General features: G+C 34.7%; 3 protein-coding genes across 4 annotated transcripts; 2 read left to right on the top strand and 1 right to left on the bottom strand.

Moving 5' to 3' along the window:
* Positions 1 to 64,725: 64,725 nt before the first annotated feature.
* On the bottom strand, positions 64,726 to 99,384 carry Mmut (methylmalonyl-CoA mutase). The gene is made up of 13 exons (XM_005318592.5): positions 99,225 to 99,384; positions 95,183 to 95,606; positions 93,598 to 93,965; positions 90,732 to 90,889; positions 88,613 to 88,784; positions 84,940 to 85,188; positions 83,430 to 83,541; positions 82,060 to 82,175; positions 78,654 to 78,769; positions 77,011 to 77,142; positions 74,954 to 75,101; positions 69,885 to 70,052; positions 64,726 to 66,038 (listed from the first exon to the last, which is right to left on the bottom strand). Exons 2-13 carry the CDS (start codon positions 95,565 to 95,567, stop codon positions 65,910 to 65,912), a joined length of 2,253 nt encoding a protein of 750 aa, XP_005318649.1. The 5' UTR covers positions 95,568 to 95,606; positions 99,225 to 99,384; the 3' UTR covers positions 64,726 to 65,909.
* A 39-nt stretch (positions 99,385 to 99,423) lies between these two features.
* Positions 99,424 to 118,271, top strand: Cenpq (centromere protein Q). 2 transcript variants are annotated; one of them, XM_005318591.5, is made up of 9 exons: positions 99,424 to 99,582; positions 106,588 to 106,695; positions 107,397 to 107,451; positions 108,753 to 108,873; positions 109,460 to 109,528; positions 111,711 to 111,840; positions 115,419 to 115,538; positions 116,062 to 116,139; positions 116,930 to 118,271. In XM_005318591.5, exons 2-9 carry the CDS (start codon positions 106,594 to 106,596, stop codon positions 117,059 to 117,061), a joined length of 807 nt encoding a protein of 268 aa, XP_005318648.2. In that variant the 5' UTR covers positions 99,424 to 99,582; positions 106,588 to 106,593; the 3' UTR covers positions 117,062 to 118,271. The 2 variants fall into 2 exon arrangements, with proteins under 2 accessions (XP_005318648.2, XP_040138700.2); XM_040282766.2 differs by lacking the exon at positions 99,424 to 99,582 and adding an exon at positions 99,593 to 99,731.
* Positions 118,272 to 124,491: 6,220 nt separating this feature from the next.
* Positions 124,492 to 135,860, top strand: Glyatl3 (glycine-N-acyltransferase like 3). The gene is made up of 5 exons (XM_013355731.3): positions 124,492 to 124,569; positions 128,524 to 128,631; positions 130,442 to 130,568; positions 131,871 to 131,997; positions 135,140 to 135,860. The coding sequence occupies exons 1-5, from the start codon at positions 124,492 to 124,494 to the stop codon at positions 135,564 to 135,566; spliced, it is 867 nt and encodes a 288-aa protein (XP_013211185.1). The 3' UTR covers positions 135,567 to 135,860.
* The last annotated feature ends 8,319 nt before the right edge of the window (positions 135,861 to 144,179 follow it).

Genomic DNA, 144,179 nt, shown 5'->3' with positions numbered 1-144,179 from the left:
CCCTTTCTTAGTCTTTCTACAACCATTTATATGTCATTTTGTAAAGTGTGTGTGACTTGATTGTTTAGATGTTAAAAATGAATATTGAAAAAAACAATCAGGTGACCCACAGATATTCGGTGAACTGCTTCTGATGAAAGTGGTATACCCTGTTAAATTATTATTAGTATTATTCAATAAATTCAGATATGGTAGAAAGGCACAAACATGTTTCATCTATATTAATGACATAGAATGCTTACAATAGCCATATTGCCATTCATGAATGAATCAAATAATTAGCAGTCTTTATTTTACTGGTATTAAGTCTACATTCCCATGGTATGAAGAGGACTATATGTTCTATATATATATCATATATCATCAGTGTTGAACCTTAAATTCATAGGTCATATAGTCTACCAAAAGAAAGAAAAGAATTAATTATGGTAAAATTAGAGAACAATACAGCAGATTGGTACTGTGCAAAGTATAATAGTGAGTCATAGAAAGGATCAATTAATGTGAATAGAGTTGTCAGATTATTTCACAGGAATATCATGAATGATGATAACCCTAGAAAGATAGGTAATATTTAGGTGAAGGAAAAACATTCAAAACATGAGAAATCTCAAGAGCAAAGGCATACAAGGTTAAAATCATGCCAAAACAATTATAGAATAGTAATCCACTCATTATGAAGCCTTGCTAATAGCATAAAAAATGGAGGACTTTAAGGATAAAATCTGAGTTTTGCCATAGATATAACAATAGGAAGGTTAAAAACCTGCAACTGTATGCATTACATCTTCAAATGAGGTAAAAATGATTCCCATGAAGTGTTAAGAACTTCTGTTTCTAGGTGCAAGAGAGTAGCTAGGTCTATGTCATGAGCTTGCAGTGCTACTATAAAGAAATATATAACATGATATTAATATATGACACAATGTCTTGCAGGCATTGGAGAGTGGCCTATGCTGAACTACAATCTTAGATAGAATGGAGGCATGTAAGATAAACTCTACCATCACCTTGGATTTCTCCAGGAAACTATAATTTAAGCCAAAAGTAGAATTCTTATTTGGAAGAGAAAATGAAGATCAAGGTCAGAACAGTTAAAACAGCTTGGATTTTGGAGACAGGTATCAAAGCAGTAAAAGTCACAGAAGGGGGAAATAAAACACACCAATATTCTGTGTAGAAATTTCTTTCACGTCCTTGAAAACCTTTTGTGCTATGCACGCAAAGGGAAAACTATGAAATTTTAGGGCTCCTGAGAAATGACGGGTAAACAGAGATTTCCACAGAGAATTCAGAGACAGGGGCAGAGATTGAGAAATGGGGGTATTCTTGCCCAACTAGCAAGGAGAGCCCTCTGTGAACATCAAGATCTACCAGGCGAAATCTCAGAACTGCCATACTTTAAGAGTAAGCTGACACTTCAGGATCAAAGACTATACCAACAGACTAAAAGCACCATTGACTCGAACTCATCCCACCAAATCCATCCTAAAATTAAGCCTTTTGAAGAGTCATCTGCCAGTAATTTGACTATGTACTATAACATAGGTACATATTTTTTTTGAAAAGACAGTAAAAATAAAATAATTTAGATCCTCAGCACCTTTTGCCTGCAATGTCTATGGAAATTTCAAGGACAATTGGGCATGGTTGCAAATCTGTAATCCAACAATCTGGGAGGCCGAGGCAATAGAATGGCAACTCTTGACATCCCTGGGCAACTTAGCAAGACTCTGAATCAAAATAAAAAAATTTAAAAGGGGCCTGGCGATGTAGCTCAGTGGTAAAGCACTTCTGAATTTCAACCATAGTACCAAGAAAAAATTTTTTTTCAAGGACTAGAACAAGTTGAGCAATAATTAGTGAATACATTTCAAAAAACACATAAATGATACAGATTCCAGATATTGGAGTTAGCAGAAAAAAAGTATTAAGAAGAAAACAGTGAAAAATATGACTAAGACAAAGAGAACATAGTATTGTAATGCCAGATTCGTGGGACCCCAATACACCTCCAGGAGCCGAATCCGATGCAATCACACAAGAGTCTTCATTGCAAGCTGGAGCCTGGACTCACAACTGTTTCTGATGCAGCGGTCCCCGAGGAGTAAGCCCAGACTCTTAGTTCAGTGAGGATTTATAGGTTTTTTGAGGATACTCTATGTGTCACAACATCACAGCAAATCATTTCATACTGTGTGAAAATCAAACAACAACTCTTAACATTGATTAGCACATTCACTGTCGGGAACAAGTTGGGTAAGGGTGATTGGTTAGTTCAAGTGGTGGATACATTTGAACTGATTGGTTTAAGCCGTGAGAGGTTGCAAGAGTGTATATGCTAAACTGCAAGGGTAGCCTAATCATGTTATCAATCACCGAAACTACTGGGATGGTTACCTAGCATTTCAGATATTTTTCCTGTCTCACGCTGATTGGTGGTTGCTAGGCGGTTGCTATGGGTCCTCACCTAGGGTAACTGAGTCAGGGACACCTGATGCCGCAGATCTCTCCTGTTAAACAATTTAGCAGGGTGGGTATGTGCTTAGGAAGGTTCTGTGGGTTTTTTCAAGGACAAGGGTCACGCCCCCTCCCTCTGGACAGGCCTTGAGGTAGAAGCTGGTTTCTCAAAAATGGAGTCACATCAGTTTCTCAGTATTAGCAGAAAATTTTATTTCCTTATAAACAAACAACCAACATTTTAACAAGTGAAAAATATCAACTAATTACAGAGGTTTAAAAATAGAATTAGGCACAACAGAAATCAGTATAAGTGAATTTGTAATCAGAGATGAAGAAAACAGTTTAATTATTCAGGGTAGAAAATATTGATACTCGAGTTTATTTAGTTAAATTTCAAAATATCTTACTTACTTGTAATTGAAGACTTTTAAAGAAAGGAGGAGGAAAAAGAAAGATGGAGAGAAACAACGGAAGATAAGTACTATATGAAGTAATAATAAATAAGCATTTTTCAAATGGAATGAAATAACAATCCATAGACACAAACCCTTCACACCATGTTCATACTTCTAAAACCCAAAATAAAGAAAATATCTTAAATAAAAATTACACTTATGAGGTTTATAATGAAATTAATAGCTGATTTCCGAAAAGAAAAATATGAAGTCAAAAGACAATGACTTTAAACAAGTTCAGATTTAATAATTTAATCAAAACAATATAAAATTTAGCATCCAGTGTATTTGAAGTCTGTACTATCTTACAGCCCATAAAGCCATACCAAGTGAGTGGCTCTGGAAGAATCATGCTTGCAATGAAGCCAGATTTAAAGTTAGGTAGTCAGTGTAGTTAGGTAAATCGGGTCTAATACCGAATGAAATCTAAAATGGAGGCCATACTGAGAATGACTCAGGGAAAACAGAACAACTCATGGAATGTTTATGATGTCCTAAAAAGGCCCTAGGCCAAAGTCCACCTCAAAGAAGTGTTAACCAACAGCCCCAACAGATTTGGAAATAGCCCATCCCAGAGAAGTGATAATCCCATCCCAAAGGTGATAATTAGGCCCACCTGTGTCCCACCCCTCGGGCCTTCCAACCTACATTCCATCACCAAAACCATAAAAAGGGGAAACAACCGCACTTCCACGGATTCCACCTTTTGGGTCCCCTTCTTCCTCCGGAGAAGTCTTTTCTGCTGTCCTTTAATAAACTTCTAATTTCTACTCTGACCTTGCCTCAGCGTGCTTCTTTGAAGGTGTTATTCTTCAACATCGGGGAAGCAAGAATTCGTCACCAGTCAACAGCAGTATCAGCAACATGATGCTTATATGGAATGCCCACCAGTCTCAACCTGTGAATGAGAGTCAGCACATCTATAAATATTTCTATAACAGGTAATATTCTGGATTAAGAAAGGCTTATATAGCCTTAGGAGAAATGATTTCTCATATCCAGCCAGAAAGCATTTGAGTCAGGGTTGATCTTATTTATCATGATTCTTATGTTTATGTATACATCTGAGCATAAAACCATTAATTTGGCTAGATATCCTAAAGAATGCTTTGTTTTGTCTTTAGATAAGTAGTCTTAGAAAAATATTTTTTTTTTAGCCAAATTTTCCTTTGGATCCTTTTCTTCCTCAATCAAAATAAGCTGGAAGAAATGACAAACTGTTTTGTAAAGCCAACATGTTTGGGAAAATACAGAAATCAGGAGACAGGCATTTAACCTTTATTCTTTTGTTTTGAATTTGCATAACTATGAATAAAACATTCATTTACCCACTACTTATCTTTCTTACCTATGTAATGACAGGATAATAGTGTCTTTCTAAACCACACTTTAAAAAAAAAAAGTATTTTTTAGTTGTAGTTGACACAATACCTTTATTCATTTATTTATTTATTTATTTATTTATTTACTTATTTATTTATTAATGTGGTGCTGAGGATCTAATCCAGGGCCTCATACATGCTAGGTGAGTACTCTACCGCTGAGCCACAACCCCAGCCCCAAACTCCAAACACTTTAAAAATGTGTGCTTTTATTTTTAGTAGCTCAATGACTCAAATGTTTTAAGTTAAATGTAGAAAGAAAATTGGCAGATTCTACTTGGAGATGTAAAATAAACCTTAAATTTGAAGCCAGATATTAAATGAGAGTAAATATAATGTATTTTTAAATTAATATTATTTCAAATTGGCATAGAATTTTGCCATTATTGTAACTTAAAAACATATACTTTTGAGAGGATCCCCAAGTTTTTATTTATACCATAAAGAGTGTAAAATATATGCACTTTGAATAAAAACAGATGATATCTCAAACGTTTTTCATTTGGAATAATATAATTATATAATATATATAATATATATGATATAATGTAATATTATATTATGTATAATTAATAATATAATTATAATAATATATTAATTATGGTAAATGTTACATAGAACAAAATTGATGTAAAAAGACAAAAAAATGTGTGGCAGTGTTTTTCAAATATGCGGGTATATTGAATTAATAAATTAACCACTTAATTACTAATTATTTTATGTTCCCTAGTATGTAAATAATAATAACTTGATGTTTCAAATAACTAAGCCATGAAAGATCTTTTAAGTAGGTTTTTACATAAAAATTACCAAGATTGATACGGGCAAGAGGGGAAAAAATAATGACTAAAAGTGACACAAAGCATAACATAAAACATAATTATTATTCTAAAATTGCACAATGTTATGCCAGGATATGAAAAAGGCCATTACCAGCTGGTTGCTAATACCCTAGAAGAGCTTTTGTGCAATAATTGAAATGCAAAAGCCAGTCATTCCCATTTTATTGAGTAGAGGAAACTGTAATGTAGATTTTTACAAGGATATTCAGAGTTACTGTTGCTATCATAATTCTTTTGTCTTTTTCAAATGTAACCAACCAATGCAAATTGGTTTTTGTCATACTGATTTATGTCACAATCACAGCAAATTATAACTGGGCAAGTCCTGTTTGACAAGTCAGTTGAACACTTATCCTGCCACTGTTGAATTACAGAGTTCACAATGCACCCCTGGGGCTCGGAAATGTCTGTTACCAGGCCTTGAATAAGAACAATTTTATAAACAGCAGAAATTATAGGATTATGGGTGCTATCACACTTTAAAGTTGTCACTTTAGGAGGTTTGGCATTAATTCTAACATATCTATCATTGTCCAAAATGATTTGTGATGTTTCTTTAAAAATTATTGCTTCTGATTATTAGAGAGAGAAATGTATGTTTAATATTCCCAGTGGTGTAAAACCTATTCTTTGTGGATAATCACAATGCTTAAAAATAGTTATAACTGTATTAGAACCAAAATGGTAAAATGAATATATGACTGTATATTCATTGATGAAAATACAATGTTTGTGTGTGTGTGTGGGTGTATTTAACTCTCTATAAATCAATCAATCTGCCCATCTACCTACATATTGACTTATATAGTCTATCTGGATAATTAATTTAAAAAATCACTGATTTTTTAAATTTGTTTTTAAGTTTTAAAAAAATTCATCCTAAAACCACCTTCTTGCTGTTAGTTTTCTATTTCACTTATATGTTGTGTTTCTTCTTTCCTACCTTTAAAATTATAATTATTTGCGTTACTTTTTATTTCCTCTATTGACTGCTAACTATAGCTTTTTTTTAGGATTTAACCTATAAATTATGTGTATTACTCTCAGGCTGACTATTACTAATATATTACTTGGTGAACAAGGTAAGAGTCCTAAAAGTATATTTGTTGCTTAAAATGGGTTTTATTCTGTTATAACTTTAAGTGTATGAAATCACAAATATAGGTAATTATGCATACATACATAATATATGTGGAATAATATATATATATATAATTCATATATGCAATTTTATCCTGAAGATTTTCCTTTACTATTTCTTATAGTCTAAACCTGCTGCTCAAATATTCTGTTATAGTTTGTTTGAAGCATAGCTGCATTTGACATAGAATTATAGTTTTTCCCACTTTTTTGAAACACCAAAGTATCATCACATTACTTCAATTATTTCCATTGAGAAATAGTTATCTTTTAAATGTCCCCCATGTGTATAATATCCCTTGTTTAGTGATTACCTTTAAAGATGTCTAATTTTCTTTGATTTTCAGCAGTTTTGCTCTGATGTGTCCAGCTGTGGTTGACTTCATGTTTATTCACGAGGTTCTTGAATGTGTGCTTAATGCATTTCATGAATTTTGAAAAAAAAATAGCAATAATCTCTTGTTCTCATTTCTTGATGTTTTCTTTATGGAATTTCAATTACACATCTGCTAGACTACTGACGTATTCCAACAAGAGTCCTATTCACTAATACCATACTGTTCTTTGTGCAGTCTGCTACAAAGTCCATCTGATAAATACTTAATTTCAAATAATACATAATTTCAATTTACATAATTTCTAACTGGTCCCTTCTTAGTTTCCATTTCTCTTTTTGAATACTCCAATTCCTGTCTCATTTTGTCCTTTTCCCTAAATATAATGGTTTTTTAAAGACCCTGTCTGCAATTTTGGACATCTAAGTTATTTGTTTTTTTCCCTTGATTATTTTATTATTTGATTGTAGATCATGTGTTTCTGCTTCTCATATTTATTCTTATTTTTAAATTTCATGTCAAACATTGTGTGTAAAATATTTTTAGGGGTGAGAGTGGACAGTATTTGCCCCCAAATGTGCTGACCATTTCCACTGTCAGACTATCCCCCAAGAAGGACTGATCTCCTTGATCAAATTAGGATTGAACTGTATTACATGGGCTTCAGGCTTACGGAGTTTGGCTTGTCACATATACTAAATGTTCTTAGGATAGGATTAGGACCCTCCTCCAGAAAAACTTTGGATTCTGCCCACTGTAGGAATAAAAAAAAATGCTTTCAGTCTAACCTTCAATTTCCTATGATTGCTTTTACAGCAAAAGTCCTATGGAGACCAGTTGTTGACAGGGAAGAAGCATCTCTGTGGGGCTTCAATTAATTTGAATTTATTATGCCAATTCACATTATATTTAAAATTCAGCTAGTTTTCATGGTTATACTGAAATGTTCTACCCTCTTCTAAGTGCCAAAACACAGACTAGGAAGTTAGACAGATCTAGCCAGATTAAAAAAAGGAAAAATAAAATAAAATCAATAAATGTGATGTACTAGATATGTTGATTGCATCTTATCCTTCAGAGGATATATAGTTTATCTCAAGTACTCATAATAGTTATAAAAATAAATCAATTATAGAATTGACTCAGAGGATCATAATAAATATAAAAGTAAACCTTTTATTCATCATAAATTTATAAATAACTTGAAGATGACCAAGAATATTCAAGACATTAGAATATTAACAATATTCCTGAAAAATAATTATATCTAAAGACAAAAAAAATCCCAATTTTCTTATTAGGATAAAACTAAATTTGCCAAACCAGATTTTAAGGTACATCATGAAAGCAACATAAGGAAAAATTTAAACATTTTAAGATTTCCAATATTAAAGAGAAAGACTAACAAAGCACAAAGCTTGAAAATAAATGAAAAACAACAAAGTAAAGCAAATTAATTAGTTTAAAATGAATATTAATGTACAAAAGTCAGAAATAGAAAGAATAAATAAACCTATATCTAATTCATTGAAAAATATATAGAATAAATAAATTCTTTGCAAGTCTGATTGAGGAAAGGAGAGAAACAAGCAACAACAAAAATAAATAATCACAGGCACATGATTAATATGAAAACTGTAACAACTTATTACACTCAACTGTAAAGCAACAAAAATTTTTTTATGTATATGTGACAGCAGAATGCATTACAATTCTTATTATACATATAAAGCACAATTTTTCATATCTCTGGTTGTATACAAAGTATATTCACACCAATTTGTGTCTTCATACATGTACTTGGATAATAATGTCCATCACATTCCACCATCATTTCTAAACCCCTGCTTCCTCCTTTCCCCTCCCACCCCACTGCCCTATCTAAGGTTCATCTATTCCTCCCATGCTCCCTCTCCCTACCCCACTATGAATCAGCTTCCTTATACCAAAGAAAACATCCAGCATTTGGGTTTTGGGGATTGGCTAACTTCACTTAGCATTAACTTCTCTAATTCTATCCATTTACCTGAAAATGCCATGATTTTATTCTTTTATTGCTGAGTAATATTCCATTGTGTATATATGCCACATTTTTTTAATCCATTCATCTATTGAAGGGCATATAATTGGTTCCACTGTTTAGCTATTGTGAATTGTAAAGCAGCAAAATTTTAAACCAGAAAGAAATGAATGATTTCTCATCAAATATAAACTACCAACATGCACCAAGGAAATGGAAAGTACTTTAACAAACTAGAAGATATTTGAGAACTATTGAGATGAAAATTAAGACTGATTAAAAAGTTACCTGGATAAGAAAATTTCATTGATGAGTTTTCTTTCTTCTTAAAGAGCATTTAATTTCAGTGCTTTCTAATTATTACCATATCATTATTCATGTAGCTCTAGAACTCCCTACTTCTTCTCCAATTTAATCCATTTTGTTCTTTTATCATATGTTTCACCTTTCTGGTCTATATTAGCTTTCCTTTATAGTTCCTTGAATATACATACATTGTAGAATTGATAATATTATATTTAATATTAAATATAATTGATAATATTATATTTAATAAAAGACATTTTTCCTACTTAGGAATGTTTTATTGGTACATATTAATTATACAGAATAGTAGTGATTTTCATTGTGTCATTCATATATAAATAAAATATAATTTGATCAATTTCATTTCCAAGTACCTCTGCTTGCCTTTCTGTCTTCCCTCCATCTGACACCCTTTCCTTAAACTAATGGTCTCTCTTATATTTTTCATGAGATCCCTTTTTTTTTCCTTTTTTGTTTTTCAGCTTCCACATATGAAAGAAAATGTACAGCACTTGTCTGAGTCTGGCTTATTTTACTTAACATGATGCTTTCCAGTTCCATTCATTTCCCTACAAATGACAGTTTCTTTCTTCTTTATGACTGAATAAAATTGCATTTTTTATATATTGTGTATATATACCACATTTTCTTTATCCATTTATCTAATGATTGACATATAGGCTTGAATTGTGCTGCTAAATATGTAGGATGCAAGCATCTCTAAAGTGTGAACTTTAATTCTTTTGTAGAGATACTGAAGGGTTTTATGTCCAGGTCATATAATAATATTTCCATTTTTAGAGCCCATAACTCCTCCATTTTAACAGGAAGAGATATAACTATTTTTTAAATGGAACTGATATGACATTTGCTCTTTGATAAATTTCATTAGCTATATGTACAAAAATTATTTAGGACAAAGGACTAATTATTGCTAATGCAAAGAGATACCAAATAACACAGTGTATACTGGAAAAAACAAGCAAAGATTAATGTGTTAAAATTTAACATAAGGGGAAATAGAAAGTGAATAAATAAGACTGAGATAGCAGTTTGGTGAAGAGATTGTGAAAAAAAAAAACAAGGAAAAAAGATTGATTTTATTTTCTGTGGGTACTGTGAAATTATTGTAGGCTTTTAAATGAGAATAACAAAATGAGATGCTCATTTTGGAGCAATCATACTCTCAGCAGTAACAATGCTTTGTACTGGAATGACCAAGGATTCAAGAGATGCCTTGGGTCTACATGATTATATTTATTCACTTCAAAGATTTATCCATCATGAAGTTCACTATTATTTTAATTAAATTTTCTTGGATGAAAGGAGAGAAAACCACATACTAACATAAATGCATACTAACACCATATTTCAGAAACATTCTGTGGGAAAATGTACTTAAAAATTGAATAATACAATAAGACTTGGCATAAAGTGAGTTATTACAATGATAGTGGATAATGACTAAGAATGGAGTTCAAAAGATTATTTTAGAAGTAGAACATTTAAGCCTCAGTACTAGTAAAATAATAATTGTTATGGTGAAAGGTAATTAAAGATTATTTCTAAAGTTCCTAACAAAAGCAACTAAAAAAGCTGGTGATATCTTTACCAGGTGGAAAGATACAGGAAGAAAGGTGATTTTGAGAGGAACAAAATAAATGGATTCACCGTGCAACCTTACACATTTAAGGTGCTAGATAATAGTTCCATAATTATAGCCAATTATATATGGAAAGAGTTATCTGGAATTCAAAGAAGGATTTTTTCCCCCTTTAGATGCTCACATGTGATTAATATATCCTAAAATCAGGTATCTCTAAGTCACTATCAGCCAAAGTTACCAGAGTCTGTGAATGCACACAATATTTAGTCAATAAGTATCTCAGTACATTATCTATAATAAAATACCCGAAACAGTTCTGGATATTGTCCTAAATCATAACAATACTGTAATGTGAATTTGTTCCAGTAATAAAATTAAATTTGAAAATTTTTAATGCCAGCAAATTTTTCAGGTCAGAAGCCATCATGGCATAGCATTTTTAAAAAATGTGTCCATAAAGGAAAAACTAGTTATTTACAACATCCAAAGCCTAAGAAATAACTTTGTTTACAAAAACAAAACAGAAAATTTCACTATAGGTATACTTCTAATAAGTACACTGTACCTCATTGGTTTCTTAGGCCATGATAATTCGTGCTATGTAAATATAGTTAATATTACTATATTTCTTTTTATTTTTGTCTTTAGTTTTTTCAATATTCAGGTTACAAAAACATAATCCTCTAAGAAATAATTTAGTTGAGTGTCTTCTGCTCATCGTGTCAACTAATGTCAGGAATTGAAATGGTGTCAAGCAGAAGCCCAAATGTTGTGAGCCTGCCATGTCATTAACATAGATGAAATACATTTGTGTCTTTCCACAACATCAGGATTTATTGAATAACAATGAATTCACAGGCTACACTACTTTCATTGTGGCAGTTCACTGAAATAGTTGTAGGTCACCTGGTTGTCATAAGCCAGGCGAACACAAGTTCTTTTATTCCAACCTTAATTTCTAATATCTAAACACTGAAGTCACACATACTTTACACAATGGTATATAAATAGGTCACAGAAAGACTAAAAAAGGATTAAAGCATCTGCAGTTGAGGAATTTTAGTGCATTGGTTTCTATTTTCTCATTTGTGGGTGACAAAGTCATCTGCTGACTCTGAAGAGAAAGTGAGGATAGAGTTCCTTGAAGAGGAGCAACCCCTTCCACCTCAACTGTTATCTTCCTAGAATTCTTAAACTGAAGCGTCTGTACTCAAAGATGATTTGAGTTGCTTTTCCATGATCTTCTCCCATTTTTAAAAATGTCTCAGATATTTGCCTAGAACCATCCACAATATTTTTTTAGAGAGGGGGAAGAGAGAGAGGAGAATTTTTTAATATTTAAAATAAAGATGTTTTTGGTGGACACAACATCTTTATTTTATTTTTATGTGGTGCTGAGGATCGAACCCAGCGCCCCAAGCATGTCAGGTGAGCGCGCTATGCTTGAGCCCCATCCCCAGCCCCATCCACAATATTCTATGTAGTATTTTGTTTCCAAAGAATATTCTATTCTAACATAGCTGTTTTAATTTTAAATGTATCCACAAATATTATTTTTAAAACAGAATCAGCAGATCTTATCTGCTCTTAGGTTGTTGTTATTAGTGCACTTTTCCTTGTCTTCTTTTACTTGGCTAACTAGACCCATCTCCTCCTACTCTCCATGTAGGCCACTTCCAACCCTGTTTTTGTTTAACAACACGGGATATAATTTTACTTGTTTCTATGTTGGTATAATTACATATGAGCATATTCACATAGACACACAAATATCTATTATCTATTGTCTACATATAAATGCATATATGTGTTTACTACTGTTCAAAACTTAATTATCATACATGGGTTTTATGAAATTTTATTCTCATTTAAAAAATGTTCATGGAAATTCTTCAAGGCAATTGGTAAAAGTTTGTTTTTTTATGGTGTGCTACATGTTATTCTGGAATGTGAATATAACAAAATTTAGCCAACTTTCATCTTGATTGAAATTAATTTCTTTTCCTAGTGTTTTGCCACTGTGAACAATAGCCAATAGTATTCTTGCAGTTAGAACTTCACATTGAAAGGATTTTATTTTGTGGAGTTCATTCCCAGGAAGGCTATTCCTACTGTCAAGGGTATGTTCATTTCAGATTTTAAAAGATGCTGCCAGATGGCTTTCTGAAAGGCGATAAAATTTGACATTTCCTCTGCCAGGGAAAGGAACTCCTTTTCCAGAGGAGTTCTCACTACAGGGGGTATAGTTTTCTTTCTCATGAAAATGTTTGAGTCTAATAAATATGAAATGATATTTCATTGTTTATTTAATTTGCATTTTGCTGATGACTAGGGAAACTGAGCATCTATGTTATTTTGTTCTTTCAATTTACTGTTTTATGATTTATTCAAACAATGTCCTTTGTTCATTTACTCATTGGAGCCTTATTATCTCTCTTATAAATTTACAAGGGTTCATTGTGTGCCCAAATGTTTATGTTTGTATGCACATCTGTGTTTGCCATCTGCATAATAAACAATTTTCTTAATCTTTTGTTTATTAACATGGATTTTTCTTTTTGTAAATTAAAATAATACATTTTAAAATAATGTTTAAGGAAGTCTTTTCTGGTACTTGATGGATGCACAATCTCCCAAATTTTTAATAAGCCTCTAATTTCATTTTATTTTACATTTAATCCCTAAATTAACCTGAGATTTGTTTTTCATATGTGGCAGATTCTGTGGATTCGCTTGTTCTACAATTTACTCAAATTGTGCTCTCTGGGCATTTCTTTTTTTTTTTTATTGGTTGTTCAAATCATTACAAGGCTCTTGACATATCATATTTCAAACATTAGTTTCAAGTGAGTTATGAACTCCCATTTTTACCCCAAATACAGATTGCAGAATCACATCGGTTACACATACACATTTTTACATAATGCCATACTAGTAACTGTTGTATAAATCCAGGGCTGGGGTTGTGGCTCAAAGGTAGAGCACTTGCTTAGCATGTGAGGCACTGGGTTTGATCCTCAGCACCACATAAAAAAAATTAAATAAAGATATTTAGTTCACCTAAAAAATAAATATTAAAAAAAATGTAGGACTGGGGATGTAGTTCAGTTGGTAGAGTATGCCTTGCATGCACAAGGCCTGGGTTCAATCCACAGCACCACCAAAAAATAAAAAATAAAAGGAAATACTTGATATCCAGGCTTCTTTACAGTTTGGGAGGCACATGACCGTAGTTGGGGTGTGACACAATCCATGGGCAAGGCATCCTTTTCTTAGTTTAAAAAAGGTCTATTTAAAACAGACACAAAACACTATGAAGTCCCTTTTCCCAGGTTCTTCTTTACTTTAAAATGGATATTGTGGACTTTAAAATGCCTTTGGTTTCTGGGGCTATCTTATATTGATTAAAATGACACACACACACTAAGAAGGAACCGAAAGGTAAAAAGAAGGTTGTGTCCTTGAGCAGCTGGCCTGAGCCAATTTACACCCCATCAAATGTATTTGAAATTGCAAACCTTCATATATTTAACCTACTGTAAAAGAGTTTGGGATACTTAAAACTAAAAACAATCCTAACAGCTACAAGGACCAATATTTCCTTTTATAGGTATGTGACCAGATATCCTACAATCTCTTTTCTCACAAATTAAAAAGCCATTTGTGCCATTTATTAAATTATCATGCCCTTGATCTGTGTCTCATGCTTCTAATATCAGCAACTCAGGAGGCTAAGGCAGAAGGATGGTACGTTCAAGGCCGGCCTCAGAAACTTAGTGAGACCATGTCTCAAATATAAAAAATAAAAACAGACTGGAGATGTGGCTCAAGAGGAAAATGAACCTCATTTCAATTCCTGTTACAAAAAAAAAAAAAAAGCAAACTTATCATGTATACTGACATCTAGTTTTAGAATCTTTATTCTGTTCTACTGAGTTCGATTCCTACATCATTAGCATATATATTTAATTAAATTATTTATGTGTATACGTGTATGCATACACACACACACACATACACACACACACACACTTTCATGCATACTATTTTTACAATTCCATTGCCTTGGAAAGTTACTTCAAATCTCTTCCCTCTTCCAAGAAATTTTCAAAGATTCAACAAAGCGGTTTGCAATACAGTAGACCAAGGCATTAAAAAAGGGTATTATGAAGAAGTGAGTTAAGAAAGGTAATATAGTGAAAGCAGCACTGCTTTGTGGTCAGGAAATTGTCACTTTAGTCCCCACCTCTCAAGTTTATGACCCGACATATGTCTTTTCAATTTTCTCAGGCTCTCATTTACTTATCCATCAAATAAGGATTGACAGGAAATGATCCCATGTAGCTCTAGCAGTCTACCATTCCATGAATCTTTGGCCTATGCCAATTCTTTGTAATTCTTACGTTATGTCTTCTTACAATAAAGAAAATATCTGTGGTTGGAATCGATGATCTTCAAAGAAAACATTAATTCTGTTCAGTCCTAAAAATCAAAATGCACATATTGTTATTGTCCTCTCAGTGTTTGGGAGGATGCCTGGTGACCTGAGAAAAGGGATAATTTGAAACAACTTCATATAGGACTTAGCCTTAGCAAGCAGGCAAGAAATATAATACTGAGAGCTAAAAATAATTTTAGAGAAGATGTTGGGTTCATACTTTGAGAATATACAAGCAGGATTAGAATCTGTATTGGTGCATAGAGAGCCTAGACACTCAGCCATTGCTGTTTCCCTCCCTACCTTCATGTTATCCTAGTGACACTTCAGCTGTTTCCTCACACATGCAATCAGGTCACATTTTGAGCACATAAAGATGCAGAAGTTCCAAAAATCTACCCTCCTGACATTCCTTTTCACCTGTAGTATGTGAAGAATTGGATTTAAATAGTAAGTTGATGCATTTTGTAGATCCTATTCTAGAACATATCAAAATATTTAAAATGAATATGAAAACATATAACAATAAATCCCACCATTATAGTCAACTATAATACACCAATAAAAATAGGAAAAAAATAAAAAGGTATATGAATCATAAAGAATGAGGAGAGATACTCATTCTCTCATTTCAGCCAAGGTCTGCCTTTCTTAGTTAAGGGTTTTTTTTCATACTTAGTTAACCTGCCAAGGTGACTTGGGGAAAGAGGCTGTAAAAGTCTTAAGAAACTTTCTCATTGTGGGGGTCACAATCTTGTTTCCCTTTGTGGAAGCAATGGAATACCCGATGCCTTCCCTGGCTCTTTCTGGTCATAAGGAGTTAAGGAGGAAAAGCAGATGCTATTTGTTCTATTGCCTTCACCTCCAGCTGTGTGAGGAGGTTCCAGTGAGGATGAATAGTATATAGCACAAGGGTCTGACCTAAGATATATTAAATACTTAAAAAAATATACCTTCCCTCCATTTTACCCCAAGCTGTTCAAATCTTAAAAGGTAGATGAAAGAGTGCCTAGAATATATGGAAGAAAATAATTACAAAGTGTGTTATTGTAAAATTGCATGATCATTAATTTGATGTATTAGGTAGGGTTCATTCCTAGAAAACCCGTGAAAAGTATTCATTTTTAAGAGTTTTGGAAACTTCACTTGCATGATTTATAATTGAGAAAATTGAGTCAGAGAGGTCACCTGTCTTGTCTAACATAGAATTAAGCGATACTCAACAGCTCTGCAAATCTACAGTGCCTCTAATGAGAGGTTAATGATTTATTTCTGTGTGTTTCCTGTTGCTTGGGGGTGCTGTTTAGGAAGCTTCTTTGACTGTTGCCCTTTCCTTGACATAAATACATTAACAAAGCAGAGAATACTTTTGATATTTCAGCAGTTTAGGAAAATAATTTATAATTAACACCTAGAGAACACAGTGTATTTTCTCTATTCTCTGCTCTTCCACCACATTTATCACTTTATTTTTAAATTTAGTGATTATGTGGGCATTGAAAAATCCCTGTATTTTAATATATTCTAAGAATAGCTTTGTTCTAAGCATGAGATTCCCTATATTTGTGATTGTGTGACAAAGTCATAAATTATGGTGTGGGAATTGGGTGGTTTTAGGGATGCAAGGAAGAAGACAAAAGTAACTAGAGAAATTTTAAAGCATTCTTCCATACTTATACTAATAACAAAAAATACAAAATAAAGAAATTTGACTATTAACTACCTTAATAGAAATTACTCATTTCTATTAAGGTATTTCTATTAAGGTGTAGATATTTAGAAAAATTTAGAACTCAGTGTTAGATTATTTTTAATACCACCCACACCCCATTTTCATCTGTTAAGGACAATAATTTTAGGCAGTCTACAAAAGAGATAAGTTCATGGTTAGAATACCTAATTTCTACATCCAGATTAATGTTACATAAATTTATTTAAATGCACTGAACTAGCTGAAACAGTAACTATTGCTTTCAGCTTCTAAGAATTCAAAAAGGAAACTGACATTTGTTCATGAAACATGGTTGGTCGATGCAGTGTGCAGGGTTTCTTTGGAATTATTCTCCAAACAGCTGTTGCAAACAATCCTAAATTCAGAAATGCTAAATTCATAGCTTGCCATAGGGATTTAACTTGATGAAAGTTCCATATATCTTGCTAAGTGGTGCTTACTAGTGTCTAACCACCAAGTAACTGCATTCCACAGTAGTTAAATAGCAATTAACAAAATAAAAATGACATGCAAACTCCTATTATCCTATGAGATGACAGAGGGATGGAAGAAAAGGAAATGGGTTGCTGTTTGAAGAAGAAACAAAAACAGAATAAACCTCAATGAGAGAAACTGAAGTGAGCCAATCACTGCTACAAATGAGCAGCTCAGGCTAATTAGGTAAATATCCTCTAAATGACCTCCTTCTTCATAAAATATTTTCCATATCTCAGTCTGAAACAATCTCCCGGTTTTTGCCTTTCACAGAGCTGCCTGTATCTTTATTTCTTACTTCATTTGGCTTTGAATGTTAGTTGTTTACATCTCTGTTAATATATTGGGTAGTAAAGGCAATGTTATACTTAACTTTAAAAGCTTACATCTTTACAATAGTAAACCCTGAATATTGTACCTGTAATTTTGAAAGAATTTAATAAAATTAATAGATAATATTGTAAATGTTATTTTTGCCTTAGTCTTTGAAATAAAAAATGAAACAAAATCAGCACAAGAAAACACTTTAAATCCATCTTATATAAAAAGGCACAGATATGACTAATTAAATTAGTAATCTTCACTATTCATAAACTTCAATTGTCTCACTTGGATTGGAAAAGGTGTGGTTCATTTTTCAAGTGCAAACACTAAGGGATGCACAATCAGGAATCAGGAGGAACCATCAGAACAAAATTGAGATGCTCCCACAAAAGACAAATTTATTGAATTCTAATTCTTTTGTAAGAAAGCTTACTGAGAAACAAAATTATCAGGACCATCAAGAGCAGAGAAATGGAGACAGAGCAATGTGGTAAAGATTTTGCCCTTTCCTTAAGGATCTAACATATATGAAAAGGATATTAGTCATAGGTCAATAATATAGTGCAGGGAGGGTTGTAATCACAGTAACTTCAGATGATGATAAAATTTGACAAAGAATCTGAAATGCACTATCAAATACATTTCTTCAAATCTATAAAATGTTTAATGATTTACTACAAAAATATAGAGAAAGTAGTGCATCATGTCTGAGTAAACAAGTTTTGGAAAGTTTCAATGAAAAAAATTTGAGTCAGAAATCCAGGGGGGATACCAATTTATTTTATTTTTATGAACATGTATTAATTGTATGTATTGATGGGGTTCATATGTGCATAAGGAGTGTGCTGATCAAATCCAATGACCCTTTTTCCACACCTCTCCCAACCTTCCTAATCCCTAGTAATAACTATTTTATTTTCATGTTGACTTTTTAGTTTCCACAGATGAGAGAACACACAATGCTTGTCTTCTGACATCTGGTTTGTTTTACTTAACATGTTTTCAGTTCTCCATTTTGATAAAAATGGCAAGATTTCATTTTTCTTTATGACTCAATAATATGCCATTGTCTACAAAATTACATTTTCTTTTTTCATTGAAGTCTTGATGGACACCTAGGCTGATTACATATCATAGCTGTTCTGAATGGTGCTTCAAAAATGGGCGTGCAGGTGTCTCTTTGGTATGTAGGCTGTTTTCATTTTGATGTATACTCACAGACAACCAACAGAATGGGAGAAAATATTTACAACTATTCATCTAACAGAGGATTAATATCTAGAATGTATGAAGAATTCAAAAAACTTAAAAACAAAACAATAATAAAATCCAATTATAATTGGGAAAATGATCTGAAATTATATTTCTCAAAAGAAGAAATACAAATGGCCAACAAGTATATGATGATTAATCTGGCTGTTAACTTGATTGGACTAAGAGGTGCCTAAGATTAAGATGTTTCTGGGTGTGTTGATGAGGGTGTTTCCAGGAATGATTGGCAAGTGGGACAGCAAACCGAGGGTGGACCTGTCCTGAATGTGGGTGGCACTAATAGACTGGAGGCTTAGAGGAAATTAAAGGTGGAAAAAGGAGAAAGCACAGGCAGACACAGCTTGATTCTTCTAAAGAATGTGATTCAATCTCTGCTGGGAACACCAAAGGATATCGGACTCCAGCTCCTTAAGTCTTACAAAGACTCTGACCAACAATTCCTTTTAGTTTCCAGCCCTTCAGCTCTGACCTGGGGCTGCATTATTGGTCCTACTTCTTCTGAGGCTCCAACTTCTTGGGCTGAGCAATGGTTAGTCCCTATCTCCAGTTGGCAAATAGCCAATATGGGACTACCCACATTTTGATCCTGTAAGTCAACTTAATAAATTCCCTTTTCAGAATCACATATATTAATATTTTTATATATGTGTGTATTATATATAATACACACATATATAAAATATATATATATATAATGTATATCCTGTTGGTTCTGTTCTCTAGAGAATCCTGATTAAAACAATATATGAAAATGCTCAGTATCATTAGCCATTAGATAAATGCAAATTGAAAACTACAATGAGGTGTCAGTCACTCCAGTTAGAATGACTATTGTTAAAAAAAAGTAACAAATGCTGGCAAAGATGTACAGAAAAATGAAATTTTATACATGTTAATAGGAATATAAATTAGTATAGTCACTATGGAGAACAATGTGGCATTTTCCTCCAAAAACTAAAAAGAAGACTACCACGTAACAAAGATTTTATCAAGTCAAAAGGGTGGCATTTCAGGCAGAAGTTGAATTAACAATGTGGATGTGATGTGGATGTATCTACATCAACAACTAGATACTTGGTATAACTGACAATGAGGACTTGTAGATGACTTAAGAGCAAAATTTATGGGACGATATGAAAAGGGTTATAAAATGTAATTCTGGTACACTGGATCTGAGAACGACAAGAAGAACCAATGTCAAAAGGCTTGTAATGGTGAAAAAATGCTCACCACAGGAACAGATTAGTAGTGGGGAACTATTAGCAGTGAGGAAAAAAAGAAGAGGAGGAGAAAATGAGAACCTAAGTATGACCAAATCTTTATAGCTTTAGTAGCAACTAAATCATGATCATTTATGCAGCTATAGGTAGAAAAGAAGTAAAATTTTTAAGGAAGTTTTGATAAAACATATCAATTTGTCATAAGTTTACTTTGACATGATAAAGTGACAGAACATATTTATCCACATAATCTTGGGCTTTGGTAAAGATTGTGGGACTGAAGATAGATTTTCAGGCTCCTAAGGAACATGGCAATTGATTATCTGTTAATGATTAAGCCCTCCAAGAACTAAGAAGGGAGAGTCTAATGACAAGGAAAGAAAGGAAAACCTTATTTATAGTCTATATAGTTCCTTAAGGTTTGAATTCTTGTGTCCCCCAAAGTCATATGTTGAAGATGAAAATTCCTATGTTCAATATCTGTGTCCCTAGAGACAGTATTAGGTGGTAGGATCTTTAAGAGGTGACAAGGTTATGAGGACTGCACCCTCCTGAATGTTGTTAGTGCCCTTGTAACAAACACCCCATGGAGCTCATTTGCCCTTTCCACCTGTAAGGACAGAAGAAGGTGCTACCTATGAAAAAGAAAACAGGCCCTTGTAAGACACTAATCCTGCTTATGCCTTGATGTTAGATTTTTCATTCACTAGAACTGTCAGAAAAAAATCTTTGTGGTTTATCTTCAATGCACTTTATGACATTTTGTTGTAATTTTACTTCTTTCTTTCCGTTTTGTATGCCCTTTATTTCTTTCTCATCTGGTTGCTCTGAATAGAATTTCTAGTACTATACTGAATAAATGTGGTAAGAGTGGACATCCTTCTCTGAGCCTGATCTTAGAGGAAATGTTTTCAGTTTTTCATCATTTAGTAGGATATTAATTATGGGTTTATCATATACATCCCTTATTGATCTCCGTATGTCTATGTTATTCAGAGCTTTTAAAATGAATATCAAATATTTAAAAGGGCTTTTCTTCAACTATTAAGATGATTACATGATTTTTATCAATGATTCCTGCTTATGTGCTGTACTTCATTTATTGATTTGTAATGTATTGAACTATCCTCACATCATCTGAAATGAAACCAACATATATTTATTATTTCTTTTCTTCTAATGATTTGCAGTTTAGTTTGTTCTTGTTTTTCAAAGACTATGAAATTCATCATTGGTTTATTTATTTGAGTTCCCCCCCCCTTTTTTTTTTGGATGCAGGCAATCGCTGCTATGAATGTTCCTCTTAGAACTACTTTTGTTGCATCCTACAGAGTTTGGTATATTTCCACTTATATTTGATTTGAGGAATTTTTAAATTCAAAGATATGTTGTTCAATTGTCATGTGCTTTTATAATTTGTGCAATTTCTCTTACTGTTGATTTCTGTTTTCAGTCCATTGTGATATTCTATAACACACATTATTTCTATTTTTTTAATTCATTAATACTTGCTTTATGACCTAATATATGGTCTATTTTGTAAGAGTTCCATGGTATTCTGAAAATAATGTGTATTCTTCAGCTGTTGGATACAATATATTGTGGATGTCTATTAAATCTATTTGACTTATAGTGTGTAACTCAAAGCTTTCTTGGTTGATTTTTTTTTTTAATCTGGGAGATCTATTAGTAGGCATAGGATACTGAAGTCATCCTCTACCATTATATTTGATTCTATATCTCCCTTTATGTCTAGTAACATTCCATAAAACTCTGTGCTCTTTCAGTTCATATATAATTGTTGTATCATCTTGATATATTGTTCCCTTGATCAACAATATATAGTGACTATGTTTGTTTCTTCTCTTTTTTGTCTCAAAGTTTATTTGGCTGGATAAGTAAAATGACTCCTGCTTGCTTTTGGATTCCATTTGTTTCCATTCCTTCCTTTCAGTTTCTATGTGTCTGCAGGTAAGGTAAGTTTATTTTATGTGGCATAAATTTGGGTATTGTTTTTTTAGTCCATTCATTCAGTCATGTCAAATACAGACAGCATTGCAAATTGGGGTTTTCCAAGGAAACATCAGGTCAAATGATAATTCTCTAGGAGGGAGGCAATGAATAAGCTCAAATTTGATTTTATTTCCTCCTGTGGCTTCCAAGTTACTGGTCCTCACCACAAATACTGGCTGTAAGGTTTCGAGGCTACTGAAAAATCTGAAAACAGATGGAACTGGGACAAGTTAAAATACAAAAAAGCTCACCGATTTTACCACATTTTTGGGGGCTGGGGATGTGGCTCAAGTGGTAATGTGCACGCCTGGCATGCGCGGGGTGCTGGGTTCGATCCTCAGCACCACATAAAAATAAAATAAAGATGTTGTGTCCACCAAAAACTAAAAAAGAAATATGAAAAAAATTCTCTCTCTCTTTAAAAATTTTTTTAATTGAATAAACTTTCCTTGATGAGTTGACTCCAATCATTTTTATAAATATTTTTTGTTGCTTTTAGGGGAGAAGGAGGAATTTTAGATGTCTAAATACTATTTGGGGGGACTTCATGCTGCTTTTGCCTACCAGGGAGGAAACTAAAATTTTCACTAATACAACCTGTTTAAAGATGCATATCTGCTATATAGTTTAACATTTTTGGCTTAATTTGGATCTTCTTTCTCTCATTCCCTTCCCTTCCCCCTTCCCATTCCTCTTCTCTTTCTTAAATTTGTAGTCCTTTTAATAATATTTCCCACCACCCACTCCATTCCTGGTACCTGATCACAGTAGCTTTGTAATTAAATGACCACACACACTTATTTACTCCACCATGATCTTTATGCTTTTATCTTCTCTGCTTGATGATTTTCCTCCAACCCACTGCTACCACGACAAATGGTTCTGTTACGAGTTTCAATACAGAGATTTGATGGAGTCTTTAAATGGGAGAATTTTCCCCACTCATTAAACTTAGGTAACAGCATCATTAAGCCAAAAAATGTTCCAGTAGATAAAAGTGAGCTCTATAGTTTAGTTACACTCTGCATGAAATTGCCTATTTCATGGTTTCCTAATTTAGGGGATTATCATCAACTTTAGATTTCCCATAAATTTTTATTTAAAATTAAAATAATCTGTTTCATTTGTTCTATGTCATGAAAACCAATGTCCAGTCATAGAATGTTTCTTTTCCTTTATTTTCTAAAACTTGACTCTGGAACAAGTTTTTTTTAAAAAGGCAGCTGATACATTCTCTTGATGAATACACACAAACAATATTACAATATTTAACATGGACAACAAATAGTTACATCCAGAAAACATAATTCTCACAACATATCAGAGAAAATACAAATCTTTCATTATTTGCTTTTCAGTCACATTGCTGCTCCAAACATTCTGACAAGGTTTTACAGTTGAATGCAATGGAAGAAATAGGATACTCTGCACTTCTTACCAAGAACAAGAACCCCACATCTATCTTTTCCTTTTGTTGTTTCTGGGAATTTTCCATTATGTGATCTGGCCATCGTATGTATAATTTTTGTGTTCTTTCTTGAACAGGGTAGAAATTTAGAAAGTAAGAAGTGAAGGAAGGAAGGGAGGGAGAGAAAAAGGGAAGAATCAAGAAAAAATTATAGAGGAAGGAAAGAAGGGGAAGACGGGAGAAAGATCTTTGATATTACAGTATTTCTAAAATATTTTTGTTTCGACTAACAGTATTCTATCTATATGACAGATAAAGTGACACTCTCACCAAAATAACTGACATTTGCAAAGAGGTGTATAGAATGAGTTTAAAACTATGTTTTGTCTTCCATTTGTGTGAAAAGGTTACTTATGGAACTGTGTAATATGTTTATATTTCAGGGTGTCCAATAACAGTTCTTAAAATTCAAGTGTCCATTCTACCAGAGAAATAAAACAAGTAGACACTGCCCATCATAAACTACTGAATGATACCAGCATTTTCTAATCTTTGGCAACAGAAGATGTTTCCCGGTCCTTCCAGAACATCTGTGCTTAATCTTACCACATTTTACAAAGGCAAAAATTCTTTGTTAACTTGGTACATTGATTATCTACCAAGTTGGTTTGTTTGGTTATTGGTTTGTAGGCAACTGAATTCTACTTACATTAATTTTTGTCTGAAAAGAAGAGATAATTTCTTTACTTAGAAATTGGGCTTATTATTTTCTATATGGTAAGCTTTTGTGATTTTTTGCTTTTTATGTATGGGAGGCCAGAACTCCATGTTTCATCTCTTCCTAGGTTCAGCTGGTTGATGGTACTAAGATTTTCCTATGGATGTAAATTATGGGCTCATTTAAGTGGTCTTTCCCTGTCGACTGAATACACAAAGGGGTAAAAATACTGAAAAAATATGCTAAAGTATAATAAAATAAGGGATTCTGTACACTTAATGTAAATGCAGATTTACTCAGGAATGCCTAGAAAATTTTCAGGATAGACCCTCTTCTTGTTTATTTTTTGAGGAATGAGAATTCTGAAAATAAGTTCTTCCCAACCAAAATGGAAACACACAGGCTTGACCTATTGGTCAAGCAAGAGGAGGACTGATGCTGACTGTAGGGGACCTACTTGGAATACTCACTAATTCAGCTCTCTGCAATTCATTCTCAAGTCCACACAAGAGAGTTCTTCTCAAATACTAACATTACTATCTCTGGATATTCCTAAGATCTGAGTGATCCACAGATCACTGCTTTCTTGGCCCCTTACACAACTAAAGGTGGATGGTATTTGCTCCAAAGTCGTAAATAAGAACTTCTACAGTGTGGCTGGAGATCAGTAAAGAAATTAGTTCAGATGAAACAGAAAGGGTAAGTTGTGGAAAAGGAAGTTGTATAAGTAGATTATAGGTAAACACCGTATAAAAACATTTGTCCATAATTACAAAGGTTTTGTGTAGGAGGCCAAAATCATATTCTGAGCAAGGATACCACATAACATTTTGACATTTAAGACAATCTGTCAGCTTTGAACGAAGCAGTTTGGAAACACATAGGTAACTGATGAAAGACTAGAGGCAGTGGTACTTCAGAAGATTATAACAAATATCTAGTGAAGAATAATGAAAATATGGACTAGAATTATGATGGGGGAGGGTAAAAGAATGTGGGAGGCATTAAAGAGACCACATAACACATAGTTAATGAGGCAAAACTTTCAAGGAAAGAAAAGAACCAAAGATGACACCAAAGAAATTAAAGAAAAACGTTCATTCATTTTACAGAAATAAAGCCTCTAGAGTGGGAAGAAAATTTTTATTTAGAAAAAAAAAAAAGGCACTCAGGTAGCATTGAGAATCAGGGTCCAGGTCAAAGTTACTGATATATTCCTATTATTATTCTAGGAAGAAAGGAAAATTGAAGGCAACCAAGAACAGGGCTCATGTGTGACTCTGGTGGCAACTATAATGCCATTTAGTTCTCATAGTTGTTTAGGTATCATCCTTGATTCTAACTTCTAACAGAGATCTTCCTCAGAAACTTAGGAGAATCCCAAAGGAGCTGACTCAGGAATGTGGGATATTGCTCTAGTTTGTTTTTCCTGAGTTCTCTTGTACTTTGAAATAAAACTAGTGCAAATTTATAGGGCATCTTCAACTACTAGAATACCTCTTAGGACTCCCCGGTATGCCAGTGTGATCACTGTGAGGTGACTGCCTTCAGTATTTTGCTTTCTCCTGTGTTTTCATGAACTTGGAGAAATTTTCATGCATGAGCCAGAGGGAAAGGCTCTTGTTGCCCATCCAGATAAGGCTGTGACAGGCAGAAATGTGGAGTTGGGGGAAGAACACTGGAATAAGACCTGGAAACAAGTTTTACATCTGCTCATAGGCATCTATATAACACTGCACATGCCTTTTAACACTTTGTGACTTATTATTTCACTCTTGTAAAATTTAGAGTTGAGTTGTATCAAGAAAATACTCATTTCTATAAATTTCATTTGTATTGATCTATCAGAGAGCAAATGATTGTTATTTTAAAACATTATTATAAAACATCTACAGAAAAACAAATGAAACAAATTTGTATCTCATTTCATTATTTTCAAAACAAACTCTCTTTGAACTACCCAAGTTTCAAGAAATATACATTTCCCATTATCCCCGCTGTTCTTCAAGCCCTGCAGCAATTTTACCTCCAATTTCCTTCCAGTGTATGGTCATCTACATGCAATCACTTCCATTTGTTTCTTTACAATTTTATCACACAAAAGTATATTCCTAGATACTCTAAGTTACTCATACAGATTTTGTGTATTTAATGTGTTTTAAGTCTTCTTCCATGGTTCAGGTTTCCATTATACCTTTTTTCTCAGATCCATTCCTTCCTGTTCCTTTCCTTTTATTTCATTTGAACAGGTTCCAGTAACTACAGGTCTTGTTACTGTAGGTGGTTTGCCCTATACACTTTTAGTTTGGAGTTCATGAAGATGCACTGTCATCTAACTGCTGAAAATGTTGCCCATGGCTTATTAGTTTTTCCACCTGGTTGTTACATTAATATATTTTTCATGGGAATTCTGAAAGATTCAAAAACAGAGCCATCATTATTTTCCCATAACTCCAGTAACAATAATTTTATGTTAAAGTTTTGTTAACCAAGAAAAAAGTTTCTTCTTTTTATGAGAATATTATTTTATGGTCTGTCCTATTGTTTGTTTGTTTTTAATGTTTTGGTGATTTTTTTTCACAAAAGAAATTGTATTGTGGAAATTGTATTATGTAATTTTTCCTAATATATTTTGTCCCATATTATATATGGATGCATGTCATTAGGAATTTCAGGAAAAAGCATACTACTGAAACCTAAGTTACTGAAGGATTTACTTTCCATCAGTATAATTGTGTCCTGCTCCAATAAAGTCATCATTTATTCATTAGAGATGAAAAATAAGGTATCTGTATACATGACCCTCTTATAACCTTGTAAAAAAATCTTCAAAAGCATTTCTTCATTTATTTTGGTCTGATACACTGAGTGTCAAAAAAGAAAGAACTATACAATCAAGTCATTAAGTGGAGTTTGTATTAAGTAAGTGGAGGTTATATTAGAGAATTCATTAAGGGTTTTTGTATGATTAAAATTGTCTTCAGGAAGATTAATGTGGCTGTGGTATTTGAATGGCTACTGCAGGTTTGGCTAGAAGTTCAATGCTCTATTCATTGCACCACAGAGCCAATTTTGGACATGGTATATGAGAGGTAGAAGAGGGAGACTAAGGCAAGGAAGAATTTTTTTAAAAGATAAGACAGCAGCAATGGAAATATTATTAAATCAACAGTTACATCTTTTATTTTTTTTGGTCAGATATGTGAAAGGCACTGTACTCATATGTCTCAGTTATCCAAAGAAAAATGATATGTAGAGTGTAAGGATCATAATGTCTTACCATTTCAGTACTTCCCCAGTTTCAACGGTTAAGTACGGTATGTACAGATAGTGGCTATGTCAAACAGACACTCTGTAAGATGTTCTGCTTAATAGAGTTTGCTCATTTTCGATGCTAGAACTTTATAATTAAATTTACAACATGGTTTCTATAGAAAATACATGTATTATCTACTGCTGTGTAACAAATTACTTCAGACCTGGTGGCTTAAAACAAGTCACATGTTGCTAACCATGGGACATATTCTGGGAAATGCACTGGGCAATTTCATTGTTGTGTGAACATGATAGTGCACTTTCATAAACAGAGATGGCTAGTACTACTCAATAGTGCAGTCCTCTTGACTGTACTCATCTCAGGGTCATTCCAGGTCATCTCCTGAGGCTGCAGTCAAGCTGTCAGCTCAGTCTTCTGAAGGTGTTCCCAAGATGGCCTACTCTGGTGACTACAACAGGCCTCAGTTCTTTGCCAAGTGAGCCTCTATCCACAGGCTGCTTGGGTTTCATAAAACGACATCTGGAAATCCCCAGGGTGAGTAACCCAAGAGAGTGAGTGAATACACAGCTGTAGAACCTCTGAAGAACTAGTTAGACCTTCACTTTTGGATTTTCCTGTCAGGAGTGAGTCACTAAATCCTGCCCACATTCAAAGTAAGAGAAACGAGGCTCCGCCTTTTGAAGGGAATATCTAAGGATGTGTGGATGCATTTTAAACTACCATGGTACATTTAATTATTGTGTTCACTGCAGAAAAACTGTAATTCCAGTACCTATTTGGGCATATATATTTTAAGTTTCCAAAATACATCCAAACTTTCTCAAAAATAAACCTACTTACTTTGAAAAAAAGAGAAAAAAAGAAAGAAAGCAGTGTGAAGCTCAAACTTACACTTTTTAATAAAAAATTAGTCAACCATAAAAAAAAAGAAAGCGGAAGTCCATTTCCTATGACATGACCAATTATTTTTCCTTCTAAGCCAAACACACACTGATGATGCCTTAAAATCATACAAGGTATCATTCCTTTAAAATTTCTTCTACAGCAGGAGGCAATAGCACACCCTGTAAGCCCAGTGGCTTGGGAGGCTGAGACAGGATGATCACGAGTTCAAAGCCAGCCTCAGCAACAGTGAGGTGCTAAAAAAATCAATGAAACCCTGTCTCTAAATAAAAAATACAAAATAGAGCTATGTGGTTTAGTGGTTGAGTGCCCCTGAGTTCAATCCTCCATCCCAAATTTTTTTTCCCTTCACAACATTTCCCTTCCTTGTCTTGTATCAAACTCCTAACAGAGATCAAGAAGAACTATAAAGTAATGAAAAGTTTTTGTTTTCTTAAGTGCTGGGAATAAAATGTAGAGCTTGGTACACGCTTGACAAGTGCTCTACAACTGAACACCTCAACCCTTGAAAGAGATTTCTTACACACTCCATATCATGGCTGAGAAACAGAGCAGAATCCTCTATAGGTTAGAGGGGGCCAGGATTGTGGTTCAACAGTAGAGTGCTCGCCTAGCACATGTGAGACCCTGGGTTCGATCCTTAGCATCACATAAAAATGAATAAACAAGATAAAAAAAAGAATGTAATGAACAACAGTGAATTGGCCAATCCAAATGGAGAGCAAATTTGCGCTGAAGCTTGATGCAAAGGCAGGTTACTTTTTAATGTTTTCCTTTTTTTTTTTTTTTACTATCTTTGCCTTGTTTAGATATGATCATTTTAGAGGTGCACCTTTGATATTTCAATTTTTTAATATTTGTTTTTTCCTCTGTATAGGTGTAATATATATACTCTTTTCCCTGATATGACTAAACAGTAATGATCCTAATAATTCTTGGGAATTAAATGGAAGAAATAGAGCAACACAACTGTTCTTTCAATCACAGTTTAAAGATTTTCAGAACTGCATAAGGGAAAAAAAATAGATGACTAGAACCAGAATATTGCGAACTTTACTAGAGCAGGGCAATATGACACAGATGGAAATATATTCCTTAATAACTCAGGTTCTAATAGTATGTTTTCCCCTGAAATTCCTATGAAGAAAATACAGTCCAATATAAAGAGCTTGCATTTTTGCAGTTTGCTTTTGCACTTTCACTCTTGGTTAAAAATTTTAAAACAGGGTGGTCAAAAGACATGACTGAATGTATGGATATAAATCATATGTAAGCAAATATGAAATGATGTAGACTAGGACTTGTTTTGTTTTTGAGACGGGGTCTTCTGCAGTGGTAAGAGTTAAATAAGTTTTCCAAATTATCATTTTTTATTTTTCTTGTGATTTTAGCATGGAATTAAATTTCCATCACTCCTCACTTTCAATTCCCCTCACCTCAGCGTCTTGGCAACTACTAATCAATTTTCTGTTTCTACCAATTTGTCTATTCTGAGCATTTTGATTAAATGAAATCATTATGTACAGTCTTTCTTGACTGACTTATTTCACTTAATATAATGCTTTCGAGGTTCATCCATAGTGACTTCTTTTGTTTTTAATTGATAAATTTCATTGAACACTATGCCACATTCCATTTATTTAGTCTTCGGTTGATGGACATTTGGGTTGTTTCCACTTCAGGGGTATTATAAATAATTCTGCTATACTTATTTACAAGCTTCAATATAAACATGTTTTCATTTCTGTTAACATGAGAGAAACACTGAGAGCAATGGAATGATAGAATTCCTGGATCAAACAATAACTTATTGGTCACTTAGATTTTTTCTGATAATCTGATAGTCTGTAGTAGTGTCATACTTTATAACAAATTATGATATTGATAATCTGGAATAGTGTCACACTTTGTAACAGATTATGATGTTGATAATCTGTAATAGTGTTATACTTTGTAACAGATTATGTTGTCAGGAATGTATACCAGTTAACATAAGAATAAGCCTACAAATAGAAAAGTATCACTTATTTCTTGTAATGAGTTAGGAACTGGTCAAGATATTTTCACATATACTGTCTTATTTAGACCACAAAATGATGCTCAAAAAGAGATTATTATGTCCATTTCACATGTAAGGAAACTAAAGCTTTCTTTCAGGGACTTTAGAGTTGTACCCAGAAGTTTCTGTTTGAGTAGTGCAGGCTTGATCTTTCTAGTACAGCATGTTCAATGAGTCAGAATCATTTTAAATCTGTACCATATGCAGACCTTGAATTTTTATATAATCAATTCAGAATGTAAAAATTAAACTAGATAACGCCTGTTTAGTTTCCAGTTTCTTTATAGATGAAAAAAATCAGTGCTTCAATCTCCAATGAAATTTTAATTTTGGGATACAATTTTAAATCTCTCTGGATATTTGTTTCTTTCTCTGTAAGCAGATAGGATATGCCATAATCAACTTATTATTTTATGAGGTCTTGACAAGGCTTTTGTTTTTTGTGGCTAAAGTCACAGATAATATTCTTCTGAACTATTATTCTGAATATTTGCTAGAATATTTTCTGCAATTTTTTCTTGTAAACGTTATTCTTAAAATACCTCACCCAAATTCATATTGTAGAGATTGAAGCTATTTGAAGTTTATCTCTAAAGATGATTCTGAAAGTCTTATCTCTAGGGAAATATGAAATATACTGACTTGGTCAAAGCAGGGCTATGGTTTTATTCCTTTTTCTTTTCATTTAATATCTCAGCTACCGGGATACTACTCAGTGATCAGGGTGAAAGAATAGAATAAAAAGTATGAATTCCCATGAACATTTGATGCCAGTCACCAGAAATGCATATTATTAGAATGTGTTATGTGTTATGGTTCAGATATGAGGAATGCTGCCAAAGTTCCTATATTAATGCAGGAATATTTAGAGGTAAATTATTAGACTGTGAGAACTGTACGCTAGTCACTGTATCCTAGTTTGAATGAATTGAGTGGTTAACTGTAGGCAAGTGAGCATGGCAGGAGTAGGTGGGTCATTAGGGGCATGCTCTGAACAAGTTTATCTTCCCTAAGGTCTCTTCACCCTTTCTTTTTCTCTCTCTCTTTCTCTCCCCTCCTCCTCTCTTTTTCCCCTCCTTACCTCCCTCCCCCCTCCTCCCTTTCCTGGCTGTCATGAATGGAACAACACTCCTCCACAGTCCTCTATGTTCCCCTTTTTTATCTATCTGCTTCCTGGCCACCATGTGTGGAGGAGTTTCCCTCTACTACAACCTTCTGCCATAATGTTCTGCCTCACTTTGGGCCCAGAGCAATGGACTCAGCTGGGCATGGACTAAACCTCTGGAACTGCGAACCAAAATAAACTTTCCTTCCTCTAAGTTGTTCTTTTTAGGTATTTTGGTCTTAGCAATGCAAAACTGATCGATATCACAGGTAATAGTATCAGTATCACAATTTGGAAATAAGCACAATTTGAAAGTAAAGCTACCAGCACAGTAGATAGTCCAAATTATATCTGGCCATAAATATCAACTTTGTTTATGCTTTGTATTTCATGTCAATGCAACACAATGCTGTATGCACTATTACAGTTCAATAAAAACGTTCAAAGGGCTGGCATACATTAATTATTTCCTTTACTGTCTTAAAAACAGGTTTTATTACAAGATACTCAAACTTCAATGGTTATCACATAAAACATCAAAGAAAATTTAGACGTTATGAGTAAAAATATTTATTTTGCAGAGCAACAGAATTATATTTGGCCATATATATCCACATTGTTTATAGTTTACATTCTATATTTAGATGTCATAGTTCAAAATTTGTACTGAAATGTGAGGTTTCCTAATATGAGGGAAGAGTCATAGGATGCATACATGCCACATTCAGGAAGCCTAGCTTGTGTGTGAACTTTATTCAAACACATTCTCTGGGCCCTGAGCTAGTTCTGAATGGTCTGATGACATGGTTGCAAAACTGTTAATTAAAGTTGCTCAAAAATCATAACAAAAGCCCTTTAAGGGCAATGATTTGGGTTAAAGAATTAAGGCAATAATCGTGAATTCTGTGTTTGCCTCTGTTTTAACACAGTGTGATATTGCTTCCAGGTTGATGATTTTTTTCACCCAAATAGAAAAAATCTAACACTGGATAAACTGTAGATTATTATGAATTGCTCAGGGAAAAAATTCAGAGAGTTTTTGTAATGTGAGAGCTATTCAAATAAAAACTTTAGGAAGAAGTTTCAGTATGTAAAATATTTGGTAGTTGGTTAGATAATACAGAATGTAATATTTTCAGTTCCTGCTACTTTGTTAACTTTTTTCTTTCTTTTGGTACAGGGGATTGAACTCAGGAGCTATATCCTCTACTAAATTGTTCAGGATGGCCTTGTATTTGCAAATCCTTTTGACCTCAGCATCTTCTGTAGCTGGGATTACAGGTGGGTGTCACTATGCTGAGAAACTTTTTTTCTTTTGAGATAGGTTTTCACTATGTTGCCCAGGCTGGCTTACCAGACTCAAGTGATCCTCCAGTCTCAGCCTTTTGGCCTGTGCCACCACATCCAGCAACTTCATTAAATTTTCAAACTTATTTTAGTCTTTAGATCAGCAATTTTTCATTGGAGAAGCTATCTTTACCCAAAGGAATAGTGCCATGAATGAAAATATTTTTAGTTTTTATGTTATTTTTTCTCATTGTCACCTCTTTAAAAATATTTTTTACCTTCACTATTTTTTATAAATTTTCTGTTTACAAAATGACTCAAATATACATTCTCATTTTAATCCTAACTCAAGCAGGAAGCTGTTATTTTACATAAGAAAAATCAAGATGGATGACTTGTGCAAAAGTGACACTTTAATGACTGGAAAACATAGTGTTTGTTCATTCATTCATTTTTGCATACTGAGACCATAATAACACATGAGCCTCAGAAGGGACTGCAACTCAATCAGGTACAGTGGTGCATGCCTGTAATCCCAGTAGCTAGGGAGGCTAAGACAGGAGGATTGCGAGTTCAAAGCCAGCCTCAGCAACAGTGAAGTGCTAAACAATTCAGTGAGACCCTGTCTCTAAATAAAATACAAAATAGGGCTGGTGATATGGTTCAGTAGTTGAATGCTCCTGAGTTCAATCCCAGGGACCAAAAAAAAAAAAGAAAAAAGACTGCTCTCATACACTGTCTCAATTTCCTCAGACCTCAGTTCCAGAAAGGAAACTAACCAGCACACAAATGTTAATGAATAGAGTAACATAGCAATGTTGATCGTTGATGTAAGAACATGTAGGTGACACCAGAAATTACAGGTAGCCAAGAAAAATGAATTTCTAATTTTTATACATATATATATATATATATATATATTATATTTACATCTGCATTTCTAACTATTTAGTTTTTTACATACCCAGACAGTGGTTCAGCAAATTCAATCATACATTAGCCAATAGTATTCAGGCAAATAAATTTAAAAGCAAAGAATATTGGATTATTTAGTGGTGACCACTTTTATCAGAATCCTCTGGTTCTTGCTAAATTCAGATTCCCAGGTCCCAACTGCAACTAGTCAAATCCACTATGAGCTATTAACATTTCCAAATGATTTTATTCACATCCTCAAGCCCAGTTTTATTCTTCTTTTTCCATCTTGATACTAGTAATAAGTAAGTTAAATTCAGAAATTTGAATTCAATTCCCTTAGATCATTCCCATATACATTCTTAATCATATGAGTACTAAGTAGAGCTGGGAATTGTCATAGATTTTAATAAGTGATGGGAAGATGCTTACCCAATCTATACTAAATACTTGTTATGTGAAAGTCTTAGAAGACATACACAATAATGGAGACTAGTGCTGCCTTTAAGTCACACTTGCTACATGGCATACACCTATAAAAACTGGATCAAACCCCTTTATTTAATAAATGTCCAATTAGAGGTTCAATTGAAACTAAGCAAGGAGGTGAAAGACCTCTACAGTGAAAATTATAAAGCAGTGAAAAAAGAAAGTTAAGCCCTTAGAAGATGGAGAGATACACTGTTTTTCTGGATATATAGACTTAATATTGTCAAAAATGCCATATTACCAAAAGCAATATACAGATTCAATGTGATACCAATGACATTCTTCATGGGACTAGAAAAAAACAAAACTAGAATTCATAGGAAAGAATTTTTAAAAAAACATGATAATCTAAGGAATATTGAGCAATAAGTGATGCTGGTGGCAACACAGTATCTCATCTCAAATTATACTCTAGAGTTATAGTAACAAAAACAGCATAGTATTGACATCAAACTTCTCTTAAAGACCAAATGAACAGAAGATTACAGAGACAAATCCACAAAGATAAAATCATCTGATCCTTAAAAATGGTGCCAAAAACATACATTCAAGAAAAGATAGCATTTTAAACAAATATTGCTGGGAAAATTGAATATCCATACACAGAGAAAGAAACCAGATTCCTCTTTCTCAACTTGCATAAATATTAACTCAAAGTGGGTCAAAGACCTAAAAATTAGATCAGAAACACTGCCAACTACTACCAAATAAATAAATAAGGTCAATACTCCAAAATATTTACACAATTATCAGCTTCCTTAAATAGATATCTAAAGCTCAAGAAATAAAACCAAGTGGGACAACATCAAGTTGGAAGGCTTTTGCACAGCAAAGAAAACAAGAGAGGAAAGAGAGAGCCTATGAATAGAAGAAAATTTTTGCCAGCTCCTCTTCTATCAGATTAATATGCAGAATATGTAAAGAACTAAACCCAACACAAAAATATCAAATAACCTAATTTAATTAAAAAATGATAACAGACTCAAAGGAAGAAATACAAATGGCCAACAAATATCTGAAAAAAAAGTTCAACACTTTTAGCAAACAAGAAAATGAAACCCAAAACTATACTGAGATTTTGTTTCACCTAATACAGAATGGCAAACATCAAGAATACAAATAATAAATGCTCTTAAGAATGTAGGTAAGGGCTGGGGATGTGGCTCAGGAGGTAGTGCGCTCGTCTGGCATGTGTGCGGCCCGGGTTCGATCCCCAGCACCACATACCAACAAAGATGTTGTGTCCGCCGAGAACTAAAAAATAAATATTGAAATTTCTCTCTCTCTCTCCTCTCTCACTCTCTCTAAAAAAAAATAAAAAATTAAAAAATAAATAAAGCTAGCTTGTCCTTTTTAAAAAAAAAAGAATGTAGGTAAGAAAATATACAAATAAATTGATACATCCACTATGGAAATTAGTATGGAGAATCCTCAAATGAGTAGGAATGGAACCACCATATGACACAGTTATCCCACTCTCAGATATTTATCCCAAAGAAAAAAATCAGCATAGTATAGTGATAACATGCATTCCAAAGTTTATAGCAGCACAATTCACAATAGCCAATTTATGGAACCAGCCTAAGTGTCTATCAACAGATGAATGAACAAAGAAAATGTGGTATAAACACATAACAGAATTTTACTCTTCTGGATAGAACTGGAGAATATCATGCTAAGTGAAATAAGCCAGACTCAGAAAGTCAAGAGATTGAATGTCTTCTCTTACAATGAAAACTAAAGAGAAAAAAAAAAAGGAATAAAAAAGGATTTCATGAAACTAGAAGGGAGACCAATAGAGTAAGGAAGAGGATTGAAAGGGAAGGAGGAGGGGAGAGCAAGAGGAGATACTGTGGAATGAAACTGAGCAAATTATGCTATGTCCATAGAAGAATATACCACAGTGAATCTAACTTTTATGTATAATATAATGAACTAATTTAAAAAAAATATAGCAGTGTGTAACCGCACTGACTTAGCAGGCTAAAGCAGGAAAATTGTTCATGTTTGAGGCCTCAGCTACTTAGCAGGGCTGTAAGCAATGTAGTGTCATCCTGTCTCAAAATACAAAACATAAAAAGGGTTTGGGATGGGACTCAGTGATAAAGCACCCCTGAGGTGGGTTAACCGTGGGTTAAATCCCCAGTACAAAAGAGAAAGGAGGGAAAGAAGGAAGGAAGAAAAGAGGGAAGGAGGGAAGGCAAGAAGGAAGGAGGGAGGGAAGGTAGGAAGGAAAGGAAGGAAGGAAAGAGGGAAGAAAGGAAGCAGGGAAGGAAAGGAAAGGAAAGGAAAGAAGGGAAGGAAGGGGAGGGAAAGAAGAAAACTAATGGAAGAGGAGGATTAAGGAAAGGGAAAAGGGAAGTAATAGGGAATAAGATTGATCAAATTATATTATGTGCACTTACATGTCATCATGAATCACACTATTGTGTTTAAATTATAATGCATTAACAAAAACTATAAAAAATTGAGAATAAAAATTTCCATAGCAATAAGACAAGGAAATTTCATGAATGTCAAGTCTAATCATAAAATAACTGGCCCTGTCTTTTTAATCTCATTTTTGTTTTAATATTTTAAAAACAGACTTCATTTTTCAGACCAATTACACTTTTTACAGTGAAACTGAGCAGTAAGTATAAGAAATTCTCAGACACGCCTTACTTACACTCACCCATTCCAACCTCCCCCACCCATATCCAACATCAAAGAAGTACAATTGCTACAACTGATGCACCTACAATGACATAACACCCAAAAGTTCAGATTGGAGTCCACTGTTGATGATATACAGTCTACAGGTTTGATAATAATCATAATTATATTTTACAAAAATATCCGTTGTCACTGATTAGAAAATTAAGTTTTTAAGAGAAATCGGCAAAAGCAATGGCAGGTCAGAGGGAATGAAACTGGTGTCGATGTAGGAAACCTTCAGCGAGGCTTTCACAGTGTAAGGTAGGAGTGGAAAGAAACAAGGACCTAGGGGATGGTTGGACGGTACACCAAAGTGGGAGGCATCCCACGTTGTCTGGTTTCCCTATCACCTTCCTGAAGCTCCTGGAAATTAAGGGGCTCAACCCAGAGGGCACAAGAGGGTGCACGACCCCTGAAGAAACATGGACACTACTCTCTAAAGCTGCACTTCGCCCACCACCGACTGCGGAGAGCTTTAGGAATGAAGCCAAGGAGGACGACCACAGTTAGGACGGTGCGCAGTTTCGCGCCCTGGAGAAAACAAATACTCAGCCTTCGGCCTCCGAGTTGCAGACTTTTTGGGACATCGGACCTTTCCACTTGAAAAACCAACTCGCTCTCCTCAATACAAATCTCGGAGTTTGCTACAAACGCGTTGGCTACGAAACTCATCCCTTACCCTGGATTCACGACTCACTACTGACTCTTCTTTAGTCTCTCAGAGATTAGCGCTCAGACTACTTCGCGCCCAAACAATCAAGAACCTGAGACCCGGAAAAACCTGAGAAGAAAGCGGAAACGCTTGCAGTAGGAGGCGGGCGTCCAGGCCTGCTCCTGACGTCATCAGAAGCGCGCCCTCAGACTGCGTGATTTGATTGGCCTGAGAGAAGGCGGTGTCAGTCTCGACTCCCTGATTGGCCTAGCAGTCGTTCGCTCTTGCACAGTGGCCGAGACTTCAGGTGTGTTGATGTCTTGGCAAGTCGGGGCGGAGGCTGTTTTCGCGGGTTCTGCCGCCTTCTTCCACAGTGCAGTCTGTAACACCCTAGAGTGAGTTGCACTCTCCACCAGGGAGCCCTTCGGGCTTTCAGATACTTAACATTTTTGTTTTTCTGGTTCCTCTCTGCTCTATCTCGCCCTCTTTTCTCCCCTACTCTGTACTTTCTTTCTTCTTTACTTTTCTACTAGGAAGGATCTCACTTTCCTCGACCTTCTCCTTAGGATTAGATGCTTGCCTAGACTGAATTCTCATTTTCCAACAGGTCCTTGGGAATTTAGAGGCACCTGTGCAAAGTTGTTCTTCAGGTCAAGGACAATGTCCCTTTTTGCTGTGGCCATACGAGCACCCAGTAGGCAGAGCTCATTCTCCCATGATTTCAGAGAGATGCCCTGACTGCATGGCTGCCTCCCTTCTAACCTCAGGCTCATGTTATTATGGTTTTTCCAAAAAGGTAATGAGAGAAAACGTAGGTATGTTAGGAGTGACTAAGAGGGAATGGGAAAGACAGGTCTAAATTGACACTGAAGTGTAAAGTCCTAACTTGTTCTCCGTTTTCTCTAGAAGGAGAGGTCTTTCAGAAGCTTAAAACGTAAATTTTAAGCCATTTGATTTTCTCCCAGTATGATTTGTATTTAATGATTTCTTTAATGTTATTAAAGAAATTAATTCTAAAATTAATTTGCATGACCTTTATTGTTAATATCAACTTGCATCTCTAATCCAGAATGCCTGAACATGGGAAGTGGCTAAACTTTCTTCAAGTACACACATAAGCTGTCAAACTAAATTTTTTTCTTAGGGTTATTTTCTGAAGGTGAGAGTGTTGTGGGAGACTTGGCAGAGACTATGGACTCCAAGGCTATCAGCAGGAGGCAGTGTTTATAGCTAGCACTGGCTCAGCTGGTTATCATCCAAAGGCTGAGCCCCTACTGCAGGCGTGTGGTATAGCCTTATATACTTTTGGTTTCCCATTTAAGGAAATACACATTTCTGGTTAAGCATTCTGTTTCTATAATAGAGTAGCAACAGTGTTACAGCTGAGCTGTGGAAGGCTCACCTTGATAGAGATGGTGTCATGTTATCTTTTTCTGTGCTCTGAGAAAATTGCTACCACATTCCCGCATTCCATTCTGGAATCCTTTCAGAGTCAAAAAAGCAGCATCCTGATTTAATGGCTTTTATTTCCATAACATCATGATATAAGCAGTCATTTTTCTTTTAACCAGAGAAATAGATCTTATAACCCAGTGTAACAGGCAAGGCAGGAGAAGACAGATCCCTAACACAAAAATCATAATGCTTATGAGACTCTTTAATCACCTGAAGTTGAAAACCATCCTCAAATAATCCCCTGAGGATCCAGCCTTTCCAGGTTTAGACTAGAATATGGGAGCTATCTCTTCCTACCAGTGATTTCTTCTATAACCTTGCCTAAGTAATGTATTTGTAATCAACAATTATTCAGGTTAAATTTTCCACAGACTTCCCCACACCAAGCAAATAAATTGTCTAAGGCTAAGCAGTTCTGGTAAATAGCATTGCACATATGAATGCTTTCTTGGGCCAATAAATTGAGGGCTTTTGCAGTTTCATCAGTTATAATTTCAACAGCTGTAGCCTGATGGTGTGATTTATCATGTAGATGGGAATTTTATACCTCCAGGATCTATCCTCTGCCCAGGTGCTGGACCATAATGGTGAATTATTGACTCAGGGGGTCATTCATCATCTTATCAGTCTCCAATTTGTAAGGCTCCCCACTCTTTTGAGGCACCTTGGTCCCTATATATTGGAACCCCCAATTGTTCCCCACTGGATAACAGGAAAAGGAAAAAGGAGGGATGCATTGTCCTTAATACGCAGGCTCTGGACCAGAATCAGCACAGTTTTGCGTAAGCATCTCTTCCACATATCCAGTATAGTCCCACTGGACCTTGCCATTTGATCTCTGCAGCAGCATTGTCCCAAGCCTGTTTGAAATTAGGGAACTTTGACAAGGGGTGGGGATTGGCTATGATTTAAAGATTCTCACCACTGGTTTTTATTAACTTATAGAATTTATACATTATAGAATTTTGGGCCCAAACATGATAAAGTTCTAACAGAGACATTAAACTGTTCTCTCTCATATGAGACAATATTTTTCAATAAATGAGGTCTAAAGGAGCCAAACATCAGTAGCTCGATTGGGGAGATGTTGTTTCACAATAGGGCTCATAAGAATGTAACTCTGGCTTCCTTTGGCTATTGATTTCCTTATATTCCTCCATGTGCATAGCAAGAATAGATATTTAGGAACTAACCTATAGTCTCTGCCAAAGATAGGAACAGGTTTTTGGTTATGGCAGAGGCGGACTTTTCTCCATTTCTTCATAAAAGGAATGAAAGACTTGGTAAGAAGAAGATTTAAGTGGAATTATAACTCTTTTGTGTGTATTGGGATGCAGGAATCCATGCCTTACCCAGATATAGGTACATCAATTTTGTGGCACTTTCCCCATCTGACTCTTCCAAGTTAAAGATAGTAAAATTAACGGGATTATAAGCCCTGTTAATGGAGGTGGCAACACCATTTTGGAAGAGTATCATTTTGTTTTCCCCTTGCCATGTGGTGGCCCATGAAATACAGCTCCAAGAAGGACAGTAATGATTGCTATTAGTACATTCTTATCCAGTTGAGGGCTGCTGACACATGCATTTTTCATTGATTCTGTACTTCCATTCCTAAAATAGCCCTCCACAGGAGGAGGGGATTCTTGGCTGCCAAAATTTAGCCCCATTAGATGACTGACATTAGCTGCTTTGAATAAGTGATCTGAGTCCAGCTAATTATTTTATACAAACTGTCACTGCTTCAGATTTCTAGCCACTTTTCAACTGGGGAGTACTATGGGTTGAAACAAGTATATTGTTCCCCTGTTGAAAGAATAGGTACTCTTATTTGTTTGCAGGTCCCTGAGATTATTCCTTGGCAGGAGAAATGGGTATGATAAAGTGGAATTGTGATTTCCTGGCCTGATTGGGTCCTGTAAAGGCATGGGTCAGAAGGGGAGGGATTTAGGTCTGTAAGTGAAAGTCAAATCAGACACAGCCAATAACAATAAAACATCCTACAAAAAGGAGGCAAAAGACTGTAAACAAAAGCTTTTCAACTAAATGCCAATCAGCTGGAGCAGTTGCTGTTAATCCTACAGCAAAAACTAAAGCTAAGTCTGTGGCAGCAGAGAGCATAAAGGATGGAGGTGCCAAAGCATCACAGCAATACAGAAAATAAGAATAGTCTGTTTATCCCATCTGGCAGTCTATTCCTCAGGTTTCTGCCATGCATAGATTAGTCAGCTTTCAGAGTGACTAAAGCAGGGCTGTTGTCCTCAGGGGCCTCTCAGGGTGCAGCTTGCTTGTTTCTGAAGGTCAATTTGCACAGTGCCACTGGATTGGGAATGCACTCCGGATCCTAAGAGGTTAATTTCACTCTGCTGTGCTGAATTCAAGGGAACACTTTGGCCACCTTCACTGCAGTAGAGGTGGATAAAATAATGGTGAATGGACACTTTCAATGATGTTTTAGGGATTGAACATTCCATTCTTTCACTCACACAGAATCCTCTTCTTTAAATGGATCAGCATCTGTGGTCAGGCTTACCAGTAGTGATTCCCTAACCCAACAATGTATAGTGATCAGGATTAAGCCAAGAGCCTACATTTGCTGCCTCAAGGTAATATTGCCCAGTTCTTTTAGATCTCTTCATATACCCCTTATAATGGGAGGAAGGCACACGTAAAGAATTTCATAAGGATTTAAAACCTGTTTTCCTAGCAGGGTTCAACATAATCCTCAACAGAGTAGTTGGAAACACTTGATCCCAATGTTGGTAGGTCTTCTGACAGTTTTCTTAGTTGTAGTTTGTAGTTCAATTCATTGCTTCCACCTTCCTGGAGCTCTGGGGATGGTATACAGCATGTAACTTTCAGATAATCTTTAACTCCTTTGTCATGAATTGCACCACCTCAGCTATAAATGCCAGCCCCTTATCTCATCCCAAGGTGATTGGGATTTCAAACTGAGAAATGATTTCCTTTAAGAGCAGCTAGACTTCTAATGCTTTTTGTGTGTGTGTGTGAGTAGGGAAGGCTTCTACCCAACCTGAAAAGGTGCATACAAAAATAAACATATCTGTAGCCTTAGACCTGCAGAAGCTCAGTGAAATCCACAACTAAATTTTCAAATACGCCCCCTCTAACACTTTGCATCCCAGGGAAGATTTGAAGTCCCTGGTGTGTGTTATTTCAAGCACATGTCTCACATTGTTCACACACCACTTGGGCTATGCTGACATGCCAGGGAACATAAAAATGTCAGCTCAGTGTGGACTCAAGAGCTGTCCAGCCAGCATGGGTTCCCCAGCGGAACTGCTTGACAAAGGCTGGGGCAAGGGCCTCAGGAATTGCTATTCAGCTGTATTAGGGTTTTCTAGAGGAATAGGACCAATAGGATGTGTGTGTGTGAGTGTGTGTGTGTGTGTGTGTGTGTGTGTGTGTGTGTGTGTGTGAGGGAGAGAGAGAGAGAGAGAGAGAGAGAGAGAGAGAGATTGATTGATTGATTATAGAAAGGGGATTCATTAGATTGGCTTACACAAAGAGAAGATGAATAGTCCCACAATGGCCATCTGGAGGAACCAGTAGCTGCACAGTCCCAAGATGCTGAATCCTCAGAACAAGAGGGATCAATGATGCCACCCCAATCCTAGACTGAAGGCTCAGAAATTCCCTGAATAATCACTAACAGAGTCCACTTTGAAAAAGTGAAGGAGCTGGAGTCGGACGTCCTCAGGCAATTGCAGCAGCAATCAAGAACTCATTCAAGAACAATGGAGCTTGCATCTACTGCTGCTTCCCTGTTCTTCCAACTTTTATTCCATCCAAGTCTCCAGCCTACTGGACGGTGCTGCCCTCACAGAGGGAGAGTCCCCACTTTAGTTCGCTATCCCACATGCCAATCATTCCTAGACACACCTTCATTGACACACCAGAAGCCTCTTAATCTTAGTCATCTCTTAATGTAATCCAGTTGAAAATTTAGAATAAACATTACATTAGACATCTTCAAATTTCCACCATCCACCTGGCAGATAATTCCCATTTTCAGTCTTAAACCAAGTGTTCTCATGTTGTGAATAGTTAGGGTCCCACTCCACCAGTGAAGTAGGGCACCAGTCAGAGACACTGGTTCTGAGCGCAAGCTCAGTCTGCCTTATGGATTCTCTTAGCAACTGTGGCATTTCCCTTTTGATGTCACCAACAATGCATGACTGCCACCTTCTTAGGGGCCCATACAGCATCTAAGAGGTTAAGGATTTCTTTGCCATCCTTTATATCTTTCCCTCATGAGTTGATTAGGCCCTTTACTTTATATAAAGCCACATTTACATGAAGATTGGTGAAAACATATTTAGAGTCAGTGTACATATTAACACATATTTCTGCTGCCAGCTTATCGGGTCAGCACGATAAGTTTGGCCTTTTGTGATGAAGTTTATTTTGGAAGAGGTTTTGCCTCGATATTAGAATTTAGGGTCATCAAAGTATATCCAGCAAAGTGTTCTCCCTCTTTCAAAAAACTGCTATCATTAGTGAAATACCCAGTTTTAGGATTTTTGAGAGGCTGGTCTGTTAATAAGTTTCATTGGCTGGAAAACACATTGTCCATGACTTCAATACAGATATGATCTGGCTGTCCGGGCCAGATGGGTAGCAGGGTGGTGGGGTAGTCTTTACTACCTCCAGGTAGATGCATGGGTTTTTGCATAACATCCCTTCATATTTGACCATCTTGGTGTTAGTCAGCCAATATTGCTCTTTATACTCCATTAATGTTACTACTGAATGTGGCATCCAGACTATTAATTTTTGTCCCGTAGTTAGTTTGTCAGCCTCTGAAACTAAGCGGGATATACCTGCAAGTGCCCATAGGCAGGATGGCCAGCCTTGGGCAACAGAGTCAAGCTGTTTGGAGAGGCACTCATGTATGTATAGGAAGAAAGGCTTGGACAAGTCTGGGAGTCCCAAATCAGGCATATTAGTGAGGACCTGCTTAATTTCCTTTGTTGTGCCTACATCTCCCCTTTATTGTGCTCTCATCAGCCCCCTGCAACACACACCCTTTGTGGCCTCATAGGGGGGTTTTGATAAAATAGACAAGTGTCAGGTATTTATATTTTAAAGAAACCTGCAGCCCCATAGAACACTCAAATTTGACTCCTGGTTGTCAGAACTAGGATTGAGCAGATAGCTTGTTTTCTTTCTGGGTAGAGTTGATGCTACTCTTGCAGTAGTTGAAAGCCAAGGTATTTGGTATTTGACCTTTTCTTGACATATTTGGGCCTTTTTTTTTTTTGAATGCTTGAAGCCAGCTTCCATAGGAGGTAAGGAGTAATCATGTTTCTTCTATACAATCCTCCTGTGTCTGCCTGGCAAGCAGCAGGTCATCAACATTCTGGAGGTGTGCAGCTATGCTGGTCTGCTGGAAATGCTCTTAAATCGGAGGCTAACACTGTGCCAAAAATGGTTGAAGAATTTTAAATCCTGAGTCAGTCTAGTCCAAGTCAACTGGACCTTGTCTCCATCCTCAGGATTTTCCCACTAGAAGGCAAAGATTTGTTGACTCTGAGGGACCAGAAGATACAGAAGAAAGCATCCTTGAAGTCCTGATGAACTAATTTCATCTTAAGATTGGGAGCCATATTGTCACAAAATCATGAAAAATTCGTTTCTGTTTTACTATAAAATACTTAGATTTCTATTTGGCCTGACCATAATGTGAAACTTGTTTGGAATTCCTGCTGGTGCTCTGAACTTACCCAGCCTGGCTATCCCTGACCAGATTACAATCCTCCCTAAACCCTCAGTGACATGTCATAAATTCTGATGTTGGAATCTCATTTTACTCCCTACTTTGAAATGTTAAGCATGTTAATGTAGATCATTAATCTGCCATCTGCCTTTGTATTATGCTTTTCAGAACCCTGTTAGCTGTAAGTTCCTAAGACATCCCCCTTTGTAACTTTTTGTGCTATAAAAACCTTTCTTCCTGGAGAATAGCTGCTGTCCTCAGGCCCTACATTTTGGAATGAGGCAGTCACTGGCCAGCTCTCTTGTGTACACAATATAAGCTTGCTTTAATTTGATTTAAAATTGGAGTCAGTGGTCTTTTCTTTGTGTCGTGGTTTAACAGTCCAGACATGTAAAAAAAAAAAAAAAAGCAGCTTTTGTGGAGAAAAGACCCAAGAGAGAATAAGGATGAGGGACAAATGGGTGTAGGGTGACAGTAGCCTGGTTTACTTCTCACAAAACTTGAACTGGCTGATAGTCATCTGTTCCTGGCTTTTGGACTGGCAGGAGAGATGTGTTCCAGGACTTGCAGAGTCAAAAAATTCCATACTTTAAAAGTCTCTCTAGGCATCTTTGGATTCCAATTTGCACCTTGTGATGAATGAAATATTGTGTTTGATGGGAAGGCTCAGCTTCTGGTTTTAATTCTGTTACTACAGGGGATATGTTTCAAGCCAACCTAGGAGGATTATCCAGCCCACACCCCAGGCATCTTGTCCCTATTGTGGTCTTTCTATGGGACTGTAGAGGTGCCACTCTTCTCCTTGGGGAACTGCAAGAGTCGGGATTTTGATCTCTGGAGGCCTAGGGTCAGGGCAGCTTGGCCATGAGAGTTGAAAGTTATTTGGGCCTGCAGTTTTCCCAACAGGTTTCAACCATCAGAGCCACTGGACAGTCAGGGAGGTACAAGAATTTATAAACAATTTCACGATCACCTAAATTGCACTGTTAAGGCAGTAAGAAGGGAGGCAAGCTTGATTACCTGTGGCCCCCACAATAGTGGCTTGTCTCTGTGAGAGGGGACCCATAGGTTGAGTCACCATGGAATATTCTACCCTGGTGTCAACAATGAAGTCCATAGATCAGGTGCCCAAAGTCATTCAGACCATAAGATTCTGGGGGCCTAACAAAATGAAGCCCAGTCTGTCTACCTTCCAGTTTCCCATGGTGGTCAATACAACAAAATCATCCTCGGGTGCTTCATATAGTAACCGTGGATGTTGTAATATCCTTCATCTTGGGATCAGGCAATAACTTCCCAACCATTGGGGCACTCATTTTTCTAGTGACCTTTCCAACAGCAATGAGCACACTGGTTTTGTTCCAGTCTCATCTCTGGGTGAGGTGGTCCATCTTGCTGAATTCTATTTTGGCTTTGGCTGTGTACCAATGGGGCATTTCTCAGAGAGTGTCCTAGTTGTTCTATTAGGACACTACTAGAATAAATTGGCCGCAATTTATTCTACCTTATTCTTCATTTTTTGGTCAGCCTCTCATTGGGCCTCTTGGTCCAAATTGATAAATATTTTCATTGCAACCTCTAGCAATTACCTGACTTTCATCCCAGCAGGCTTCTAACTTCTATAATTTGTATCTGATATCTCTCTGGGCCCACCCAACAAAGGCTGCATTAATCATCCTTTGATTCTCAGTTGCTTTGGGGTCAAAGGAGGTATAAAGATGGAATGCCTCACATAGCCTCTCATACAATTGCCTTGGGCTCTCTTGAGGTCCCTAGATCACTTCTGAGGTCTTGCTCATGTTCATGGCTATCTTCCCTCCTTTGTACATACCACCTAGAAGGGCCTCTTGGTAATGCTGAAGCATCTGGAATCCCCAGCCAGTACTGAGGTCCCAGTGGAATGTCATTCTCCAGGAATTGGCCCTGGGTGTAAACCTGGACATTATCTGTTTCTTCTGGAGCATACTCCTCTAGCCATTTTAATGCAGCCTGGTTGATTCAGCAGCATTCTTGGGTGTTAAACAAAGTTAGGAGAAACTTGCAACAAGCAGTGCATGTGGACTTGTGGATCTGAATGATGGAATGCATTAAATCTATCATAACCTGATATAAAAAGGGGTTGTAATTTTTCTAATTTAGAAGACCAGTGTTAGCAAAGGCTGATACATGAAGGTGCATTGTCGTTCTTGCACTTGGACATCTTGGTTATAGCAGATGGGCCCTTGGGTTTCTCTCCTGGCATCTGTAGGGCACTCTGGTGTCTATTAGGAAGGGGGCTTCTAGTAAAATTCTCCTGTTGTTCCTGGCCCGAGTATGGAGGATATGGGGGAGTGTTAAAACAGGTGGCTCCAGGATAGCTACAGCAGGGGCATTTCTGGTAGCGTCCTGCAAGGAACAGTTTCTGGGGTCCAAGCGCCCTCTTGTGGGGATTAGATTGCAGGTGCAGGTGATATAGGTGGCCGCATGGGATACACTGAGACATAAGGCCTGGAATCCCCAGATAGAATGGGCCTCTTTACCATACACTCTAGGGGGTGAGCTTACTTTGTTTACCACCCATTTCCTCCCCCTAAAAGATGACAATCACACACAAAAAGGGAAGGAGGCAGTGAGCAATGCTTTGTCCAGTCTCCAGCTGGAGATATTTCAGAGGCCTCTTAGCATTGGCAAATCAGTATAAACCCTCCACCTGGACCAGACCTGTAGACCTTGCAGAGAACATGGCATGCCTGAAACTGCTTAAGTATTGGCACAGAACTTTGGATCAGGACTCCACACTTGCTTTGGGCTCAGTCCATCTCATTCAGTCACCATTCACAGAATCACTGGCTCAATATCTTAGAGTTGCGGTTTTTTCTCATGTTATCAAGACTATAACCAGCAACCCTGTGAGGTGATCAGTCACCCCTTCTACCACTTGAGGGCAGGTATCCCTCTTGAGCCAAGTTCCTACCTATCCCATGGGCATTGTTCCCTGCACTGGTTCCTGGGTCCTACCAGGTTCCCTTGTGTTCCCAGGATTCTTACCCTAGGCCACGATGATGGCTTGTCTCATACAGATTGGTCAGACTGTTGGCATCAGGCCAAGACACCTCATCCAAAGTCCTAGAGCCCACACCATGACCACAAGGAAGGCAAAAATCACTCTCTCTGAATCCTGGACATGAGCCCCCAAGAAATGTTGTGAGATCCTCGGATAGAGACACGAGACACCAGGGCTACTAGCAGGAAGCAAAAGTGTTTAATGCCAGCACTGGCTCAGTGTGTTATCATCCAAAGGCTGTGTACCTAACCTACAGGGGGCACGCATAGCCTTATAAACTTTTGTTTCCCCTCTGAGATAATACATATTTCTGGTTAGGCATTCTATTTCTGTACTACAAAGTAGCAACAATGTTGCAACTGAGCTGACAAGTTCACATTGATACAGATGACCAGCATGTTATCTTTTCTGTGCTCTGAGAAAATCTCTACCACAAAGGGGTGTAATTTATCACTAGTATTTAACCTGTTCTAATCATCATAACATATTTGTTTTGCATGTTGCTTCTCTGAATGCTTGAAGCCTTTCCTGACAAATCTTTGAAGAAAATCCAGACATCCTATTGTCATCAAGAGTGATTGTGTTCTTGTTTTAAAAACCACTGTTTCAAAATTTCATGATTTGCCATTTAATTTTTAGGAGTCCCTGTTATACAGGGCTCTCTTTTGTCATTTGTTCAGGTTGAAGAAGGGTTCAGAGTATTTTGTGTAAAATTTAACTCATTAATTTAGTCTCAAATTTTAGTTATCAACTTACCTTTTATATTATTGCTACAGAAATGATTCCGTTGTAGCTTCTTTGTTTTTCTTCTTAACATTTTAAGGTAGTAAATACTGGGTAGCTTGGAAAAAGATGGATGACAAGAACCCAAGGTTTAAGAGAATAAAACCATAATACTTTTAAAACTTATGGGAGTTGATTTTTATTGTACTTCTGTTTAGACTTTGTTCTAAGGACTTTTTACCTATTTGAGTGTATTGCATATACAAGGATATGCCCTAGTTCTTTTATCTAATAGTTTCTGAGCCTGTCTCCTTTTTTCTTTTCCAAAAGAAACTAGGTATAACCTCGTTTTAACTTTTTATTTATGTTTATATACTTACAGAAAGCACATACATCATAGTTGCAAAGTTTGATGTATTTTTTACAACAGTAATAAACTATGTAATTGGCATTTGGATTAAGACTATCACCTTAAAGGATTGCCTCTAACTCCCATTCTGTACTAGCTACCATAAATAACTACTCTTGTGACTTCTGACATTTCTTAAATATATTTAAATAACTACATAAAATTCTGTCATTTACTTACAGTTAATACTTCCACCAGGGATTTGTTTCTTATTTTAAGACCCCATTGTAAATTGAAAAGTAAGAAATCGTATAGAGAATAGAACTTTTAAACTCACTTATCTTATGAGTTTATTTATAATAAAACAACATGATGTGATAAATATATTAATGAAATTTACATATAAAATATTTTAAAATGATAAGCTCTATATATTAAGGTTGAATATATATTTAGTAATTCAGGTAAAGAATTTACTGTTTTCTTATGTGGGATTTTAATCAAGTCACTTTATTCATTTCTCTGAACCTCCATTTACACATCTGTAAAGTGATGAAATTGGGCTCAATCTAAGACATTTCTAATTATTAGGAATATACAGAGCTAATGTTGGAGCAGTTTATAAACTAGAAGAGGTGGATCACTGATGAGGCTGTTTATTTCAATTCCTAGGTTCAGGGAGTCTGTAAACATTTTAGTTGAAAGGAAGATCTTTGAAAGTAGGCTATATACATTCAAATCTATAATATGAGGATAATATTACTACCTACCTCTTGGTGTTATTTTTAGGATTAAAGTTCCTTCTCTCTGTGAAGTCCTTAGAGCCCTCTGTGTGTCTGGCACTTAGAAACTGCATATTGCAGATAATGCCTTAGCTGAATTAGCCAAAAAATACTAGAACATTCTAGGCTGAAAGAAAGTAAGAGCAAATTCATAATCTTTGGCAGTGCAGTGAACTTTAGGTAATCCAGTATTTCAAGAACATAGAATGTGTAGAGGACAAAGGTTGATGTGAATTTGACAGGTAAGGAGAGACTGGCTTATGAAGGTCATGGATGCCTGTTTGTCTTCTTACCACTTTTTTTCTCCACCAGCTACAGTAATACCTTTCATACAATAAATATTAAATAAATCCCTTTTAAATGAAAAACATAATTAAGAGGGTATACTATATCCTCCATATGATGCAGAACATTTGGGAAAAAAAACTGTGGGGAGTTTAACAGATTTGCTCTGAGTTCACTGTGTAAATGGGTTAGATGGTGCTAGGTCTGGGCATTAAAACCAATTAAGGGGCTGAGGAGGCAGAAGACCGTAGCTAGAACAATAGCAATTGTGAAGAAGAGGGACCAGTGTTATATCATATATAGAAAGCAGGAAAGGGGGAAAATATAAAATCACAGTAATATACCTTTATACCTTTTCTTTTTCTTTCATTTTTGAGATGAGATCTTGAAATGTTGCATAGTCTGCCCTCAAAGTCCTGGACACAGGCTCCTCCTGCCTCAGCTTCCTGAGTAGTAGGACTACAGGCACCAGCCACTGTACCCACTTCTTATTTCTTTCTCACCAGTAGCTCCTGTTTTTCCTCTATATGCTAAATGTATACACACTGTTGTTTATTTTTCAGGATCAGTTCTTATTCCTATTGAATATTTCCATGCTCCATTATGTTGAGGGCAAAGAAACATCTTTTTCACTTTCACCCCATTACTTGTAGTAGTTAAAAAAAAAAAACCCTCATCTCTCTCCCAGCTCATATGACTATGATGTCTACACAGCAACACCCCCTTCACCCAGAATGAGCTATCTTGGCCAAAAAGCAGCTTAAAGGCAAATCTGCAGAAGACTTAATGGCACAACCTGGAAGGTATCTCTATAAAGCCCTTGCGTAGAGGATACTAAGGACTTACCTGGAACTCCCAGGAGTGAGGCCATTCACACATGGACCATATCCTACCATGTATGTTTTCATGCCCTAGCCCTTCCACCAGTATGAAGGGTTTAGTAATGTAGAAGAGAGCAATAAATTCTATAAAGACTATAATTAGGGTGAGATTTTAATGTGAGGCATAGTGTTTCTGATTAGACATAACTCCTAATCTTGACTTTTAATTTTTTTTTGAGGAGATACTGATAATCTCCATAAAGATTCTATTCATTTTTTTATTATTTTGTGGTTAGAGATTATGCTGAAAGAAATGGATGTTTTTCAACTTCCATGGTCAAAAAGATCAGTAAGTCAGAATAAAGTGCAAAGTTCTTGAAAGTAAACCATAATTTTATGTTATTATATAAAAGGAATTAGGTGAGATGAAGTTGTATAAAGAAAAGAGATATACACCATGATTTTGAAAAACCTTTAATTAATATTGTTGGGCTAAGACTTGGAGAGGAAGATAGCGTAAATTAAGACCAAAGGAAATGAAAAACAAATAATAACATGGTACTCTAGTAGTGTAGTCTAGCATTCATTCTCTGAAAATTATATTTACTATATCTGATCCACAGATATTTGTGTCACTAGCACTAATATTACTTCATATCCTCCAGGTATTTACCTTTCGGTTTATTTACTGTGGTAGACTTTTGCATGTTGTCTTAAGTTTATTTACATTGTTCAATTGCTAGAATAAAATAATAAAATCTTGATTTTTCAGTATGAAAGTAAACATCTGGTTAATATCTATGCATAAATTAACATCAGTCTTCCCTGAACTGACAAGAAGTAACACTGGCAGAGGATGATATATAAATGTAGAATAATGTGATTATATTACGAAAGTGTAAAAATTGGCTTTTTGATCATTGGTGCTCTTAATGACCTTGTAACAAATGTCCCACTAATAACTTTGTGTTAATTTTTAAATAATATGTATCAAAACAACCAGTATTAAAGTCACCAAAAGGAAAATATTTTACTTTCAAAAAAACAAATGTAATGTTTTTTTCATGTTTGGTGTAAATTTGTCATGTTGCCCAAGCAATCATTTTGATGAAACATTATTATAAGTAATTACATTGCAGTCATCTTGGCAGTGTTCACACTTTTGAAAGGTATGTGAGATAGAGAAAATTTAAAACAACTAGTGGTTCATATATTCTGTAAAGGAATCTGAAGGGTACTTGTTAGTGTATATATAACTATTTCTGCTCAAGAAGTGAAAGTTGACATTTTTCCATTTTGCTTCACTGTGATATTCTCTGGGTAGTGGGCTTAGAGGCTAGACCATCTTTCACTTTCCTCTAAGGAGGAGATAATAAATATATTCAGGTTTTAATGCCCATCTCAATGTAAAATAAAACATTAAGAAAACGCAAGTGAATATATTAAGGGTTTATGAACATTTACTGTGAATAAATTGAAGTTTTTATATCCTACCTTGGGCGATTATACTTAACTGTTGTTGTCTTCTAAAATGTTCCTTAGAATTAGTAAATTCATGGAACAGGAAGGTCGCAGACCTTATCGTCTTGTAGCTAAAATGGGACAATATGGTCATAACAGAGGAGCAAAATTATTGCTACAGGGTTTGCTGATCTTGGTTTTGATGTGGACATAGGCCCTCTTTTTCAGGTATGAAAATTGTGGGGACACTTCCAAATAGTATGCTATAAGTCTCATTAAAAAATGGAAAAAAATGATAGATCAAGATGATGTTTTTAAAGTTATAAAAGAACTTGCTCAACCAATCCTCTAATTATTGAATGCTTAAATCTAATTATGACAAATAAAATTAATATTAATTTATATTAATTAATTAATTTATATTAATTCTAACTTTGTATTAGTAAATGTCAGTTCAGAACTGCAATTTTTATTAGACTTTGGAAGCTGGAGATGACTTTCAAAGATTTCATTGTACTCCTTGAGAGGTGACTTACATTTTGTGAGAAAGCCCACATAGAATTGGTGGAAATGTTTTGAAAAAGAAATAAAACATCAGAGTGAGGTCAATCTGTAAAAAGTTTTTCTTCTTTCTTATTGTCTAACTGGCATTTTATTTAGTCACAGACTATTAGAACCAGTCAGGAAAATAAAAATGTGTTGGTGGTAAGTGAAACCCAAATTCTAATAAAAAGAATCTTGGACTGAAAAAATATATTTTAATAACTTTTGTACTGAAAGCTTTATCTACTATATATTTGCAGGTCATTCACCAGATACTACATGGGCTACATGTTGAACAAGATAAAACTTTGTTTTGAGGGAGGTTACAGTCTCCTGATAAGGAAAGATTTACTAAAAACTAATCACAGTAGAGTGTGGTAATTACTATGTTTGAAGTATACACAAGAAGGCAGTTCATTTGTGTCCAGTATTGTATGAACACACTTGAACTATGCCTTTCAGAAGCCAAGAGAACAAGGCATGGAAGGTCACACTACAAAAGAGGGTCAGCTCCATTTTCCTACCCTTTTACTTTAGTTTTGGTTGGTGGAAGATGTGAGGAATAATAATAATGGAGACACGGAGACAAGATGCAGAGGCAGGAAAAGAAATGACTCCTTGTCCAAGCGGCCATGTTTATTTCTACCAGTAGGTCATTAGGACCATAACTACATTATTGTTTAGAGTATCAGGAAGGTGGCTTATTTTGTAGTTGCATTTTACAGTTACAATAAAGGATGTTAGGAGCTTTGTGCAGCTCTCAAGAAAGTCCATTGATAATATAGTTACTGTTATGTAAGATTTAGGTTTAGTGAAACATTGTGGTTTTCTAAGAAGATTCCCTGTATTCCCAGGAGCTGTGTGCCTTAGATGATAGAGCTTCCTTGTGAAGGACATCACTACAGCAGTCAGGCATCCCATGTCTTTACACAGAAGTTTCCCAGCAGCCAGACCTTCTGCATACAGAAAATTCCTAGCAGCCAGGCATTCTGTGCTTTTGCACAGAAACTTTCTAGCCACCAAGCATGCCACAATCATGAAGTTTTATCAGAGACCTCAATCCCAAGCACAGAACCCCTACAGCAAGATTTAATGGTTGGCTTGCTATTATTCCTTTTGTAATGGAATGTTTTTACTGTATCATTCTACCTTGTGACTTTTTTTATTTTTTAGCAAGGCTCACAGCTAAGAGTTTGCCTTGAATCTCAAAGAAGACTTTGAACTTAGACCTTAGGAACAATGTTGGAACTAGACTATAGGAACTCTGAGAAATGGACTGAATGCATTTTGCATTGTGAAATAGACATCAGCCTTTGGGGGGATAAGGGAAGAACATTATGGTTTGGATCTTAAATCCCCCAAAAGCTCACATGCAAACGGCTTGGTTCCAGTACAAGTATTCAGAGGTGAGACCTTTGGTGGCTGACTGGATCATGAGGTCTCTGACCTCATAAATGGATTATGAGGATTCATATGGATTTATAACTGCATGTTATTGGGAGGTGGTGGTGGAAACTTTAGGAGATAGAGCCCAGCTGGAAGAAAAAGGTCATTAGAGCTATAAGGAAAAATACATTTTGTTATTTTATCCCTGGTTCTCTTCCCTGTTCCTTCTTCTCTCTGCTTCTTGGACACCAGGAGGTAAGCATCTTTGTTCCACCATATACTCCCCATCAAAATGGTCTACCTCACTAGAAGTCTAAGCCATTGGGCCAAGTGACTAAGTCACATTGGGCCAAGTGACTATGGATTGAAACCTCTGAACTATGAGATAAAATAAGTATTTCTTGCTTTTAGATTATTTTTCTCATGTATTTCATCATAGTTATGGAAATCTTACCATCACATCTCCTGAGGGCATTGGCTCAGCACTCAGTTGGACCATGAGAAAGGGCTACAAGAAAAAAAAAAAACAGTTTCTCACCTTGACTCAGAGCCCTTTCAGTCTACCCGGAGGCTGAGAGTTCAGTTCTGTTTATCTGACATGGCAAACACTGCCAGCTTCATCTTCCAAATTCAGCAGTTTTCATACCTCCTTGCAAATAAAATGAAGTATACATACACTGTTGGATTAGGGGGAAAAAAGAGAGTTTAAAAAGCTGTCTCACTATGGTGTTGAGTAAAGGATATGTTTGAAAAAAAAATAGGTCCATTCCATCCAACTGCTTTTGCTTACATGTTTGGGTTCCAATTAAGACAGCATTGGAAATTAGCCCTCCCATTATCTGGGAGCAACCCCTTCACTCCACACATCAGTAGTCCTTGTCCCCTAAACTTTGTACTCAACCCAAAACCCTTTGCTGATTCCTTTGGAAAATGTCAATCACCATTGAGTAAGCTAGATAGGAGGGTTGCTGATCAGAAATGCCCCTTTCAATATTATTCTAAGCATCACAATCCAAACTTCCACACATCAGCTTACACTTGTGAAGTGGACACATCTAACTCTGGATACTGGCCTGCTTAGAAAAATTCTGTTTTCCTTCAATAGTTATATGTTCAGGCTGCCCATTAGAATCACATGGAAACTTGTTCAAATTAACTTTCTCTTTTTAAAACTTTGTGGTTTCTAAAAATTTTATGTAAAGCACATATATCTAAGAAAAATAAGTCAGTGAAGAAGGTCCCTAGTTTTTCTGATGAGTGGACAGACCTCAGCAGACACTGGGAAATATTTCTAGCCTCCTTGAGCAGACTTCATAATATGTTATTCACCTTGACATAAACCCTGATGACGACTTCCCTTTCTTGCTCCCTACATAATTCCTGTCTCTTCCTCAAACTTGGGTTCAACTTTCAACCTTCTCTATTTACACTGAAACATCCTCTAGCACTCAACTCTCTTCTTCAAACCAGGCTCACCTTCCCTCTTCACTATCTGGATGTAGTTCCATGGCCTGATCAGCCTTGTCCTAGGTTAGCTCAAGCCACTCTTGGTACTGACAATAAACAAGTTACCATTGAAAGAAACAAGTTATTTAAACCAAATAACAGAACAAGGAAATATAGCTTTCTTAATATATTACCTAGATCCCTTTTATATAAAGAAGACCTCCCTCCCCTCACAGACATGGTGCTGTATCAGACTCAACTATAACTGGTCTCATGGGAGGTCCCTACTGCAACAGTTACCTTCACTATCTGTGCAGAGCATTTCAGTTTTCAGTGCACAAATTCATAGCAGGTAACACACCTCTCTGTAAGATGGGGATATCAAGAATTATTTTCCAAATTTGCAGACAACTGCAACTTAGAGACCTGGCACTGAGTGCCTGATTCTCCCTGATTCAGAGCTTACTCTCCTGTGAATAGTGATGATTATATCCATCCCCAGGAGTTGTTATGTGGATTAACTGAGATAACATATGCAGCTTGCTGAGTAAAATGTCTGGAACAGGACCACATTCAACAAACACCAGCTCCTATGACTATTAGGTCAGTGGGAAGCTCAAAGTCACATAGTTGGGAAGTGACAACACCAGGATTGGAATCCTGGCCTTTTCATGCCAAGTCTCGGCTTTTTATACCTCATCCCAACACTGGAAGAAAAACCTATAACACATGACACCTGACAATGGGTAACATAGCAAAAAGACATAAGGACAGTGAACATTTTATAGTCAGAGGCAGAAATCACTTCAGGACGATGAAAAGGCAAACATGCATAGGTGCAGTCTAGACAAGAAACCATTCTGTCCCCTTGATATTCTTCACCATAATAATGGAATCCAGGATCTTCGACCCTAGGGAATATTATTTCTTTATAGAAACTTGATCTCATAAACTGGCAAAAAGAAGGGTTCAAAACTCTGTGGTAAAATGTTGAAGTTTCTTTATATAGAAGAGGATAACTGATTAATACACATATGATCAATTCACACTTTAAAATGTTTTAATGTGCTGTGTGTTTTTATATCCCCAGCATATAATTCTTTCTAAGATAAACAGTGATACTCAACTAAAGGTTGGCCCTTATCAAAACTATAAAGTAGGAAAGTTTATCTTCTAAAGCACTCTACATTCCCTTCTTTCAAGTCCATTACCCTGGAAGCAAGGGTGGGGACCGCCATTCTGTGACCACCTTCAGATGGTCAACTGTTGTGCCTAGTTTACATCAGTATCTGTTTCAATGCTCACAACAATATTATTACATGTATATTAATTGCCCCATTTTTTCAGAGATGAGGAAATGCTCCCATAGTTTAAGTAACCTTTCTAAAGTAAAGAATGTAATAAATTACTTTGCAGATTCTACTTCAGTGCCCATGTAAGGGTTCTTCTCTGAACTGTGTTCCATCAACATTAGGTATTTCTTTCAGCTCTGCACTATGGGCTCATTCACACCAGGATATTAAAGACAAGACACTATTTGAATTGATCCTCTTCGAAGATGTCTGTATTCTAAAAGTGACAAGTAGACACAATCTTAACTCAAAACAAAGGCTCTAACAGTAGAATTTGAGACAAGTTGGCAGGACTTCAGAGTACTGAGACAGATTGACTACTCCTAGCCAACTAGTTCCCCTATTGTTGCACAAATTTAAGATAACTGAAGCCTGAGAGGAAGCTACATAGCAAATCAGACCCAGTTGGAATCCAGGCCTTCCAGAACTTTCAGCTCAGTCCAGTTCTCTTCTTTGTTATCAGTCACAAATACTCAAACACATAGAGAAAAGCATTCTAAGCCAAATAAACATTATTTCAAAATTATTATCATTATTATTGCCACTAGTGGTAGTTCAAATAACTGAGTTAAGGTTTTAATTCTTGAAGACAGGTAGAAACATCTCCTGCTATCAAGTTCATCTCCTCTTTGCCAAAGACAGCCCCAGATGGTCTCAGGAAAGTAAGAACAGTAGAAGGTTAGCACCAGGAATGAAGAAGTTACCTTTGATAATTAAAGTGCCTATTTAACAGTCTTATTTAGATGTTCAAACTAAAATAAAATTGCCATTTTTCTTTGAGCCTACTCTTTCTCATTTGCTCCTTATCTCAGTCAAAAGCCTGAACCTCCATGTAACATAAAAGCTTCTCCTTCCATACCACTGCCCACTTGGTGACCAAGTGCTACCCATTCTCCCTCTCAAATGGCTTTCTCTAGATCACCCTTCTCTTTCCCATTTTTCCCCCATTCAGCACATTTCAGAGTGTGTGTGTGTGTGTGTGTGTGTGTGTGTGTGTGTGTGTTTGCCAGGACCATTCCAATGGTCTGGATTCTGAGATCATTCTTTTTTTTGCAATCTTACCTCTCCACCACCTCCAAAGTCACTTTTGCAAAATATAAATTAGATTAGATCATTTCTCCATTAAAGGCTGCATGATTTTTCCTCCTCAGTAGAATATATTCACAGCCCAGGTTCACTAACCTCAAACTCTCCTGCCAACCCCTCATCTCAGAACACCTGTGCTTTCTGAATGAGAACTCTCCATCACATGTGCCTAGTGCCTTCTCTAGAGCACTCCAAATACCCCTTGGATCCAATCCAAACTTTCCTGCCAACTCCTCCAGATTCCCTCTACCCTTCCTTCCTTGCCTGCCGCTGAACTTGTTCTCATCTGCATTAAACATTCACCATGTTGAAACATTATCATTTATTTTCTTATCCTTCTCTGTTAGATAAATTTCTGGGAAATATGGGCCTCAGTCTTTTAGCCCCCAGCATATAGGACACACTAGGTCCTTAAATCAATCAAGTGAATGCACAGAAAGTAAAAGGAATAGAAAATGGGGATCACAGAAACCATCAAATTTGTTCTCAATAAAGTAACTGCTAATTTCTGCATTAAATGTGACTATCTACTGTGGGAAGCCATCTGTGAAATACATGAGGATCTTCTCTCAGCATAGTAGAGATAGGCCTGGCATTGGGAACTATCAGTGACTCTCCTACTGCCCAATGCACATGACCATTCCCTCCTCTCTGCTAGAAAGTTTCCTCACAGTAGCTCTGGAGATGAGTGTAAGATGTTAGGAACTGAACAGCCCACCTTTAACCTTTTTTGGAGAAGAACATTTTATATGTTTTCTGCTATAAATAAAGCAGGGGCAGGCACCATTTTGCCAGAAGCTCAATCTTTCTGGTCAGGTTGCCTGTCCTGCCCCCGCTTTTGAAACTACTTTCTGTGTTCTGTGGGGGTTTTGCCATTTTATTTCTCTTAGCTCTTATTTCTCAGCTAGCCATTCCACTGAGGGGAACCCCATTTCCACAGCCAGCACAGGATGTAGGTGGGAATCTACAAATGATTATGCAAGAGGTTTTTACAAGTGTGTGATGAGTACTTGCAAAGATAAAGCTCTCAAGTTCTCACTTGTCTGTGACACATTCTTAACTGAAGAGAGAGCCACATATTCCCACTTAGGTGAATTCTGTAGAACCTGCACACACCAGGCATTTTCAAAACTTTTGAAATCCTGTAACTTTAGGTGTGGATACTTCTTGCTCACAAAATCCTAAGGAAAGGACACAGACAGTAAGGACTCAAAAAAATCAGTTAGGATTTGTAGTGGATTTGCAAGTCAAGTGCAACACATTTTTGAACTCATTAAACTCACTGACTGATCATACTTAATATAATAGCTCCAAGGCATAAAGCAAATCGGTGAGGATACCCAAAAGCAACAACGAAGTGTTCACTCCGTTGGTGAATATTTGGTGCCTTTTCCACTGTCCCTTTTGACCTGCTTCTTGGTCCTTCCCAGCTTCTGGGCATGTACATCTTCATTGTACCCCAAGAATGGAGAGGGCTCATTAGAAAATGTTACACTGTGCCTGTGATACACTTGTCCTTCATTTAGAGATTGGTGGAATTAAGAACAATGAAAGTGTGAGAGATGAGTTGCACTGACAAGAAGTCCTACTTTTCCTAAAGCCTCCATTTGTATGATAGGCATACTGGCTGAAGAGAAGAAGGAATAGCTTTCATCTCCATTTGAAGAAAATTGTGGGACTGTGGGAGTCAAGAAATCTTTTGTTTTGGAGACTGATTCATAGTGGGGAAGGGAGGGGGAGCATGGGAGGAATACATGAAATCTAGATAGGGCAGAGGGTTGGGAGAGAAAGGGAGGGGGCAGGGGGTTATTAATGGTGTTGGAATATGATAGACATCATTATCCAAAGTACATTTATGAAGACAGGAATTGGTGTGAATATACTTTGTATACGACCAAAGATATGAAAAATTGTGCTGTATATGTATAATAAGAATTGTAATGCATTCCACTGTCATTTTTTAAAAAAATCAATAAAAAAGAAACCTTTTGTTTTTACTAAAACAATATTTCTTATAAACAACTGGCATTGAACTCATTATAGGCCCACTGATCACCTCTATCCCAATGGAAGAAACATGAAAGTATCAAAGATACACTCGGGTATAATCCCTTTGGGGTAAGAAAAAGACCAAGACCGTAGGGCCTTGGAGAAAAAAAAACAGTAACTAAAAGTGGAATGAGGCATCCTGAAAACCAGCGAAGTCCAGAGTCCACTGAGGGATTAGACTACTGGGATATGCCAGTTCCCCCAGATCATTTCTGGAGCAAAGCGTCTCACGGGAAAGACAAATCCCGCACACAGCCATCCAGTTCATTTCAGTTTCAAGCTTGACATTTTTCTTAGATAACCCAAGCCCGCTAGTCACAAGCAGGACCGAATTCTCAGCATGAGGTACCTTAAAGCACCTTCCTGGTCTCTACAGCATTTGGCTAAACCTTGAGAACAGAGTGGTCTCTATTTTCTTCTTATATCTCTGGGTTGTCAGGCTTCCCTCGTCCCTTCTCCAAACCCCAACCCAGGGGATCACAGTAGTCATTCTCCATCCTTCATGTTTGTTACTGGGAAAGCTCAACTTGGGCCACTAGGATTGGGTAAGGGGTTCCTTGAGAAACGCGCCTCCTAGAGGCGATCGTGGGAGACCTGTGCCCCGCTGCCACTTCAGAGATAGCCCACAAAGATTATTGAGCCTCTTGTCCAACCCCCAAATTTCGCCGAACTTGTCTGCCGCGATTCCTCTGCATTACTGTGCACAACCCCAGCGGGACCGGGTGGTGAGCCTAGCGGCCTGAGGCGGTGGCAGCTGCGGGCTTGGAGCTTCCTGCTCACCTGCCAACCGGTGCCAGGGCCTGTGGGGGCGCGCTCGGGACGGGCAGGCCTGGGCTTGAGGCTGTACGCGGGGCGCCCCGCCTCATGGGCTCCAGGTGCCTGGATCAGTGGGTCTGTGCCTCCTTCCCGCTCCTCCCCGCAACCTTCGCCGCCATCGCCCTGGACAAAGCGGCTCTGGCCAGGGGCCAAGCTGACAGATCTCCAGGAGCCTGCGGAGATGGGCGCGCCCCTAGCTCGGACTAACCGGGCCAACCTCCAATCAGATACCGGGAAACCAAAGGCCTCTATCCGGCCTCTACTTCCCTCCTCTCTCCCCACCCGGCGCCCTTCCAGGTCCCCCACCCACTCCACCTCCCGGGAACCTATCCTACCTCAGCCCCACAGCCCCTCCTTTTCCCTCCGTAGGGGAGGCGGTGAGGACCCTCTGGGATCCTACCACAAGAGCCTGTTCTCAGGAGCGCTGAAGGACTCCTTGGGTCGACCCAGGATGGGAGCCTTTTGGTGGTTCGGGGGGCAGAGGGGTCGGTTCTAAAGCTAGGGGTGGGTGGGCAGCCACAACCAACATGAAGCTGGTAGAAAAGCAAAGTGTGGGTGGGGGGCGCTGGCAGAGAGACTCTTAATAAGATGACTGAGCCCCAGACTGACTGAGGCAATGTCGCGAAGCCCCTCTCGGGTGCTTCAGGGCTTCTGCCCTCGGTGAGCCCTGCACCCGGCCCAGCCCACGCCGCTGAAGGTGCCCTGCACGGGCTGCACAGCTGTGCCAGTATTCTCAGCCATCAGACCCCAGACAGAAGGTCTCTGGCTTCAGGAATTCCTATTGCGTGTGAGCCCGTGACACTAGGAGCAGGAGGCTGGTGTCTTAAGGCAAACCTGCTGAGAGACAAGCAGTCTAGCTTAGATCTGTTGCTAAACAAAGTTAACCCCGGTGGAAGCAATTCAGAGGGAAAAGAAAGTCTGTGACTTGCCGGTAGCACAGGTCAGGACTGAGTTTGTTCGCAAGAGAACGCAAAAGATAGGGAAAGTTGGGAAGTTGAAGGAAGGGGTGGTGCAGACTAACCTGAGTAACAAATTCAATCAATTCTGTGTTCTGTCATCTTTTTAATTGCTACCTAAATATGCCTTTTTCTTCTTACCATTTACTGCTTCGCAATATTAAAACTATTGAAACAACCTATAATCCACAAATATTCTTTGCTTGCTTACCTTGGTCCCTTCTCTTTGGTTAATCTGAATTAATATAAATAGTTTAAATATTTTCAGAGTTGAAAATGATCTTATACTTTTCTTCCATCTTCTTTATGCAGAAATTCGTTAAGTATTTTTTATTCAAATGAATTACCATTTGGGACGGAATGTTTAGAACACTCATATTTGAGCAAAATCTTGATTCCCCAGAATTTTCTCTCATTGGCTCTAGTTATTTTTGAAATGGCTATAGAAATCAAGTTCAATTTCTCTTCCCAATATCTTGTCAGTATATGAAAATAGCTATCATGTGTGACTCACTCCAGGCTTTTCTTTCTGGTTAAACCATCTTCAACCCTTTAAACAAAATTTCACTGCAGTAGTTCCCTACAATCTTCATCAGCTTAACAACTTTCAACCAAACAGTTTATTTTTTGTCCATAGATAGGTATAAAAATCTATACAAAATAAAATTTTCTGGTTATGGAAGTAATATGTTCATTGTGGAAATTTTGAAAAGTTGGGAAAACAATATTTAAGGACATAAATGACATAATACATGTCAGTTACTTAGAAAAAAAAAGCCTGGTACACAGTAAAGCTCAATATGTATTAGCTCAATGATTCATTGTGGGATAGGGAGAGGGAGCATGGGAGGAATAGACAAACTCTAGCTAGGGCAGAGAGGTTAGAGGAGGAGGGGGCACCAGGTTATAAATGATAGTAGAATGTTATGATCATTATTATCCAAAGTACAGGTATGAAGATACGAATTGATGTGAATATACTTTGTATACAAGCAGAGATATGAAAAATTGTGCTCTATATGTGTAAAAAGATTTGTAATGCATTCCACTGTCATATAAATAGTTTAAAAAATAACACTCAAAATGTGTTAGCTGTTACAAAATGAACACAATTATTTTTCTATCACTCAGAAAGAGTTATTGTTACTTTTCTGGATGCTTTCTTTAAGTTTTCACAGCCACATAGGATTCTGTTTACTAAGAGAAATTCTGTGGGCTGGGGATGTGGCTCAAGCAGTAACACGCTCATCTGGCATGCGTGCAGCCCGGGTTCGATCCTCAGCACCACATACAAACAAAGAAGTTGTGTCTGCCAAAAACTAAAAAATAAATATTAAAAAAATTCTCTCTCTCTTTAAAAAAAGAAAAAATAAATTCTGTATCATCTTGTATGGAGAATGGAGGATAATAAATGAGATAAAGAAGGAAGAGGGGTCCAAACCAGCCTCATCTGGAGTATCATGGGAAGAGTGAAACATTACCAGCAAACAAATGATAATGTCAAAAAGAGAGAAAAAAAATTCACAGGATCTATGTTTGGAGTGGGGTCTGGGGAACAGGAGTGAGGTTAATGGGTGAGTTAGTATTAAGGTGATGGAATATGAATAGAAGTTTTGTTTGTTAACTTTTACTGAGCACTTACCATGAGCCAGGATCTCTGTGAAGCACTTCATGTATGTTAATTCATTTAACCCTCAAAGCAACTCTATTAGGTAGGTACTATAAAGAAAATCCAAAGTGTGGGAAGCCACTAATGAACTAAATCATCTCTAAGCAGGAAGTGTGTCCTTCTGAAAAAGGGAAATCAGTGCAGCAACTGAAGGAGATTGATGGGAAGGAAGGAGACACAGAAAAAGAGAGGAAAAGTAGAAAAAAATTGACCAAATTATGCTATGTACATATATGCATATACCACAGTGAATCATATATATATATATCACTAATTAAACAAAACATGAATAAGTGAAAAGACCTGTAGAGGAGAGGAAGGGAAAAAGGGGGAGGAAGGTGGGGAGGAAAAAAAGAAAGTATTGGGGATTGAAGTATAATCCATGCCTATATGATGTCAAAATGAACTCAAATGTTATGTATAACAAGAATGCACTAATAAAAACCTAAAAAATGAAGGAACTTAAAAAAATAACATCTGTTTAAACTCACTTACTTGTAACATTGTTAGAAACATTTTGTTTGCCCTCTTTAAGTGACTTCATCTATTACAACTACATGTTCCATCCAAGTCCATTTACTCCTGAGCCAGTAGGGAAAAAGAGTTCAACAAACAGTGGCTATGATCATAGCAATCTTTAGAATAAAGAAAAAGTTGTCTCCAACCTGTGTAAGAATGTAATCTGTGTAATGATGACTATCAGTTATGACTATCTCCAAAAAAACCACTCATGTATTTATTAACCCTAGGTGATACAGGGTTACTAATTACATAATATGAGATATTGTGAGAATGGGGAAAGAGAAAGGCCACAACAATTCATTCTGTAGTGTACACACACACACACACACACACACACACACACACCCTTCTCCCAGCTAATCAATCAAACATGAATCTTAAAATGATGCTCAGAAGGAATTTTGTAGATGCAAGTAAAGTCCTTCCTGTGCTGACTTTAATCAAGAGATTAATTTGAGTGGGTCATTTGACTTTTATCAGATGATAAAAAGAGGGCAAGAACCTTTCCTGAACCCACACTGCAAACAGCAGATGGATCTACCTTTGCTCTCCCTTCCTGCCTACAGACAGCAAGCTTCAGCTTGTGCCCAGGATTCTAGCATGCTTCAGATCTTCCTTGTTTCCCTGTGAGTTTCAGGAAGCTCAGGCAGATTTCATATCTCCTAGCACACAACTGAACACATCAGAGAAACCAAATTATTCAATCAACTTACTGAGTAAATATGTATTTTTTATGAGAATTGATAAAAGAGAATAGTGAGGACGTCAATGGACTTGAAGTAAGATTGCTCAACTGTAAAAACGGAACAATAACCATGATTTAACACCTTTCTAATCACCAGGTTCTGAAAATTAAATAGTGTTACATAGTTTTTAATTTCCACAGAAATATAGCAATATTATAATACTTTCCAAAATACTGTTGAAATTGATTCTAAAAATCAGCAGAAATTGATTACAAAACAATCACTGTTACTTTTCATCTTCACTTAATGTATAATGTTTCAACAACAAAAGATACCTTTCCTCCTTTAATGAGTAAATCTTGTAACAGTGAACTACAGGTGTTTGGGGGCTATTTTTATTTTTTGCAATTTATCTTCAATGAGCAACTCTACACAGGTAGCATCATTAGGATCTGGAAAACTAATTTCTTTTTATATCACAGATCTACATTCACAGCTTACACCTCCATTCTTGAGAAACCACATTAACCAACCAAGCACTTTCATTTAAGAATGTTCACAAACATCCAATCTCTTGGGACTTAAGTCACGCATAGCAAAAACAAAGTCATATGTTCATGTTAAGGGAGAAGGTAACCCACCTTAAAGAAATATTCTGTCATTTGTTCCCTCTTTCAACCAGGGTCTAATATAATACTCAAGTTGAGGTAATTCTAGTAGAATTTGGCTAAGGATTATCATAATCTATTTTCCAACATAAATAGTCTCCACTAATTTTTCTAAGATAAATGTGATTAATTTATTAATATGTGGGTTTTATTTTCTTATACTCAAGTAATGTAATGATAAACTGAAGAAAAGGACTAGTCAGTTTTTTTCATAAGTTTAATTCTTAAAAATAAAAAGCTACTAGATTAATAAAAAAAACCATTTCTAAATAATATATCACTACAATTTACTAAAATAATATCTCTGACAAAGTAGTAGTATATACAATACTTGAAGGACAATACTTTTTTAAAAATTAATTTTTTTAATTTTTAAAGTGAAATTATACATACATACTTGTAGCATGACATCATGTTTATAAGTAAGATACTTTAAAGCTTTCAAGGAAATTGGAATTAAATTGAAGACATGACTTTACTCTCTTCTTTGATCATAACTGAAAGATTATTTTAGATAAAAGTTAAACAAGACCAAGATGTTACGCAGATTGTTGTTTCTTTTCCAAACATTTCTCAATATCATCAAGCACTTGAACGGCTGCCTTTGGAATTCGAGTTCCAGGACCAAATACATTGGAAACACCAACTTCATACAGAAATTCATAATCCTGTTGAAAGAATTTAATTAATAAAGAATGATTATTTACAATATGAAGGAAATAAAACAAAAAAATGATATGTTCCCTTTTTCTCTGTCCCCAGTGCCAAAAACTTTCTCAACTACTGCTGACATGTTGGGCTAAATAATTCTTTCTTGACTGGAGCTACTGCTAACAGCCAATAGCAACATCATCCAAACTCAACTCATGAAAAAAAACAAAACACACTCTGCCTATGTACTGTTTGTGATCAGAAGTTTATGTCTCCAACAAAGAACTTCTAAGCTTAAAACCATAATTTTCTCTCATCTAAATATTTATTATTTGGGTTAAATTTGTATATAGTTTTGAGTACAAGACTGTTTATTTCCTCCTAGGTATTTTGCAGCTAGTGAATGGTGGTAATTTGAACATGGTCTCAGGATGAAACCAGATTTTCCATAAATAAAGCTTTTTTATTTTGTTGCTTCAACTGTTTTTTAGTTTGATGACAGTCAAAGTCTGGGTGTACAGATTCCCAGGGCACATATGCTGCCCCAGATTTAAGGCTATTTTAATACTATAACATTTATAACCATGATGTCAAGTTATGCTTTAAGGCACTGATCCTTATTTTATATGCAGGATGGTCTAGCTTGAGCTTATTGTTGTAGTACTCCTTTTTAACAGCACCCATTTCTACTCTTAAGTGATCAAAATTAGATAATGAATTATGTGGTCCCCCAACTATTTTTCTGTCTCTATCGAATTCATATGATATTCTTTTTTGGTGGGGGGTGGGTACTGGGGATTGAACGTAGGGACATTCAACCACTGAGCCACATCCCCAGCCCTATTTTGTATTTTATTTAGACACAGGGTCTCAATGAGTTGCTTAGTACCTCACTGTTACTGAGGCTGGCTTTGAACTTGCAATTCTCCTATCTCAGCCTCCTAGCTGCTGGGATTACAATGGGCGTGAGCCATCATGCCTGGCATAATATTCTTGTAATATTATGATTTTTCCAATGGCATTTAACACATTCTGTTCAACCTGTGTCCTTCAAGTCTGTGAGTTTCTGAGATCAGAGGTCATGTCCGATTATCTTTGTAACTCTAGCATTTGAGCAGGTGGTATAGTTTTAAGAACTCATAAGAAAAAAGAATGAAACCTGTTTAATAACAATCATCTCCAAATTGGGGACAGTCAAAAAATGGGTTATCTCCCTCTCTAGTTCATAACATTACTTCATGCCATTTGTCCTGACACCTGAATACTAGATTTGGAATGAAGTATTGATCTTGGAGAGACCCATGATATGTTGCAACTGTAAGAGTTTCTAACTTACCAAAATCTTACATAAACCTTGTGAAATGTACCTAATGAAGGAGCCAAATGGTAACAACAAGCGAATTTAGATAAAGGGTATAGAGATGTTCTTTGTACCATTTTTATTTTTGCACATTATCTGTTAGCTTTAAATTCTTTCTAAACAAATTTTTTTGCTTTGAAATACCTTACACTTAACTGGGGACATGGGTTGTAAGTGAGCATGTAAGAATGCAAGTGAGCATCATGTGTTTGCTAAATTTGCCTAAAATACTTGTAGGCCACTACTGCTAAGATAGTTAGAAGATCTTGATTGTAGTAAACTACTAACAAGGAGAGGTCATATTTATTTAACTGCAAAAACTGGACACTCCACATTGACAGGGGATAACTGTTTGACCACCATAAATTAATACCTTCTAATTTTAAAACTAAGTTATTTTCAACTTAATAATGGTACCATTTTATATATTCAATATGTTATATTTTGATAAGTGTTCTCCAAAGACCCATGTGTTAAATCCAGTCCCTGGTATTGGTGGGAGACAGAGAAGCCTTTTAGGAGGAGGGGGCCTAGTGGAAGGTATTAGGTGATGGTGGGGAGTGGGGGAATGCTTCTCTCCAAGATGTTTCTTCCTCTTTCTTTCATTTTACTTCCATGAGGGGAATGATTTCACTGCTCCATGTTCTCCCCAGCATGATGTTCAGCCTTGCCACAGACCTAAAATCAATAAAGCTAAGAGACTATGGACTGAAGCCTCCAAAATTTTGAGTCAAAATAAATCTTTTACTTTGCAAGTTGATTATCTCAGGTCTTTGTCACTATAATGGAAAAGTGACTAATATACTGTAAATATCTTGTCTAAGAGCTTAATTATTATAGATTCCATAAATAAAAGCAAGATAAATAGAAATATAGAAATTGACCACACAATATTCTTCTTTTATGTATGTGTACAAATATGCAACAAATCCCACTAAAAGTATAATTGTAATGCATAAGTAAAAATAAAAAAGAAAATTTAATTATTGTCTTCTATGTAAAAAAAATAGATGGAATTGTTCCATAAGTAGATAGCAATAAAGAATAAAAGCCCTTAGCTGGGCATGGTAGCACATGCCTATAATCCCAGCACTTTCACAGGCTAAGGAGGGAGGATCATTTGAGCCTACAAGTTTCAGATCAGTCTGGGCAACACAGTGAGAACTTGACTCAATAAAATAAGAAAAAGGAAACAGAAAAAAAAATGAATAATAGCACTTTATTTTCCCCAAAAGTATATTAGATTTATGAAAATAACAGGCAGGTGTGTTAATAGTTTTGTACTGACTATATCACCTTAAGAAATTTATTGTTAAAAATAAAAAAAATAATATGTTGTCTCCTCACCAGTCCCACATTATCACATACTCCACAACTTCATATATATGTACTTCTCATTTTATTAGTAGTATATGAATTTACTATTCTAAATTCTAAGTTGTAATGGAGAAAGAAAAATTGAAGAGCAGAAAACAAAGCCACATTCCACTGATAAAATTCTGCTTATGGTGGTGGGGCCTTTGTAGCATCTACAAATCATTTATTTAGAATAGCCTCATACAATGTTTTTCTAACTAAATATTTTTTCCATTCTCGGTAACAAAGGAAAACCTAGCATAATCAGAAATTTGATTTAAAATAGAAGTTTTTTCTATCTTTTTTTAAAAAAAACATTTATTTTTTAGGTGTAGATGGACAAAACATCTTAACTAATTATTTTAACCAATCAGAAATGTAATATGTGAAGGATGTCTTCCTACCCCATTAAAAATTAATTGATATAACTGATCATTACTTAACATCCATTTCTTCTTCCCTAAGGGGTCCCATTATTTTTTTTTTCCAAGTATCTAGTTCCTTCACTATTCAGCCTATAATTTCCAGGACAAGCTGATTCCATATTTCTGTAGTAGGATCTTTTTGGCTCCAAGAAAACAGTACTTCAATCAAATCAGCTTAAATAATAAAAGAGATTTACAAGACAACATATTGAGATAGCTCTGAGGGAAGGCAACAATTAGGGTAGGAACATGGAGGAAATGGACAAAGTAGCTTTTCCACAATAGAAGCAAGTTAGCTACAGAACTCGCTCCATTAGGAAGAAATCCAAACTATGTCTTTGACTAGGGTTTGATATGTCCACCATGTATTTACCCTTCTTCTCCATTCCAGTGGTGATATTTGATTACTTTCATCAGCTCTTTCTCTATCACTGTTTATCAAATATGAAGCAGATATTTGTCTATCCTAAATTATTGGTTTGCAAGGACATAGTTCTCTCACAGAATCTTTGTAAACTGTTGAATCGTACACAAGGAGTTAAAAATATAGCTCAAAGAGAAAATAACATTACTCACTTTTTGATCTTTGTAGAATTTACTTAGTGAAATTACCAGTAAATAATTTGGCTCTAAATCTACAAGAAATTTATCTTTAAAGCTACAAATAAACTATCATTACTGAGGACTCTGATCATAGTACTAGAAAAATACACCAAAGATACCTGTGGTGGAATCACCCCTCCACACATGACAAGGATATCTGGCCGTCCAAGAGCATTAAGTTCTTTGATGAGCTCAGGAACTAGGGTTTTGTGACCAGCAGCCAGTGTGCTCACACCCACAGCATGTACATCTGCATCTACAGCCTGCTGGGCCACTTCACGGGGAGTCTAAACAATCAGAAAGTAAAGAGACAAGTCATCATTTATTCCTAGGCAATGACTAGAAAAAAAACCTGTTGTAAAGGTGTTATGCTACTTAAGTCAATAAGTCAACATTCCAAGATTTCTATCATTAAAAATAGTAAAATGACTATCGCTTCATATTTCATCATTCTCAAATTACAAACAGTGCTAAAGCTATTTAGGCAATAAACATCAATTCTGTATTTCCTTCTAGCATTAGAATTGATTAATTTTATCAAGTTATGCCAAAATACTGTTGCCCCCCCAAATCTTCAAGATAAAAAAGCTGTAGCTCTCTTTATAACTTTCATAACTGATCATTACTTAACATCCATTTTTTCTTCCCTAAGGGGTCCCATTATTTTTACATATATATGTATATATATATGTACATATATATATATGTACATATATATATGTATATCTTTTTTAATCTTTATTTTGTTTATTTTTATGTGATGCTGAGGATCAAACTCAAACTCGGTGCCTCACATATGCTATCCGAGTGTTCTACCACTGAGCCCCAACCCCAGTCCCTCATTATAACTTTTTAAAAGTATATAGGTGGTCTTAATTACCAATATTTATTGGGTTGTTATGCAACATAAGACAGTATCTTGTGGCATCTATAAAGAAGTTAAAAACCAAACCAAAATACTTTGTAAAAACAGTAACTTTGACCATTGAATGGGAAACAGTAACATCAGCAAGAGAAAAGACAGAAAACTCCAGACTTTTTTCTCCCATTGAGACACCAAATTAACAGTACTATATTGAATAATATAACACTTTTAGAAATTAAAGAAAAGGCTACAACACCTGGGTAAGTGCATAATGAAGAGAAGGGATGACATCAACAAGGGTTTGTTTTTTGTGTCAATTAACTGTATTTAACCATTTTGGCATATGGGATTACAAAGATGGTTTTAAGTATTCAATTATGAATTGAGTTGCCAAAGCTCAGACCTTTCTCAGCACTAATCAGCTGATGACACTGCTTTGTTAATTCACATGTATTTAAATCATTTCATGTAAAAGGTAACTACAACTCTCACATTGGAAATGTACAAATTTGGAAATTCACAAACTACTGTACAATTATAGGACAAAAATATTCATCAGCCTATGAATTTTCTGAGTTTGGCAAGATTTTTAGGTTCATAATTTTAGTGTAAAAACAAAAGATTCTAAACTCTCAGGTAATAGACCCACATGCGAGGACATTCCTAGGTAAATCACACAGCATGTAGGTAAAAATCTTGAGTCTGAGAAATACTAACAAGCAAAATTAAAACTTCTTTATTTTTCTTTTTGGTACTAGGGATTAAACCCCAGGGATGCTCTACCACTGAACCCCCTTCATCATCAATATTATTCTTCTTATTATTATTTTGAAACAGGGTCTCGCTATGTTACCCAACCTCGTCTCAAACTTGCAATCTTCCTGCCTCACCCTTCTGAATCACTGGGATTACTGGCATGCCTAGAGTGAAATTATAATTCTTAAAAAAAATGTACACATTCTTGCTATTCATTTCTTATAGGTATGAAATTTAATTAAGCATGATTACCATTGATATCATCCATATTACCAAAATACATTAGGTTAAAGTTCTATTTAAATAAATACAGTTCCATGCTTTCTGCTTATGTATATTAAACTGCATTTACATTTCCAGAAATTTAGATTTTTAATTCAAATAAAATATTGATTAAATCAGTCATCAGTGAACTATAGGTGACATATATGTTATATATATTATGTTACCAAAATTTGTGATGTTAAAAGGCAAATTATATTTTTATATATTAGAATAAAGGAAGAGTAAAAATGCAGTTTCTTCAAAATTTTCCTTTATATGTCAATAGCTGGCAACACCTGTTTTAAAAATATTTTAATCTTATGGAAAAATATTTCCCCAAATATAACTGCTAACTATTGAAAGTCTATTGTACTTGCTCAGTATTTAAAATAAATAAAAACCAAAGCAAAAGAGTAGGAAAATGTAAAGTTTAATCAAATAAAGCAAAATTGTTTTAATTGAAAAAATCAGAATGGAAAAGAATTCAACAAACTAAAACAACTTATTTGAGGTCCTTAACAAAATCTGCATTGAATATATAAGATTAAACACATTTACATATTTATATAACAATACACTTTAAGGACATATCTCTAGAGGTTTGGGCTAGTTCTTTACTGTTACAATTTCCTCTAGATTCCTGAGAGTGAAATTGAAGAATTCAAACAGAGAAAACTCTTCTTATGGGAGCTTATTCAAAGGCTGGGCCTCCTCAGGAAGGTTTACTTCTTTTAAATATTTATTTTTTAGTTGTAGTTGGACACCATACCTTTATTTTGTTTACTTGTTTTTATGTGGTGCTGAGGATCCATCCCAGGGCCTCACACATGCTAGACGAGCACTCTACTGCTGAGCCACAACCCCAGCCCAGGTTTACTTCTTTACTGAAGAAAATGCAAGGACTATTCTTCAGTCCTCAACTTAGATTACCTCACTGCAGTATGTAATAATGCTATATCCTTCCTCCTGAAACTGTTCTTCCTTAGTTTTTATTCCACTACTTATTCCATTTCCTTTCATTCCTTTGCTGACTTCTCCTCTACTTTCACTTAATGTCCTAGTTCTCCTTTCATATTGCTATACATACTCCTCATGAGACATTTCATCCATCACCATGGTTGTAAGCAGCATTTATACACTGATAAAAGTCTCAAAACCTTTGTTTCTAACTGGGGTCCCTCTATACTCTAGACATGTATATCTAACTTATATGGTCACTTTTATCTGAATAGTCCATAAATACTATAAACACAACATGTCCAAAATCAAATTTAGCCTCTATATTAGTTTCCTAGGGCTGCAGTAGGAAATTCACACAAATAGCATGAGTTAAAAACAATAGAAATCTCTCATAGTTCTGTAGACTAGGCCAAAATCAAGGTGTCAGCAAGACCATGTTCCCTACAGAAGGTTCCAGAGAAGAATCCTTCCTTGCTTCTTCCTAACTTCTGTGGGCTGCCAGCAATCCTTGGATTTCTTGTTTTGTAGCTGCAGCATTCCAGTCTCTGTTTCTAATGTCTGTTTAAATCCCTAACAACTGTGATTTGGCAAAATCAGACTATAGATAAATGGTTATTTACCATCTGATTTGGCAAAGAAGTCACATCATTGATCAATAAGAATAGTCCTAACATGAATTGACTAATTTTTTTAACATTAGAGAGTAACAAGTAAATCACAGACATGTATCAGAACTTCCCTTGTTTATAAGTTATGTTAAATCATACTTTTTGAATACTAGAAGAATATTTCTCAAATTTTGGGGCTTTTTATAATAATAGCATAAAATGATAAAACTTTAAATTAATTTGCATTTATTTACATTTCCTTCATCACATTTATATAGCTAGATCATGAAGAAGACAATGAATTAATTCCTAATTTTTAATGTTTGCTGATTTCCATGATGTAAACATTCCAACCATAACCAGTTTTAGTCTATCAGCATGATGTTTCTGAATGCACAGCTCAGAAAAAATGCACATTAGCTCACAATTATACAATATCTCCAATATGTGGACATGAGAGATTGAAATAGACTCAAGAGCACATATAATAATAAAATATAGTAAGATAAATAGGAAGCAATATATTTTGAGTACCTATCACCTTTACTTTTTTATTTATTATTTTAGTTTTTGATACCTGGGATTGAGCCCAGGGGTACTTAACTACTGAGCTACACAACCAACCCTTTTTTATGTACTATTATTTAAAGACAGGGTTTCACAAAGTTGCTTAGGGCCTCACTAAATTGCTTAGGCTGGCTTCAAACTCACAGTCCTCCTGCCTCAGCCTCCCGAGCCTATGGGATTATAGGCATGCACCACCATGCCCCACTCACCTTTACTTTTAATATAATTTATTCAGCAATGTTAATGGCAATGTAAAACAACTGGTTTTCAAAATACCTACAAATTTAACTCCTGAATGCTTCACTAGTCAATGCTGGTTCTCTTAATTCTGCCTATATATCTGTAAATACCCCATTATTACATTTTCTGCAAAATCTTTTAACTGTGACTTGATTTCTACTGTGATCCTGACATCACTTTAGTTAAGATTTTCATTGCTTCTCACTCATATTACTGGACATCTTAACTGGACTCCTGGTATCTTGCTGCAGCTCCTCTCATTCAACTTAACAAAGTGATTTTACTAGAAAGTGAGCTTTCTAAAACACAAATTTGATTGTGGTCCTGTACTCAAACACCTTTGAGATGAATCTTCTTACATTGCATAAAAGGATATTAATAATCTTCTCCCCATCCTCAGAACTGCATTCTGATTTTACCTTTGCAGTGAGCCGAAGGTTTCATGCCTTCTTATTGCTCTCTCTCAGCTAAAGCTAACCCTCCTTTGTAGCATGGCCTTCCCTGCCTTGTTCTCTCAGCTTCTGAAAGGCCAGTGAGAGAGTAAGAAAGAAGAAAACCTTCTTATAGATTGAGCTTACTCTTATGTTTTATGTCCTTTCAAAACATTTTCCACCATCCCTTGTGGCTATCTTTCCTACAACATATAAGTCACCTCTCAAAGAGTACAATGAAATCTTTGAAAATTATTTACAGTTTCCAAAGTTTAATAAAAATTGTAATTCTGAACTGAAATTTAAGTATACAAAGTTAGAATTAATATGAACTTCATTTTAATTTTTCATAATTAGATTAAAGCATTCAATAATTAGAGGACTGGTTGAACAAGATTTTTTATAACTTTAAAAACATCACATTGATCTATCATTTTCTACTTTTTAAATGAGACTTATAGCATACTATTTGAAACTGTCCCCACAATTTTTCATACCTGAAAAAGAGGGCCTATGTCCACATCAAAACCAAGATCAGCAAATCCTGTAGCAATAACTTTTGCTCCTCTGTCATGACCATCTTGTCCCATTTTTGCTACAAGAAGACGAGGTCTGCGACCTTCCCGTTCCATGAATTTATGAACTCTAACGAACATTTTAGAAGACAACAACAGTTAAGTATCAATTGACCAAAGGTGGGATATAGAAACTATAATTGATTCACAGTAAATGTTCATGAACCCTTGATCTCTTCACTTTTTGTGTTTTCTTAATATCTTTATTTTACATTGAGATGGGTATTAAAGCCTGAAATGTTTACTATTTTCCTCTTAGAGGTGAAAGACAGCCTTGTCTGTAAGCTCTAAGAGAATATCACAGTGAAGCCAGATAAAAAATGACAACTTTCCAATCTTTTCATCTGGTACCCTTCAGATTCCTTTACACAATAAGTGACCCACTAGTTTTAAATTATCTCTATCTTACCTCCCATTCACAACTATGAACTCTACCAATCTGACTGCAATATAATTTTTTATAATAATGTTTTATCAAAATGACTGCTTTGTTAATACGACAAATTTAAGCAGAACATAAAAAATATTGCATTTATTCTGTTAATAGAAAAGAACTTTCCTTTTGATGACTTCCATATTGGTTGTTTTAATATCTTTGTAGTATATAAAAGTTAATAGAAAGTTCCTAATAGGAAGCTTGTTACAAAGGTTCAGGACACCAATCACCAAAAAATCCAGTTTTTACACTTGAGAAACATGATCACATTATTCCATATTTTCACTTCATGCTGTGACAGTGTCATTTACTGTCAGTTCAGTGAAGACTGTTTTAATTTATGCATAGATATTAACCAGATGTTTATTTTTAAATGGAAAAAAATCAAGATTTTATAATTTTATTCTAGCAATTGAACAAATAAACTTAAGAAAACATGCAAGACTACTAACGTAAACAGATTGAAAGCAAAATACCTGGAGAATATGAAGCAACAATAGTGTTAATGATACAAACATCTGTTTGAAATGAGAACTCTTAAAAGAAACTACAGTGAAAATTTAAGATATGATTAATTTTACTAAAACTAATATTAACAATTTCAAAGTTCTTTTAATCTTTATTAATTGATACTGAATATGTTATAAAATTACATATAATTATTCAAAATCATGCTCAGCTTAATGACCACGACATATTCTGAGAAATGTATAGTTATGCGATTTTGTCACTGTGTGAACATCATAGAGCCTACTTAAAAAACTTAGATGGTGTAGTCTACTGCACACTTCGGCTCTATGGTAAGTATACATACTTATGTGTATTTATATATATAATGGAGAAAACATGATCTTAAATAAAGCACAAGAGAAAATGACATGATCAAGAGACTTTATAAATATAAGATATATGAGGCTTCTGACAACATAACATGGCATACTCTTTTATAATAAACATATTTTATAAGTAGGAATACATTCTAAAATAACAATAAAAGCACAATAAACTAGTAACAGAGTTATTATCATCATTATTATGTATTGCTTATAACTATATGTTCTATACTTGTATTCAACTGTCAGCATATAGATTTATACCAGCATCACCACAAACATGAGTAATATGTTGTGCCTCATGTTACTATAGCTACAGCTACAACATGATAAGGAGATAGAAATTTTTTAGCATCATTATGACCTTATGAAACTACCACTGCATATGTGGCCCACTGGCATTTTACATTTTGGCACATGACTATACAGTATATTTATAATTATATATTATGTATAATAAATTATATATCATATATAATTCATGAACTTTATATGGATTATATACTTATATCTTATATAATACATAAATATATATTTAATATTAATTAGTTTTATTAGAATTACAGTCTAATTACAGTCCAGTAGTAAAGTCAATTCAAACATTTTCCAAGTTGTATATGAAAAAAACTAAGCTAAGGTCCCAGTAAATTAAAGGGAATTGGGTTAACAGAAAAGATGAACTTCTAGCTTAAAAAAATCTCACATTTTACCTATTGATAGCAGATGTTATCTCTTTACTTTCTCCAAATTCTTGGCGATATGCTCCACTCACCATACGATCATTAGCTTTATGTTCACCAAATACCTTTTTCATAGCATCTGTGATTTCTCCAACTGTACATCTAAAATATTAAATGGAGGTTCCAGTAACATCATTACTTTGAAATAGTTTACCTTAATACTATAATTAGACATATTCTATTTATCTAAGTAAAAATATGCTATCAAAAATTTAAACAAGAATGTTTTAAAGTATAATCAAAGCAGCTTTCCTGAGAATACATAGAAAAAGTGATTCTGAATGTCTATATGCATTGTAATCTCTTTTCAACATGTAACAAAAATTCACCTGAATGACTAAAAACTACAGACAAGTATCTGAAGATTACTGAATATATTACTACTTAAGAATACAAATGAACAAAAAGCAAGACTCCCCTCTTATTTTTTGATAAGTATATCTTTTTAAATATTTATTTTTTAGTTATAATACCTTTATTTTCTTTTTATGTTCTGCTGAGGATCGAATCCAGTACCTCATGCATGCTCAGTGAGCGCTCTGAGCCACAACCCCAGTCCTGATAAGTATATCTTTTAACATTTTTCAACAAAGAGAAGGTTGCTGGAGAATTTAGTTAGACCAGTTATACTATAGAAGAAACCAGAAAAAGTAGGCTAAGATGTTAACCTAAAATAAAGAGACCAGGAAATTTTAAAATGCACCTTACTGAGTGTAGTGATGCATGCCTGCAATCCTAGAACTAAGGAGGCTGAGGCAGGAGGATTGCAAGTTTAAGTTCAGCCTCAGCAATTTATTGAGACCCTCAGCAACTTAGTGAGAATGAGGAAGTAGCTTAGTGCAAAGTACCCCTGGGTTAAATACCCAGTACCAAACAACAACAAAACCCAACTACTCTGTTTTTAAAACAATCCCTTTAGCAAGAAGAGAAAATGATTGGAATAGGGATTCAGGGAAAATGATTGGGACAGGGAAGATGGTTCTTCTGTTTCCTTCATGATTAAGAATAATTCAAAATATGTAGCATGACAATTGGTTTATTCAATTCTCAAAAAAATATTACCCATATACCACAAAGGCCTGTCTAATGGGTTAAATATCAAGTTGGTTCACCTTGACAATATACTTGTAAGCATAGCAAATTTAAATCTACAAAGCTATGAAATAGATTCTTTATAATAGCTTCAAATGTCCTCAGCCACAATGAAATATACAAGCATTAATATAACCAATTCACAGTATACTAATGTGGGACACAGTAGCACTTGCCTGCAATCACAGCAAATCAGGAGGCTGAAGCAGGAGAATCACAAGTTCAAAGCTAGCCTGGGCAATTTAGCAAGAGTGTCTCAAAATTCAAAATAAAAAGGGCTGGTGGTGTAGCTCAGAGGTACAGTGCCCCTGGGTTCAATCACCAGTATCACTACCCCAAAGTATATTAATGTTTCAAATGTACAGATATTTAAGGAAAAATAATAATTAAAGTTGTTATGTTTTCCATTATTTTCCTTTGAGCTTTCAGGTTTACAGGTAGAATATTTCACTTAAGTACATTCTGAAGAGGTAAAGTGATCAACTTTTAGTATTTCAAAAACTTTTAGTATATATCCTCACCTTGCACGAGCTGCATCCACTGCAAGAGCCAAAATATTTCCATCTCCGCTGGCTGCACACTGGGTTAGTGCAGCAAGACACCGTTCAGCCAAAGCTTGATCCCTGCTGGATTTGATCTTATAAAAAAGGTAAAAAAAAAAAAAAAAAAAGAGGAAAATTTACATCAACATGTAATAAAACAGATATTAGGGGCTGGGGTTGTGGCTCAAGAGGTAGCACGCTCATCTGGCATGCGCAAGGCACTGGGTTCGATCCTCAGCACCACATAAAAATAAAATAAAGATATGTGTCCACCAAAAACTAAAAAATAAAAATTATAAAAAACAGATATTAGACGATTAGACCCTGACATATACAATATGAAATTTTCTGTAATCCTAACCTCAAAAATGAGAGAAGAAATAAAGAGAATAATATATAACCTAAAAAGTACATTCATTCATACAATTCATTCACTCAGGATCTCCTAAAATAGTACTAATTCAATACAATACTAACAAATAAGAAACAAAAGGGAAATACTACTGCTGATATAGCTACTTAGACTTTCCTAAAGTAGCAAGATGTTGAAAACAAGTGAATCTTTTATAGAATTATTTCAACAGAATATTAAAGATTCATAGTAAGAAGGAAAGAAATAGATCAGAACTTAGAAAATTTTTTAGTTAAATTTTAAGTTTCCTTTAGCTAATTAACAATATATTGGTAATAATACCTATACATATATTGCTGTTCTTTGTGTTTAAAATAATCCCAAGAGGTGACAGAAAGAGAGGGAAAGACAAACAATGTAAATTATGGTTAAAAACATTTCCAGTAGATCCTAGCTCTACTCTTCTCTGCCAACAATTTGCCAAAATGGTTATTCAAATTCAATGTTTTATAAGCTGCACCGTCAGAAAATAAGCCTAAAATATGATACTGTTCAAAATGCTGCCAAAAACTCATATGGAATCTATAATAAGAGGTGGGATGAAAAAATTATATTAGGGTATAGAAAAATTCCACTCCAAACTCTATGGAAATGCTCATTTTTCTATATATAGTTTCATTTTATGTAATCTAATTTGCAAGCTTTTTCTATTATAAGGGAGGCAACATAGTAGTATGGTGTTTCTTGAATGGTGGTTTTAATCCATTAATGGATGGTGATATAGAATTAGTGAACTATAATTAGAAAAGAAATAGAATAGAAAATTGCCAAAGGCCAATGTCTCGGCTTGGCACCAGAATCACGAGCCACCACACAGCTTTGTAGGTTCAAACAGCAATTCTTTATTCCCGCTCTCACACCGCCTCCACACAGGTCCAGGGGCAATCACGTTCTTCCGTCTCCCACACAATTCACCTACTCCACGAGGCTATCTCCAAATCTCATTTTAATCTCAGGAGAACTCAACGGAACAAGCAGCAGGAACACCCTAATCCCAGCAATAATCTTCAACTGCCAACTTCCCTAAAACCCATTATCTTAAACTGGCAACGCCTTAAACTCAAGGAGCCGGTTACTTCCTCAAACCTGATCAGCTCTAAACCCGGATCCGCCTTGGTCCTTGAGCAAGGTCACCTTATTAAAGCATGCATGCAATGTCCCATCGAATATCCTCTAAGCAGCATGGGGTACGCTTGGCAAGGAAATTTCCATGCGTCATTCCTACTTGGTAATGGCCCTCAGCAGAAAATATCTAAGTGGATGGCTCATAGTTTGAAAAAGTACTGTTTTGTAAAACTTTTTATTTCAGTTATGAGCACATTCACATGAGTGTATGTAGACAGGCATGTAGGTGAAATGTACTTTTAACTGTGAGTCACGTTCCAAAAAGTTGGGATGACACTAGCATGGAGTTGAAAGCACAGGCATAGGAACAACATTTGGGTTCAAGTTCCAGCTCTGACATTTATTAGCTGATAGTATAAAAGAAAATTATTAACATCTCTTTATATCAATCTTCTGTCAAATTGGATTTATGAAAAAAAAAACAGTTCTGACAAGGATGAAATGAGAAAATGCATACCTAAAGCAATTCCTAGTATAGCACTGGCACTCAATAAATCTCAATTTTATGAAAGGAATTTAAGAATTAAGAATTTCATGGTTTTAGGAAACAAGAGCTTCTGCATTTACAGCCAGTATAACATATATATGACTTAATATCTTATCATTGGATTCCTGTAAAGTAATAAATATAGTAAATACCTACAAAGCAAAATAATATAGAAAAACAACAGTCTAAGAAAAGAACTTAGCACAGTGTGTGGTACATATAAGGTGCTCAAAAAAATGTTAACAATTATTGCACTATTGTCCTTAATGAATTTCTCTTTCTTGCCAAAAATAAGGCTTATCATTGTTTATGATAAATGGAATCCCTCAAGCTTGAGGGTATAGAGTTAATAAGAACCTAAAGTACTGGAGAAGGAAAAAAGTTTTCTCTTAACAAAGTAATACTAAGACTTTGGAGATCACTGAAAATTAAATGGTACATGCTAAATAGGGTCTTTCGTAAAAATGATAAAATTATAAGAGTGAAAAAATCATTGTTATTCCTGATTAGATTGAAAGTGTACGTGTAAACAATATCATTAAACACCTGCCACTAACAATAAAAAAAATTTGACACCGACAATCATGCATTCAATATAACTGGGCAGTTTTAAATAACCAGAAGAAAAGGGAACAAAGAAAAATCATTGTGGGATTTTGTTTTGTGACTTAGAAATAGCAAGTAATTACAAATGCCAGAGATTAGGAGCTCCAGGTAGCTTGTTACAAGAGAAAAACACAGGTTACAGCAGTAAAAATTAATGTTTTATCTATTTTGGTATTTTACATAATTTTACTTATCTCAATGAGGAACTGAAAATTAAAAAGGATACATAATCAAAATAAATATATAATACTCAAAATTAAGTTCATTATAAACTGTAGCATATCTATTGTTGGATTTTAATAATCAGAAAGCAAATCATTCTTTCATAGTAGTATCATAGTAGAAAGAAATTACAATGAAAAGCCCTAGATTCAAATATGGACTCTGAACTTTCTTTTCTTTTTTTTTTTTTTTACTTTTGAATGATTTACATAATTATATAAGCCTCAGTTCTAATCAGTAAATTATGTAAGATACAATTATTTTAGTGTGTATTAAAAAATACTAAAATATAAGTTTCACAGGGGCAAATACTATAGTTTAAAAATACTTGAGTTTCTGGTGTCAACAGACCTCAGAGTCTTGGCTGTTCATTTATCCCAATCAAGTTTCTTATCTTTAGTTTCTCTGTTGTTAAAAAGATAGGAGTAATCCCCATCTCATGCAATTGTTGTGAAGATTAAAACAGGACAATGTAAGGAATTATCCAGCATCCAGAAAACAGAAAATACTTATAAAATAATAGCCATTCATACCTTTTTAAGTTTTTCAATCTGCGTCTTACGCACTGAAGTATTATCAATTGCCAGAACTTCTACAGATTCTTCTTTTTCCAGTTGGTACTTATTTACTCCAACAATTACTTCAGAACCTATAAATTTCCAAAACGAAAATAATATAGAGATTCTATTCACAAATAATTGCCTAACAATGATGCTGTAATTATCATGTATTTTCCATAACAATAAAAGTAATATTCCTAACTTTTAATGAAACTTCAGTATAGAACAGCAAATCTCAAATTTGAGGTGAAGGTGCAAGGGGAAAGTACAGTTGCATATGAGAATTTCTATGAAGGAGGACTTTTATTTTCTCCCAAACTACATGCTTTTTCAGTGTTCCTGATAAGCCTTCTTACAACATTACAAAACATAAGTAATCAGAGCAGTTACCATGCGAGATTTAGAAACTAGAGAATCAACACCCAACAGCTTTTCTAAATTTTCTTGGATTTTCTTACAGTAAATCACTTTCAAACATAAAATACAGCTGGGCATGGTGGCACACACTTGTAATCCCAGCAGCTCAGAAGGCTGAGGCAGGAGAATCACGAGTTCAAAGCCAGCTTCAGCAAAATGAGAGGTGCTAAGCAACTCAGTGAGACTCTGTCTCAATAAAATGTAAAATAGGGCTGGGGATGTGGCTCAGTGGTCAAGTGCCCTTGAGTTCAATCCCCAGTACCAAAACAGACAAACAAACAAAATAAATAAATAAACAAACACTTTTTACTATCTATAAGTGATTAATCAGAATTAAAAAGGCACCTCCTTACATGATAAAAAATATATTTTGCCTCAAATGAACAGATTATTATTCTTATCTAAACACATCTTAACATTCCTACCCTAGCTTATATTCTTTATTTCCTTCATAGCAATTAACACAATCTGTAATTACTTTGTTTACTTATTCATTTTCTCTTTCCCTAGAATGTAAGTTCTCTGGTCACAGAGTTTAGATTTGGCCTTATCACAGTTGTATGCCCAGACACAGCAAGTGCTTCAAATTTAACATGGTAAAAGGATTCATAGATTGAATGAATGAATGAATATGCCAATATAGAACACAATAATCACTGATAGTGTAATCTTCAAAATGTTACACTCATCTGTGTGTGTGTGTATATATATACACACACACACATGGGTATACATTCATGGATATATATATGCTTGCCTACATACATCTATGCAGGCACAAATACAAAAATATAAACATATATGGATATATAGAGAGATTTTTCTCAAAAATTATTTTTGTTTTATTAACTATATGTTATCATCAAACAAAAATTGGTATTTCTTGATACTGGATTTCATACACATACTCTTCCCTTGTTTCTTACCAGAATCTATTCTAGCTTGTCTTCGGGCAGCACATTCTTCAATTCGAAGTTTAGGTAATCCCTCAGCTACAGCTTTGGCCATTCCACCCATTTCTTCAATTTCATTAATGAGCTAACAATAAGAAAAACAGAGTAATAAAACTAGAACACACTAAGAAAAATTTTAAAGAACACAAATTAACTCTGAGTGTTATTATATAATTACTAACAATACAATAAAATTATAAGCTGAAAGTCAATATTTCATAAGAAAGGAATTAAATAGCTAGCAAGGGAATTAATTAGAACTTGTGAGTTTAAAGTTTTCTGTTGAAAAGACAATAACAAAAGTAACAAGTATATTCTAAAGACAGAAAACTTCACTTGAATCTTGGGAGAAGACTAAAGTTTTCTGAGGAATCTCCATACTGCTTTCCATAGTTGTTGCACCAATTTGCAGTCCCACTGGCAATATATAAGTGTACCTTTTTTTCCCCACATCCTTGCCAACATTCTGAAGGGAAGGGAAGGAGAATGGGATTAGGAAAGATAGTAGAATGAATCAGACATAATTTTCCTATGTTTGTATATGAATACATGACCAGTGGAACTCCATATCATGTACAATCACAAGGATGGGATCCTAATTAGAGTAAGTTATACTTCATGTATGTATAATATGTCAAATGTACTGTCAAATTTTAAAACTTTTTAAAAAATATTTATTTTTTAGTTTTAGGTAGACACAATATCTTTACTTTATATTTATGTGGTGCTGAGGATCAAACCCAGTGCCTCATGCGTGCTAGACGAGCACTCTACCACTGAGCCACAAATAACCTCTAAAACTTTTTTTAAAAAGAAGTGCTTCAGAAAAACATAAGCATGAGATTCAGGATTCAAAATACAACATAGAAGAAGTGAAAAAGTATTCTTAGCATAAAAGCAAGGAGAAGCCAAAGGACAACAATGATCAACATCTTAGAGAGAAACCACTTTAAATCAAATGAGAACATCAGAACACTTGGGAAGGAATTCGATAAGAGACAGGGAAAGTACTACAAGTGAGCTAAAATACTAAACTATCATACTAAGAAAAGAATAAATTCTGTCTAATGTTTAAACATGACAAAATTAGAAGAAACAGTCATGTATGACTTTAAAGTAGATAAAAACAAAAAGGACAACAAACAAAAGTATGAAGCATATGCCAAGAAATAGGAAAAAAATAAGTGAAAAGCTAATGACTGCTTTTTTTTGGTATAAGTTCTTTAACTTTAGCAGTCTTTTTAACTCTTTGAATGAAATACTTTAACATAAAAACAAACATTTTTAAATTGTTTCAATTTTGAAAACTACAAAATTAAATCTGAATTTCCCCTTTTCTCACATTTTCTAAATCTTGATATAAGTTTAAAAATGATTAGATTTATAAGGCAAACAAAACCCCCCAAAACTTTGATACATAAATTTATCAGTCATTATAAATTTATAAATCTTGACATCAAAGCTGCAAAGAGGAGAAACTGACCTTTAAGGCAGCATCATAAACATCATTTGTGAGAGATTCCATCATATATGAACCCCCCCAAGGATCAGCCACTTTAGGAATGCCAGATTCTTCTTGAATGATGATCTGTGTGTTTCTGGCAATTCGAGCACTTTTCACAGTTGGCAAACCCAAAGCTTCATCAAAAGAATTTGTGTGCAAAGACTGAGTCCCTCCAAACACAGCTGCCATTGCTTCTACTGCAGTTCGGATAATGTTATTGTAGGGATCCTAAAACATTTGGTAAGAAATAGAAACAACAAAATAAGGAAACAGTTGATAGATATTGTGATTATAAAAGGATATAATTAAGCAGATATAATTAAGCTGCCCACTTTCTATGCCAATGTCCATATTAGGCTTCAAAATATCAAATAAACTTAAGACAAATTAGTGATTATTAATGCAATTAGAATTAAAAACCAACTGTACAATATATGCTCAGAAACTAAAGCATTGTGAAATATCAAACTTTGTTGTGCCCACTTTTATACTTCATAAATATTTGATAACAATATCATGTCTTTTCTCCTTAGATTTTATGAGCCCTCATCTCCTAATTCTCTGTCTTCCAATTATATTTTAGAAATCAAAGTATGGACCTTCTCGATATGCACAAAACAGACACTCAATACAGGAATAACTAATTAAAACAAATTAAAAAATGAATAATAAATTGAACAATGGACTATGGGGTATGAAATCTGGGTTAGAACTTACTATGTTCCTAATTATAATTTGAGAAACTCATTTTATTTCCCTGAACTTTAGTTTCCTTAGCTTATAAAGTAAGCAAATTGAGATTTTAAAAAATTGTTATTAAAATTTCTCCCAAACTCAAAATCTGTTTCTCCATTTTTATAAGGACCTGAAGTTATATTTCATATGGAACATATAAGCTGTAATTCATTTTTAAATTTATAAAAGCAATGGAACTTTAAAATTATAAATTACTTTTAAATGTATCAAAACACTTTATGTAAAATGAACATGTATAAAGACAAGATTATCTTTCAACTTTGTTTTCTAAATCCACTGTGGTTCACTTAATACCTACTTTAATGTTAATAATTCATTTTCCACTGTTTATAATTTTGTGTCCTACTTTATTTCCCTGTTCCAAAATTTGAACTTCATTCAATTTGGGGGGCGGGGGGAGAGTGAGTGCCAGGGATTGAACCCATGAGTACTTAACCACTGAGCCTCATCTTCACCCCTTTTTAAATTTTTCATTTTGAGACAGGGTCTTACTAAGCTGCTTACGGTCTTGCTAAGTTTCTGAGACTGGCTTTGAACCCATGATCCTCTTGACTTAGCCTCCCTGAGCTGCTGAGATTACAAGTGTGCACCACTGAGCCTGGCTCCAAAATTTGTTCCTTAGTAGAACATTACATATTACATTTTCACTAAATTACTTATTTTTCATTCTTCATATGAAAACTGCGATTTTACAGAATTTTTGTTTTGCATTACAATTATTGTTGTATGAAGTATTCACAATGAATTTATTTTCCTGGTTTTTTATTTTACTTCTAGGCTATTATGTTTTATATTGTATGCTGTGCTTCATTTTTCACTTATTATTCTAGACTAAATTTGCACACTGTCAAGTTCCTATGTAATTTCAGTAATTTTAATTTTTTATATGACAGTGAAATGCATATATTCTTATTACACATCTAGAGCACAATTTTTTCATATCTCTAGTTGTATACAACATATATTCACACTAATTCATGTCTTCATAGATGTATTTTGAATAATAATGATCATCATATTCCACATCATTTCTAACCCCATGCCAAAAGGCATTTGAAAAAATACAGATATATGCAAATAGTACAAGTTTAAATAATATATAATTTATTATGGGAAAATAGGTATTCTCATATATTGTTGATGGAACTATATTTTGATTCTTTGGAAGGTAATTTAGTAATACTATGAAATAGAGTTGATAGATTTTAGCCATACTATGCAAAAAAATGCATTTTTACAAATACATGCATGCAACATTATTTGTGCAAATAATTGCCAATTAAATGGCACTGTTTAAAAAAACATAACCAAAACTATAGAACACTATACAATTATTTTGGATAGAGGAATATTTTTACATATAGGTGTGAAGTAATACTTAGGAATATTGAATTTTACTTCAATCCCCATTTCCCCTCCCTTTTTGTACCCTCTTCCCTCCTCCTTTTCTCCCTTCTCTACTCTATTGATATTTTTTCTTTTGATTTTGAAAAATGATAAAATCTGATACCATATTAGATTCTGAATGAATTATTTGAGGTTTTGAAATGTAGCCAAGGTACCAAACTTGGCCCTTTTTGTACTCCTTATAAAAAATTGCAAATGTATGCATCTTAGAAGAGTCCATCCTGTAAATTTTTGGAATATATATATGTCTCCATCAATGATATAAAGAATAGTTTTTTGGTTTTTTTTTTTTTTTTTTTTTGAGAGAGAGAGAGAGAGAGAGAGAGAGAGAGAGAGAGAGAGAGAGAGAGAGAATTTTATTTATTTTTTAGTTTTTCGGCAGACACAACATCTTTGTTTGTATGTGGTGTTGAGGATCGAACCTGGGCCGCACACATGCCAGGCAAGCGAGCTATCACTTGAGCCACATCCCTAGCCCAAAGAACAGTTTTAATAATAGTATTTAAGAAATGAATAATCTTTATAAATTATTTGCTCTTTATGTAACCATCAAACATCTATTCACTGAGAGAAAAAAAGAGACAAGATTATGACCATACAATTTTAGTGTAATAAAATAGAATTAAATAACCCCAGAGATAATAGTATTTAAATGATCTGCTTGTTCTAATGCTTGCTTGAACACACAGCTTTTATAAACAAAATGCATATATATGTATAATATCAACTTTTAATTACTCAGTTTTATATTAAGACTCCTATTAAAACTATGATAGTATTAATTAAATTATGATTTTAGATTTTTCTCATCATCAAATATTTTTTACTTTTTTAAAAATTTATTTTTATTACAGCATTATAATTATACATAGTATTTTACTTCAATCCCCATTCCCCCTCCCTTTTGGTCTCCTCTTCCCTCCCACTTTTTCTCCCTTCTCTACTCTATTGATCTTCCTTTCACTCCTTTGTTTATTTTATTTTATTATTTATTTATTTTTGGTATCAAAATTTATTCATTTTGGTACCAAGGATTAAACTCAGGGGCACTCAACCACTGAGCCACATCTCTAGCCCTATTTTCTATTTTTTTCAGAGACAGGGTCTCATTAAGTTGTTTAGTATCTCACTTTTGCTGAGGCTTGCTTTCAGCTCCTATCTCAGCCTCTCAAGCCACTGGGATTATAGGCATAAGTCACCGTGCCAAGATATTTTTGATTGCTACCTTCTACATATACCTAAAGGAGAAATTCCCTAAAAAACGTAAAACAGCACTGTAAGATTTAAATGATATTATATTGTTAACCACTAGATGGAGCAAATTTTATTTATGCAATATGATAAATACAAATTTAAGTGTGTTTTATGCTTCTGAATATTTACGATTTTTCAAATGTTAACAGATAAATATTACATGCTTGTACCATGTTGGTATAAGGAAATATTTATTTTCTTCATTAAAATTCTCTATTTTGAATTATATACATACCTGTTCAGTAAGTGACCATCCTGATGTCTGACAATGTGCTCTTAGAAGAAGAGATTTAGAATTTTTAGGCTGAAATTTTTGCTGTATTAAATGAGCCCACAGTCTTCTCCCAGCTCTCATCTTTGCTATTTCCATATAGAAATTCATACCAATTCCCCAGAAGAAAGACAACCTAAAACCATAATGTTAAATCCAGAATTTGCTTAAATTTAACAATATAAAACAGAAAATTAATTGCATCACACACTAGAAAATCAATATCCAGATTTTAATATCAAACATCTTAATTTGAATTAAAAAATACACACATATATAAGTAAGTGCAAACCTTAACATATAAAAGTATAATTTTATGCATATAGAAGAAATAGATTAGAAGTAGCCTAAAAACTATTCAATTTGCAATTGCTTTTCCTTAGGAAATAATCTCCTAATGTGTCCTTGATTAAATATTCATTTTCTAAAAAATAAAAAAATATTTTAGCAATATTCAGTATGTAAGGCAGGGTTTTTTATGGAGGGAATAAATGTCAAACTTGCTTTGAATGGGTAGCAAAAATACATTTTTTGGCGGGGTTGGGGTAGTGCACACCTGCAATTATAGCACTGGAAAGGCAGGAGGATTCCAAGTTTCTGGCCAGTGTTAGCAACTTAGTGAGACCCTGTATCACAATTTTTTAAAAAATTAAAAGAGCTGAGAGTGCAGCTCAAGGGTAAAGCACCCCTGGTTTCAATATCCAGTACCACACACAAAAAAAAAAGTTTGGAATTTTTTTTCATACTATATATGATTTGGTCTGAGCAGATTTTTCTCCAATTTGTCTCTAATTTTACCATTCTCTGCTATCTTATATTCTGAAGTTGATACAGGTTACTTAATCACTTCTAAAACCACAAAGGTTATGATATCTTAAATAAAACAAGGTGAACTTTAAGAAACCAAAACTTAATTAAAAATACTTCATGTATATTTGGAAGAAGTTCCTAATATAGTATTTTTCAAATATTTTGGTCCTACAAACTTTTTAAAAAAATTTTTTATTTGTAAGTGGACACAGTACCTTTATTTTATTTTTATGTGGTGCTGAGGATCGAACCCAGTGCCCCATGCATGCCAGGCAAGCACTCCACCTCTGAGCTACAACCCCAGCTCCCCCCCCAAACTCTTTAAACTCTTTAAAATTAATAAAGATCCTAAGGAATATTTCTTCATTTGGGCAATATCTATCAATATTTTATTTACTAGTTCATTTAAAAACAACAATAAACTTACAACATGTTAACATTAAGTAATATTTTTATGAAAAATAGGTATACTTCTCTAACACAAAAAATTGTAATAAAGAATCATTATTTTTACATTTTTTGCAAATCTCTGTAACTGTTTTTGTAGTCTTAGATCTGCTGCTGCATTCAGTCTGTTGCAACATTGCATCTCATGTGAGTTCTGGAAAACTCCACTATAATCTTGAGAGAATTAAAGTGAAAAAGGCAAATAAAGTTGTAAGTTAGTCATGAAAACAGCTTTGACCTTGAAGGCCCCATTAAAGGTCTATCAATCCCCATGAGTCCTTGGACCACATTTTGAGAACTGCTATCATAAAAAATATGCAACATCCTGGTACATAGGAACATTCACTGATCTCTAAAAGGCAGAAGTCATGTTTTCCAAGTGCTGTATTGCCAGCATACAGGTTAGTGCTTGGCTCAGAGCAAAGCTTAACAAGTAAATACTTTATAAACCATATTTTTCCCTTTACTTTTCCATACAACTTTATTAACAAGATTTTTTGAAACACGTTTCATAGCACTGTGCATACAATATTTATATTACATAAGTACAACAGAAAAAAGTAACAGATGATTTCCATATTTTCAAGTGGAAAAATTAATAAAAGTAAAATTGCTTAATCTTATGTTTACATTGTAATATAATTTGTCAATAAACAGTATTCAATTATTCTCTCATTAACATATAGATAAAACATAAGACAATCCAAAACTAGCATGACATTTATATTTGTAAATCCATTTTGTCAACATATTTTGCTGCACAGTAATAAAATGGTTTTAAGAATCTTCTTAATTTTGAGACAATATCTAAATTTAATTTACTTACCTTGGTGCAAATTCATCAATTGTTAGGCCAGCTTGGAGTCCAGTTCTACAGTACTCCAATCCATCTGCGATAGTATAGGCCAGTTCCAGAATGGCATCGGCTCCTGCTTCCTGCATATGGTATCCACTTATTGAAATTGAATTAAATTTTGGCATGTGCTATATAAAATAAAAATCACAAGTGAACAAAAATATTAGGAGATTGAATTAAAACCATTTTCTAAGAGCAATTATTAAAAAATGATGTTCAAGTCAGATATACTTGATAATTCATACTATTTACTGAATACATTTAAGGATTGCTATACTAAATTCCACCTCAAATTTAAAAGATCTATCCATAAATCATCAAAAAGACTGAACCTGTTTTAGTTTTCTAATGAAAAGAATCTGCATTAACCATTCTTTAGATTAAATAAAAGAAAATATCACTGATTCCAAACCAATACTCTGGCCTCAGAAGAAGATGTATCGATTTGATATTATTTACTAGTTATTCATTTACTCTTTGGAATGAAGGCATCAAACATGAATAAGCACACAGTGGAAAAATTATTTTCAAATGAAACAAGATAAAAGGCAAGGCTAAAAAATAAAAAATGGGGGTTGGGGTTGTGGCTCAGTGGTAGAGGAGTTGTCTGACATGTGTTAGGCACTGAGTTTGATTCTCAGCACCACATATAAATAAATGAATAAAATAAAGGTCTATCGATAACTAAAAAAAGTTTTTAAAGATAAAAAAATTGGTTTGATTTACTGTTAGATTTAATGCTAAGCATATCTCAGTTGGGTTCTTTTTACCACGAATCACTAAGAGAACTGCATTTCCACTCTTACCCTAAAATTTCATGTTAGATGAAGTATGTAATCACAAGTGTTCTACAGAGTCCAAAAATTATTATCCTTCCAGAATTAACTAAATATCAAATAATAAAAACTCAATCACAAAGAAATTGTACAGTGTTTAAAAGGACACACTCTCGAATCAGAGAGCTCAGATTCTGTGCCACTCAACTAGCTGAGACTGTACGCATGTCTCTCAGTCTGTGTATTCCTTAGTTTCTTAAACTACAAAATAGAGGCAATAACTATAACTTTCTCATTGAATTGTTTTAGGATTAAATGAAATGACTCATCTAAACAATTTAGTATTATTCTAGCAGATAGTACACACTCAAAAATCTTCCAGATACTACACTAAATAAAATAAGGCAGCTACACAAAGGCATTAGTCTATGATTCCTCTTATAAAAGCACTTAGAATATCAAATTCACAGAGATAGAAATAAATGATAGTTACAGTTACCCAACAATGTGAACGTACTCAATGCTACTGAACTGTATACTTGAAATGGTTAGAATGGTAATTTTATGACCTATTATTTTGCCAAAATTTAAAATTCTTTAAAAAATACAAAAATTCACACTCACAAAGTCCTTCAAAGTAACATTATTTGATCAGTATTGAAGTTGGCATTATATCATTTATATGAAGGATTGTTATCAAGAGATTTTGAACTTGTGGATGGCATTAGAATCTTTCACAAGATGAAATACCCAACTATAAAATAGCACAGACTACTATTATCTATACAATAACCATTCTCTCTCTTCCTCTATTAGTGGAACCATAAATTCAGAATAGCAAAATACGAAGCCCTACATTTCCACTGTGCTTTTACTAGTATTTGCATCCACTGAATTACAAGTGGGAGTTTGGTGTGTTCCCTATGGAAGTTCATTTTTAATTGGAAGAGCTTGGTCTCTCTTCCTCTGACACATACCTGGTCCACTTCCTTCCTTAACCAGAGCTGACACATTAACAGTAAAAGAGAAGCAAGATAAAAGGAGCCTGGAACCCTGATGAATACTGAGATTCCATTTAGGCAGTCCCCCGACTGTCCATCTTCTGACTTCTTTAGATGAAACTGACTTCTATTTAGTTTAAGTTACTGATATTTGTATGTTTGCTATATGCTGCTAAATGTGATCCTCCTATGTATATATTCTTGAAATCTAAAAGTGACAGAAATGCATAAGTATATGCAATACACTTCATTTGGGCAGATGCTGTTCATGAAAAGAAGTAAAATTATAAAGTGTAAAACATAATATCAAATGGGAAGCAGTATACCAATGCTTGTGGAGATAGCCATAATTATACAGAGGTGAATAAATTAAGTATCTTTTTTCTTTTCTTTCTTTTCTTTTTTTTGTAGTCCTGTGTGTGAGTTAATAAGATTTAAAAACATTAGATGGAGAAGAGATTTTCCCCTTGCCATTAAATAATGGACTAATGTTAAGGTAGGTAAGGAGAAGCAGAGCAATTCTAGCAAAAAGTAAAATTTGAGAAAGAAACAGGTGGAAATATGTATGAACTGCTCAAAGGAAAATGAAGGAGGAGGAGGAAAATGTTTTCCTATGCTATTTCTATAGCTAATACTGAGTAGGGAAGATGAATCTAATTCAGGGATGAATATTAGGGACCCCATTGATGTTGAAGATATAATTCAGATCTTTCAATCCTGCATTTAGCATAAATACACTGATATTCTGAGCCCATCTGTCTTGACAACAGTGTCTATTTCAACTATATCTGAATTCTGGAGAAAAATAAAAATTATAAATTATGAGACTTCCCTGACTCTACCAATTATCATAAAAGTAAATTTAAACAATAAATACAGTAAATGTACATTGTGCAGGTTAATGTCAGACCATAAAATATACATTATAGACAAAAACTAATAACAATAAAACACAATGACTTTGTACTCTATTACTTAGACCTTTCCTATATTCAAGTGAAGCCACAGAATTCTGTAAAAACTCCTATATTCAGCAAAACATATAATGATGAAGTATACCTTAGCTGTATATTGGAAGATGTCGGCAATAATTTTCATGGATGGTTCTGGAGGGAAAATATAAGTATTTCTGACCATAAACTCCTTTAGTATGTCATTTTGAATTGTTCCGGTAAGTTTCTCTTTGGGTACACCTTGTTCTTCTCCAGTTACTATAAAAGTTGCAAGAACTGGAATAACTGCTCCATTCATGGTCATGGAAACTGACATTTTTTCTAAAGGAATTCCATCAAAAAGAATTTTGGTATCTTCCACAGTATCAATAGCAACTCCAGCCATTCCAACATCACCACGAACTCGAGGGTTGTCTGAATCATAACCACGATGCGTTGCTAGATCAAAGGCAACTGATAACCCTTGTTGACCAGCTAAATATATAAAGAAATATTATGTAAGAATAGTATGGCATCAAAATGAACTGATTTACTTTAACACTACACAAAACACTGATTTGTCTCATTTGTCTCATTTACAAAATTTTTAATTTTTTTTGTTGTTGTAGTTGAACACATTCCTTTATATTATATATTTATTTTTATGTGGTGCTGAGGATCAAACCCAGGACCTCGCATATGCTAGACAAGCACTCTACCGCAGTACCACAGTCCTAGCCCTATTTTACAACATTTTAATGCTTAGATATCTTTAAGTAAAGATATTAGATGTTGTTTCTGATGTGCTAAAAATGTAAAAACTGAGTTCCAAATCAATGAGAAAGAAGAGAATGATCATAGTATCTCAACAAATCTGAGATTTGTTGCTTAAGCTCAAGCGGCAAATCACCTGGTTTATTCTTGACAATTTTTGACTGAAATATTTCTAAAACTCATGAAAAGATTGGGCTGTTCATATATAGTTAAGACAAGAAAATTTGTTTACTCACTTTTTTTGTTCTTTAACATGGTCAGAAGAAGATGTTTTAGCTAACAGAATTATGAAAGACACCCCATCCCCGTTTTTTGGTGTAATTCTGGATATGGAATCCACTAACTTTTACATGCTAGACAAGAGCTCTATTACTGAGCTACACCCCCAGACCACATCCAGAATTTTTAAATAAATATATAGTCTACACTAAACATATGTTCAGTCCTCCATTAACAATACACACTTAGGAATGCTCAAGTTTAGCATGTAACCAACATGATTTAATTAGAGATCAGAAAAAGAAATTATAAACATAATTTTCAGAGAATGAATGCAAGATTGCACTGAATCTACCAGTATATTATCATTTTCTTTTTACTTTCTTTGGTCATAATTTAAACTATCTTCCCCTCCAATACTTATTCCAACAATATTAATTAAAAGCTTTTCAAAGGTAAAGCAAAAGTCTTTTCTTCATACAACTTCACCTCACCTAATTGCTTTTATAAATAATGGTATAAGCACTTTGTTCTAACTCAATTATCCTTTTAATCACAGAAGTTGAAAAATATTCATTTCTTTCAGCATAGTCTCTAATCACAAAATTATAAAGTGAATATCTTAAAAGAGATTATTAGTGTCTCCTCAAAAAAACCAAAAAGCCAAGATTAGGAGTTATGTGTAATTAGAAATATAATGTCTCATGTTAAAATCTCACCTTTAATATTGTCTTTATAGAATTTATTGCTTTCTTCTACAGTACTAAAGCCTGCATACTGGCGGATGGTCCAGGGCCTAAAAGTATACATGGTAGGATAAGGTCCACGTGTGAATGGCTTCACTCCTGGAAGTTCTCCAGGTAAGTCCTTAGTGTCCTCCTTGGAATACAAGGGCTTTATAGAGATCCCTTCTGGGGTGTGCCATATTAGGTCTTCTGGGTTTTTGCCTTTCAACTGTTTTTTGGCCAGGGCAGCCCATTCTGGATGAAGAGGTTTCTGCTGATGTAGACACCGTATCCATGGGAGCCTGGAGGATGATGGTTCTTTTAACTGCTTCAAGTAATGGGGTGAAAGTGAAAAAAGCTGATTCTTTGCCCTCAACATGGTGAAGCATGAAAATACTCAAGGAAATTGAGAACTGATCTAGAAAAATAAAAAAAAAATAGTTTGCATATATTTTAAAATATCCCTTTTGCTGCTTTCTACACCTAATATTGGCTCCTTTTCTCCACATTTACAATTGTTCTAGTTATTCTTCTTCCTCTTTAGACCCTTAGTTGGCTTTACTGACCAGCCTTAGCACCATCTAATCCATTTACCCACTAACACCAGCGCAAATTTTGTCACATTCTCACAAAATTTTTCAAAGGTTCTGCACCATTTTGAAGATAAAGTATAAATTCCTATTTTTTTCATTTTATAGAGTTTTAATTAATATTTACTTCATGAAAGGCATTACTGTAGCTGGTGAAGAAAAAAAAGTGGTAAAAAAATCAAACAGGCATCTAAGACTTCCATAACCAGTTTCTGCTAACCTGTCAAACTCACATCTGACTTTGTCCACTCCACATTCTATGTCAAACTCACATCTTCCTTTGTACTCTACACATTATATTCTTGAAATACTGGATTCCCTACAGTTCACTGCAGATGCCAAAGATTTATGAGTTTGTTCTGTTCTCCCTTCAGCCTAAAATATCCTGTTTTTATTTAGCTAATTCAGCTAAGGCATTATCTCTTAACATGCATTTTCTATATGCCAGGCACACAGAAGGCCCTGAGGACTTCACAGAGAGCAGAAATTTTAATTCTGAAAATACCAACAGGTAGGTATCAATATTGTCCTACTTTTAGAGACTTGAATGTAGAGAGCCTAATTTATTTCTTTCTTCTACTTTTTTTTTTTTTTTTTTTAAGAAAACAGGGTCTGACTAAGTTGCTAAGGGCCTAACAAAATTGGTGAGGCTGACCTTGAACTTTTGGTTCTCCTGTCTCAACCTTCCCACAGCTGAGATTACACATGAAAACCACTAAACCCAACTGACAGCCTAATTTCAAAGAACTTCCCTTTAATTAATATTTTCCAGACTCCCTGAATCCAGAAGTTGGGCCAAATAGCCACATCAGTAATCTTGCTTCTTCCAGTTTACGAATTACTCAAATATTAGGGCTATGTATTCTATGTATTCTTTTTTTTTTTTTCTTGGTACTAGGGAATGAATCCAGGGATTCTCTATCACTGAGTCACATCCCCAGCCCTAATTTGTATTTTATTTAAAGACAGGCTCTCACTGAGTTGCTTAGTGCCTTGCTTTTGCTGAGGCTAGCTTTCAACTCATGATTCTCTTGTCTCAGTCTCCCAAATCCCTGGGATCACAGGTGTGCACCAGTGCGCCCAGTTCTATGTGTTCTTTTTTTTTAATATTTATTTTTTAGCTAAAGGTGGACACAATATCTTTTTTTAAAAAAGAGAGAGAGAGAGAATTTTTTTAATATTTATTTTTCAGTTTTTGGTGGACACAACATCTTTATTTTATGTGGTGGTGAGGATCAACCCAGCGCCCGGCGTATGCCAGGCGAGTGCGTTATCGCTTGAGCCACATACCCAGCCCCTGGACACAATATCTTTATTTTTTTTTTTATGTGGTGCTGAAGATCGAACCCAGGGCCTCATGCAGTCCAGGTGAGCGCGCTACTACTTGAGCCATATACCCAGCCCCTCTATATATTCTTAATAACTAGCATAGTGTCTTACATTAAGTGATGGTGCCAATTTCATCACTTTACAGATATAGAAATTGAGGTTCAGAAAAATAAAGAAATAAAGTGGCTTGATCAAAATCCCATAGAGGAAAAGAGAAAACTGTTTATCTGAATTACTGAATAACTTTAGAGTTATCCAGCCTCAGTATACAGAGATTATCATTTTAAACTATTTTATATGCAAACATCATTAATAAATTTATCATACCATATAATTTTATACTGGTGAACCCACAAGATAATGATTTTAAATTCTATATTCCATACCATTTCTTAGATTTAATGACGCATAAAAGACTAACACTATAGGGTCATGAAATAACAAACAATTCACTAGTGGAAGTATTAGCTATAACTGAATTGCAGCATATGCAAATGACAGAATTTTTTATGTAGCTATTTAAATATTTAGGAAACAATAAAAATTAATTTTTATATCAAAAGTGACAAAAGTGGCTACTTATGGTAGCTAGTACAGAAAGGGAGCTAGAGGGAACCCATTGAGGTGATAGTCTTGAACTGAATGCCAATTAAATAGATGTATTGCATTTGTGGAAATTTATTAAACTGTGAAACTATAAAGTATGTGCTTTCTGTAAGTATATAAAAATGAATAAAAAGTTAAAACTAGGTTATGTATAGATTCTTTTTTTGAAAAAAAAAGTAGACAAGCTCATAAAGAATCAGGGTACATCTTTGTAAATGCAATACACTCAAATAAGTAAAAAGTTCTTAGGACAAAGTCTAAACATAAATAAAATAAAAACAACTTTTATAAGTCTTAAAGGTATTATGGTTTTTATTTTATTAAACCTGGGGGTCCTTGTCATCCATCTTTTTGCAAGCTACCCTTGTATTTACTAGCTTAAAAGATTAATGAGAAAAATTAAGAAGCTATAACTGAACCATTCCTGTAGCAATAATATAAAAGGTAATTTGATAACTGAGACTAAATTGAAGATGTGAAGTACCACATCCATTTCACACAAAATACTCTGAACCTTTCTTCAACCTGGACAAATGACAGGAGACAGCCCTGTAAAACAGAGACTTCCTGAAAACCAAATGGCAAATTGGGAAGGTTGGAAACTTTTTCAAATAAGAACATAACCACTATTGATGGCAATAGGACTTCTGAATTTTCTTAGAAGATGCATCAGGAAAGGCTTCAAGCATTCAGAGAAGCAACATGCAAAACAAATATGATGATTAGAATGGGTTAAATAGAGGTGATAAAATTCTTCCTCTCACCTTCAGAAAATATACCTAGGAAAAAAATCCTGAACCAAACCATTTTCACGTTTGACTGTTCATGTGAGTACCTAAAGAAAGGTTAGCTACCTCCCATGTTCAGGCATTTTGGATTAGAGATGTAAGTTAATATTAGCAACTAAGGACGTGCAAATTAATATTAGCATAAAGAATTCATTAAATACAAATTATACTGCGTTAAATCAAGTGGCTTAAAACCTTGCACGCTTCAAGCTTCTAAAAGACTTCTTTCTAGACAAAGCCAAGAGCAAGTAAATATTTTACACTTTGCCGATTTAGACCTGTTTTTCCTATTCCATCTCTCACTCCTAACCCAACTACGTTTTGTCTCATCGCCTTTTTGGAAAAACTCTAATAACATGAGCCGGAGACTAGAAGGAAGGCTGCCGTGGAGCCGGGGGGCAACCCCTCTGGAATCATAGGAAAAATGAGCTCTGCTTAATGGGTACTCCTGTGACCCAAGCTGACAGCGACATTGTTCCTGAACTGAAGAGCACCTTTGCAGTGGTGCCTCCAAATACCCAAGGACCTGAATTAAAATTTAACCCTGAGAAGAAAGAAAGTCGAGGAAATTGCTATCCTTTCCAGTAGGAAGGAAAACAAAAAGAAGGACAGGACAGAGTAGGGGAGATAAGAGAAAAGGGGGTAGAGCAGAGACGAGCCAGAAAAATGAAAATGGAAGTATCTGAAAGCCTGACCGGCTCCCAGGTGCAGAGCTCTACTCACTGGCGGACTTGTTGCTGACAGCTCTGTGGGAGAGGGCGGCAGACCCCACGCACACCGCCCCCGCCCCTCACTTGCCAAAAGGTCAACACCTCTGGAAGTCCCGGCAACAGTGCAAGCGCGAACGCCTCCTAGGCCAATCAGGGAGCCGAGGCTGACACCGCCCTCTGCCAGACCAATCAAATCACACGTTCTGCGAGCGCGCTCCTGATGACGTCAGGAGCAGGCCTGGACGACCGCCTTCTACTGCAAGCATTTCCGCTTTCTTCTCATGTTATTCCGGGTCTCCGGCTTTTGATTATTTGGGCGCGAAGTAGTCTGAGCACAAGTTCCAGGGAGACTGAAGAAGAATCAGTCAGTGGTGAGTCGTGAATCCAGGTTAAGGGATGAGTTTCGTAACCAACGCGTTTATAGCAAACTCCGAGATTTCTGTTTGACGAGCGAGGCGGTTTTTCAAGGGGAAATGTCCGATGTCCCAAAAAGTCTGCAACTCAGGAGCCGAAGGCTGAGGTATTTGTTTTTTCTCCAGGGAGCGAAGCTGCGCATGGTTCTCACTGTGGTCATCCTCCTTGGCCACATTACCAAAGGTCTGCGCAGCTTTAGAGAGCAGTGTCGGTGTTTCTTCAGGGGTCGTGCACCCTCTTGTGCCCTCTGGGTTGAGCACCCTGATTTGAGCTTCAGCAAGGTGATGGGGAAACCAGACTACGTGGGATACCTCCCTCTTTGGTGTACAGTCCGACTGCAAACTCTTCTTGGTGCCTTGTTTCTTTCTACTCCTACCTTACACTGTGAAAGCCTCGCTGAAGGTTTCCTGCCGTCGACACCAGTTACATTCCCTCTGACCTACCATTGCTTTTGCCGATTTCTCTTAAAAACGTCGTTCATTCATTCTTCTTCTGGCTAAATATTTCATTGTAATTCAAATAATGGTTTCTTTAAATACTGTGTATTCCTACATGTACACGCAATCAAATTTGAGGTATTCATTCAGTCATGTCTCTTTCATAGCAGTTACCACATGATAGATAGGAATTGCCATATCTGTTTCTAGTCACTATGACAAGTCAGTGGTTTCAGGACAAAATTTCTGTTTCTTTTTATATACACCACAGTTATCTCAAGACGACTTTTGTTATTGAGCTCTTACTGTAACCCAAGTATTGTTCTATGCACTTTATATGTTCTGTAATAAATCATTTTAGCCCCTCAGCCACTCTGATGTTAGTACTCTTATTAAGCTATTTTACTAATACAGAAACTGAGTTAATTATTTCAAAGCTATATAGCTTGTTAAGTGGCAGAGCTAGGATTTGCAGCCTGGACAATTTATTTATCCTCATCGCTGGCTTACTCTTAACCACCATAGCAGTGGTTATCAACATAGGGCAGTTTTGCATCAGGGGAAATTTCACAATGTGTGGAGACATTTTTGGTTTTCACTCTTTGTGAGTGGGTGGATTCTAGCTTCTGAAGCATGATGACAAGGAATACTTCTAAATATCCTACAGTGCACAGGATAGCCTCCTACAACAACAACTCCAAAAATTATCCCATACAAAATATTAATAATGCTGAGGTTTAGAAACCTTTTATGCTGTGTTTTATGACCTCAAGTAAGTATTAAAACAATTCTTTCTAAAATCTTGACAAAGGACTGATTTTTTTTAAAAAATCTTGTCATGCACAACTGATACTTTTTGTAAAATACAATTTAAAATTAATTATTATTCAAACCCATAGACTATACAACATCAGTAATGGACTAATCTAAATTATGGATTTGGGTTGATATGACAAGGTAGGTTTGTTGTAGCAGCTCCAGTACTTTGGTGTTAGATGTTGATGGGAGAAATTGGAGTGGATTGGCATAGGCAGAGGCTATATGGGAACTCCCTATATTTACTGCTCAGTTTCACTGTAAAACTATAATTGGTCTAAAAATAAAGTCCACTCTTTAAATATTACACCAGAAAAATGAGATTCAAAAAACAAGGCCAATTATTTTATGATTAGACTTGACATACATAAAATTACTTTTTCATATTGTTATGGAAACTTTTATTACGCTCAATTTCTTTTTGTAGTTTTTATTAGAGCATTATAATTTATACATAATGGTGGGACTCATTGTGACATATTCATAAATGCACATAACATACTTTGATCAGTCTCATTTCCCTGTACCTCCCCTTTCCCTACTTCCTTTACTCTACTTGTCTCCATTGTATTTTTTTAATTAGTGCATTATAAGTATACATAAAAGTGAGGATGATTGTGTATATTCATATATGGACATAGTGTAATTTGGTCAGTTTCTTTCCACAGTACCTCCTCTTTCCCTCCTCCCTTTGAATCTCCTTTCTTACTCTATTATAGTCTCCCTTTTATTGTCATGGGATCACTTTTTTTCCCATCTGTTTTCCGCATATAAGAAAAAGAATTCAATCCTTGACTTTCTGAGTCTGGCTTACTTCACTTAATATAATATTTTCTAGTTCCATCCATTTACCAACAAAGGGTATAGTTTCATTCTTTATGACTGAGTAAAACTCTATTGTGTGTGTGTGTGTGTGTATATATGTATGTGTGTGTGTGTGTGTGTATATATATATATATATATTATATATATCACATTTTCTTGAACTATTCATCTTTTGACAGACATCTAGGCTAGTTCCATAAGTTGGCTATTGTGAAATATGCTGCTATAAACATATGCATGTGTGTATCACCATAGTATACTGATTTTAATTATTTTGCATAAATACCAAGTCGTGGAATAGCTGTGTCATAGGATCATTCCACTGCTAGTTTTTTGAAGAATCTATACTGATTTCCACAGTGGATGTTCTAAATTTTAGTCCCATTAACAATATGAGACTTTTTCCTTACACTCTTACCAGAATTTATTATTTGTATTCTTTCTCTCTCTCTCTCTCTCTCTCTGGCACCAGGGATTGAACTTAGTGTCACTCAACCACTGAGCCACATCCCCAGCCCTATTGTATTTTATTTAGAGATAGGGTCTCACTGAGTTGCTTAGCACCTTGTCATTGCTAAAGCTGGGTTTGAACTCACAATCCTCCTGTCTCTGAACTCACAATCCTCCTGTCTCAGCCTACTGAGCTGCTAGGATTACAGGCATATGCCACTGCGCCCCACTATTATTGTATTGTTGATGTTTGTTGTTCTATCTGAGGTGAAACAAAATTGCAGTATAGTTTTGGTTTGCATTTCCTTAATTGATAAGGATATTGAACATTTTTTTCATATATTTCTTGGCCATTTGTATTTCTTCTTTTGAGAAATGTCTGTATAGATTGTTTGCCCATTTGTTGATAGGGTTATTCTGTTTTGTTTTTGTTTTTTAATGTTAAGTGTTTTTTGTTCTGTGTATATTCTGGATATTAATCTGTTGAAAGAATAGTTGGTAAAGATTTTTCTCCCATTCAGTAGACTCTCTCTACACTCTTGGTTTCCTTTGCTATGCAGAAGCTTTAATGTGATACCATCCCACTTGTCCATCCTTGGTTTCATTTCTTGAGCTTTAGGAGTCTCATTAAGGAAGTCTGTGCCTGTGCCTATGTGCTGCGTGCTGGAGTATTGACCTTTTGTTTTCCTCTATCAGTTGTAAAATTTATGGTCTAATATTCAGGTCTTTGACCCACTTTCAGTTGTTTGTTGTGCAGGGTGAGAGGGATCTAGTTTTATTCTTTGCCAATAAATGTCCTATTTTCCCAGTACCATTTGTTTAAATGGCTATCCTTACTCACATATGTTTTTGACTCCCTTGCCAAAGATCAGATAAATGTATCTATGTGGATTTGTGTCTGTGTCTTCTGTTCTATTCTATTGATTTACATGTCTGTTTTTATGCCAGTACCATACCTTTTTTGTTACTCTAGCTGTCTAGTATAATTTGAGATCAGGTATTTTGATGTTTCCAGCCTTATTCTTATTGTTCATAATTGCTTTGACTATTATTAATCTTTTATTCTTTCATGTAAATTTTAGGACTTTTTTCTAGTTGTGTGAAAAATGTATTTGATATTTTGATGGTGTAACACAGGGTCATGTGAGTGCTGGAGGGTTCTTGTCTCATGCACCCAAAGAATGAAGTACACAATGATGAGGGTGAGAATTCAGTAGCAGATTTATTAGAAACAAGCAAGGAAAGCTCCTACAGCATGGGAGGTGACTGCCTAGGAGTGATTATACTGTTTTGATGAAGAACCAACCTTTCAATGGAAAGTTCCCCTTTGATTGTTCTCTTTCTCTTTCTCAATTGAAGATGCACAACTTTAATTTCTTATTCCCATAATGGGATGATTTAATGTGTTTGTTAACCTGAATTTATCTATACTTGTTCCTTAAAACAAAAGAATTGCTTGGGTTCAAAACACCTTAATGAGGTTAACTAATGTTAGGGTAGTCAAGGAAACTTGGAGCAACAACAGAACATATGGGTATCGAAGAATGAGTGGGGTCTTCTACTCAGACAACCAAAAATAAAAACAAGAAATCAAGCTTTAGCCTAGGGTTTTAATCTGGGGTTATGGTCCTGCCTCAGTGGGAATGCATTGAATATGTAGATTGCTTTGGATAATATGACCATTTTAAAAATGTTAATTCTGCCTATCCAAGAACATGGAAGGTCTTTCCATATTCTAATGTCTTCTTCAATTTCTTCCTTTAACGTGCATGCAGTGGTGCATGCCTATAATCCTAGCAAAGCAGGAGACTAAAGCAGGAGGATCCAGGTTCTATGCTGGCCTGAGCAACCTAGTGAGAGTAAAAACAACAACAACAACAACAAAAAAAAAAACTGGGGAGCTAGGGATGTGGCTCAGAGGTAGAATGATTCAGGGTTTGATTCTCAGTTGCCCTAGGGGAGTGTACAAGGGAGTGGCCTATAATTTTCATTATAGAGGTCTTTTAACCAAATCTAAATTTGGTTAGATTTGCGGGGGGCAGGTAAGTTCATTATTGCTGAATAGAAAAGCTATTGATTTTTGTATACTGCTACTTTGCTCAATATCAGCTCCGGAAGTCTGGTGGAGTTTCTTGGATCTTCTATGTGTAGTATCATATCATCTACAAATAGATAATCTGATTTCTTCCTTTCCTATTTATATCCCTTTAATTTCCTTCTTTGTCTTAATTATTCATGGCTAAAATTTCAAGTACTATATTGAATAGGAGTGGTAAGAGTACATTGAATACCTATACTTAAAAAAAATCCCAAATAAACAATCAGTTGTTACATTTCAAGGCCCTAGGAAAAAAACTAATTCCAACTGGAAATAATTAAGATCAGACCCAAAATTAATGAAATAAAGAATAGAAAACAACAGAAAGGATAAGTGTAACATAAAGTTGGTTCTTTGAAAAGACATATAAGATGTATATACCCTGGTGAATTAACCAAGAGAGACAGAACACCCAGATCAATTAGAGATGAAAAAGGAGATATCACCACAGACATAGCTGAAATCCAGAAGATCTTCAGAAACTAATTTGAACACAAACATTTCAATAATTTGGAAAATTTAGAAAATATTGACAAATTTCTAGTCTCATAACTTACCCATATTGAGCTAGGAAGATAGAGAAAACCTCAACAGACCAAAACAAGCAGCAAGATTGAAGTGGTAATAAAAAGCCTTCCAACAAGAAAAACTCAGGACCAAATGGATTCTCAGCTGGATTCTACTATATCTTTAAAGAACTTGTGCCAGTACACTCCAAATTATTTCCATGAAATAGAAAGGAAAGGAACCCTCCCAAATCCATTCTATGAACACAGTATCACCCTGATAACAAAACCAGATAAGGATACATCAAGGAAGGAAAACTAGACCAAAATCCCTGATGAATATAGATGCATATATCCTTAGTAAAGATTAGCTGACCACATTTAAAAACACATTAAGAATATTGTACAACATGATTAAGTTATTTTCATTCACAAATACAAGGTTGGGTCAATATATGTAAACCAATAAATATAATCTATAACAAATATAATTAAGGACTGAAGTTGTATACATGTTCATTTTAATAGATGCAGAAAAAGCCTTTGGTGGTATTCAGCACCAATTCGTGTTAAAAAACAGTGTAGAACTAGAACAAGAAGGAACTTCATTAAAAGTGCTGTGTATGTATGATAAACCCAAAGCCAGCATCATAATGAATGGAGAAAAACAAAGCATTACCTCTGAAGTGATTCTCAATTTCTGTATTTAAAGGAATTACACCAATTTGAGAATCAAATTTAAAATAGTGCTGAATTACATGTTATTGGGTAAAGAATATTAAATAGAGAAAGTGAATAACATCCAAACTGTAAGTGTAAAATGAGAGAGGACATAAGAGCCCACAAACTTTGGAATAAATGAAGTAGCATTTTTAGGTAGGCTTTGGGAAGAAGATGGCTCATAATCTGAGAGGATAGGTAAGATAGGGGAGAGAGCAGCTCAGGTAAAGGGACAGTGTGTACATGAATGGCAGAATTATCAATAGGAGAGAAGTATGTTTAGAAAAGAAATGGTGAGTACTTTATATATCCAGTATATGTACCTATAAACAATATATGCGTGTGTGTGTGTGTGTGTGTGTGTGTGTGTGTGTGTGTGTGTGTGTGTACATATTTCCTTGGGTACTATACCTAACTTGTAACCTATTTACTCCTGTGGTCTAGTATAAGAATACATAACTCATTCCTCTATCAGAAATGAGTTTGGTGATAAAGGGCTATTAGGGAAAAGGAATTGTTCTAAGTATTCTCATTGACAGCACCATTCCCATGTGTATTTTGTAGTTGGTATACTTTTGTACTCTTGTTAAAATGTACATAGTGTATTTAAATGTGACTTAAATCCTTATAAGTGTCAGGCTGTCACATTAATAGCCACAAATATTCATTGATAATATAATCGTAAAAATTATCTCCTCCTATCTTTTCCATAAATTGAACAATGGGAAAACCCATTACTTAAAATCAGAAGATATTATTCTTTGATTTGACATTTTCTGTCTCTTTATAATTTTTTGATATTAACATGGAGATAACGTATGGAGGATAGGAGGTGAAAGATGCAAAAGCATTTTTAAATCATTTTTAAAGCCATAAAAATAGAAACAATTTCAAAAAATGAAATTGAATTAGATATCCTGATACAAAAAGCCAAATTATTTTTTTTTAAATGTTTAAATGTATTAAAAACATATAATACTCTCCCTAAAACTTATTTAAATTATTATTTTTAAAGAAGGAAAAATTAAAACATTATAGGCTTTAGCATTTTTCAGTGTTCTTTTCATTTTTACACACTTTTTAAAACATTGTTACTCTTTTACTATGTAGATCGAGATGCCTGGTAAAGCAAATGCTTCTAAGAAGAAGTCTCAACAGTTGAAAAGAAGTTCAAAAAGAAAAATCAATGATGAGGAACTGGAGTTGTCTGAGAAACAGGTAATGAAAATATCAGGTCTCACCATTTAGTACTCTTTTGATTAGAAACATCATCTCTTGTATTTAAGAAAAATATTTGAAGTCTGAGGATCAGACTTCCTACAAATTATAGAATTCATCTCATAGTCTGAAAACTTTTGTAACATTTAGGAAGTTGTCAAATAAAAATTGTTACATCCAAATCTAAAAATAAACATTGACCATAGAATTCTTGGAGGAAGAAGGGTCCCTGGGGGTATTGCTAAGTTGTTTAAATGCAAAGTTTAGGAAAAAAATCTATGCATTCTTATCACATTTCTATGTTAAAAGACAAGAGTCTGTCTTTTGGTGTAGATTTTTATTAGCATAGAGAGAAAATAGAATTTATAATTTTAACTAAATTTCCCCCCCCCCCTTTTTTTGTACCAGGGATTGAATACAGTAGTGCCTAGCTACTTAGCCACAGCCTTTTTTTTGAGACAGTGTCTCACTAACTAGCCATCCTCCTATCTCAGCCTCCCTGGAATTACAGGCATATATCTAGCAGCCCTTCCCTATTAAAGAATACATGAATTGATCAAAATTTTTTTTCTGTGGAAACAATATCAGCAACTTTTTTTCTACTCACAAGAGGGTATATGAATCCTCTTCAATATATATGACAAATCTATTGTTACGATGATATTTATCTGATGTTTAATTCTGTGTGTGTTTCCTTTTAGGTTAGAAACACAGGAAAAAGAAATAAAAATCATCCAAAGAATTTGTCTTCTGAAGGTATTCCTTGCCTATATCTTAACTACTGTGTGACTTTTTCAAGCCGTGAACAAATTTTCAGCATCTTGTTTATGGATTCTGCAAAAGCTAAAGATAATAATAAATCCCGAAATTCAGATTTTTGTAAGATATGGTTATTATTTTGGTCAACTGAAATTTTACTGTATATCTCCAACAAAATACCATCTAGACTTCTATGCCACTAAGTTAATAGGACTAGAGAAAAATCATATCACAATCTGAATTATTACTGATCTATGAATAGAGACAAACCTACTTATTTCTCTTCAAGACACATATGCTTTATGTTCTATCACTACTGTATAACTGTATAGATTAGTTTTGAACCACTAAGTTTGTTTGGAATAATTAGTTTGAAGTTGTTGTTTTCTTAAACATTGCCTCTTTTTTTCCTTGTGTGTGTGTGTGGGTGGTGGTAGGGATCGAACCCAGGGCCTCACATATGCCAAGCAAGTGCTGTAGCACTGAGGCTAATCCTCAGCCCCATTGAACATCATTTCTTCGTTGGTATGATTTGTGTCTTTCCTCCCCAAAGATGAGGTTCTGGTTTTATACTTCATAGGGCACAGTCCTTTTTTCTTTTGTAATGCTCTGCACATCTGTAATTTTTTAACATTGTTTTTCTTCAAACGGATATTTACGGGAGCCAATACTATATATTCTTGTTTATCCCTTATCAGTACAATGTAATTCATATTGAACATCTATTTGTGGTTCCATTAGTCTGTTTTGTTCCAGTTCCCTTCCAGTATTTGGTAGAAATCATTTTCTTGTCTTAGTGAAGTTCTTAAGGAATTCAAGTCATTTCTGAGTACCAAGCTGTAATTAATCACAGCTTAGTTCTTCAATTAAAATTATTTGAGCTGGGCACGGTAGTGCACGCCTTTAATCCCAGTGGCTCAGGAGGCTGAGACAAGGAGGATCGTGGGTTCAAAGCCAGTCTCTGCAATGGCGAGGCACTTAGCAACTTAGTGAGACCCTGTCTCTGAATAAAATACAAAATAGGCCTGGAGATATGGTTCAGTGGTTAAGTGCTCCTGAGTTCAATCCCTAGTATATTTGAGGTTTGTATTCCAATATTAGTGTTTTAGTTAACACAATAGTAGGCAAAAAAAACCCCTCATATTCAACACCTTGCACGTTATAGCTATATAATAAAAAGTGAATTTTTTTGTTTTTATAATTCCCTTAACATTTTTAGATTTAAAAAAAGTAATTTTTAAGTAAAAACAAGTAAGCTTTCTGAATTGACCAAAGTCTTCTTCTATTATCAATAACAGAACAAATAAAACATACTAATCTAAAACAGATAAAGATAGCATCCAACAAGAGAAAAACCTGGCAACTTCTTTCAAACAGTACCAGAGAGCATTTGCAAACTATGATAGAATCAGTAATAATGTGAGTATACAGTTTTTCCTTTTAACTCCTTTGGTTCCTACTTATTTGTTTCCTATAGACATTTTTTAAAATATCACTATATGTTAAAGTGATGGATTCCTTTTCTGTTTCAGAAGAAGATAAACTTAATACCTTATGAGGGCATTAACCTTCTGCAAAAAGTCTTCTTTAATTTTTGAAATTTAGGATTCTGTCAGTGAAATAAAAGTCTAGTCTTTGTGGCCTGATGCACTTTCTGTAAAAATTTTAATTTGTTCTGTCAATAAGGATGCTGGAAGAAATTGAGTTCAAAGTGATTCTTTCTATGGAAGCTACAATGCTACTGGGGATACAAAGAAATTAAGACAGAATTCTGCTATTGTAGAGCTAAATTCTATCAGAAAAATGAGGCACAAAAATTCTTATAATACAATATGATTTTTAAAATTGCATTATACTTTGGTTTAAAACATATTTAATAAAAAAGGAAAAGTGATTGATTCTGCCTGTCTAGTAAAGTGGAGCACTAGAGAGGATTCAGAGAGAAAAAGTACACATATTCATTTGTGTTTTAAATAAATATTTATTTAAAATATTTTTTTCCTAGAGCAATTTTGAGTAACAAAATTAAAGAAAAGGAACAAATACAATGTCATCTCAACTACCTGAAGATAAGGTAATATAGTTATGCAACTAAAAAATGACTAATTTTTTAAAGTCTGATTTTGTTTCTGTTGCTAAAATTGACATTTATGAAATGTAAGGTTTTGTGTTTTTTTTTTTTAATAAAGTACACAGCTTGGAAATATGTGTTTTCACCTAAACTGCTGCTGCATGTGTTACTGAAATAATTTCAGTTTCAGAGAATTTGTATAAAATACCAGAGAATCACAAAACTCTTATTGCCATGTTTCAAGATATTTTTGCTCTTTATGTTGTGACAAGTCATTAACAGGTTTCTTTTCAAGTGTTCTTAAAAACCACACCACTGCCCATGATTTTCAGTGATTACTTTTCTCTAGTATTAGCACAACTATTCTTTTCATAAAATCATGTTTTACATTTCAGTTTCAGGTTAGCCTAGAAATGTCTATGAACTAGTTTTTTATTGCCTATGAGTCCTTTGAGCACAAATTCTATTTCCTTTTCTTTAGTTCTCAACCATAGTAGCAAAATAGAGTGGGATATAATGGGGTAGGTAAGGGTAGGAGTTTGTTAAAAGAAATTGAACAGAAGGACTGCTGGAAGTAAGCTTATAAGCTTCATAAAGATATAATGGCCACTATTAAAGAACAAGGAGGATACCAAAAAATTTAATGAAGAGAAGTATAATAAAACCAGCTATATAAACTCATAAGACAGTGACGAGTGTGGTGATGCATACCTATAATCCCTGCAGCTCGGGAGGCTGAAGTAGGAGGATCACGAGTTCTAGACCCAGCCTCATCAGTTTAGTAAGACCTTAAAGAACTTAGTGAGACCACGTCTCAAAATAAAAAAAAAAATTAAAAAGGGCTGGAGATGTAGCTTAGTGGTTGAGTTCCCCTGGGTTAACCTCTAGTACCAAAAAAAAAAAAAATTTTTTTTAATTTTTTAAATATATAAGACAAACAGTGTTGCTTAGCATATGAATGACAATATCATAGTACATAATAATTGTTGTCAGAGTGTCAGAAATGATGAAATTATATTCAACAGATAGGCAATTGTCTTCATGTAGCTATGAAGATATATATTTCAAAGCCTGCCTATTTTCTTTACATTTTTACTTTCACAACTCACTTTCTTTAGTTACCAAAGTAATCATCCCATGATATTCTTACTTCTGACACAACATAGTGCAGCATTAGAATCTATACTAGGTCTTAATTAGAAATCTGAATAAATATTTTTATAGCAGCATTTCTCAAAGCGTATTTGAAACACTTGGTGTTAAAGACATTCTATGAATAAAAATAATCTGTGACAAATTATATTTGCGTATATTAACATATAATAATCTCTACAGTAAATAAATGTATTTCATTTTGTTTAACTTAACATATGCCAAATTGATATTTACTACAGGAACCTATTTTCACATATTAGTCTTGTTTCTGCTTTTCTCTCCATGCTATCTCCATTCTTTTAGTTCTTTTTAGCTATCAGTTGTTCTCTCTAGATTAAAAATGTAAACATACAGCTCCCTATAGTATACATCTTTCAGCCTTATAAAAAAACAGGGAAAAAAAATACTTTTATCCCCTTAGCTTCAGTTAGAAAATTCTGGGATATAGTCTCAGACCCAGCTTAGGTAATGCACTTCTTGGTGTTGAATTAATTTTGTGGTAAAAACTCTCATGTATGATTAATGTAAATTGACTAGTAGACTCTCTTAACCCAACAATTCACAATTAGTAATAGATTTATGTGCCATCATAGTTTAAAAAACATATAAGGGCTGGGGCTGTGGTTCAGCGCAGAGTGCTCGCCTAGCCCGTGTGAGGCACTGGGTTCGATCCTCAGTACCACATAAAAATAAATAAATAAAGATATTGTGTCCAACTTCAACAAAAAAATTTTTTTTAAAGAAACATATATAGGTAATAAAAGGAAATTTTGATTTTAAAATACATGTAAGTTGTTAAGTGTGTAAAATAAAAAGTGTTCTTTTGGTGAAAAGCCATGATCTGAGATAATTCTTCATAAATTTTACCAGAACTTTTTTGGGGAAGGAGGGACAGGAGTTTCTACCATAGTTTAGCCATTGTTGGTAGAAGAATTTTATAGCCTTTATGAATATCAGGACAGAAAAAAGAGAGAGAGAGAGAACTGTTTGAAAACAAAAATAAACAATCATATTTTATTCTATTCTTAAGATTACTACAGTTGTGTGAAACTATGAAAGTCCCTCCCAGAAAGCTGAAATATTTAACTAATGTTTCAAATCTACTGAAAATGGAAAAGGCACAAGAAACAGCTAATGAAGAAGGTCTGGCATTATTGCAGGTATGGAATTTGAATAGAGAATCCATAATTAGAAGGGTAAGGGGAAGAGAAAGAGACTTTAAAAAATATTTTTAAGAATTACCATAATATTTTTCTAGTAATAAATACTGGATTTGAGGTCTCTGAAGTTGAAATGTTTCTGATATAATTGTGGTGAAGTAATAGTCCTATTTTTGTTGTTATTGTTGTTTTCTATCAAACTATTTTAATAGAACTGTCTTAATATTTTTAATTATAAAGTTATAGGAATTCATCACTATATGCCTTAGAATCTCAAAACATTAGTTTCATCCTGTATATAGCAAAAAGATATAATCATTGTATTATTGTTATCATAGCTTAAGTGTATTGAGGGCTTTCTATATAGTTATATCTCTTAATCCTTACAGTAAGTTGGAGTCTAACCTTAATTATCTCATTTTACAAATGGGAAAGAAATACATACATTGTTATTTCTAATGGAACCTTAAAACAAATTGCTTCAAGTTGAGATGCTAATCTAATCGGTCTGACTTTAGAGCTTGATGCTTAATCATTATGCTATATTCCTTCTTAATAGGAAATAACCTTAGCCATGTTGATGAACTTTAAAAATTTTAATTTGTGGATATATGAACAAATGAGAACCTTAAAGAAGCTTATCAATTAATTATAAAAACCAAAACAATTTGGAAAAAATATTCTTAAACAACTTTTTTTAGTTTTGTTTTTTGTTTTTTTTTTGTAGTTGTAGATGGACCTTTATTGTATTTGTTTATTTTTATGTGGTGCTGAGGATGGAACTCAGTCCTTCATGCATGGTAGGCAAGCTCTGTGCCACTAAGCTATAGTCCCAGTCCTCCTTAAACATTTGAAGTAGTTTGTAGATATGGGTGTTAGATCTTTGTTAGCAATTCTGATTGCAAGGTAGTAGAGGTAGTAGTGCTTTATGCAAACAATATATCCTCAAGAATTTCTAGCATTTTCAAAATTCTTAAGTAATTCATTCCAGCCTTCCATAGTTTTAAGAATTTAGTGGAAGAGATAGGAGCCACAGATCTGAATATATTATAAATAAATAGGGGTTTTTTTGTTTTCTTGTTTTTTATTTTGGTGGTTGCCTCATTTATTCCTAGTGTAATACTACCTTACTTTCTAGTATTACTACTTTATCAGGGTGTCTTTTTAGTATTGGCTCTACCTCCACCACTTAATAAACATTGAGATGAGATCAGTTAGGTTATCTTTTTAAGATTCTAGTGAATAATAATGGTGAATGTTATTTTAATATTTAATATTTCCACAAATCAATTAAAAATATTCAGAAGAAGTAGTAAGCAATAGTGTGATTTTTATAATATGGGGAAACATTTCTGTTTTACAGTTAAAATAATACATCCATGTGACAGAAACAAATACTGTCTAAGACTTGTGGTAGTCAATTACTCAATGAAAGCACTACTTGTGTTTTGGGCAGAGTTTATTTGCATAAGATGGTCTTCAAATTAGTAGTTTTTAAACTGTTTGTATACATTAGTTTTCTCTTATGTGTCTTACTTGGAAATATTGCTTTTTCCCACTGCAGCCTAGAGTTATTGTTAGTAATTTTCTGAAACCTGTTAATAGTAACACAAGTTTTACTCCTGTATAACATGATTGATTATTGTGCTCTTAATGATGACGCTAAGGAAAAGGAAACTCTGAACAAAATCTCATATTCTGGGAAGATGCAGTATAACTGCTGAGACATTGTTTTTTTAATCTCCAGATCTTTCATAACAATGGAGCATAGTATTTCAAAGTCAGCATAAGCAAATGTTGAAAGTGAGGAACAAAAATAGCATTCCTATAGACAATTTTTAAAAAGCATGCCAAAAGGACAAGGGCACAAAACAGAAGAACACTAACCTAATATCTCAACTGAATTGAAAGAAATTGAAAAAATGATAGAAGGTGTGGAAAAAAATCATAAATCAGTGTTAAAATTACTAATAAATGAAGTTACAGAATTCAGGAAAGAATTAGATATTAAGGTAAATAGTTTGCATTTGCAAGTTAAATTACCAGAAACACTAAAGCAAAAAGACAACAGATCATGTGTATGATTAAAAAGAAGATAAACTGAGAAAACAATTTAAATCATAAAAAATGTTTTTTAAAGGAATTGAAAAAGATCATGTGTATGATTAAAAAGAAGATAAACTGAGAAAACAATTTAAATCATAAAAAATGTTTTTTAAAGGAATTGAAAAAGAATGACAAAATTTTGGTGAAGAAACAGCATGAGAATGATAATAATACTCAAAGAAGATAGGCAAAACAATGCTACAAAATAAATTCTAATGAAAACTTTTAATCCTTATTATAGGTAACTTTTTTCTTTGTGAGACCCTATCTTAAAAAAGGGAATGTTGCTTAGTGGTTAAGCACCTCTGAGTTCAATCCCTGGTACAAAAAAAAAAAAAAAAAAAACAAGAATTAAAGTCTTCCTCTGTGAAGTTTGTATTCTAGTGAGTTAAATTCATAGTCTCAACATTTTAGGCACTCAAGGTTTGGCATACTTGTCCTGTAACAAGACAGGCAATAAACAAGTTAGATTTTGTGGAACACATATTTTCCCTGTTGCATATTCTTTTGGTTTGGTTTTTAACTCTCATTTAAAAATGTAAAAGCCATTTATAATTCTTGAAGTTTATTAAAGCTGCAATTGGCAGTAACCAATACCTGCAGGTGCACTTTTAAGAAAATAGGCATTTAGAATTTATATTTTATATAAATATTATATTTCTTGAAGAATACTGCTGTAATTGCCAGCAACAATTCTACTTCCGGTATTTGCAGAAGAACATTGATGTAGCATTGGCTGTATTGCTGAACAGTATTAAGAGTTATTACCTCTGAATATTTTCTTTAAGATGTATTTAATTGTTCCCTAACTCCCAGAAGCATTGCTATCATTAACTGTTGCTAAGAATTTCAGTACAGTACTTAATACTCTTTAGAATTCTGAACCTAACTAATTTTATACTTGGCCTACAACCAGCTCATTCCTTTGTTTTTTCCCATACTCATTTCATTCATGTCTGTGGGAAACTGTCACTTTTTTTTATTACTATCCCAGCTCTAATGACCAGTATTGCCTTCTTTGACAAACTAAAATAGCAGACATGCAGATGTTCCTAACTAAATGAAAAAACTTTGAAATTAGTTTCTCTGCTACCTGAAGTTATATCATACGTAAGGAAGGCTGCTGTATGTGCTCATTATCAGTCCTTGGACTCACATTTGGGTCCTCAAGGATCTCTGATACTAGCAGCTTTGCTAAGTTTTTGAAGAAGCATTCATGGACATAGAGTATATCTCCTTGTTCCAGTAAAATTCAGTTTCATTATAAGGCATTATTACATTGGAAAAACAGCTTTCTAGAAAGTCAGTTTTTTGAAAGAAACAGAAAAATTCAGTATTTTCTTCCCAAACTGTCTTAATATAGGAGGTTTTTAAGACTATCTATTTATGTATATGCATATATAAACATAGATAATGGAGTTAATTTGATAACATTTAATTTAAATATTAATTGTTTTTTCTTTCTGATTCAGGAAGAAATAGATAAAATGGTAGAGACCACAGAATCAATGACTGAAAATATTCATAGACTAAAGAACAAAATTCAAATTGTGGCACATGAGGTAGAAGAAGAGGAGGAGAAGGTAAAACAGGTAATTGCTTAAAAATATGTTGCTGAAAAAGAATGAAATTATGATATTTGCTGGTAAATAGATGGAAATGGAGAAGAATATCATGCTAAGTGAAATAAGCCAAACTCAGAAACTGAAAGATCAAATGTTTCCTCTAATATGTGAAAGCTAGAGTAAAATAAAGGAAAGGGGGAGGAGAGGATAGAATAACAAAAAGAACCAATTGAATATAAATTAATAGATGAGTAAAAGGAAGTCTAGTAGAGTAAAGGAAGAAAAATGGGAGAGAAGAGGGTGGAGTAGAGGAAAAGGGGGAGGGAAAAGGGGGCTCATGAACTGAAATTAGTTCCCATGTGTGTATGTCAGAATGAACCCAACTACTTCATGTAACTGTAAAATTCTGATAAAAAAAAGAAAAAATTATATTGCTGGAATTTAGATATAATTTTTAATGCTTAAATTTTAATAAGATAACTTTGGAGAATAATAAAATGGTCAATATCTATATTTTTAAATAATGTCTAGTTTTCTGTTTCTATGTTAGATGCTTCAAATGGATAGTAGTGGGGTACTCTCTCTTCCAGAACTTTCTCAGAACAGTCTTAAAGCACCCACACTTCACGTAAGTACCCATTTACCCTACTGACTGTATCAACAATTATGAATTCCATATATGTAAAATTATATCCTATTCCTTCCTTTAAAAAAATCTAATCCTGAGAAAAACGGGCAAATCACTTATCTCATTTGACTGTATAGTTTGAACATATCTCCTTGTTGGTTCATATATTTCTCTCATTCTTTTTGGAGGTGGGAGGTACTGGGAATTGAACTCAAGGGCACTTGACCACTAAACCACATCCCCATCTCTGTTTTGTATTTTATTTAGAGACAAGGTCTCACTGAGGTGCTTAGCACCTCGCCTTTGCTGAGTAGGCTTTGAACTCACAATCTTCCTGCCTCAGCCTCCAAGCTGCTGGGATTACAGGCATGATCCACCATGCCTTGCTAGATCTCTCATTCTTGTCCATAGCTTGTTGGTAACATTTCATTGCACAGCTATACCAAGATATAATTGTGATGAAAAGAAAGAACTTTTGTGTTACAGACGATGCTATACACACACGAGCATGCACACACACACACACACACACACTATTATAACTGTAGAATACATTTTGAGAAATAAATTTTAACAGTGTTTTTATTTTATTTTGTTGTTTTCCTATCCACCAATGGTGAGAGGAGCAGGAATAGAGAAAGGGAAAGATAGATTTGAAAGATGAATAGTCATGAGTTGACAAGTGGTGATTTGGGTGGTGGATACTTGACACTATTATACTGTTCTCTCTAAATAACAGGCATTTTTCATAAGAAAATATTAAAAACTGATTACACCATTTTACCTCCAGAAAGAAATTTTGATGCTAATTCCAAACCAAAATGCTCTTCTAAAGGACTTGGATGTTCTTCAGAGTTCATCCCAGATGAAGAACTTGTCAATGTTCATCGAAGAAGCCTATAAGAAACTAGATGCCTCGTAAAGAGTTTTTTTTTTTAAGATTGTTTTATATTAATTTAATGTTTATGAATTTGTAAAACTGTTAACTTATGATTCTATTACAGAGGCCAAAGCCTAGTATGCACTTAAAATTAGCATCTAATGTAGTCCTGAAAACTCTGTTTAGAGCAGCTGCTAAATCTAGAAGATGAATATTTATATTGTTGTATCTTGCAGTTATTTGCCTAAACACATAAAATAAGAATAGTCATGATCTAATGATTTATAATGACTGTACGAAGCTCATTTATTGGTTAGCATATAATTGTCATATCATTACTTTTTATATATAAAGTGTTTATGTGTAGTGCCTAATGAATAATTATGTAAGTATTTGCTGTCACTCATTCTTTAGCTGATAGCTTGTTTTTTTGTTTTGTTTTGTTTTGTTTTTGTTTTTGTTTTTGTTTTTTTGTCTAGTCACCTGGAACTTGAGAAATTCCCAAATGCCTTCACTTTTACCTAACTCACAAACTTTTTGTGGAGTGATTAAGATTTGCCAGGTATCTTTAACTTTAAAAGTAACATCAAATTTTATTTCTTTGGTTGGTTAAGGAGTAGATGTTGAATATTTATTTTCTGCCTTCATCAAAGCATAGTTTTATTTTTAAAAATTATTATTAAACTGGAACCTAAGCACATTTAGACCTTGAAACAAAAATCAACCAAAAAACTGTTTTGGGAAAGCTGAGTGTTTAAGAACTGACTGCCAAAGGTAAACTATATTGAAACCTAAGAAGGCAGTGGACAAATTCAGGATTTTATAAAATGCAGTTTATTAAAGACTGTAGAGTATCCCTTTACCCTACGGCAGGAGGAAAGTATCTCACAGCCAACCAAAATGCACCTTGGCTTTCTCAAATACTGTTAACATGTCAAAAGTCAGTTAAGAGACAGTTCAGGTGTTAGTGTCCCACACAAATGCTTAGCTGACTAACTTAATGAATTTGCTTATTGTACAGAGTTTGGAATACATGGTCACGACCCCAGATGATGTTTACTACTAATGTGGCTATTGTCATTTCAAACTGGACCCCACAAATTCCTTTCTTATAAATTTGTCCTTATTATGTATTAAGCTTATTTGTGTCAATAAGTGATTGCTATAAATATATGAAAAAACTTTCCTAAGCCACTACTGTACATTGTCTTAGTTCTTTTATCTGTTTGTAAAATAAATTAACTACCATTTGTTTTTCTGTCTGAGAATCTTTTTTTTAGTTTATTTAGAAGATGCCATAATTCTGTTAATATCTTCCAGGGAGAGACCACCAGGAACACATCTATAGTTAAGCAGGTTGAAGTTAATGTTAATTGTAATGAGCACAACCATACATCTTTGGGATCCTGAAACACCTTGTTAAAGGATCAAACACAATTTCCTCTTAGGAAGTAATGGTAAGGAGGATCAGTAATGGATTTTAAAAGGGAAGAAAATCTTCAGGAAAGGAAGCTGGCAAAGCAACTACAAGTAAAATTCTGCCGAAGGGAGAAAATTTGGTTTAAATTTTTTGAGAGAGATACGATGGATGTGTTACAGACTTTAGTGTAATGTAATCATTTAAAATTCTTTATATGAGCCCTTGGATTTGCCCAACTCTAAGTTGTGCATATCTAGCAAATAGGCTTTGTTTAATACGAGGCACCTGTGCTGGAACCTAAAATTAAGGGATTTACTTTTATTTGGTTGGATAGAATTTCTTGGCATTCTCTGTTTACCAAAAATACGCAGTTTCACCTGTCAAAATTAATTAGTATTTGAATGGTTTGCATTGGCTTAGTTTCTAAGCATAAGACTAAATCCACTCGTGTTTCATTTATCAAGAAATATTCAGAGAAAGGAAAAAATGAAAGCAAGAACACACATATTTCTCAATTGGGCTTTAACATGTCTAAAGGGACTGAGCCTGTTTTGTGTTCTAACTAGCTTTTCTTATTAAAAGTTGCTTCTATTGAATGTATTTCTTTACTTCTAAACCATGACAGAACCGCTTTCTCTTGGTTGATCTAAGTATTTGTTTCCCTTGTTAACTTCTGTTATAGGACTATGAATGTGCTGTAACAACCATAAACAAAGGTGGTTATATGTTTTAAAATTGTACAGAGAGAAAAATGTTTTTTAAATTCATAAAACCACTATAGAGTGGTTCGTTTCATTTAAAAACAAATGTGCTTTGGCCTATTTCATCCCATTTTTGCTCACAAAGAGGTTTTTAAAATTAATAATGCAAATTTTCAAGTGGGACAAGAGGGCTATACAATAAAAACAATGATAAAAATGGCTGGTGTATATTGAGTGCCTGCTGAATGCCAGGGACTGTTCTAAGTCCATTACATGTATACATGTATTTATACCTATGTTAATTACAATCTTTAATCCCCTATGGGATTAAACCTCAGTAGTCACTATTTTCTCCAGCAGATGAAGAAACTGAGGCACAGAAAGGTTAATTAACTGTTTTTAAGATCACACAATTAGTAAGAGATTGAACTAGGAAGTGAAAAAAAAATAATTGACACTTAAGAATTTTCTACTAGGCTACACATAGAAGTGGCTACTGAATCTAATGAGTAAATTCTATTAAAGAAAAAAAATCATGTATTTTGGGAGTATAATGATAATTTGTTATTACTGGGTTTATTGTTACTTCTGTTTACCTAAGAAAATACCTTTAAATTTATCTGACATTGGCAACCTTCATTTACCTCCTTTGTTTTTTCTTTCCTTTTAATCTCAGAATTAAAAATTCAATTTAGCCCAGTTAGTCTATCTCAGATTTAATTTCCTTCAACCAAAGCAGTTTTCCTGGGAAAGTACATTTTGCCTTTTTTATTATTTTTCCTTCAAGCAAAGAGCCGCTATTCTTATTATTTTTGATGTTTAATAGAGAACAAAGAACTTTCAAAAAGATTGGAAGTTTGTTTTGGATGAACATGGAAATAGGATGTAATCTAAACTTAGAGAAATTATTTTATGTTTCAGAGGCCATAAATAATCCTGCCCTCCCTAAATTTATTAGTTTTCCCTAGGATATTGTACTTCATTCCGTAACATTTCTTTTCTGTAAATAACAGCTTCTATTCAAATTTTAAATCTGTTTTACTATTAACATTTAGGAAAAAATAAATTCTGTAGGAGTACAAACAGGAAAATGTATTGCCCTCAGTAACATGTTTTTTAAAAATTAAAAATTGTGAATACACCAAGGTTAAAAAACACTTATTTTGATCCATAATTGATATTTAAAACAATTTTTCCAGTCACTTTTAACTACCAACTGCCCAATGTATTACTAGTGTCTTCTAGTAGAGAATGTCTATTAAATTTATGAAACATAAAGATAGTGAAGAACATCCTCCCATGTGACCACATTCAAATTGAACCACTCTCCATATGCTGAAGAGACATTTGTATGACTTACCATTCCAAAACTTAGGTGTTGCCATGTGTGCTGAGATATCCAAGCAAATACTTGTGCTGGGTTTAAGATTGCAGCCATTTTAGGAAAAGTAAACTTTCTCAAAGAATAAGGTGAAGGAATTAAAATTTACAAAATTACTCAATTCCACAAGTATCCTGTCCAGAGATTTTTCCCTTGCAGCTTTGAAAGTTTAGGGCAGCAAAATCATTTTCTTCAGGTAAAAATACCTCAAAGATCAGTGCCTCTATATTACTTTCTTATTCCTCATTTGCTTGTATCACATTCCATATTTATCCTCTTCCATGAGATCCTGATGAATAGATAGTTGTATGTCTTAAAAATATTCATCTCCAAATCAAGATTACTGCTCCCTTGCTTTTAAACCATTAAGATTAAATGGAATAAAAAGAGATAGGACAAAAGTACTTACATTCTGTTTGAGATGATTGTCACCTTACAAAGATCATAAACCCTCCCCTTCTACAGGTGTGGGTTTTTTTTTTTCCTCCCTCTCTCCACTAATTAGGGAAATAGCCTTAAGTATAAATTTACCATTTATACAGAAGGAGCTGCTGCACTGACACAGCTAAGAGGTCTCAGTTTCAGACTGAACTCTCAATAGCAGGTAAGCTTCCCCCCCCCTACTAAAATAGTAAAATCATTAGGTTATAATTATAGCAAAGAACGGGAGAAATAGAGATGAAGTCCACCTTATGCAGAAAGAATATGTACATTTTGTTTTGTTGGTTTGTATTTTCTTTTTAAATTTCTTGATATGAGGACAATGAGTGTTATGAAATATGAAACTGCATTGTGATTTGGGCACAACTAGAGTAATAGAGAGTAATCTCTCAGAACCAAAAGCCTTCATAATATAAAAAATAATTATGAACATTGAATTGTGAGTGATTAAAAAGAAAAGTTTTTCCTAAAAGCCCCACCATTGTATTGTAAATGCTGTATCATACCATAAAAACAGATCTAATGTTTATGATTAATATTAATCAAAAGCATTTCAGGTACTTGCTCTAATGAACACTTCAAATGCTCCAAAGAATCTTCAGTTCCTAAAACTGATATGCATATGACCATTTTTCTTGACGAAGACTTTTAATTCATGAGTCTGTTTTTGGTAACCATTAGGTTAAAGGAGTTATAAACATTTACCTTTCAATTCTAGAACACGTACTGATTATGGGGAACCTGTGTTGAGCGGGAGGGTATAACATGGTGATCTTGTCGGTTTCAGAGTTCGTAATTGTCATTTTAATATAATTCAAAAATATGTAAAAATGTTTTCTCCATCTGTGAAGATTTCTGCATTCTGTTTGTGTCATTAAAAAAAAAAAAGATCTTTGTATTTAGTGACATAATCCCATAAAATGTCTCACTGTTTACTGAAGGCGTATTTTCAAATGTTGTGTTAACTGTAGTGTCTTCTATGTGAACCCATGGGAGAAATGTCTCTCGTTTTAATTTGTCACCCTGAGTAATTTGTTTGTGAGTTGCAAGAGCTTAGTCTAGAGGGGTAGATTAATGCCTGATCAAGGAGGATTTTGATTATTAAAAATTTGGAGAACTGGACTTTAGAGATGGCATAAGTGAAAAAACAAGCAAATGCTGAGAAATAGAGCTTATGATATTTTTATGAGCATCTGAATCATATAATTAATCATGATCATTTCTCTGTGTGATATCTAATAAAACAGCTCAGAATCAAATGTGGGCTCTCACTTCCTGCAAATACAGTTGATTCCTGATTGTGTATGAAAGTCCTTTTGTTTCATGATAGTCATGTCGAACACAGACCTAGCCAATATTGAAACAACAACCTAATAATAAGTTATGTTCCTCTAAGCCTCTGGTTTCATTAAGTAGGTAATACAAAACCTTATTTTACATGTACTTTTGTTCAAAGATACATCATTTCATATTTACTGTTGATTCATTATTGTTGATTATCATTGAACTCATGGTTGAGAACATTATAATTGATGTGTTAGTGAAACTTGTCTGTTACATGTGTTTTGTCTTAAGGCCCATTACAGCCATTTTGAACTTAGAAATGTCAAATTAGCACTTATACACTATTTTAAACAGCAAAATCAACAGAAAGCATTAATTTTTTTTTTAATGGTACTAGAGGGACCATGAAAAGAACACTTGTTTACAGTAATTGATAGCAGAAACAAAAAAGCAGAGTTTGCCCTGAATAACCTTAGTGGGAAGTGTATTGGAAGAAAAAATTTTACTGCTCTATGCATGTCTTAAAATTACTGTAAAAGCACTACAAGTATTAATTTGTGGGTTAGAAATAAATTTTAGTGAGTAGAAACATTCTCAATGGAATCTATGAATAAGGAAGATCAGTTGTATATATAGGACTATATTCCATGTTTTATGAACTAACCTCACTCTTGAATCTATATTCTTTTTGTAACTATATTTTCCCTTTGAGCTTTCAACATCAACAAATACTTGTTTTTCCTACTCTTTGCATTAACTACTTTGCTAAGTATTAGGGCATAAAAAGATCTCTAGGCATAAAAGTAAATTAAGAAATTTATGAGCAACTGACCTTTGAAATAATTTCATTTTCTATCAAAAGATTTTGAATTAGAATAAATGTGTTTAGTGCAAATATCCACCAAAAAAAAATTATTTAGAGATGACACAAGTGAGAGAAAAGTTGAATTGATGCCAGGGTAAAGAGAGGAGGGGTACATTTCTCATTTTCTTTGCTTGTCTTAAAAAATCTAGAAACTTGATCTTTTCAAAGACTCTAATACTGGCCCAGACTGTAAATACCTGGGTTCAAAAGCCTCCTGATTTTCTGGTGCTTCGCTGGCCCTTTGTACATCTTTGATTCCTGTAGAAAACAAGATGCCTTAAGTGCACCACTAAGTGAACTCTAGAGCAACAGGGCTATTTGAGTGCTGCCTAGAAGTTCATATCCATATAAACCTCATGGAAGAGTTTTACAGGGGATTTTAGGTAACTCATAGCCAAACATTCTGGGTGTCCTATAGTTGCAGAGGCATGCCTCATAAGGAAATCAGATCAATTTATCCAGCAAATGTGTCATGAAGGAACAATTCTAGCTCTCCCCCAAATCTCAGAAGCATTAGGTTCTGATGTCTACCTGAATTATCTTTGTCATCCTAGTGCCTGACTGCCAGGAGTGTAAGTGGATAAACTCTTACATTGACTGTAGGGAGAAAAGTTGTTTTGTTTTTAAAGAAAGTCAAGCTCTCATAATGTTGGGGGAAAGGTTTCTTGGGAACAAATCAGGGGAGGTAGAGCTCCCAAATCTGGAAAGTGTAATTGCATTAGAAAAGATGAAGTTATATGTATTACATTTAGGTCCTTTTCTTTCCAGAATTTTATCTGATTAAATGAGCCACAGCTTCTGCCCACATCTGATTCTTTCCAACTTGTTCTTTAAAACCACTCAAGTCTTTCTCTAGCCTTTACCCCACACTGTTAAGAAGTTTCTCTACTTAACCCCAGAAATCTTACCCTGAGTTTCATATTATCCACTCAGTAACTATTTTTAGAAGGTCCCTGCTCTGCAAGGCCTTGTGGCACGAGCTCTAGATACAGTGGAACACAGAGACCCTGAATTCATGAAATTGACAGGCTACTTTAGGCAGACCTATGTCAAAGAAAACACAATTAAACATAAAATTACGATTGTAATTCAGTGCCCTAAAGGAAGAGTTCAGAGTACATTGAATGTATATAATAAAGAGATTTAGCCCAGTTTACAGTTAGCCTCATCTGTCTAGGATTAGGTCAGAAGCAGTCTCCATTTTCATGTGTTCTCTAGTTTACTCATCCCAGCGCTTGCCCACCTTCTTCCTTCTTCCCTCTTTAGTGTCAGAAATACACCCAAGGAAAACGGCTACCAGCATATTCCTAAGTAGGTTCAAAAATTAAATTGTGACTTCAAGTTTCAAATTAGGTGTGGAATTGCAAAGTTCTGGAGAAGATGTTGGTGCTAAACTGTTCTACCAAATTACTGATGCTAGAGAAAATATTGAAGAATCACTTTCCTGAATCACTCAAGGTATTATAAACTTTATTGTACTAATTTATTATTGTATTAGTTGTTTTCTTTTAATTGCATGAGTCTGTAAAATAATGTAAGCCTCATGGCTGTCCCCCCACTGTGGGTAGTCACAATGAATGACCACAGCTTCCAGTCCTGATGCCTTAGATTCTGACCATCCACTACATTAGCTGTAGCTTGTGCGGGGTCTAGCTCGCATAGTAAGGGGTCTTCTTTGTGGGTATGTGCCCCAGGATTGAGTTACACTCACCTGTCCCTTGTAGTCCTGTCACTTATGCCCTTTTTTGGACAGAACTTTATAAGAACAAGAGTCCCCCCAATAAAAGCTCACTTCCGACCGTGTCCCCTCTTATGTCAGCCTCTCGTGACTTTAATCTTGCTCTCCTTTTTGGGGAGCCTGAGGCCAAGAGCCAGGAAACCAACCTGAAGCTTGTATAAAGGTAAATTGTGTTTTATTTGGTGTCCCTGCAAATTCACACAAATGATCTTAAGTTCAGCTGCCCATGCTGGTCAGGGGTGGCTCCCCACCACACACACACCATTTTTCCTCCTGATGTTAAGATCTCTGGGCATGCTTTATAAACATAGTTTTCCAGCTGTCTCCTGCCAAATAGTGATACAATGGATTGTGGATAAGGCCCAGCAGATTTTTGACAATCACTCTAGAGGACTTCTAGGGATATTTAATAATTCTGGGATACATTGTTTCTAAAGTAAATTTGAGTTTTAAAATGTTTTAAATGGTGGCTCGGGAGACTGAGACAGAGGATCGTGAGTTTAAAGCCAGCCTCAGCAATGGTAAGGTGCTAAGCAACTCAGTGAGACCTTTCTCTAAATAAAAATACAAAATAGGGCTGGGGATATTGTTCAGTAGTTGAGTGTCCTGGAGTTCAATCCCTGTTACCCCCCCAAAAAAAATTAACTTAATAAAATGTTTTAAAAGGCAAAAGGTGTAGCATGGCACTGAAATAAAGAACATAAACCTAGTAAACAATAGAACTGAAATTTAGGCATTGATAATTTTTTTCAGCAATTCTGTTGGCCATCAAACCTGTGGTCTAAAATCCAGGAGGGCCAACAGATAACTCAGTGCCACTTTGGAAGATGTCATTAATCAAAAGATTATGATAAGTGGCTAGGCACAGTGGCACACACCTGTAACCCTGAAACTGGAAAGGTAAGGCAGGAGAATTTCAAATTTGTGGCCAGACTCAATATCTTAAACTCTGTCTAATACAAGAACTGGGGATGGCACTCAGTGGTAAAGTATCCCTGGGTTCAATCTCCAGTACTTAAAAAAAAAATTTACAATAAGTGTAACTAGAACTGCTATAAGCATTTACAATGAAATTGCCTTTGAATGGCTGAGTTTCTTGAGCAAAAAGACAGTTGTACAACCTGTTCTCAAATGGGAATGAAATGAAAATCACTCAGGAAACAAATAATAAATCTGAATTTTTGAAGATGGAGACCAGAGTCCTGAAATTTTAATACCCTGGATAATTCTTATGTTCATTAAAATCTAAAACAAAGGGGTCTAACTGGAGTCTCCTGGTGCATGGTACTGTGTTGATTAAATCTGGTCATCTTGCCTTATTGATAGTTCTTAAAATGCATGTGGTAGGAAATATCCAATAATAATTTGAGATTACATGGCTGCCAAATCAGAAAAAGTACTATAAAAAGCATTCAGCACCACTCATCCTTTGAATATGCAGCTACTGGAAGAATGTTTTTTTACCAATGCCTAATCTTTCAATTGATTCCAAATCTTACACAAAGAAGTTTTGTTTTTTAAATTTTACTTTTAGAATCTGAATATTAAAAGATTTTCCTCTTTCAATGAGATCTATATTTTCTTATTTTTAATACTGACACTGAAGTTAATTTATGCAATAAGCTAGTAGGCTTTTTTTGCTCTTATAATATATCTGGCTAGTTCTTCTTCCAGAGATAATTAAAAAGGCCTCAGTGACCTTCATGGAGTCCTAAAAGATGTTTGAGAATTAAAAAGTTGAAGTAAATGTAGTTTTATTTGTTCACCCTTCCTCAATTCTATGGAGATTATGGCTATGTGTATTATGACCTCAGCTTAGTGTTTGATTAAATTTCCTTCTAAGCTCTAACTGCTGATTGCCCAACAACTTTACTTCCTCCTAGGCAACCCCCACACTCAACACTCACCCTTTAAATCACCAGCTATTAGAAGAGCCTGTTTGTTTTTTACCAATGCCAAATATTTCAGTTATTTCCAAATCATATACAAACACGTTTTTTTTTCTTTCAGAATTTGAATACTAAAAGAGTTTTTCCCTTTTAGCCTTTTGAACATTCCAATCATAATTAGGTTACATTCTTCAATAAGGATGTATAGTCTCCTTACATGACAACATTTTAGTAAACATCATTGTGTACATGTAAGACAGGTATTTGCAGAATTTAATGATTAACTGAATAAGAATTACCTTCCAGGTTATTTTGGTTCTTTGGTTTGCACTCCGTATGATCCAAGTTACACATTCATATAAACCACACTCAATACAGAAAGACACACTCTGTGAGCATATTCAAGGGAGATTACAGATTAGGTAAAAGAGAAGAAAGTTGTATATTGTTCTAGACTGAGAAAAGTTGAGTGAAGTAGGTGTGTGGTTTGGGTTCAGGTCATGATAATGGAAGTAAAATGTAGGTTCCAAACCCCTTACAATTTAAATATTTTTCACTAATTTAAATATGTTTCATTGAAGTCCAATACATTCTACAAATTGCACACAATGTAATTATGCAACTCAGTGAATATTCATGAAGCAAATACCTATGTAACATCCACTCTGGTAGAGAAAGAACATTTACTTCAGAGGCTGCTTCTCAACCCCCACTGCTCCTTTTTTGACCACCACCTCTCCCTGCTCCCTAAAATTGGACACCTTCCAAAGCCATGATTTAGTTTTTACTGTTTGGGGATGTAAATAAATTAAATCACACAAAAAGTGTTTTTTGTTTATTTTTTTAAAATACCCAGCTTCTTTTGCATAACTTTTTTGTGTGAGATTCGTAGTGATTCCATGTAGCTGTGGTCTATTCACTTTTATTACTGTTTTGTAATCTATAGGATAAATATGTCAAAATTTATTTCTTCATTTCATCATTGATGGATATTTAGATTCTTATTTTTATTTTTTTATGAAAGTGCTAGGAACCTCATCCCATAACTCAGCAGTCCTTGTTACCTATCACTATATCTTTTTTCCACCTTTATAAACACACATATATATGTTTCTTGGGAGATATTTTTTCTTAGCGGAGAAAAAAAAAGATGTGAAAGGCACATTCTAATATTGCTCCAGTACTGTTCAGTCACTAAACATTCCATCAGCAACTTCAGGTTCCATCAATAAAATACTGAATGAGACCCAGATATGACCCTCAAGGAATGTTTACAAAGCCTTGCTCCATCAAATCTGAAATAAATGCAAATTTTTATTTTTAATTTGGGTTTGTTTTGCCTTCAAGTGTCTGTTATTCAGGCTTGAATGAGTAGTTGCATTTTACAAGTTATTTTTGGATAGAATAGTATGTTCAAAATCAGCTAAACATTAAGAATATCTGTGGGACTTTTAAAATATGTATAGGCCATAAGATTCTGGTTTATTCAGCAATCTGTGGCAAGTCTCACCTAGTAAGTCTATCAACTTAAGACTCTTTTACTGTTGCACTGTAAAAGCTAGGTTTAGGGAGAGTTTTCGTAGGCTTTAGTAGACTTTTTACCAGTTTTCATGTGCCCTGATAACAGTAAAGAAGTTTATATATGTATATAATGTATTTGTCTGTGAATATATTTTTAATTTCCCCTCTAATGGCCATGATTATATACTGGAACAAAAGAGTGTAATATGCAATTGAAACAGATGGTATTGTGATTGGTTTGTCCTTCTTGGTTCTCTGGCTCAGGTTTATGGAGCAGTGATGAACATAAATCGTGGGAATCCCTTTCAAAAGGAAGTGGTACTAGATTCATGGCCAGACTTCAAAGCTGTTATCACCCGAAGGCAGAGAGAGGTAAATTTTTGAAAGGCAAATAAATGAAAACAAGAATTGGTATCAATTGGAAAAAAATAGATTAGGTAAAGGGACTAGCATGACCTTAGAAGTCATATATATTATCTTGATATACTACATAGTTCACTGTTAGTTTTTTTGGGGGGTGCAGGGGGTACTGGGGATTAAACTCAGGAGCATTTGTCCACTGAGCCACATCCTCAGCCCTATTTTGTATTTTATTTAGAGACAGGTTCTCCCTGAGTTACTTAGTGCCTTGCCATTGCTGAGGTTGGCTTGAAACTTGAGATCCTTCCGCCTCAAACTCACGAGGTGGGCCAGGGATGTGGCTCAAGTGGTAGCGCATTTGCCTGGCATGCGTGCGGCCCGGGTTCAGTCCTCAGCACCACATACAAACAAAGATGTTGTGTCCACAGATACCTAAAAAAATAAATATTAAAAAAAAAACTCACAAGGTGCTGGGATTATAGGTGTTCACTACTGTGTGAGGTTCACCATTCCTTTTTTTTTAAAATTTTTAGTTGTAGATGGACACAACAATACCTTATTTTATTTATTTATTTATTTATGCATTTATTATGCAGTGCTGAGAATTGAACCCAGTGCCTCACATGTGCTAGCCAAGTGCTCTAACAGTGAACCACAACCCCAGCCCATTTTTTTTTTTCACCATAACTTTTTAATGTGACTGGTTTCAGAGTGTCAGGCCTATGGAAGACCTCTAGTCCAAAAGTGTTTCCTTAGTGCTTCTTCATCTCTAGAAGCATGAAGCACACATGGCCACATACATACCAGCTTCTTCTGTATGGATGATTCCTTATGACCAATGATTTTGGTCATGGGGATAAATATGGAAGAAGACTAAACACTTGGCCCCATTCTGCCTCTGAGACCCAGTGAAGCTAAAGTGATTAAATCCATGCTGTCCTCCAAATTAGGAAGATTCATGAAGCTTTGATTCTTAGAGATGTATTCACTGAGTTTTGCCCTTTATATATATAATATATAGCTATATATTATATATTTTATATAAAAAATATATTAAATATATGTATATACTATATATTATGTATATAATATTATGTATTGTATATTATGCAATAATATATTATGTAATAATATACATTATATACTAATATATATTATGTAATAATATATATGATATATAATATTTTATATAAAATATATTAAATATATATTACATATACATTATATATTTTTTTCTCAGAAAAACCTTGGAATATCTTAGATGTAATTCACTTTTGTAATTTGGGATGCCAGATAGCATCTATAACCTTAATAGCATTAATTTGAGACTTCTTACTTTTTCTGAGGTTGAACTCCCTGAGCAAGAAGTCAAGACTCAGATAACACACACACACACACACCACAAAGTTGTGATACTTTTCCTATATTGTGCAACCTAAACTCAAACTGAAGGCCTTAGGTAATCCTCCTGCCTTAGCCTCCCTACAGCTTCCATCAGCTGGTATTATAGGTGTATATCACTATACCTGACCCCTATTTACTTTCAAAAATAAATTAGATATGAGAAAAATGTGAAATAAATGTCTTGAAACCTCTTTAATCCCCCCCAAAAGAATCAAGAAAAAGAAATCAAGAATCAAGAAAACTATTTCTCTTCAAGCTGCAGCACATTAGCCTCATTCTCATTTTACTGTTTTTAGGTGATTAATTTTTGTAACAGAAAATTAGATAGGCATGCCTAGCTAATGATACCAAAGTTCTCTAGGATTTAGGTTATCCAGATGATATGTTCATGTTTTCATGATTATGTCTTTTGTCCTAGGCTGAGACAGATAACCTTGACCATTATACTAATGCCTATGCTGTGTTCTACAAGGATGTCAGGGCTTACCAACAGCTATTGGAAGAACATGATGTCATTAACTGGAACCAAGTTTTTCAAATACAAGGTGAGGTCATATGCAAGACATATGTTATGCAATCATTTCCTTTCCCACTTTTATCATATATATCAGAGATATATAGATAGGTATTTGTGTGTGTGTGTGTGTGTGTGTGTGTGTGTGTGTGTGTGTATGACACAGATGTGGGTGGGTGTGTGTGTCATATATATATATATATGACACAGACATACGCACATAGGAACAAACCTATAGACATAAATTTTATATCTTTACCATTTCTATATTAGATTATTTTAAGAACACCTTTGATTGGTGCTGCCTATTTTTTTTCTCATAGAAAACCCTTCAAATTATTTAGATGTAACTTGAGTTTAAAATATTGAATGCTACCATAGCATTTGTAATTTTAATGGCATCAACTTGAAGCCTTCTTATCTTCTCTAAGGCTAAACTCTCTAGTGTGGAACCAAGGCTTAGATACCACACTGTGTTGGATATGGCTTCCCATTTATGTTTTTTTTCAAGAACTTTCAAGGCCACACTGAGAAGTGGCTCGCAAGAGGGGAGGGAACAAGCCATTAGGAAATGAAGGATGAAGGAAAGTCAATTTCCAGAGAATATAATAATTAATCAGGATTCTGAGTGGAAAGAATGGAGTACTGGGGAGTTGGAGAGGTGGAGAGAGGACTCATTATAAGCTATATAAGAACAAAGAAGGACCAGACAATTTTCTCTACCACTGTGAAGCAGTGCCTGAGCATAGTGCTTTAAATCTGAAAAGTACAGAATAAAGGTTTATAAATACTACAGTATAGCTATAATAAATAAGTGGGATCTGAGAAAGTTCAGGATAAATCTCATCAACACTCAGTTTCCACCTTAAATACCATAACGGAGAATTTGGCAACAGGCTGGAAGAGAAACTTTAAAGTTAACTTGTCAAACAAATCTAAATTCTTACAATTCTAGTTTAATAGTCAATTGTAGATTTTTAGAGCTATAAGACATTGTACCTTATTTCAAGGAGTTTAGATCTGTCCAAGTAATAAAAAACAAATAAAAATTTGTACAACAAAATTCCAAATTCTCATGGGATGTTTCCAACAGAACTTTCCATGAAAGGTTATGGTGGGTGGCAATGTGATGAGAATTCAAAAAGTCTCCAAAAAATAATAAAAAATGAGATAGAGAATAGCCATAATAAGTGTGTGTGTGTGTGTGTGTATGTGTGTGTGTATGTGTGTGTGTGTGGTAAGTTTAGGATAATACAAGGTAGCAAACGGGTGGTATTGATGATCAGTATACAAACACTAAAGCAATTTGCTTTTTTTGTTTGTCTTTCCACAGGGCTACAGAGTGAGTTATATGATGCTTCCAAAGCTGTTGCCAATTCAAAGCAATTGGATATAAAGCTGACTTCCTTCAAGGCTGTTCATTTTTCTCCTGTTTCATCTCTGCCAGATACCAGTTTCCTGTATGTAAACTAAGTTCTGCATTTGGGATAGGACTTAAGTGCTGTGAAAGACCAGATAGTAAAAACTGGAGCTCTTGGTATCATTTAGGAATATTTAAACATTTGGTTTTGGACCATTATACTAAAAGTGTGTGTGTGTGTGTGTGTGTGTGTGTGTGTGTGTTTATACACACATATGAACAAACCTATATCCATACATTTTATATCTTTACCATTTCTGTATTAGATTATTGTATGAACACCTTTGATTGGTGTGTGTGTGTGTGTGTGTGTGTGTGTGTGTGTGTTACTCTTTCCCTCTCCATCATGCTTCAGTGCTCATAATTTCTTTGAAAATAAGTAAGGGTCTCTATCCATAGTTGTAAATGAACTCAAAAGACTTGCACCCCCTCCCCCTGCCTTTTTTCAGTACCAGGGATTGAACCCAGGGACACTTTAACACTGAGCCACATCCCCAGTCTTTTTTCATCTTTTATTTAGACACAGTCTCACTAAGTTGCTTAGGGCCTTCCTAAGTTGCAAGACTGGCTTTAAATTTGTAGTCCTCCTGCATCAGCCTCCTAAACCACTAGGATTACAGGTATGTGCCACTGTGCCCGCAGAATACCTGCATTTTCATAGTGCACATAGAAAACTCAATCCTTGGTGTTCTCCTCCCCAACATAATTCTAAATAATCTCTCTTGTCTGAATCCAAAATGGATGTGATTGTTTTTGTTGTTTTAGGAAAGGGGTATAATATAATGAACTTTATTGAGATTTTAAATATATAGCATTAAAGTTTTAAAATATATCTCCCCTTAATCCTTTCCACAGGCCTATAAAGTAGTAATAGTAGGAGGAGGAGTATTCCATTTTTAATAGATTTGAAGTAATATATAGAAGTAAATTTTAGAACCAGGAAATAATCCAAAGAAATCCAGCTCCATAAAGCAATATTTGAATCCATTTGTTAGTTTGTATCTGCATTTGTTCTTATTTTCTCCTACTTTGAGGTTCTTGCTTTGTCATTTACTAAATGCCATTCCTTCATTTTAACCTTACTGGGCCTTAATTTCTTTTCCTCAAGAATTAGGACATAATATCATCTTCACATTGTTTTTGTAAACGAATGAAACAAGGTGCTTGAAAAATACCCATATTGATGATTGTTAATTTCCTTTTCTTCTATGATACATATGGAAGGAATTATTGAGTGTAACAAGACTAAACCTGGGGAAGAACAGACACTTGAAGTCACAGGAAAGCAAATGGACTTTCTTTTTACTGTTTTTTAAACTATTAAAATTTCAAATACACAACAAATTTGAGACAATAGTGTAAAGAACTGCCCACCAATATATAGATAGTCTTATTTAATACACATCCCTACATATCTTTGCACCATCTGGATTATTTTAAGGGAATGAAAGAAATATTATCTTTATATCCTTAAATAATTTATATCCCTTAATAATTTAATATGTATCTCTAAATCATAAGAATTTATTTAAAAAAATGGTACTCTCCCCTACATTCCCTAACCTCTAGTAACCACTGTTGTTCTTTTTCAAGATCAATTTCTTTAGATTCTTTAGGTAGGTGAAATCATGCAGTACCTAGCATATTTGTCTTTCTGAATCTAGCATATTTTACTTAATATTATTTCTTCAAGTTCCATCTATGTTGTTGCAAATGATATGACTTAATCCATTTTTGTGGCTGACTAGTATTTTGTTGTATATAGATGCCACATTTTCTTTATCCATTTATCAGGACACTTAGATTGGTTCCATTTCTTAGCGTAGATTTCTCTTTTACATACTTACTTTATTTCCTTTGAATATATACCCAGGAGCAGGATTACTGGATCAGATGACAGTTCTATTTTTCTTTTTGAGGAACTTCCACACTGTTTTCCATAATGGCTGACTAATTTACATTCCCCCAACACTAAGGGTTGCCTTTTTCTACCTGCTCACCAGCACTTGTTATCTTTTGAGTTTTTCATATTGGTAAGTGTTTTTTCCACATACCTGTTTGCCATTTGCATGTCTTATTTTGAGAAAGTCTATTTAGGTTTATTTTCTATGTTTAAATTGAGCTATTTTGATATTTTTCTCTTGATTTTTGACTTATATTCTAGATACAAACTAACAGATGTATAGTTTCATCCATTCTGAAGATTGTGTCTTTATTCTTTTCATTTATTCCCTTGCTATGCAGAAAATTTTTAATTTGGTATAATCCCATTTGTGTATTTGTTTCTTTTCTGTGCTTTTGAAGTCTTATTCAAAAATTCTTGCTCATTCAAATGTCATGAGCTTATCCCCTGTGTTTTTTTTCTAGTAATGTCTTTTTGTCTTTAATATATAAATCATTACCCAAACTTGTGGACTCCATTTTGAATGCTCTGCCCTGTAGACAGCAGGTCAGAATCTCTAACATAACTGTTCTTTGCCAGGGGCCTTGGCAATGTTTTTGTGTGCAGCAACATTTTTGTCTGAGAATTCTTTGTTCTTGCTTTGAAGTTCACTTTTAAAATTGATTTGAAATCCTATAAAATTGGTTTTCCTCACACTTAATGAATGGTCTAGTGCCATAGCCGACAGCATGTCTAAAATGTGAGCTAACACTATACAGCTGCTAAGAAAAATACCATGAAATTGTACTTACAAAAATCATAGCAAGAACTATAATATCAGTCTCTTAATGTTCACTGAGAATGGTCTTGATGATATTGATCAATTCAAAAATGAAGTCAAATTCCAAGACACAATCAGCCTCATAGGCTTTCAACTGTGTAATTTGTCTCAGTTCTTAAAAAATCTTACCACTCACTTTATCTTATTGGCAGAGGTTTTATGTAGTATTCTAGTAAACCCCTAGAAACTTATATATCATTGGAATCAACGTAGTGCAGAGTAGCAGTCCATAAAAAAAGAGAAACGCTGGAAAAAATGAGAATATTTAACCTGGAGAAAAGCAGCTTAAGATGAGGCCTTAGAAGAGCTAACATTTCCAGAGTATGTACATATGCCCGGCATATTAAGAAACTTGGTTTTATTTTTTGGCCAATTCAATTAATTCAGTATGGGAAAATTGGTTATTTATTGTCACAGAATCCTGAGCTCATGCGTTTTTTTCATCTTGATTTCTTTTAGAACGGGGTCTTCCCCGAGACTCACCTATCTGAGTGTTGCGGATGCTGATCTCCTCAACCGCACTTGGTCAAGGGGTGGCAATGAGCAGTGTCTCCGGTACATTGCCAAACTCATCTCCTGCTTCCCCAGTGTGTGTGTCCGTGATGACAAGGGAAACCCGGTATCCTGGTCTATCACAGACCAGTTTGCCACCATGTGCCACGGCTACACCCTGCCAGATCATCGCAGGAAAGGTTATAGCCGGCTGGTGGCCCTCACACTGGCCAGGAAGCTGCAAAGCCGGGGATTCCCCTCTCAGGGAAATGTTCTGGATGACAACATGCCATCTATAAATCTTCTCAAGAGTGTCCATGCTGAGTTCTTGCCTTGTCGTTTTCACAGGCTTATTCTTACCCCCAAACCTTTCTCTGACCAAGCTCACCTTTAGCCCAGTAACACTCCAGAAATTTTCTTGCTTTCCCAAACACACTCTCTAAGCTGCCAGTAGAGGAGAACTAAACCTGGTGATAAGAGGCCAGAGAAGATGTGCAGGATCATCTGAGAAGTCTTGGCTAATCTTGCCTCAGGTTTCTGCTGTATATAACTGTAGTTGTCAGGAGTATAGCTGTGGCTAAGAGCAGAGGAAGTTTTTTCTTCTGTAGGATTCACTATAGGGAAGAAGTTTCTAAAGTCAGCAGGTCTTAGCATATAGGCAAAAATTATTTCATGAGAAAAAATAATGATTTAACACAGGAGCATGTGGCTAGTTGTTTGGGCTTCTGCTCTGTGTTTTCACAACCATACCAAGTTCCCTGCAATCATGAAACTTCCTAGACCCTCATTGCTATGTCTCACTAACTAACCTCTATTCTACCACCTCTGCTCTGAGTTTTCTGTTAAGTGTCCTGCATTTTCCCCTTTAATTGTTGGCTTCCTGTTTATGCCTATGATATTAGTGAATAGTTCTCCTCTGGGAATGTTCAAAGGCAGTGGTTCTCACCTTTTAGTGTTTATCAGAATCACTTGGAGGGCAAGTTGAAACACAGATGGCTGGTCCCTCCTCCACAGTTCCTGATTTAGTAAATATAGTGTTGGGCCTGAGAATTTGCATTTCCAACAGGTTCCCACCTCTCAGTTGCCTTGGATGGATGAAAATATAGGGATTTTTAATGCTATAAACAGATGACAATGTAGGAGTAGAACTTATCCATCCTCTGTCTGGCCCCCTTACTTATAATATGCTTTTTCATTAAAATACTAAGATTCCTTATTGGTACATATGTGTGTATACAACTGCCATATAAGTATAGATACACACACACACACACACACACACACACATATACAGGAATTTTGATAATACAATTTAACCCTCTTATTACATAGCAAGGATTTGAAGTCCAGGGAAAATAAATGATTTTGTCAAGATTGTACTCTATACAATCAGTGCTGAAGGCAAAGCCAGAACTCTGTAATTTTGATTTCAAGTCATTCTTTTCATTAAATTGTATATCCTTTCTTAAAGGAAATATAAATGTTTAAATAATTAAATTAATAATTTATTCTCCTATGCCAACAATGTTTATTTTTTTCTTCGGGTTTCAGTTTTGTTCATATATGTGTATTTTTCAAGGAAAGTAAAGGAAGAGATAAACCTCATAAGCTGTGTCCTGCATTTACAATAAAAACAGGTGTAAACACAACAGTTGGGTTTGTCTAGACTGGCTGAAGTTGACTTGGCCATATAGGCCATATAAGCTTGTTTTCTTATTCTCACAGGAGTCACCAAATCCTGACCACAGAGGTAAGGGTAAGTCCAAATTTTTGGTGGTTATTCTGAGAAAGGAAAATAAACTGATTTACACTGAGTAAATTTTAATAAACAATAAGACTCCTTGAGAGTGCATACATGTTTAGTTCATCCTGAGTCAGTGGTTACCTAGAAACTTGTCCTTGGTGTCAGAGGGAGGAGCACCAAATAACAGGAGTCCATAAACCTCTTGGGAGAACATGGTCTAATTTTTGCCCCTGGGATGCTTATTATCTTAAGCATTGATTAAGTATGAGTTACTCCTGTCTAATATATGACAATACTATTATAGACTTATTTTTTTTAATGATAATTTGCCTACCACTTATTTAGCATTTAACTCTGTTAACTTTACCAAATACTAGATATACATAGCTTAATCCATATGACCGATGAGGCAGTCTCTTATTGTGAGAGTTTTGGCTTAACTATATTGTGATTCACCAAAAGTTATGCAGGCTTTAAATGGCTGAGTCATAACCATGACCTGAGTTTGTCAGACTCTAAACCATGCAACTACACTATACTATTAGTCATTATGTTAATTGGCCCCTTAAACAGCTTGAAACTCTTTGAAGGTGATTATCCTTTATCTCATTGTTTTCTGAATTTTCCACCTCCATCTTCATCCCCCAAAGGGAACACATATTTGAAAACACAAACAACAACAACAACAACAACAAAAACTTTTTTCTATCAAATTGCATGTATCATCTTCTTTTCTTTTTTTTCTCTTCCAGATAGCCACATTGGGTAGAATCTCTCAACTTTCAAGCCTATTTTAAACCCTTTTAAGGGATGTGTGAAGAAATATTTAGAGTAAGGAGAGAAGAACAATGGGGTGAAGGGAAAGGAGACTCAAGAAGTAGGAAGTGACCAGGTCAAAACCAGGCTTTAATTGCTGATTCAAGGAAATTATTCAATGTGATATATAAACCCATGAAGAGTTTTAACCAGAGTATAATTTGTTTGGGAATTAATTGGGAGGCTATCATCTAAGCAAATAGTAGCTTACATTTGAATGTTCTCACAATGAAAATAGTGAAAGTTCACAGTTACCCAAGCTATTCAGGAGAACAAGTTTCCAGGACTTTGTAATTTTAGTGGCTGTAGGGCATAGTGAGATGTAAATGTCAAGTTGACTCCTGGACTTCTATGTTGTGAAACCTATACCTGGTGATATTTTTCCACTGAGATCAGAAACACTGGAACAGTGCCAGGTCTGGGACATTTGGGAACAGGAAAATGTTTGCTCAGTTTGGGAATGTAGAGTTTTGAAACATGCAACAGATGAGATCAAGATGAATATTTCATGGGCCGGAGTTGTAGCTCAGTGGTAGAGCACTTGCCTCACAAGTGTGAGGCACTGGATTCAATTCTAGCACCACATGAAAACAAATAAAGGCATTGAGACCATATACAACTAAAAAAATTTTTAAAAAGATGAATATTTGAGTCTTAAGCTCAGAGAAGTTTTCTGGGACACAAATATATATTTAGGAGACATTGGGTGTAGATGGTAACAATGGCTAGAAGTCTGACTGAGATTGTCCAAAACTGGACCTTGAATAAATCAAATATTTAAGGAAAGTGAAGTAAAAGACTCTGTAATAAAAGAATGAGTCAGAAGATAGGAGGAATGCCAGGAAATGACTGCCATGAAAGAGACAGAAGAAAAATGTCAACACACAGAGATGGTCAATGGTGTGAAATTATTCTGAGAGTCCAATACATGAGGAATGAGAGATCTCCATTGCACTATCAAATATTTTAAATACATATACTAAAAAGAAGACAGAAAATATTACAAATTATATGATTCTCTTTATATAAAATCTCAGACCAGGTAAAACTAACCTTTGGCTTTAGAAGTCAAGAATTAGTTATTTGTGAGAAGGATAGTAAGTAGAAGAAGATATGAATGTGGCTTCTGGATTTTTGTTAATATTTTTATTATTTTCCTGGATGGGTTATACAGGTGTGTTCACCTTCTGAAAGCTCTTCAATATATTAAATGATGACACAATTGTCTGTATGCATGTTATAGTGCAATGAGATATATTCATGAATATAAAACAAGCCTGGGGGCTGAGTTTGTGGCTCAGTAGTAGAGTGCTTGACTACCATGTATGAAGCACTAGATTTGATTCTCAGCACCACATAAAAATAAAGAAATAAAAATTATAATAGAAATAATAGATCACATTCCTTTGATCTAACAATACTACCTTTAAAAATTTGTCTTCCTGTTATGATAGAAAGTGTACAAAGATTTATACAAAAGGTTATCCATTACATCATCATAAAGGCGAAATTAAAATGTGTGAATTAGTTCACTGATTAAATATGTATAGTATAATTTCAATGAAATTTCATGGAATCCTAGAAAGCTGTGATTGCTAACATGGAAAAGATGTAAAAGTTAATATGAGATTCAAAACAAGTCAAAGCAGTTGCAGAAAAATATGCATAATCTATTTGAGATTTAACGTGACAGTAAAGAGGGAATGAGAAGCAGATAATTCTGAAACCAGTTAATGGCTTTTACTGGGGAGAGATGACCCCTTGGTAAACAGCACCAAGTATTTTATGATGCAGCAATGGCCAGGAATGATAATAAAAGGAGTCAGTAAAGGTAACACACTCAGCTGTCCTGAGATATGTACTTGTCTTGTGTCTGTCCAGGATGGATGCCCACTAGCTTTTGTAAACTGCTAGGTATTTTAGCAATAATGAGTATTCACTCTCATTATTGTGATATATAAACTCATGAGTTTTAACCAATACTAATGAGGCAAAATAAAAGGAACAACTGAGAATTTAATCTTCTCAAAATTTGGGAGCAAGATAGTGTGATTTGGGGTGGAAATTAACGCATCCACTATAATAGAGTCTCATCAAATAATATATCATTTGATTGTCTTTGTGTTTTTAATCAAGTTTGTGATTTCAATTGTGAGAAAGAACATGAAATAGTTATATATTAAATTTCTATAAGTTGTCTCTAACACACCTAAAGTTTTGGTATTCTTTATCTCTAAAAAGGTGTGATGGAAGAGCACACTCAGAGTACAAGGATTAATTTTTCCTTCCTGCCTGTGATGGCTGCATTAAAATTCAATGTGGGGAAAATGAAAATAGCCTATAGTTATAAAATACAGATGAGCTTTTTTCTTCATTATCGTACCTAGAATTGACACCCCAGTTCACTTTTCCCAAGTATCTAACTGCCCAAGATTCTCAAACTTAGTTCCAATTATAAAACCCAAGTGCTGAGAGACCGTTGCTCTCTCTGATCTTGGCCTTGTGCTACAACCAAAGAATATGGTAAGAAAGAGAAACCAGCCACTGCTCACCTCTCCTCTTTTCCTTACCCACTTTGGCAGTGCTGGTATTGTAAATGTCCCAGCCCTTTTTCAATTGTGTGCACTTCTTGGGTGACATGTTTTTTCCTTGAGGGAACTTTTTCTTCACCTCCCCTTATTCCTTCTCTTGTAATTAGAAGAAAAATTATGAAAAGGACAGCAAATGTCTAGCAATTCCTCTTAGGAGTTTATATGAAACTTTTTCTTTCACTCACAGACCTATTTCCAAATGGCTTTAGGTTTCAAACACAGTTAAAACGCATCGCTTGCCACAGGACTATCAGACCTTTAGTCAATATCATGCTATTATCACAGCAAACACCAGATGTCAGATTTTAGTTTCAGATTATTTCCCAATAGAGGGAGCACTTGAGTTGTTTCATTTCCTTAGAATTTTAGCTGCATTTTCAACTATTTGCTTTCAGAAGATTCTTGTAAGTTTACTCGCCACATCAACATATATGGACATTTTAAAATCTTGATATATAATGTGGAACTCTTATCTCGAACAATTGTGCCAACTTATAGTACTTGACCTCATTGAGCCATGAATGAGTAGTTTTGTTTTATATCCTAAGCAATAAACTGAAACACTTTACTAACTTGATTGAACTAACCTGTGTTTATTAAAATTTTTGTACTTTTGACATTTTATAAATATTGTCATCATTTTTATTGTTCTTTTGCAAATATTAAAATTCTTCTTGTATGTTATTGGGTTCTTGATGTATTAACTTGCCCATTTAATTATAAGGTACTGTTTGCCTATTGAGAAATGTCTATTTTTTTGTAAATATTTCAGATTTTTCACATAAGAGTATTAGTTATGTTTTTAACTTTTAAATATTTTAAGTACTTTTAACTTTTTTCTGTATCAATTTTTGACTTATCCTTTTACTTTTTTTTATTTTAAAATTGTAGCTGGATATAGTAGTGTATGCCCATAATCCTAGTGACTTGGGAGGCTGAGGCAGGAGGATTGCAAGTTCAAGGTCAGACTTGGCAAATTAGTGAGATTCTGTCTGAAAAATAGCTCTGTGATACTCTGCCCCAGGTTCTGTCCCAGTATTGAAAATTATATGTATTTTTTAAAATATGGAATGTTTCCTTACAAAAATAGATATTTTACAGTATATAACTATGTATATATAACAGTGAATCTCTTATCTTGCCACTTACCAATAATAACTACTAACAGTTTGGGTTTCCATCTAGAATTCTGTATGCATGCATTCTTATGTGTGTGTGAATATATGTGTAGCATATATAATGTATATACCTATGTTGTATATATACATATGTATATGTGCATATTATGTAATGTAGAACACATGAGTATATCCTATTATTTATGAAATGAGAACATGCTATATATATGTATATGTGTATATAGTGTATATATATATTGCTTTGCAAATACATCTTTGCTTTTTGACTTAACAATATAATTTTAGTATTTTTTTCATGTCAGTTCATACTGATTTTTCTGTTTAAGTGATTATTGTAAAATTATATTTTATGCAGGACTCAGTGACTTAAATCCTATTCTTAGAATATAGTGGTTTGATTTTTTTTGTTTACACTATTATATGTTAAATTTAGTGGAATTTAGCAATTTGAAATTTTATTTTTAAAATTTATTTTAGATTGTGATATGAATTGAATTGTATACTAAGTAGTTTTCTGAGCATGATTTATAAATAAGAGATGTAAGCTATTTATAATAGTGATGATTTAAGTATTAGCATGATTAATTCTAGTAATTTATTACAACACATTAAAGATCTTAAATTGAAGCAGTCTATTTTGCCTTACTCTTCAGTTTTACAGATAAAAGTAGATAAATGATGTTCTTTTAAAATTTCCCACTGTTCATAGAAAGACCTCTTCTTGAGTAGGAAACTTGACATAACAAAGATGTTAATTTTGGTAAAAAATGAAAGATTTTTTTTTTCTTTCTAAAGGTGGATAAGGTTCTTCTAGGCCTCACATGGAAAATAAACATTTACAAATAGCAATACAAATTATGAAAAAGCAGGGAAGAGGAAGGTTAATTCCACAAAGGCTAAAATATTATAAACTTTCTATAATTTAAATAATGTAGTTAATGATTATGCAGAGCTATGAACAAGTAGCTAGGAAAGTTGAAAATAAAGTGTCATGTCAAATCATTGGGATAAAAATGAAATTCTAGATAAATTACAATGAGACAAGTGGATAGCTACTTGAAAAAAGTAAGACAGGATTCATATCTCATTCCTTCTAACATAATAACCAGCATACTGGTCCAAGATCTAAAAATAAATACTTTTACTTACTTTTTTTAATGTATTATTTTGTACTGAGGATTGAATCCAGGGGCACTTAACTACTGAGTCACGTCCCTAGCCCCCTCCCCAACTCATTTTTAAAAAATGTTTGGTACAGTATCTCACTAAGTTGCCCAGGGCTGCCCTAAATTGCAGAGGCTGGCTTTGAACTTGAGATCCTCCTACCTCAGCTTCCAGAGATGCTGGGATTTTGTAAGCTTATGTCGCTACATCTGGCACAACTGATTTTTAAATACATCTTTAAGTTCTCAGTGATTTGAAAACACAAGTGGGGTGACAAGCAAAAGCTCTTCTTTAGAGAAGAGTATTAAGGAATTTAGAAAGGATGACATAATTAGAAAATAGTTGTTTTGAAACACCCAATTTAATCATTGATTCAGGCAAAAATTATCAATGAATGTTAAAGCCAACAAATGAATGGATGTTGGGAAATGGTGATACCGCCTATTAGCAGTTCTGCTTCCTCAAATGTTGAAGTTTGAACATTAGAGAAGGTCAGAGGCAAGCATATAAAGCAGGTTTTATTTAAAAACATAGTAACACAGACTTCTCCCCAGAAAGAGAAGCTGGGGGCCATAGCTTGGATCCTGGTATCCCAAGAAGTGAGAACATCCTGCTTCTTTTATATATTTTAGATTTTCTTTGTTTTCCTGCTCTCTTCCCCATTATCTCCCTCCTTCCTGCCTAGTGTCTAGGCCCTGCATGCAGGTGAGATGGCCAAAAGGTAAGAAGCAGAGGGACAGAGGGAAGAGCCAAAAGGAGTGATGGGGCAAGAAGGGAGCTGCAGCCCAGGGGGCATTAATTAGCAGATTCCTGTCTGCAATCTTTGGGGAGGGGTAGTATAGGCAGGTAACATTGGTAATCAAGGTGCTCTGGTGACCTTTACATTCTCCCAAGGTGGCCTCCATTTTCTGGATCCAACCCCATTACCTATCTACACTGACTGCTTCAACAGGAGAGTAACACAGTGTCAGATTCTCAACTTACAGATTACTTTTTGATTATAAGAAGTAAAATCACCTCTAAAGTATAGCTGTCCAGGGGCCACCATTCCATCCAAGTGATCACTTAGCAAGAGTAACATTGGAGCAACTTCATACCATGTGCCTTCCGATGTGACACAACCAGAAGTGCAACACACCACCCATGTGGGATTCTTATCAAATGTTTAACTGAAACCTGACAATAGGAAATAATCAGAAAAACCTCGAATGTGGAGCTTTTTGCCAGACAATTGGCCTGAATTCTTCAAAAGTTAATGTCTTGAAAAAAAATTAGTGCTTTACTTTATATTATAACTGTCTTAATCAACTGTAAATTATAAGCCTTCAGGGGAACAAAATCTAAAAGTAACATTTTGAGGACTGTTGGGAAAATTTAATCTAGACTCTATATTAAATGATATTAATGACTGAATGTTAATTTTCTTAGATGTAATAGGGAAAAGTTGTTATATAAGCTAATATTTCAAAGGCATGCTGAAGTATTATAAGTAAAATCTGCTCTCTATAACCTTATTTAAATGGTTCTTAGTGAAAGATGTATTCACCATTTTA

This window comes from Ictidomys tridecemlineatus, chromosome 8 (genome assembly GCF_052094955.1).
Source record: "Ictidomys tridecemlineatus isolate mIctTri1 chromosome 8, mIctTri1.hap1, whole genome shotgun sequence".
Classification (NCBI taxonomy): Eukaryota; Metazoa; Chordata; class Mammalia; order Rodentia; family Sciuridae; genus Ictidomys; species Ictidomys tridecemlineatus.
Note: the sequence above shows the minus strand (reverse complement) of the source record. Positions and strands in the feature narration are given on the sequence as shown.

Bases quoted from the DNA above. Each gene is read 5' to 3' on its own strand.
- Mmut (XM_005318592.5), bottom strand. From the start codon at position 95,567: ATGTTGAGGGCAAAGAATCAGCTTTTTTCACTTTCACCCCATTACTTG. The intron at 83,542-84,939 runs GTCAGTTTCTCC...TCTTATTGTTAG, and splicing joins TTTATGATGCTGCCTTAAAG to CTCATTAATGAAATTGAAGA. The intron at 75,102-77,010 runs GTAAAATGTGAG...AATGTTCGTTAG, and splicing joins ATAACATCTGCTATCAATAG to AGTTCATAAATTCATGGAAC.
- Cenpq (XM_005318591.5), top strand. From the start codon at position 106,594: ATGCCTGGTAAAGCAAATGCTTCTAAGAAGAAGTCTCAACAGTTGAAA. The intron at 108,874-109,459 runs GTGAGTATACAG...TTTTTTTCCTAG, and splicing joins ATGATAGAATCAGTAATAAT to AGCAATTTTGAGTAACAAAA. The intron at 116,140-116,929 runs GTAAGTACCCAT...TTTTACCTCCAG, and splicing joins TTAAAGCACCCACACTTCAC to AAAGAAATTTTGATGCTAAT.
- Glyatl3 (XM_013355731.3), top strand. From the start codon at position 124,492: ATGTTGGTGCTAAACTGTTCTACCAAATTACTGATGCTAGAGAAAATA. The intron at 128,632-130,441 runs GTAAATTTTTGA...CTTTTGTCCTAG, and splicing joins TCACCCGAAGGCAGAGAGAG to GCTGAGACAGATAACCTTGA. The intron at 131,998-135,139 runs GTATGTAAACTA...GATTTCTTTTAG, and splicing joins CTGCCAGATACCAGTTTCCT to AACGGGGTCTTCCCCGAGAC.